The sequence below is a fragment of the Neolamprologus brichardi genome, chromosome 19 (assembly GCF_056152115.1).
Source record: "Neolamprologus brichardi isolate AB-2024 chromosome 19, ASM5615211v1, whole genome shotgun sequence".
NCBI classification, from domain to species: domain Eukaryota; kingdom Metazoa; phylum Chordata; class Actinopteri; order Cichliformes; family Cichlidae; genus Neolamprologus; species Neolamprologus brichardi.
In genome coordinates this window covers 7,681,111-7,817,408 of record NC_142122.1, presented here as the reverse complement: position 1 = coordinate 7,817,408, position 136,298 = coordinate 7,681,111, and the positions used below count along the sequence as shown (strand labels likewise).

The following is a 136,298-nucleotide window of genomic DNA, read 5'->3' as shown; positions in this document are numbered from 1 at the left end:
GTAAAGCAGGATTAAATGAAATCATTTCAGATTTAACCCATGGTTTTTAGTGTTAAAAAAGTGGTATTTATTTATCAGGTTAGAGATCAACAAAATCACCGCCTACAGATCAGTCAGATCTCTGGAAATAGTGAAACCCCTGAACATGAATCATATGAGGGTCTAAAGTATTTGTCTTTTATCTTAGTTGTAACTTTATCCCTGTTTTTTTCCTGCTGACTGCAAACTAAAAAACGGTGTTGCTCTATAAGCATTAATATATAATCCTAATCAATGGTATCGATTTATACTTGCACACCTTATATCCAGTTTGCACAGAGTATATATTTAGACTTGAATTTTTTTAATCATTCTTTTTACTGTCTTTTAGAAAACAAAAAAGAAAACAAATAAAACAACAACAACAAAGCTGGAGCTGAAAGAATAAAAACATGCCTATTTATCTCTAAACATTGATTTAAGCAATTTGTCAGATTCTCTGATGATAGGGCTGTTCACTTGTAAAGTACAGCTGGTATTTTCTGCCTCACTTCAAATAGGCTAAACTTTATTAATATGGTAGGGCTTACTGATATAGTAGAACCTTTCCAGCCTTACTGGAAATGCACACACATACTGTATTCATGAAGGGCTTTTAATGCCTTTCCCTTCACACACTCGCACTTTGCTGCTTTGTCTCCAGCGTTTGAATTCCTTTCAGACTGTATTGTGTGTTTAACCTGTTCATACTTTTCTGAAATCTTCCTTTGTAAAAACTGCTGCTCTGCTGCCAGTAGACCTGTCCGTGCTTATGATTGGTTACATACTTCTGACTCTGCCTCTTTCACGTGGGAAACTATGGATTGACTTGTTGAGTTGATAGACACCTTCACATGACCTCTTAGCCTGATTTCTTATTTGTGAAGCCAAATATGGAAAAAAGAAAAAAAAAGTTTGCTGAACTTGTTTCATAGTACAAAGTCCGGGTAATTCAGTGAGATCTGATGGATATCCTAGTGAGGGTATACACTATACTCTCAAAAGTATTCACTCACCCATCCAAATCATTGAATTCAGGTGTTCCAATCACTTGGTTGCAGGTGTGTAAAATCACGCACAGACTGCTTCTACAAATATTTGCGAAAGAATTCTAGTGTGGTAATGACCACGTCTCAGCTGTGAAGTGATTGAGCATGTAAAATCACAGAGTGGGGTCAGCGGATGCGCATGTTGTGCAGAGGTTGACAACTTTCTGCAGAGTCAATCGCTATAGACCTCCAAACTTCACATGGCCTTCAAATAAGCTCAAGAACAGTGCGCAGAGAGCTTCATGGATTGGTTTCCATGGCCAAACATTTGCATCCAAGCTTTACAGCACCAAGCACAACAGAAAGTGTCAGATGCAGTGGGGTAAAGCATGCCAGGACTGCACTCCAGAGCAGTGGAGATGTGTCCTCTGCACTGATGAATCACGCTTCTCTCTCTGGAAATCTGATGGACGAGTCTGGGTTTGGTGGTTTCCAGGTAGACGGTACTTATTAGTCTGAATTCTGGTATGTTGTGGGGTTGTTTTTCAGGAGTTGTACTTGGCCCCTTTGTTTCAGTGAAAGAAACTCTCAATGCTTTAGCATCCCAAAACAATTTGAACAACTTCATGCCCCCAACTTTTTGGGAAATGTTTGTGGATGTCCCTTTCCTTTTCCAACATGACTGCGCATCAGTACACAAAGCAAAGTTCATAAAGACACGAATGAGCAAGTTTGATGTGGAAGAATTTGACTGGCCGGCATAGAGTCCTGACCTCGACCTGACAGAACACCTTTAGGATAAATTAGAGTAGAGAATGCGAGCCAGGACTTCTTGTCCAACATCAGTATCTGACCTCACAAATGCACTTCTGGAAAAATGGTCAAAAATTCAAACACACTCCTGAAGGTGGTGGAAAGCTCTACCATAATATTAAACTCTATGAATTAAGCATAGGATGTAATTTAAGTTCATATGTGTGTGAAGGCAGACAAGCAAATACTTTTGGAAGTATACCTTTAAATGAGCTTTGCTCAGAGAATGTAGTGGCATTTCTGGGTCTCATTTCCTGCTCATCTTATTTTTGTGGTAGAATTTGAACTTGTGGATGCAGCAACGAACTGTGTTCACTAATGATGGTTTTTAGATGTGTTCATAAGCCAGGTACTTTCATCTGCTCCATTATTTCCTGAGAGGTTGCCTCAACAGATGGATCCACATGTTTAATTTGGCACAGATTTTATGCCAGATGCCTTTTTTGATGTTACCCTACCATTTACACTTAATTTAGGACCGGCACCAGGAATACACAAGCTTGTGACCTCCTGAGGGTGGCATGTAAGGCAAATCTTTCAACCAGTGATTTCCACAACAATCACATCTTCTTCTTTTTTTTTAATTCAGCAGCTTGTCCCAATTGTGTGCAGAGATTTCTCCTGATTCTCTGAAACATCTCACAAGATTATGAACCCTAAATGTTGGAATCCACAAATTTTTGGAAATATTACATAACCTGATAATATCATTCCTGAATGTTCAACTAACTTGATAGTTACTTCTGAAAGACTCAGCCTACATGAGGTGCTGCATTAATTAAAGCCTAATCCACAACTCTTTAAGTACTACGTAGCATTTCCAGTCTTTTATTTACACCTCTCCTGACTTTTTCCTTTTCAAAAGCAATAATATTTTTTCATTTCAACGTGTTTTTAAATGTAAATCATTGCATTTAGCTCTTATTAGAATCTCACCCAGCAATTTATTTGGAAGCTGGGTCATAAGTATACATATACTCCAGGCTATTTTACTTCTAAGATTGTACTGAAATTAAGTATTCAGGTAGGATAAAGTGATGTTCAAAAGGTCAAAGGTGAACTTCATGGTGTCATAAATTTTAGCAAAAACATGTTTCTTACCATTTTAGTCGCAGTAATTCAGGAACAGAAAGAGAGACTCTGGCCATATTTCAGCTTTGGTATGTTCCTGAAGTCAGATCTTTAATGCCCCCCTATTAAATTCCTTTAAAGTCTTCACTGCACATAGTATGAGCCAGCATGATGGGAAGGAGACAGGCAATTCTAGTTTCTCACACAGCTCCTGAAATCTGATTGTGGCCCTTGTTTCACCACTGAGGTGTTTTTATCATGGTGTGTGACACATTACAAACGACAACTCATTACTGAAATCCTGTTGTCCCACTTGCTAATCTCTTGTGTTTTCAATGCAGTAAAAAAAAAAAGATAAGGAAGTTGGATTCTTTCATGTGAAAGCAGTGACAATTCAGACCAGCTGAACTCTTTCACAAATATGTCAACAGTATCTTATGATTCCAGGACTGATTCTTTGCATGCAAAGTGCAACCTTTTTTCATTTCCAAGAAGGAAGCAGCCACGTCCACTTTCTGCACAGCAGTCATACAGTGTAGTTAAATGTTCTTCCTGGACAGAAAAGTACATGCCGTAAACACCAACCAAAGGCTGGACTGGGCTTGTTTGGGAGCTGTGAACTCTTTTTTTTAATATCCTGTTTTGGTCCGTGTGTTGTCTTTAGCTTCAGCTGACATAGCTGTGGTTTCTCCCCAATGGAGCAGCCACTGCACGAGACTGACGCACGGAAGCGGACTTCAGGTCCGGATCAAGCACATTTTTGCTCTCAATGATGGACACTCTTTAAACAGTTTGCAGTTTTACATACATGCAAAATGAATTTTTTCTAATGAATGATTTCCAGTAACTCAGCTTCAGTGTTTTTCACTTTCATATTTTTAATTTCCTGTACGGAGTTCACAGGCAGATCAAGTGACAATAAAAATGTACACAGGTTTCACAGTGGATTCAGTGATGATTACACAAGTTGACATGTGCAAGCATGCGTGCGCACGCACACACGCACACAGACTTGCATGCGTCATCGCCTCTGAAAAGACTAAGGTACAGACTGTTGTTTTGCTACAGGCTCAGGCTACATGCTTCAATCAAGCACATTTCAAAGCTCATAGGTCCTTAAAGGCAAAGAAGGAAACCAGTTTTTTCAGTCATCTTTGCCAGCATTGAACACCTTTGTCTCTCTAGTGCTTTTCTCTGGCTCTTGATCAAAAAGGTGTGCTCCAAGTCAGAGAACTTTAGCTGACAAACTCTGTGGTTTGTGGCTTTGACCTGCCATCACATCACCCAGTCTCCCTTGAGTTACATCCAGCTCACATTTTTTGCTTCTCCTTTTAAAACCCATCCTCCTAACTACATGAAAAACAGTGAATACGATTTTTTTTTCTCTTTTGCCTCACAAAAGAGGCAAAAGGTACCTGATCCAAATCCAACCCCTTTAGTAGACTGCACAGAAGTAGATGAGACATTAACTCTACTTGCCACTGCATGCTTACAGGACTTACAGTAGCCTGAGAACCAAACACAGACATGTTGGAGTATTTCTGTTTCTCTGCATCTTTGTCTACATTTATGTTTATACTTAAAGATAGTGAACATGACCTAATTCATTGTTATTTTACTATATATATATATATATATATATATATATATATATATATACAGTGATGATATGTTGTATAAGACCACTAAAATAATAATAACAAACATTATATATTATCCTTCCATCCATCCGTTTCCTGCCTCTTATCTGAGTCCATGTCACAGGGATAGTAGTCTAAGCAGAGATACCCACATTTCCCTCTCCCCGACCATCTCACAGCAAAAGCAGTTAAACTGAATTCGATCCACGCCGACAGCCTCTGAGCTTTCATCACAGGCCCGATTTGAGCAAAGTGTGTCTTCTGCAGTGTTGACTTTTGATTATAAATGTTAGACGAGATAGACAAGATTAAAAATGAGTATATCAGCTCAGGTCAGGCTGAGTTGGTTTGGACATGTGCAGATGACATTTGATATACTTTACAAATGATGTTGAAGATGGAGCTGTAGGGTAGGAAGAAAAGAGAAAGACCTCAGGGGAGATTCATGAATGTACTGTAGGTGTCAGAGTTCTGGGTCGTTCTGGCCCAGCATTTTGTGTTTCCTTGTGATATTTCTGTATTTTGGGTAGTTATATTCCCTCGTTAGGCCCGTGATTATTTTGCATTTCCCCCTGTGTCTTTGCACTCTGTGTCTCCCTCTGTGTGTCTGTGGTTTTTGTGGTGCGAGTTCTTGTACAGTGTTTCCCTTAGTCTGTTATGTTTTCCCAGCCCGTCATGTCTGCCTCTCTCCCTCGTGCTCATCTGTGTTCTCTCTCCAGTCTACGTCTTTGTACTTCCTGTTTTACTTTGATACTCTCTGTCAGTGTCCGTCATGTTGTGTTTGCTCTTCCCCTGTCTCGTTATAGTTATCCGTGTCAGCAATACTCCTGTGTGCTCCTGTGTTCCTCTTTAGCTCTCTGTGTATTTATGTCAGAGTCTCCCTCAGTTCTGTGTCGCGTCGTCCCTCGTGGCTGTGTCTCCCTGTGTGTCTCGTGTTTTAGTTTAGCATTTCCCAGTGTAGTTTATTCTTTGGATATCTTCCACGCCTGCAATAAAGCAGTGTTTTGAGTTCATGTTTTGGTTTCCACGTATGAGTCTGCATCTGGGTCCTCTCCTGCCTGCACACAGCCGCTTCATGACTGTAGGAGAACCTGCACAGGGTTGGTGTGACACAATGCTAGGAAAGGGAGAAATGCAGGCAGACAATAGTTGCACAATGGAGCCATTGCATAGTTGCACATAAAATGGGACACTTGGTCACTTTACTAAGGAAGCATCTCACTTCAACTGGCTCTTTTTCATTTGGAGGTGTAGAACAGTAGAACTGAACGACTGAGCTCCAATTTCTAATTTCTAATTTCAAATCTGATTCTCTGCTGTCAAAGGACACCTTGTGCATAATTTGGAAATGCCTGCAGCAGAACAGGGTGAACGCTCTAGTGCAAAATCAAGTGATTCTGAATCTCTATTGCATTTTTACTCCACTGTCAGTATAAAAGTGTGTATTGATTTGGCTTTAATAACATAAGATGAATGTCTGTGCTGTTTTGAATTTCCCCATCTTGACATCTTTTTACCAGCTGCTTTTGAAGGATGTACATTTGGATGGATCCTTGTTACTAAAAAAAAAAAAAGTATATATAGTTCAAATGCTTTCAATATCACTTTCAGTGCATCATAAAAATATATTTAAAAGTACTTTATGGCCAGATGGAGCATAAACCAAAGTGTTGAGTGTCGTTTGCAGCAGTGGAGTTTTTGCTATTTCAGTCTGGGGTTTCAGCAGCTCTCCTGCCTTCCTTTCCAGTGCACCGTTTTCTGGTCAGTCGCTGCGTCCAAGGGAATTCTTTAGGGCTTTTCGCTATGTGTTATTCTCTGAGGCTTCTGCCCTCTGTTATGCTTGCTCGGTCCCGGCATATCAGACTTCAGTCTGCATTCCTGAAATACTGTATATGAACTTCCAAGACAAAAAGACCTGCAATATTGTGGGTCGGATTTGGGGATGAGCCAGGAGTCATGCAGTGACATTTAGCATTTTCTGGATCCATCAGCATGTTTTTTTTTCTGTCAGTTTGAGGAGGAAATAAATTACTCTTCAGTGATTTCTTTGGGAATGCCTTGCTCTAAATGAGATGTCTTTCACAGCAGTGAAATGCAACTAGCTGACATGTAGTCTGTCCACAAGGCAAAATGAATGTAGAATTCCTTCACTAAGCAACTGTTTTCCATCTCTTACTTATTTATACAATAAAAGGCAATCAAAGTTACCTGCCACAACATCTCCCAGATGATTATCTTAAAAAGCATTTAGTTCTGTTAGTAGATATGACACTGTCGCACAACTCTTTCTGATCACAGCTTTTTAAAAACTTGTCAAAATGGTAAAACAATTACTGACGTGTAGAACGGACACATTTGGAAAATCTGATGCATACTTTTTCCTTTTAAAGCAACTCTCGTGCTTGGCATTTTTAGCATGGGGGAATTTTTAGACTGTTGTTGCATAATGAACATTATGTCAAGCATTTTCATTGACTGCAGCCCAGCAAACCTTGCTTTCCTCTCACTTCAGGCCACTGTAATTCATTTTTAACCATCTGTGTAAATAACAGCTTAGTCACCTCAACTTCCTCATCGTTTGGAAAAGATGTTTCTGCTCATGGAAAAGGCTGCACTTCACTCGCAAGTGACCAAACACTAGAGCAGATTCTTGTCAAGCAACTCCTTTTTGGCTATTCCTTCCTCCTGCTCCAACTCTCCACCCCAAATTCATGCGGTCAGGAGTTTGGACAGTGGAACTGGGCGGTCCTGCTGGTCCGGCAATGCTTGGCAGCGGGTAAAGAGGGTGGATTTAATCCCTCCCTCCAAGGCCTGGAGCTCTGAATTCAGAGCTAACCGCTCTAACTGCACCGTATAAATAGAACAAACTTGGTTTTGAGCGAGCCCACATCTTCACTTCACTGTCAAGCAAAAAGGAGAGGCAAGAGGTCAGAGAGCAGTGAGGAGAATGTGTGTACAATAAAACATACTGATTTTATTGAGAAGTGGAATTTCCTTCTAACCTTTGGTCAGCAGTGAAAGAAGAAGGATAGGGAGTGCAGGAATGGAGGGAAAATAAATGGATTTGAAACGAGAGACAGGGTGAAAAGAGCAGCAGAAGAACATCTGCAGCTGGAATGAGAAACTCTGAAAGAACTGCAAGAGTTGGAAATACTGGGCAGGATTTCTACAGTAAATCCACATTCTCCACCTTTTTTTATGTGATGATGGGCAAGAGCCAGCAGCTCTCTGTCCAAGTCCACTTCCCAGCACAAACCAAGTCCAGGTGATGGTCCAGCACATGTGCAGTGTTATGTAAGAACTGTGGAAATGCTTGCTGGCTGATTCTAATGAGTTGAGTGGGAATTTGTCATGAGAGTTCCCGCAGGTCCAAAGAATTCCTGCTGGCAAGGATATTCCAGGATCCAAATTAATCTCCTTATGCGGGAGACTTACAATTCACTAACCTGCACTGCTGAACTCAACAACCTTTAAAGTCATGTTTAAAGAAAAACTAAAAATGAAACAGCTGCCATAAACTGCAGTTCCTCCAATGGCCACTTGAGACTGCCTCCAAAATCCTCATAGATCCCATGTTAAACTGTTAAACTGTGGGGTCAAACAAAAATGTTAGCTGTATAAAGACAAAGTATGTAAAAGGTGGTGGGTAATCAGTAAATCACGCTCCATCCACCACAGCACAGCAATGTATATGTAGCCTGTGTGTAGTGTGTGCGTGGTGGTAGCACTTACAAATTGGAGTTGTGAGTTTGTTTCATCATTGCTTTAGTGCTGCTTTGCCAAAGTGTTACCTTTCCCTTAAAGACTCACAAAGAGAGGGATTGGGTTGTGCTTATGGAGGATGCTCATTAGCCAGATGTCAGGGTAATGTTGATTACCTCTCCTTCACAGATGCTTTTTTTTCTCATTCTATGCGACCTGGCATGGGGTAGCTTGGAGTCGTGGCATGTAAATAATGTAACAATAATGTAATGTGGGTTCGAATCCTGACCAAGGCATACATTCATATTTTAACAAATATGTCTGCTGAATAGCTAAATCTTCTCCAAAGGTAAGGCAGCCTCCACAAACTCCCATGTTACAATGTCTAACTTTATAACAGAAATATACAGTGGCCCCAGAGACAAAGCAGGTACAAACTCCGAAGCACACATAAACTGTAAAGCACGTACAAACTGCAAAGCATGTACAAACTCCAAAACACGTACAAACGCTAAAAAGCACGTACAAACTCCAAAACACATACAAACTGTAAAGCACGTACAAATTCCAAAGCATGTACAAACTCCAAAACACATGCAAACTCCAAAACACAACGGAAGTGCTCCAGGACGCTCGTCACTGTGACGTAATTGGCCTACAAATGCGGCCTCAGGAGGATGCAGCCCATGAATTTGGACACAGCTTGTATGTTATGTCACTACCCGATCCGTAGCGGAAACCCGATCGGTACCACGCATGCACAAATCTTACGTCACTTCCTCATGCTTTTCTCCTCAACAGAGAGCGTTCCCAGATTGAACAACAGTGCCGTAAAATAAGAAGAATGGCACTTAATTACAGACTTAATAATACTGACTTAGTAATATGTCATGTGAAGATTCATCAGCCAGTTTAAGTGTTTACTGACAATTGACAGTGATAGCGGACATCATCCTCACTAATCCAACAATCCTCTCCACACAGACAAGCATAAACACACTCGACTCAATAAATCAAATTTAACACGCATTTATAATGACGCTAGCTCATTTTACAATAGGGTTTATTCACTCGGTCAGCAGGTGGCGGTATTCTCATACACTGGGGAGTAAACTGCTATTAAGCAAAATAGAAGAAGAAGAAAACATCTGCACATGCGCGGTACGGATCGGGCAGACCCATTGGTTGTGACATGTTACTTAGCACTAATTAGCAGGTATCTGTGTAGCGTCTCTTGCTAAACAAGCTAGCTAGCTTTAGCTAAAAACATAGCACTTCACCATCTCGTCCAAATATGTTTACTTCTGATTTCAGAGCAAAAACAACAACAACAACAATAAACCAAACAAACAAAAAACAAAACAGCACTAACATTTACACTAAACACAGGGCTTAATAAACCACTTATTCAGTTCTTACAGACTACTTTTATCTTTTATTTATAGTCAGAGCTTTGGGGCTGCTGTTGTTGCGTGCCACTCCTCACACAATAACCTGTGGGCTGTCACTGTTACCCCTGGCAAACCATGTCATGTCATGTCAGAGAGTCCATGGTGATATTGTAGCTGCCAAACACATTCTGCTCTTTTTTTCTTTTCTTTTTTTAAAAACCCCAAAACAAAACAAGACAACCGAATAAATAGTTGGACGCACACTGAAAACCATAGAGGGTTTTAAAACGTTTTACCATGCAAATAAAATTATATTTGCTTTGTGTCATTTGACCATTTGGTTACATAATGCTTTAAAATCCACAAGCAGGACTGGGGACAGTTGGTTGCAGCAATGGATTTGTGCATTGATTGGCAGCAATGTGTCACCATTAATCAGACCAAAGTAAAGAGATTAGAGAGTGTGGAGTGGGATGCTGCTTTACAGCAAGACAAACTCAGTTTCTTCTCTAGTTGTCATCAGGAATCATTATTTTGCCCAAATCAGTGTTCATGTAATGGCACTGCAGTGATATTTTTTTCTTGAAACCCACAGATTAAAGCATGCACACAATGTTCCACCATAAACAGGAGAAAATAATAGCTCTACGGCTCTGCAGCCAAGACAGAGAAACGCAAAGAGGCTTTGATGACAGTCAGGAAATGAAAGGGAATGTATCACACGAGGCAAAAATAGAACAGAGTGCTATCTTATTGATTCTCAGACTCTGTAGTCATCACAATAAATGAAGCAAGAGAAAGAAGAGAGGATAATCTAAAAGAAAGGGTGATGGAAAGCACATCCAGATGACTTTGCATCCTTCCATGTTGAAAGCTAATATGAGAGGTTGGTTCGAGAGCTAATTGAGCTGCACTTTTTGCTTCTGTCTTTCACCCTTCATCGGAGATGGAAAAACAGATACTCTGCATGTCTGTGCCTACAGTCTACGTCATATCAGCAGTCAGAATCTATCAGAGCATGCAGTTCAGTCAAAGAGAGCCGGGCCTCTGTTTTAATGAGTGACTCATCTGAGTCATGTCAGGTGAGGAGTAACAGGAAGGCGTGAGAAGGTGTCCTTCAGGTGTAAGCCGTATGCTTTCTCTGTTTTCTCCTTTTTGACCTTTTATTTAACATCCACTTAATCACCAGTGACCCATTTAGGATTAGAGTTTGCTTAGTAGACAATATAATAACAGTAGGTAATATAACAACAACAACAACAACAACAACAACAATAATAATAATTTAAGAATATTAAGGAGCATTTACTTTAAACTCAGAGTACTGTGTTATGATGCATAGATCTTATAGGTTTTTTTTTCTTTTTCATCTCATCATTGTGCTGTCAGCACTGGTGATAGATAACTTTTATGTGGCATTGATGTTTTTAAATCTGACATGTCTCAAAAAATAACAGTTTTTGTTCTGAAAAGTAGAAAATAGATGTATTTCTGTTAAAATGTGGGGAGTAAAAGCAAAAAGTTTGCAAAAAGCAAACTCTCAAAGTTCTCAAAAATTCTACTCAAGTACAGTAATGAAGTATTTGTACATGGCGGTGGATAAATGCTATTGTTGAGGCTTTAAAGTGTCCAAAACCAGGCAGCCAGCCAGCAAGGAAAGAAAATGCAGACAGTGTCTTTTTATGAACTCATCAGCATCACAGTCTGTCTTTAAGTTCTGTTGGTTTTTTATTTCATTTGTTTAATTTGTTGTCTTCATATGGTGTGCAAGGCAGTTATGATGATCCCTGGTTTTTGTCCTTGGTTTACATGTTTTTTTTTAGGTTGGAATTCTTTGTTAATATTTTTATATCTTGGTTTATGTTTGATGTTTGGCAAATTTTCTAATTCTTTTTTTGATGTCTTTAATCTTTTAGTTTAATGTGACCCTTAGTTCTTATAATCTTGAGTCATTTGATTCCTACTTCCTACTTTATGGTTATTTTTTTTTTACTTTATGGTAATGAGTTTCGTTTTTGCAATCCTGTGTTTTGTTTGAAGTCTTGATTTAATTTAGAGGTAATCACAGTTTTCTCAGCGTTTCCCGGACGGTTCGTTTCTCTGGAACTGATCGGGAAGCGCTGGTCTCATCTGTTCCAGACTCTTTGTTTTTGTTGGGTCTGATGTGAGTCTTTTTGTATTTTACTTTGACATTTAGGTTTTGTTTGTATTCTTTGTTAGTTTTAATTGCTGGGTGTGTCTTCCCATCACATGCTGATTTTTCTGATTCCTCACTAAACCTGCAGGGTATAAATTGTCCCCGATTTTCCTCTTTGGATTTAAACATAAAAATCCCTCAGACTTCTGTGTAAGTTAAGTTTTTCTGAAGTTTTTAAGAGCATCTAAAGTGTTTGTGTTTCCCAGATGAGCATCAGTAATAAAAAAAGATTCTCTCACAGAACATCCTTCTTTCATTTTTCCCTCCTGTTATCTGCAAACACATTTTAACAGAAATGTAATTGTTCTTTAAGCGTTAATATATGATTGTAAAACATGTCACTTATTTGTGCTTTTTACTGTTCTACTGTGTTATTTTCTATATATAGACTTTATTGCACATTTGCAATGATAAAAAAGATATTCTCTTCTGTTCCATGTTGAACTTGCTTATAGTAAAGGCACCTGCTCTGAAAGCCAGGTGTGCTTCATTGACTGTAAGAAGGGAACCACATTCAAAACACTGTAACAAGTTATCCCTGATTAAGTCTGAAGTGATCCTGTAATCCTGCTTTGTAGTACAGACCTCAGAAAAGAAAAAACACACACACAGATGTTGTTAAATTTCAACATGTCAGCAAGTAAAATGAAACAGCCAGTTTGGTCTGGACTGACTTTTTCAGAACAGAACAAGCTGCTGGTTTTGATAAAAAGTCAGAACTGACTCATACCTTTAAAATTAGCTCTTTGCTAAGATCTCATACCTAAATGCTTACTCTGGCAAACAAAAGGTTGCGACTTGGTTGTATATTTGTTGGCCAGTGAATCATAACATGTGGCATTTTAACATATTTCATCCCTGAGTCTGGCAATGTGCGCCACATGTTTATCTTTGAACGCTTTGAATCTTTTGAATCCTGGAGGCAGGTCTCCTTGGAAAACTGACGTTAGCAGAAATACTGAGATTTAGATGCTAATGTGTCATTTGGGATGCATGAAGTCATTCTCCTCGTAGCGGCTCCCTTTTATTTTCCATCATCACTTACTCAGCTGAGTAGTGGAGTCATTTTACCACTTAAACTGAACGTTTCCATCATTTATTCAGCTGGTTTGTTATTGAGGCAGTTTAAGGTAAGTGCCCCTGTTCATTTTTTATACCAGGAGGTATAAGTGAAAAGAATGTATCCGTCTTTATGCAAATAGTATTTGACTGGTATTTGGCTTTTGATTTTGTAAGTTTGTGACATCAGCTGCAGGTGGGACAACTCACACACGAAAGGAACCAAACACAATTTACCAGGAACAAGCAAAAGCCTAGAATCTGAATCTTTTTTTGCCAGGCTTGAGGACACAACACAAGTAACAAACAAGATGTGGAACAGACAAAGACAAGCAAACATTGGAAAAACTAACAAAACTAACAAAAAGGATTTTAGCAAAGTTTGTTGAGGGAAAATTCAAGTTAATTGCCTATTAGTCTTAGCCTAATGTTATGTGTGATAACAAACAACTCTTTAATATTAACCCATATGGAAAAGATATATATAAATCTTATATATATCTTATCTTAAGTTTGTATCTGTCTTGTATGAAACTTGTATGAAAAGCATACAAGAGTGAAAACACATATAAGATCCCTTGAAAAATTATATAATGAAACTTGTATGTTTTGGATACTTACTAAAAAAATATATGAAAGTAATGAGAAAGTGGCCACTTTCATGAGTAAATCATATATGTTTTTACTATTTCTTTTCCATATGGGAAGTGTTGCTCATATTTTGTTTACATAATTTATTGGTGCACTCTGAACAGGTATTGCAACAGTTATAGTTTAGCATTTTCATGAAGTTGACTGACATTAAGACAACAGCAACAGAAGCAAAAGAAAAAAGAAAAATACAACAACAAAAAAGATCCATATTCTGGTAATTCTGCAACATATGTTAAAATTAAATAAAAACTTGCAAAACTCAGCCTGCGAAGAGTCCACAGTTTTTAAGCACTGATGACAGTCAGTTTCTAAGACAATAGTCTAGAAACATAAAGATGAAGGATCCCTTTTTATTTATATCCATTTCTGAAGAATTGATGAGATGTTCTCGTTCAATGGTGAACAATCTTTAAAAAAATTGCTGGTCTCAGGTTCGAATCAACAGGTCAATCACTTCCAACAGGCTCAGTTTTGCATTAGTCCTAGGCAGTCCTATGCCTGGTGTCACTGACATCATCATCAGTTTTGGATTTTTATTTATTTATTTATTCTTTAACCTCTGCTAACATTTTTATAGAAGTCTGGCCCTGTCTTTTAGATTCCTGCTAAGAAACACACAATTTAAACGTATCAACCTCCTTTGGGGAGGTGATCTCAATCAGCAAAACTGATTTTAATGAATAAATTCTATGATTCTTAAAGGTTTTTAAATTAATAATCTGTGTGTGTTTACTTACTAAGTCGACATGTGTTTATTCAGTTAGCGCCATTCCTTCCCAGACACCCTTGAGACCTCGACGTGTTGACTGGACCTGTTGACATCTGCAGCCCTGTCAAACTACAAGCAGCCTGGCTCCCGTCTGACGGACAATCAGAATATCGTCCTGTAACTAAATCTGTTTCTCTTGGCTTTCTGCATCAGACTTCAGAGTTTCTTCTTATTTAAATGGTTTGACTTGTGCTTGGGTTGTCTGCCTGGACACTCAGGATTATGAAGTCCAGCGGTCGTCATGCCTTCCAAATTTATACTTAGGAGTATTTCAGCTCCACTTCAGCAGCGATTGAGTCTGGATCTGTTCTCCACTCTGTTCTCCAGCTCTGAGCCTTGGACAGGTTTACTGGAAAAATACTTAATTTGTGGTGGCGTCACTTAAGATACTGTTTACTATGACATGGCGGGTTTATTATATTATATTAAATGTTGTACATTTATATTCCAAACAATAGGATTGTTAAGATAAGTCTGACCCACCACTAAACTTAGAAGCCAAACTCTACATGTCGCCAAATCCAGTTCACTAACTTTGGGGAGGTGGGGGATTGGGTTAAAAAGCTAAGGTTAAAGTTACTGACTGAGTATCATTATCTGCCATTAATCTCACTCTTCTATGATACTCTATCCTCAGTGGATTATAGATTTGACCACCTCCTCCCGTTTTGCCAAATTGAGGAGATTAATCAAAGCATTTTGCTTGCTTTTCTCCCACGGCCTGAATCACTCGCTCTCACTGGATAATGTCAACCCAGCTTTGACAGGCCAAGCCACTGAGCTACTGGGCAGCTCCACTCTGGCTTCCTCCTCCTGAAACACATACAGTATACCCTTGTTTCAGCAATAGCTGACACATTTTGCTCTAGACAGAAAGTGATGATACATAGAGACAAGTGCAAGCTATTTAAAATTTTTCAAGTCACACAGTAAGAGAAAGAATCTGTCTCTTAATGTGTAACAAATGTTTAAGGGGATTTGGTTTTTCAATTAAGGCACAATACCTCCATAGCAACAACTCAAAGCACTCAGTTGTTCCGTAACTCAATGTAAAATAGCATTGAGAGCTTAGGAAACTGGTTATAGTCTAATAGCATGACAGTATTTAAAGAATGCTAAATAATGCGGGTACCAGCTAAGTGTCTGCTTTCAGTTTGACACCTTATTTCCACAATGGTTCTGGCTACAGGCTGATATATTTAGAAAATAAGTTCCTGAGAACTGTTTTTATTCTTTCAGTTATTTAAATTTTATTATCACATAAAGCATGAGAAGAACCATTCCCCACCTGCCCCCGTGTTCATTTTGTGATTAGACTGGCATCAGTGCAGTGCATCAGCATGAAATAGCATGTCTATCCTGATGATTGCTAGGGTATCTCTTACTCCTGTGCCACTGTGAAAACCTGAAAAAAAAAAGATGAAATACCTCAACTGACCACTTGGGGTGGCTCCAGAAGTGAGTCAATCCCCATAGACATGTCAAAATGTCCAAATTCATCCTCTTATGTGAGATAGTTACAATTCAGTGATCCGCAGTGCCGGACTAACTAACAAACTAGTAACTTGGGGCTGAAAAATGAAGCCATTAGCGTATACTTTTTCTCTGAACTGTTTACAGCTCGGTACTAAAAAAAAGTTGTTTTTTCCCAAAAGAGCCCCACCTCTTTAAGTTTTGATTAGGAATTTAACTTTTGCATTATTAGGAGCATTGCTTCTTCTTGATGTGTGGATGCTGACCAAGAAGTAACCTACAGACCTGAAAAATGGACCAAATGAGGAAGTTTACTAAAATGCATCTCGCAAAAGGTTGATTCTGTTCATCTGGACGTAGTGTTTTCACCAGGAGAAACGTTTTTAATCATCCAAGTGACTCCTTCAGTCTCAGCTGACTGCAGGTTTTCCCCAACATTATAAACAGTACATTTGCACAATAACTGAAATGCAGTTTTGCACAAAAACTGAATCTCCTTTTAAGTCATTCTGTCGCAAGTTACCTCAGAGACTCTCATGCTGATCAAATTTACTTTTACTATTTTCAATCTTGTACAGAAAACCAATGTTTTATCTTTTCATCCTTCATAACAACTGGGCTCTGGAGCTTGGTTTGAGTTATGGGTGAGGTTACTTTGACTGATGGACTTTCTAAAATAGACAGCTCTAGCTGTTTGCTCTTACATGGTGGTTGCCAGGGGGCAGAGTCAGTAAGGAAAACAAGAACAGGTAAACTTTAAAGCTTCCATCTATTATACAACCATGAATTCTAACACTCCATATTGCATGTGGAGGAATTATCTCACATGCTGACACCACAGCAGGACTCGTTCTCACCCTCAAACATATAAATTAGTGCTGATGTCCACGTTTGAGCCCAGGTCAAAGTGTATGCCCAGAATTTGCAATTAATGAAGGATTACAGGCTGTGAGGAGATCAAAACACAGCCAGTCATACTGTTTCTTCATATTTCAGAGGATTAAGTGCTTAGCAGCTGCTCCGGCAAGACCTTTGCTTTGTATTTGTGGAATTTTATTAGGCTTTAATTCACAGGAAAACAAGAAATTTGCAGTAAGTTTGAAGAACTTATCTTCTACAATAAATTTTAGGATTTGTGGTTATGTGACATGAATGTTCTCTTCCTGCAGAGAGATATATTGGCTGTTTAGATGTTTATTGAGATCAATGACAGTGTGCAAATAATTATTCACTATTAACGAATTGAGTTGGCTTTACTTTAAAAAAAAAAAAAAAAAAAAGAAGCAAACTTGATGTCTAAATTTTGAGACAACAAAGTTACAGTTTTAGTGCTCCAGGAATACTACTTTTAATAATGTATGAATGACAACCGTGAACACAAACACTGACTGCGAGTCATTAATCGCTACAGAAGTCTTAGTCATGGTGGACTGTTAAAAGGTAAACCATTGCGCTATTCTTGGCCACACAAACATATTACACAGCCCCAAGAAGCAAAGTCTAAACACAACATAACTGATCGAAACGCTGCGAGAATAAGGATTTCACGTTAAACATTAGCAGGTCCACGACTCCTTGCGCTTGCATACAGAAGTGTTCTGTACTACCTGTTCTTCATTATTCTGCTTCATATACTTTATACAGCCTTAATGTTGTTGTGTTCCATGACAAGAACGCTGGTTTTAATAATGTAAGGACAACAACCCTGAACATGAACACCAACTCTGAGTGATTCATTGATAGTCGTATCAATTATTAAATAAGGATTTGGAGACAAACAATAAGAGTCCAGTGTCAGCATTGTGGACAGGGGTCCCAGACACCTGAGCATGCTGAAAAAGGTCACTGTACCCTCTCAACTGAACTCTGCTGACATAGTTTTATAAATATGAATAAAGTTAATTTGTATGATAGGATTATAAACAGTTAAATGCCAACATCAATAAAAATCAAGCCCATGCTAATTAGAGCATCTGATCCAATCGTAGCAGCATGACTGAGGACAATCCTGGATTTTGGAGCGCATGGCCTAGACATGTCAGACCTTGGAAAGCTGGCTACCTCTTACGTCTCTGTTCGGAACTAATGAGAGGCAATTATCGGCTCTGTCAGTTGAAACTCACAAAACAAATTGGCAATGAGTGTACTGTGCATTTATGGTTATTATGTGTACTAGTTCATGATGTTGTTTCAGCTATGTTGCTTGAATTTGTTGTGCAGGCAGCATTTTTTAAAAACCGAAATATCAAAGCCAGTTGAGCCTAATGCCCTCTCTCTGCCTGCCCCGTTCATCTGCTCTGTCACTGAGCCTGTAACAGTCCCATGAGTCTTTACCCTTCTACCATGAGCAATACAGTGTTATTTAGTGTAACAAGTATGCATCACTATACTTCTCAGTATGACAGTATAAAGGACAGAGTGGTACTGCATGGAGTAACCAATGGTGGATTGCAACTAAATACTGTATATTTACTCAAGTACTATTATAATTTACTGGTACTTTAAGTATTTCTTGTGTTAAATTCTACTTTTACTCCACTGAATATCACACTTGATATTCCTTGCTATTTATTGCAATGCGTTAGTTACTTCTTACTTTGCAGATTTGAAATGCAAAACCATGGCACAGTGGTACACTATTTGGCTCTGCTGCAACACAGCAAGAAGGTTGTGGTTTTGACTCCAGCTGCAGATCCTTTTTTGTAGTCTTTGCGAGTTCTCTCTGAGAACTCTGGCTTCTCTAAAAAGATGTGTGTTTTTGGTTAATTGGTGATTCTAATGTGTGTTTTTCTCTCTGTGTTAGCCCTTCAGTTGGCTGGGTCTTGCCCTATGACAACCCCCGACCCTGAATTAGGCTAGCAGTTAAGATGAATGATAATCTAATGTATATTCTATTGTAAATCTACTCGGCAGAGCTGAAACATTAAAATGATATGCATAATGTCTACTTTTACGTTAAGGGCCTAAAGTATATTATCAGAGGCTTTTGTAGAGGAAAAGACTCCAATACACAACCTTTTCCAGGCTCTTGCACAGCCTGTGTTAGTGTGCTTTATGAAGAGCTTCACAGGAGCATAGAAATGTTGTCCAGTTAGTATATATGGAGTAAAAAAAAAGAATTATACGATGCTATTGCATTTGTATTATTTTCCTGTAATGAGCAAGCTATGATTTCATGCGGTCGTGTTCACCTCTCACACACGCACACACCCACACGGATAGGCAGGCAGAGTGCGGTGACTTTAAGACAGGAGGCGTGGTGCTGCTGTTTTGACCGACTTGTCAGTGCCTTCACTCTCCACTATCATTCAGCTGAATGAACCTCCTCGTACAGTCAGCACAGCTCAGCGGCTCTCTGTTTATCCAGCCCGCTGTGATTTCGCTCCCATATTCCCGCTGACAGCCACACGGGATTATTATTTCCGAGCAGCGACTGATTCTCCGCAACGCGTCTGCAAGGTAAGTTTACGTTTCCTCTGCCAGGCAGCCTGGGCTGAGCTGGAGGCTGGGATGGTTCTGCCTTCAGCAGCCGTAGAGGCAATCGGGGCCATCGCTTTGGATATATATTTGAACCCCTGGATGTGGGAAAGTGTCATTTTGATGCTACAGTCTCTGCTGATTAGGACAGATTAGAGTTTAATTTTAAATGTGATCAAATAACCTTTGCTGTGGCTTTACCTGACTGCCCTTTTTCCCTGCTCAACATGCCAATTAGGATCCAGCACCTGATCTGAAGCCTGCTAGTTCGCCTGCATTAATATTAAAGGGAGAAAATGATTAATGGCTTCAGTTATAACACATCATTGGTGCCATTGGGTGTATATCAGTGCATTTATATGCAGTTTTGCGCATGACAGCCAGCCCCCACCGATTATCTTTGATCTGTTTGACGGTTTTCTCACAGTGATGTGATAATTTTGAGATAATAATGTCGCTCTGTGTTATAATGATGGACTGCAGTGAGTTTTGCACGATGCTCAATGCATTTGACCTCGATATTATCCACCTATGCGTTCACTGGGCCACACGAGCGCTGATGTTAGTTCCTGTCTCCGCCTATAGAGGGCGCTGCGCCACCTCCACTGCTGTGTCATCACCCACACTGCAAAGAAATAGCTTCTCATAAGAAGATGGGTTCAAATCAAGTAATTAAAAAAAAGAAAAAGGAAAGGCATTTAGACTTGGGGCACAATTAAGGCCTCTAATTTTTCTTCCACTTTATTATTATAATTAAATGAAATGGAAAATATTTTCTGCTTGTTGCACCAGATTCAGACTCTCAAACCTATTGGGGGACTCTTATTGATCCATACTTCTTTGAGTGGATAGGAGTTCCCTTTCTGGCTACACCAGCTGTTCAAGTTCATTAATTTATTCTCTGTTAAATGTATTTATTTTTAATTTTGTAACATTTCGCCCTGTTTATCACCCTAAACCTATTTATTTCTATATTTCTTTCAACATTTCTTTTCTCATTCAGAGTTAAATACCATTCAAAATATCACGTGATGGCCTCTTCACTTACTTCTTCATTGATATGATAGTGCAGAGATCGATATGCCTTTTATTTTTGGTCCATTTAATGGGATTTGTGAAGTAATGTGTTTAGTCTTGATTGCAGTTTTTTTTTTATATCTTCCATACTGTTTTACATCCAGATGTGTAAAAACGTGACAACTTCTCCGTCTCTAACCGAAATCAGGCCATTCAAATGACAGAAATTAATGTTAAGGATCATGTATAAAAGGGAAGCTTTTGTGAATCTTGCATTGCTATTGGAAAAAGAAAACTGCACTTTAATAATCAGAAGATACAGGCATCCCTACTTAATGGCCACACTGCTTGTCAGAGGCATCAGGAGCTGTTTAATCCGTCTGAACATCTGGCAGTGATGCAGCGTCGGCTGCTCTTGGCCAGCGGTTGAGGCTTTACAAGCACAGCACCATGCTAAGCACAAAATGATCCCCTCCTTCTCGTCCTCCTCTGCCTCCTCTTTCTCCTCCTTACCCACATGGCTTAGCGTCATTCCTTCTTCCGGATCAAGATTGTGCTGCATCAAATAAAGCCACAGTGATCCCCAACTTTTTGGCCATGGTTCTCTCTCTCTCTCTCTCTCTGTGTGTGTGTATAAAAAGCCCATTATTGGTGAAAGGATTGGGGTGGATTATGGCATAGAAATTACATTTTAATCATTGGTTAAGTAAGTGGCTTGGAGGATTTGTGCATGTAAAGCTGCTGAAGGATTTTTTTTAAAACAATGTGTAATGCACATACGTCACAGGAAGCAATAGGTTGCCTGCTGAACCAACAGGCTTGTGTTAAAGGATGTCAGCGATGGATGGATTTATTCAAAAGTCCTGTTGCATATCTCTGAGCAGAGCTGAGCTTTTAATACATTATAAGCTCTTTCACAGGCATGCAAAAATCCACATATAAAGCAGGAATATTTGTCCCGTTTAACCTTAAATCAGACTAAGGAAGCAATTTTCCTGGAGTATTTTTGAGTCCACTGTTTTGACTGTAGTGCACAATCCTTGTCCAGCTACCTGTGTGTTTTTAGAGGAGGTAGGGAAGAAAAACACATGTGCAATCCAAGAGAAACAGGCCCGGTGGGCTGAGGTGCTCGGCTTCTGGCTGTGCCCCTGCTGACTGAGCAGAAGCTGGACTACTTTTGGATGTGTATGTTTGTTTCTGTGGCCAGAAGCATGAGTAGCAGCCTTGCTTAGCTTTGGGTGGTTGTGTGTGTTTTTACCTGGTATCTGAGCGGCCACAAAGCTGTGGACTGTGCCTGGTCTAAACTAGGACTGTTTGCCAGCTGGGGAAAGACAGGACCATTGTTTCCGATGAGCAGTTGAGAGAGAAGTGTAGTCTCTTCTAACAGAGCCAGATGTTTTGGCTGGCTGTTGCTGCTCGTCCAGACTGTGAGGTGAGACTGTGGCAGTGAGGAGGGGGCAGGAGTGAACCTGTACTTGGTCATGGGAGAGCATGTCGCTTCTCCTTTCTGCAGCCTGCTGACTGATGATGTGCTTTATCAGATGTTCAGACTCGATCCAAACTTTAAATAAATCACTGTGCAACAAGTGCTGATCATCTCATCATCTGGAAAGCAGCGACACCCCCTTGTGCACCCTTACAGTTCATCAACAAGTGTTCCAAGTCGATATATTTGTCCCTGTCTCCCCTCATAAAACTTTTCATTTTCCTTCTTTACTCGTCCCTCATCAATTACACACTGAGTGGCTGCAGTAGACCTTCTGCCAGTCTCTCTCTTTGTTTGGTGGAGAGGCAGCGTGCTGACTTACTGTATCTGTGCAGAGTTTCTGGCGCAGAGCTAAGAAGTCTGGGAGTAATTAGCTGTGAGGTTATAATCCAATACCAGACACAGTTTTGGGTCTGCTGGATGCCCACCCGCCCCCTTCCTCTCCTTCCAATCCTCAGGCACAAGTGGTTATGAGACCCCTCTTCACTCCTCATCCTCCCATTTCCTACTTTACTAGACCTTCATTTATGAGTACATGTGAAAAAAGTGGAAGTGGTTTGATTCTATGATTTGTTTTTACAGCAGGAGGTAACCAAATTTAATGCCATGAATACAGTACAGCCAAGGGTTTCTTCTTCTTCTTCTTCTTTTTTTTAAAGGTTAGAGCTGTACATATGTTCAGAAACACTTTGAAATCCATGCAAGGACACATAAAATGTCCTCTTAGTAGAAAGTTGCACAGTATCTATCCTTTCTGGAATTTCACACCACTTCACTATTGGGTTATGAAGCCATCACTACCTGAGGCTCTGCCTATGGTTCCTCTTGGGTTGTCCATATTGTAATCTAGATTAATGTTGGTGGTGCAATCTAACCACATTCACTGCAGGTGTGTAGATGTCAGAAAAAGACGCCACACTCTGATGTCTTCTTATTTTCAGACTAGTTGATTAGCCTAAATTGATTTTACTGGGACATGCATGCCTTTTTCCATAGTTTTTTTTTTTTCCGCGAGGGACTTGATGACGGTGACACATGAGTGTGCTGATGATGTGCTGATATTGATGGCAAACTTGCACTTTGGAGTGTTTTCCTTCTTAGCCAAACCCTTTTAGGTCAAACAGTGCACACAGGTTTATACATGTTGTGTGGTCACCTTCACCAACAAAACAAAACCCATGTTACACCCCAAAACTGTAGTTCTTCACTTGTGCCACAGTTTGAAATAAATCAGCGTGCTGCTTATGTTACTCAACTAGTTTAGAGCTCATCCAAATGACTGTGGCTGTGGTAAATGGTTATGGATAGTTGATGGATCCTGACCACCCTGTGAATCTTTCACTGGACAAGCAACATCTACATCATCGCCACAGAGATTTAGAGATGCAGAGTCTTTGCCATATCATACCACAGTAACTGCATTCATTTTACATTTAAATTATTACCTATATTATTTTACAGATGCTTTTGGGGGGATTTTTGCCTTATTGATAGTAGAGTAGTGAAGACAGACAGGAAAGTGGGGAGAAAGAGAGAAAGGGAAGATGCCCAGCAAAGGGCCACTGGTCAGACTCAAACCGATGCTGCTGCATTCTAGTCATGTGGCATATGGTCTTCTGCTCACCCACTGAGCTAAACCTGCTCCACTATTTTGCATTATCTGTTTAAGTAAGCACATTCTTCAGTGCAAGTCTTTACTTTTCTGTCCTAAGTTGTTTTTATATATTTTGCTCATGTAACACTGTTTTTATTTTAATCCCAGTCATTTTTATTTAACAGCTCACTGAGCTCAGCAGAAAACAAATGAGTGCATGGAAGGTGTCAGAATAAACTCAACTGGTGCATCATAACAAGATTCAGTACTTGACCAAGCATGCGCATTATTACTCTGAAAGAACTTAAATAAGCATTGAAAAGAATAAGTAGATAAATGCATACGGATCTCTTGCACCATTTGAGATTCATTCTGTTTGAGAGACTCTTTAAGAGTACATGCCTCGTTGACTTCAGTCAAAAGCCCGATTTCAGCTTTTCTAGTGTAGCTCCTGGCCACAGAGGCCCAGTGTGCAGGACTTGTTGATGAGCGGTTGCAACAGGCTCTGGTCTGCTTCACCCATACAGTAGTGAGGTTGTTCTCTGCTGTTAAAAACCTAAGTTTAAAAGGAACTCCAGCATAGCAGGAATGCTCCCACTGTGCCAGAAACCATTGACGTTCGACCAACATTGGTGTAACCCAACTGTAAAGGAGTGCTATGATATGATCTTAATACACGTCAGTAATTTACTTTCTCTTTCTCTTCTGTGGATCCTTCTTTTGTTCTCATTTAATTATTGTGGTTTGTATGTAAACCACTTGTATTTATAAGAGTTTACACACATACAAAAAACCTCAGCTTTGGAGAAGTCTTCACTGTCCAGTGGAATCAAACAGTGCAGGACACGTTACTGCCTTCTGCTGTTCTTCTTCCTACTTTTATGTCCTCCCCCTCAAGCTGCCACTAAAGTCTTAATTTCCTGTCATTCTCACTAGCAACAGTCACAAGGTAGAAATGTGGAGTTACACAATCATGTGTTTATTAAATATGGAAGGAGACGCTTCGCTTTCTTGACTGTTTTCTTTTTGCACATTGTGCCATTGCAAACTTGTTTTTGTGCACTAGTGCTGCTATAGTGTTTGTAGTGGAAACAGTAGCCTGCCGCCTTGACTACCTGATCAGACTTGCATGTTTCCACTACTGGTGTAAATTGAAGGCAATTTAAGTTTTGGTTTCACCATATGTTGTTGAACCTCTACAGAGGGGAGTTTGTCACCACAATAAAGGTGGTATTTTGGGTGATTACCTATTCCATCATATCAGGACAAAATTCAAAAGGAGCAGGTGCGCAGCGAAGATTGCCTCTTTAATGCTCTGAGGAATTATTTTGCCATGGGTGGGAGTGATTTAGCACTAGGGGTAATAGAGGTTGAGAATATCCCAATATTTCTTAACTTACTGACAGTTCCCTCCCCCAAATGCCTCTCTCTCCTTGGTCTCAATCTCTGTCCACTATACCCTGCCCCCCCCACCCCCCCCACCCCCCCCACCCACACACACACACACACACACCCCCTTCTGCCATCTAACTCAATGCTGTGGTTGTTTTTGGTCCACTGTCTCCATGTAGTCACAGGCAATTAGATCCCGTCAAAATAGGCTGCAAGAAGGCGGACTGAGGCCCGGGCACCCAGACCTTTTGCTCCTGCCACTTACACTTGGCTAATATTACCCTGACCTGCCGGGAAAAGGCCAAATAGGTTTTGTCAGTAGATGGAACAGAAATAAGGGGAGGGGTATGCACTTGGGACCTGTGCACGTGCTACCTCAGTGAACACAAAGCAGCTCTTTCACTAGGGATCTGGAGCACATATGGAATCATTTATCAAACCTCCAGTGCGTCAGCCCCACCATATTCTCTTGGCTGCAGGTCTCCCCTCACCTCTGCATCTCAGGTTCACTTTGCCTCTGAAATTATGTTGAAAAGTGGCACCTGGAGATGTTCCTCCTTCGCTCTCCTTGGTAGTCCTTGGTAAACCATAAATACACTTTTGATTTGCAGTGGCTTGCCATGTAAAGTCCTAAAAAGGTTGGCAAGCTAGTCTTGGCTTTCAAAGGCCAGAAAGAAAGCAAAATGCTTAGAAAATGACACATGTGGAGTTTAATGTGGCGTTTGTGTTGAAATATCGCTGGACATTTTTCAAGATTATTGACTGGTGAACTCCAGTTTTAAGTTAACACTGGAAAGTTGCTGTTGGTGCTGTAGGAGAGTTGAATGAGACATTGTGGCAAGGATCTCAGGAGCGAGCACATTGTATTTGTGGAAAATTCACACAGAAATAATTCCAGAAAGTTAGTTTTTTATACTGCAGTCTCATGATTACTGTAGACTTGGATCTGTCATCTGCACATCCATGACCCAAATCGCCACATCCCAAAATTGCTCTATTGGATTGCAATCTGATGATTTTCAAGGCCACTTGAGTACAGTGAGCTCATTGTCATGTCAAAGAAACTTGTAATTGGAAGGTTGCTGGTTCGAGCCCCGGCTTGGACAGTCTCGGTCGTTGTGTCCTTGGGCAAGACACTTCACCCGTTGCCTACTGGTCGTGGTCAGAGGGCCCGGTGGCGCCAGTGTCCGGCAGCCTCGCCTCTGTCAGTGCGCCCCAGGGTGGCTGTGGCTACAATGTAGCTTGCCATCACCAGTGTGTGAATGTGTGTGTGAATGGGTGGATGACAGGTTGTGTAAAGCGCTTTGGGGTCCTTAGGGACTAGTAAAGCGCTATACAAATACAGGCCATTTACCATTTACCAAAGAAACTGGTTTTAAGATGATTTGAGATTTGTGACATGGCATGTAACAGTGCTGGATGCAGAAGATGAGTATATTGTAGTCATAAAGGGATGGATGTAGTTGGCAACAATACTCGCATGGTATGTGGTGTTTAAACAATGCTCAACTTGAACTAAAGGGCCCAAGGTGTGCTGAAAATAGATCTCCCACACCATAAGATCACCACCAACAGCCTGAAGTGTTAATTCCATGCACGATAGATGGCGTCAACTTAACGATATCTGCATGCCTGAATGCATGCGATTAGCTTATTAGACATTTGCAGTTGAGCCGATGTATCTAATAAAGTGGCTGCTGACTGTATATAGATCTCTTTTAAAGTGATGCATTTGTTCATGCCAATCTTAACAGATAGTGATAATTTTATCTTTGGGTGTTTTTCATTCGGGTTAAGGTTGTATGAACTCAGTTCAAGGTCTGTGCTAACCTTGAGTTAGGTTCACACACAGGGTTTGTTGGCTACTACTTGAATGAATTAGTATCCACTCTAAATTATAAGGACAGTATTTTAACAGTAACCCAATGCCAAAGTGACATCATCTCCAAGGATTGGGCTCTAAACTGCACAGCTGGGTGTAGATAACGGAGCAGCTTGGATGTTTATTTTTTTTCCTTTCTGCATTCCAGCTTCTTATTTATAATGGCTTTGATATCCAGCTCTGGGGGCTACTTCTATAAAAGGAAGTTTGAAGACTTTTATCGAGCCACTCGAAAGGAGGCTTGCATGCCACATTTTCGCAAGATGTAACCTTTAGATTTTCATTAGAAAGTAGACATGAATCACACAGGAAAAGAATGTCGTGTTTGGCTTTGGACAAAGCCAGAAACCTAAAGTTATCAGCTCCCTGAGACGGTTTCTGCGTTTGTGTCATCCAAGAGTGTCTTCAAAGTATTTAAAGTTGTGAATGTTTGAAATTCGTGATTGTGATTGCGTCACCTCTTCATATCACAGGTCAAACTTATGGCTTTGTTGAAAATATGCTCCGCAGAGTTTGATGATAGGTGACCTTTGACCTGTGACCTCATCCCAGTGCTTTGCTTGCCCTTCAGGAAATTGATTTTGTTTACAAAGGCCTAGCCGTTATGTGCTTTAGATTGAATTTTCCTGTTGCATTGGGTAGCTGAAGTTATCAATATCCAAGTCTGTAGCTTTGTTTTGACTGAGCTGTAATGACAAAGTTCAACCCGTTCCTGTTTAAAATGGGAATATCCTCTGTTTGCAAGCTGAGCACATTTGATCTCAGTGGCCAAAATCATGCTAAATCTCTTGGTCTAGATTGTCGGTCTTGAGTTTTTATCTTCATGTTGTCTCAAGTTCAGATGGTGCCTAAATTAGCCTAAACTTTTCAACGATAGCAATCCAGATGTCCTCTGTGGCTTGACACCCTGTTTAATGCGTAGCAGATGGTATTTGTAGTGGTGGATTGTGCTGAAAACAGATTACCTTAATGAGGTCATTTACCAGTGAACTGTGCAGAGGGGTATCCAAGCCCTCTGGGTTTCTGAAATTTACTGAGGGTTACCTACAGGTTACACATCCTTGGAATACTGTTGAGACCTCACTTGGATCACTGAATATTCTTTACAAAGCAGTGCATTCTCTTTGAGGGGCCTCTTTACAAGAGATATGGCCTAGCATGTACTTCTATGGGTTGTGTTATTGTAACCGTCAGCTCTTTCCCTCCCTCCCTCTGTCTCCTTGGTGGACAGGGGTCCTTCGCACTGCCCTGTGCGGCTCTGTTTGTGTTTGATTGTGGGAAAATTTCTCAACTGTCCGTGAGAGTCCCCCGCTCTCTGGACCGGCTTTTCCCTTGGGGAGGTGAGGAGGGGTCCTCTGTGCTCAGAGATGCTGAGCCCCACTACTCCTCCAGGACCGTTCTTGCCTCAGCAGATCCTAGTGGTGGCAGAATTCCTTTGCCCATTTTTTTTAGATTCCCAAACTGGAGTTATTTGCATTATCGTCAGGCTCAGCAGTAGGATTCATCTTATCAGGTTGGTGGATCCTTCAAGCTCTTCAGCACAGTGATGAAGAAGTCTGGTAAAAGAACTCACAGCCAATAAATCACTTCAGATGGAGGCCTGAGATTGCGATGTGGGTCTTGATGTGACACAGAGTTTTGAGAACGGGCCAGACTGTGGCGGGTTTACTTTGGCTACCCATGCAAAATATGTTCTGGCTCCAGGGTTGGATATTGAACCTGAAATATGTAAAGTTTATAGCTTGGAGGTTGCTGGGTTTTTGTATTTTATTTAATTTTTTTTGAGAGACTTTTCCTGGTTTGTGTACTGAATGTGTCATTTGGCTGGAGAAATTACCTTATTAAACAGAGTTGGTGGCTTTTTATATTTAGCTTTTGAATTTCAGTTTTCATTTAATGCATTCAATTTTCGTTGGCAGTGATTTGTTTCCACTTTTGCATATGGATAGTGATGCAGTTTTATTTTCACATTTGCTTTACGGGAAATCCCTGAAACACAGGTTTTGTGTATTTAGTGTCATGGTGTGTGTGTGTGTGTGTGTGTGTGTGTGTGTGTGTGTGTGTGTGTGTGTGTGTGTGTGTGTGTGTGTGTGTGTGTGTGTGTGTGTGTGTGTGTGTGTGTGTGTTGGCACTTATATTGACCAACAACAACAACAAGATATGACAGGCTGTCAGATAGCCAAGCCTCCTACCCTAATCCTCAATTCAATTTAGTCTACTGTAATTCACTTTGCTAGTGTGACAAATGAGCTTTATTGAAGTAATCTAAGGCTGGAGCATCTTAACAAGATTTAAGAAGTAGCTGAATCACATTTACCCCTCTTGTTTTCCCCTTCTGATCCATCTGAATAATTCTTATCCTATCCTCACCTGCAGCGTTTGGAAGCCATAAGCCTAAAAATAGTCTGACCTGAGGAAAAAATATGGTTCAGACATACAGTATCAGACCAAACCTCCCCTGTGATGTCACTTTGTTTAAAACTAAAGGCCATTACTAAACAGTAAAACGTTTTATAAGCTCAACGCCATCATAAATCTCGGGGAGAGTCTTGAATTACTAAATTTGGCTTCTGTATTTTCCCATGCATTTCTTTCTAATCATGTAACGACTTTATGGTGCACTTCAAAGCTCCTAAGCAGAATAGAAAGCTGTGACAGGCACTTTTACTGTGCTCCACAGCCTCTCTCCCAGGCCCTAATGCATCATCCAAGCTAACTGCCATCTTATTGTGTTTGAGCTCTGAGATAGATGAGCAGATGCAGTCGAGGATCCAAGAACGGTTCTGTCCCTTTGCTACTGAGTAACTAAACAGACAAACAGAATCCGAACAGTGGACCTGAGCCATAGATCCTTCATCCCTGGCGAGTTCTTTTCAAAAACTCTTTTTCGCCAAGTGACAAACCGCGTGGTTGGCAACAACTAAAGCATTCAGAGGAGGAATGAATGGGGTTCTGTCTCTGGAGAGGCCTGTTGAAATGGGGTCTTTTGGTTTTATCCCTCCGGAGAGCAGATTGATCTCGCACAGGTTTGCGCTGGCACTGCACTTCAAATGGACTGTTGAAAGGCAGGAAGGCAGGACGTTTATTTGTGCTGCGTTATAAACTGTGTCCTTTTTCCAGATTTTAAGATTTTGTGGGTGTTCTCCATCGTCTGAAAACACTACCAGGCCATCGCTCGCTCCCCGCACTTGTGTTATTCTTAACTTCACCTGTAACTCTAACCCAGACTTTCCCTCTCAACCTGCTCTGTGGTGTTTTCCATGTGTGCTTGCCATAAGTGACAACAGCATCCTCTTCTCATCTACTCTGCTTCGTCCATACTGATGAAAAACACAGGTACTCGTGTAGACTCTGGGTCCTGTTTTATAGTTGTGCAGATGGAGAGGAAGCTTCTTAAAACAGATGTCATCCTCCTCTGATATACGCTCCATCACTCCCCCTGTGGTAAAGATCACATGTGGACATCAGGTGACCCTCTTTGTGCCGTTCACTCGGTGAGTAAGATACTCTCTTCCTCTTCATGCACCTCCTCGTCTTCCTCCTTTGCAGAGAGTGTGCTGGTTTTCTTCTCCTTCTACTTATGTAAACTAGGAGATTGTCTGCCATCAGCATTCAGGAAGTGTGGGGCTAAACAAACGACAGAAGCCAGAAGGAAAATCTCAGATGACCCAAGAATGTCTTAGCAACTCTGAAAAGGAGGTTATTTTTGGTTAGTGACTGATTCAGCGACAACATTAAAACCACTGTTAGGGGAAGTGAATAATATCAGTCATCCCATTATGATGAAACGTTCTGCTGGAAAACCTACAGTCCCAGCACTCATGTGGTTACTACTTTGCCATGTACTAACCACCTGAATGTTGTGACAGACCAAGCCAACTTGTTTGTGCACTTGTGAGATTGCATGGGTTGGAAAAATGACACTGTGATGTCCTGACATTAAACAATTATAACTATGTTCACTCACATGTTTGAAGTTCTTTAGTCGTGTGGTTTTGTAGCTCTGCGTGGTGTTTTTGCTTTGCACACATCTGCTCCTACTGGTGGCCATTAGGGTTGAGATACTTTTAGTATTATTTTCCTGGTCCCCCCCCCCCCCCCCCCCCCCAAGGAAATGGAAGTCCCCATTTCCTTGTCTGACAAACTAAGTATCAACACTAAGTAACGTTAAGCATATGTTTGCTAGGTAAGCTAGCTGTATTTTTTTGGTTTTTGACCAATGTAAGCACACATTACAGGCATCTTTCTTTTTCTGAATTTTGGTCCATCAGCTTGCTAATGTAGGTTTGTCCGATTTTAGGGTGTTTTCTCACAGCTGTGCTGTTTTCATTTAAATTAAAAGTTAACTTTCCTACTTGGTGAAATTCGTTTGTGCACGTGTGAACATGATAATCGCACTCAGGTGTGGAACCAACCAGACAGAGACTCGCTAGTTTGTTTATGGTAAGATCTGACCTCATACTGACCAGCTGATGCTGCAAGTTTGAGCTGAATGCCTTCCTGTAGCCAGGTATGCTTTGCATTCTGGGATGCAGCAGAGTACCATAGACTAGCCCATGCAGTTTTGGCTGATGTATTGCCCAGATAAATGCAAATGTTAGGGATATATCAATTAGGTCCTGTATTTGCTTTTGTCGCTCCAATCACAGACTACACAAAACAGTTTTTTCTTGGACACTTTAACATGGGAGTCATGGAGCGCCACTCAGTTTTGGAGCCAGCTTCAAGTGGCCGTTAGAGGAACTGCACTGTATCATGACATTTTAATTCAGCCCTGGATATTTCAACAGCCTTCTGCCTTTATATTAGCAAGCGCTGATTATTAAATGTTTGTGAAATTTGAATGTTGTCCAACCATTGTGTCCGTAATGGTGCGCCTTTTTAAAAGCAGTTTTGAAAACAAAAGAATTTATGTGAGAGAGACGCAGACCCAGGATGCTAAAAGCTCTTGCAAATGTACGCGTGTGTGTGTGCACACATGTGTTGAAGGGTCCAGGCTGTCAGCAGTGGAGTGATGGAGAGATAACCCATAAGCCAGTGCTCTGTGTGCCAAGCCATCTGACTCAGTGCAGGAGTTGGCCTGCATTAAAGCTACTGGAGGCTGATATATTTTCTCTCTGTCGCTCTCTCTTCCTGCAGAAGCTTAGATGGGCTGCCCATTTTCAAAGTCTTACAGCCTGTATTATTTCTTCAGGCAGTGATCCATCTAGCAAATGGCTTCTTAAAGTCCAGTCAGCTTCATCCTCTTCTTTACCTCCTCACTGGTCACATGGTCCAGGAGCCACAGGGATTAACTGTGCCCTGTAAAGAGGAGACTCATATTGTGATTATCAGAAGGAGAGAGGGAGCTGAAAAAGGGGAATAGAGATGCTACTGGACTGTAACCATGCCCTTGACTCTATCTTTTGGGGCTGATACTAGTAGCAGGGGGTGGATTAAAGGTATTACTCTGACAACCTGGACCACTGGAACAGACATAAATGCTGCCATATCAACCCATGCACACATCACTGCCTTCATAACCCCCAGCACCCACCCTCCTGTGCTGACAGACAAAATCCCCAAAGTGCACAACTAACTGCGAGTGACCGTGACTATTTCAGCAGTACGGAGATTAGCTTTAAAGAATAAAGATGCAACATTTCTAAGTTGATTTTTAGTGGCTCTGGGAGGAAGGATATCTTAGACAAAACTTGCACTGCGTTTGTTGAAGTATTTCCAGAATAATGATTCACATTCAATTAGTGAGAATTAAATGGGATTTTCCAGTTGACCTGAGGGAGGTGGGTGGGTTTTGAACCTCCTAATTGAAAAAAATAGGTGATGTTCCTGTAATTGTGAATAATCTGTAGTGCAGGAAAAGTGCGCTGTCTCAACTTCATGCTCAAAGATGAAACCATCGGAATAATAAATATATTTTATGTTGATACTTTTGTTATTTTTCACTTAATTTTCTCCCTCGCTCACTTTTTCCAGTCTTTGGATGCCTGCCTCTCTTGTGCTCTGCCCTCATTTGCTGCCAGGTTTCCTTGACAACAAGCTGCAATACATGAACTGGGCTGCGTTCAGGGAACGTAGCACTGCAAAACAGAAAGCCGTTCTCGTTATCTCTCATCCCTTGCATGGTGCTCCCATGGTCCTCGGCTAGGAGCAGGAATCTCACAAGCAAATGGATTGTTTTTCAGTGTTCATCATTTTAAATCAGAGACGAACAAAATCTTCATTCACTAATTTTTTTCTTTCAGTGAGATGATGCACTTGAACATAGCTTCAGTACAGAGCGTTAAACTGATGGGCTGCATACAGAGTTTAATTCTATTGCTAATTTTCAATCCTTATCCCCAGTTGGGCATTATATCCACATTTTATGGTCTTCAAACTCATAAAAAGAACACACTCTGGATAGAAAACTTCAATAAATGCAAAACAACAAAATTACAATGAATAATGTCTGAACAACAATTTCTGCAAATGCTGAGGAGAGGATGTAAGGTAAAAAATAAGGGAGGTAAAAAACAGTAGTGTATTACATATTAATTTTTAATTTAAACAAAAGAACTAATACATCACTAACGTTACTTAATTACTCACTAGAGTAACTTGCTACATTACATTTGCATTACTCCACAACATAATATAACACTATAAAACTTAGGATACAGTCTCACACATGAAGACATGCTCAAGATCTTTTTTCTTCACACTTCACACCTGATGGCTCATCACTTCCTTTGTTACCTGTTGAAGGCCCTGGCTCTTAGCTGGGGTGAGCATACGCTCAGCTTTAACATCAATCTGGGTTCTTCAGTAGCTTTGTGTTTGCATGATGTCTTTGCACATGAGTACTGGCTGGGCACGGTTTGCACTTTGTCATCACTTTCTTTCCTGCAATAAAAATGACAGCAATATTTATATCTCCACTCTGCAAGAGTTGTGCAGCAGACTGCTCGAATACTCTCCTCCTTCCTGCACATGAACTGAATCAGGTGATTGTAGTGCAAGCTTGCAGGAAAAAGGTGTGTTTGAATTTTTCTTTCTATTTACCCATATTGATGCAAGTAACAGCATAACTGCTTACTGTAATATGATTACTAAACTTTATACAGCAATGTGTTAAACTGCAAACTCTTTTGCAACTAGCAAAAGAAAGCTTTAGTGCAAAGTAGAGCTTGAAAGTTTTGGACACTTGCCCCTGTCAGATTTCTGGTAATTTATGAGAGCAAGAGTTCTTTTATGTTTCAGTAGAATTTTGTTTGTTCCAATATAATTTTCCTACTGATAAATTCATATTAGTAAACACAAGATGCTACTGAAAAATATGATTTATACTTGTTGAAAATGCTAATAGAACTGCATTAAAAGCATAAAGTGACCCAAACGGCTGAGCGGTGGTGTTCATGAATGAACACACACACACATACACCCACCCTACCTGACGTGACCTTGCTTTCCTGACATTCCTTCCAAGATCTGCGGAAGAGGAAAGGTATCTGCTGATTGGAGGTTTGGCCCATGAAACAGAATGGATGGAAGAAGCCCTGCTGTGATTCATTTGCACACACAAACTGTCTTAGAGCGCCACTGACAAAGTATTAAAACAGGCGGTGAACATAAATCTGTCTGAATTCGTTTGGCTACTGGTCAGCGCTGTGCAGTACATTTCCCAGACTTGCCTTCTCTTCCTTTTAATCTTCACTAGAAGCAAACCTTCAGACATGATGGTGCATCGGTTATTTTTACTGTAGTGCATTTCTAGCTGTGGTATTCGACATTGCAAACATCTCTCTGGCTTGGGTTCCCTTTTTCACAATTGTCAAAACTTTTTAAGATCCCCCGCAGAAAAGGTCTTCAAACAGGAAGCTGTTGACAGGTGAGGTCCTTTAAATCACCCCCCGCTTTTTTTTTTTTTTCATTGATCTACTGCATCCTTCCTTTCATTACATTCACAACAATCAATGCTCATAATTATTGAAATGACTCCTTTGGACTGTGTTTTAAAAGGTTACCGAGTTCTCTTATATCACACCCTGCATCGCAGCTTGGAGTCTCAGTGCTCCACAGTGACCACCGTAATAATGCCAGTTCTCACTGCACGTCCTGCTGCCGTGGAAAGAAAAAGAAAACTCAGACTCATTGTTCTGTGAAGGAAACTCAGATGCAAGGAGAGGAAAGGCTGCAGGGGAAGAAGTACTGACCCACATTTTTGCTACAGCGTGCAATGGGATTCGAGGCCCAACCTGACCATTTAACTTTAATAGCATGTAATCGGAACAATGTGTGTTGATTGTATGCCGCCGGAGCAGATTAACCCAGATTTGTAGTGCAGGGGTCAAGGGTTTAGTTTTTTTTGTTTTTTCCCAGTAGGTTTTCATCCCATGGGTGCCTGTGAGTCAGACACCTGTATATTGTGTGAGAGCTTCTCTTTACTTATAACTTGAACCCATATATCTACAGTGATATACACTAAGGCATGATTAAAGAAACATCTGCTTTGAATTTAAATAAATACAGCGACTTGGTGATGACTATAGTTTTTCAGTGTTGGTGAATGCTACATATGACTAAAGTGAGGATGGGCCTGACGCTCAGGGAGCTTACATCTGCTGAACACTTCTGATTGTGTTAAACATTTCTGTAACTGAATGTATTTTACGTAACAGTGAAGGAAAAATACCCAAAAGAACGTATCAAAACTGGAATAGTGCTTGCAGCATTGGTGGTGTATTGGAGAATCTGCCATCAATATCTGGGAGTGCATGTGTGTCCACTGCAAGGTCAGAGGTGCAGAGAGACCTTGGACTGCATGATTTCCTTTTGGTGTCTCAGCATTAAGACCTGTCTTAGGTGACACCCCGGCACCAGTTGCTAGGGATTGTTGGGAAAAACTGTATTTCCACACTGGTTGGTAAGTAGCTGTTGGGTGATGTTGGCAGTTGCTAGGAGAAACTGGACACAAAGAAGTATCTGGTACTGCTCAGCAAACCTTGTAATTGGGTGACCTCAGAAATGTAAAAACCATTGTTTGCATGGAAGATGATGACTTGTGTGCAAGCACTCATTAAGTACTAAAGTAAAAGTTGTGCCCTTTGAAACATGTTGGTTGCACCAGTGAGGCCACTTGGAAAGTTTTTGAAGTTATTAACATTTTGAAACGAATTATAAATTGTGAAAAGCTTGAAACAATTTGAACACTTGCCAAATGCAGTGCAGAGACTTTGAAGATTCAAGTTGTCCTTGATACAGAATATGGCTTCAAAGAGCTGGTAAGATAGTGTAACTTTGAGTTAGAGCGTTCATGTTTCAATGTTTACACTATCTCAACCAACTTTAACATGAAAATAGCTGGTTGTAGGCTTGTAATTCCAACATGGATTAAAAGGGTTTGCGAGGTGATCCATCAAGCATGTATTTAGAATCATCCTGATCCCTTTATCTGGGATTTACACCAAATAAAAGTCCCTGGTGACGATTTGTTGTTGAACATACAGGTGAAGCAATATAGTTTTTTAAAAAAAAATTAAACGCTAAAGCCATCATATATTTGTTCTGTCAAACATGGAGCCTGTTAGAATGGAAGAACTGCCTCTATTGAAATGTATGAAAGGACTGCATTTTCTTCAGAGTGAACATGGCCTCATTTTTTTTCAAGCAAAAGGAATGAATTTAATCACTGGAAAGTCCTAATCAGCGTCTATGTGTAGAGTGGGCAGATTACAGCTGATGAGCATTGTAGAGAAAGACTTGTTTGTTAGCCTGATTTCATAAGCATGGCGGGTGTTTGGGTGTGTGTTTGTGTACACTTTTAGCTGCAGAACATAAAGCACGCAGCGCTCGATGGTAAGCATGTGTTACTGAGTGACCAGATGGATTTCATGGGCACATGGGGCTGTGCGTGTGTCTTCTGCTACAGGAGCTACCCCGGGCTCAGCTGGCTTTAATCAACACAATCATTTAGCCCTCGTGCGGGCAGTCGGTGCATACTGGAGCCCCTCAGCAACACTCCCTTTCACCACTGCTCTCTCAACATCCCTCTGCACCACATTGTGTGATAGCATATATATTTACGTTGTCTCTCTTGTGCACACAGCAGTAACAAGATACACATGCGCGATTCTACACTCATTCTCACTCTGTTCATTCACTCAATCCAAACACCTACACGGCTTGTAGACTATACTCAGCTCCAGGGATAATCAGAAGTTATTATAACTTTAAGAAATCACTTATAATTTCTGCATGCTATAACCATTTAGGAAAAAATGCTGAATTATTATAAAATTATTATGAAGTTAGAGTAAAAGTGAGTGCATCCTTAAGACAAGTAAAGTCATAATATTATTGCTATTATACTCCTAAAGCTTGCACACATACCACATTATGTGACCGCACAGTATTAAGATGTATCCATAATTTAGTTATTATGCTGCTACGCCTTATTAACTCCTGACCATAAGTTATTGATCCTGTAATTTTTTTCCACCCACCAGATGATAGCCATGACGCACCAAGATCAAATGTCGGTGTCTCAGGATAACTAATAATAATTAATATTGATGTGTAATAAACAATTTTGGATTGCTGTTTCCTATTTAATGGGCTATTTGGGATTTTTGTGGTTGAACACTGATTTGGATGTTGAATACTGGCTGGAGTTTTGAAGCTTCAGTATGTTGCTCAATCAGGCTTAATAGTAGACTCAGTGATTCATTACTACAGAAACAAATAACTGTTTATAGGTTTCAGCTTGTACCAGATTTAATTTAAATGTTTTAGGCTGCTTTAGGCTGTTTTAGGCTGCATTTGAATGTTTTAGGCTGTAGTGAGAGGGTATGTAGGGTGAGAAGTTTATTCTGCAGCCACAATATGTCTTTGTCCGCTGTGACATAGATGGGAAATAGAATTATTGGGTTCCTATCATTTTAGCCTGGGTGCAATCTCTTCTCACTTGTTTGTATATGTCTCATAGCTTCCTGCGGACAGGGCTGAGTGTTGCTTATCAGCCGAAGCACCAGGACAGTCCCGACCCAGCCCTGATTGTATGCATCTTAAGGACCCTTTGCCTCGGTATCTAAACCGCTAAAGGCTGTAACCCACTGGACAACAGTGTAATCCATGTGACCGTACGCTGCAGGATAACTTTTACGGCACCCCCTCTCAGCTGGGGGACAGGATGTTGCAAAGGAAGAGCTGCTTGATTTAGCGGGGGAAGTAAATCAGTGTTACAACATGTCCGACCCTTCCCACCATATAAGAGGCAGCTGGACAGGGAGAGTCACTGTGTGGTTGGATGGAGCATGAGGCACGTGTGGTTCACTGACGCTATATAGTTCTCCACATAGACCTGTTGGACGCTTGTGGAGAAAAATCCTTAAAATCTGGCCCGTGCTAGCTACCTTTTATCCTCATCTGCCCATGAATGTGTTGACAGGTGTTCTGCTGCTTCTTAAATTTGCTGTTGCTTCTTGTTTTCTGAAACATTAAGACGTGATAACCACTGTTATTTGTGTTGGAATGAACAGTGGCTCAGAACAAACTGTTCTAACTTACTGTAGTGATAAACAGGAAGTGTTTGTTATTACTCTCTTATCCCGGGAGAGCTCGGAAGATGGTTTCACTGTGGTATAGTGCAACACCCAGCTGGGGCGTCATTCCAAGCATTACATTAAGCAAGACTGAGAGAAAAAGTTATAAAAATGTCATTTATTCTCAGCTGCGGATCTCGGCGTAAACTGTAGCTTTGTTGGAGCCGTCGTGGCGAGCCCAGACCAAAGGCTTTGAGAGTAAAATTGGTGGGCTATTTTTAGGCAACCCACTTCCTCTGGTTTGTGATTAAAATCTTTAGAGAGAGGATGCTTGCTTGGTCACTTTGGCTTCAAAGTTTTGGTCAGTTGTTGCTTTTGCTGTCACAGCATGATGCAAGTACATAATTACAGTGGTATTTGATTTATGTGTGCACCAATCATTGCAGCTCCTTGTGCACAACCTATCATTGGCTAATTAAAACATGGGAGCATGCTTTCTGTTTGTTTGAAGCGCTAACGTGATCACTACACTGTCCAATGCAACGTGACCTTGGCTGATCAGACAGCACTGTCTGTGACCAGTGCTGCAAGTGGGTTCAAAGAGTTTCCCAGCCTTAACTAGAGGTGAAGGGTCAAGGAAAAAGGGTATGAGGCCTTGGTTGCAGACGCGCACCTGTTCACAGGGGGCCTCTGTTAGCGGAACAGATGACTCCCAGATGTTTTTATCTAGACACTATGACAGTCGTGACCATGTATGTCTGTGGGGTCAACCCCTTAAACTGCACTGTTTAGAATTGGACTTATGGTTTCATTCACATAACTCTGACATTCACCGCCATACATGGGCCTGTGTTTGAAGGGTGTAAAAGCCTTGATTTATGTTGCTTTAAATGGATACTAAAAAGTGACATTAAGGCACCTGGAACAGCTCAGGTGAAGGTATTAGTTTTGGGTTCAGTGAGTGGTCAGATTTGTTCTTTTTTTGTTTTTATTTTTTATGAATGGCAGGATAAGGAATTTTGATAAATTGTAATGTCATACAGCCACAGGAGGAGAGCCCCATGTTGCCAATATAACAGCAAGAGGAATATATAAAATTCGATTTTAAATGGAAGCATCTGGAAAAAGAGCAAAGGCCTTTCTTGTCTTCTTTTGTCATTATTTTTTACTGACAGCCTCTATTCTCACTTTTACAGTTCACACACCTGGACTCATTTTGGCAAAAAAGAGCTGTGAGAAGTGAAGCCGCCTTAAAAGCATGACCTTTTATACATCTTTGTATTTTCCATCTCATATTTCTAAAATTGAAGAGATTTGCTTGTACTGCTATAGACTCTTATAAGCTGATGTTTGGCACCAAATACTTTAAAAAAGATTTTAAAAGAAGCAGAAGAAGATAGCAAAAAACCCCGTAATACTATAACCAAGTTGCTTAGATGGACTGTACATCTTTCCAGGTAAGAGAGGGGGTAGAAGTCTTTTCTGATTTCTGCTAACATATACTTGAAATATAGTCACATAAAAGCACATTAGGGTTAGCAGATGTGTTTTTAAACTAAATCTTTCCGTAGTGAACTGTATTTCACTCATACAGTGTGTTACTCAAAGACTTCCAATGTTAACCTGGAAACTTTGCAAGTTTGTTATATAAAGATGTCATAAGATGTGCGACTTATTGCAATATCTGATACATGCCTTCAGCAGTCTTCAGGCTATTGATTGCAGCGTGAAACCAATCATTTGCTTTTGGGGGGACAAAGTTTTGCTTGCACACTGACGTCAGTGTGAGAGTGGCTATCGCCAGAAATTCACAGATGGTTTGCAAATAGATGTCTCCCATGTTGTTTACCCAAACTTCAATATCTAAAGTCTTGGTCACACCTAGAAATGAGTTTTCAACACCAGATGGTAAGGGGGGGAAAGTGCATTTGCAGAGAGGTTGGTAAGTGGTTGCTGGAAGTTGCAAAAATTATAGACTGCCAGGGGGTAACTGGCTGGTCTCAATCTGTGAGACTGGGGCTTAACATCCTGCCCATCTTAGGAATTGGATAAAGTAGAAATAGCAAGGCTAATGATCTCACTACTCAAAAAGTACATCCATCTGGTAATCAGCATGTCCATGGCTCCAGGAATTCTACTTCTCCTCTGGTCCCGTTAGCCGTGTCCTTTCTATCCTTGGTTAGTTTGATTTAAATTTGAGACAACACAAATAGAATTATACAAAACAAACAAAATAATAATTAAAAATGAAAAAAGGAAAAGGAAAAAAACATTAAATGCAAAAAGTGAATTAACCTACTGACTTAAATTCTCATATTTCCAGAGTAAACAGCTGAAATTGGTAACCAGTCAAGAAGAAGAAACGCGCCATTGGCGCATTTCATTATGGTTACACTATGACATAATTTATAAGTTATTCAAAGTCCAATTGTGACGGCCTTCATGCCCAGAGATCAAGGTATTACATCATTGGTTAACATGATGAAGCTGTCATGAGTCAGTCAGTGGAAAGCTAGACCATTGTCTAAACATGACAGCATGTAGCTGGCACATATCCAAGCAGACACTAGAGCCACTGTGGAAGCAGGCAGTTGGTTGACCTTTGACCCTGCCCAGTCTGCCTTTTAAACAAAAGAGCTATTCAGATACAGACTGCTTTTGCAGAACACAGAGGGGGGAAAAAAGCACTTGGTACAAATGAGAGGTAATTGTGTTGAAAAGCGTGTTTACTCTCATTTGAAGTTGGTAAAAGCAGGTGGATTGTCAAACATTTGTGATGGAAAGCCACAAAGAGTCGAGCTAGAAGAAGAAAGAATGAATTCATGCAACAGGGATATAAATAATAAGACCAAAATGTCACCATAAAAACAAGTGACTTAAATTAGATTTATGGTTGACTGCTTTGCTGTGATTAGGTTGCTTTTGTGCAGAGGCTTTTGAAAGATGGATAGTATACCGTTCCCCTGCATCATGATTTATAGCTAACATACAATTACACCATGTATAAAAATGTGCACTCATATTTATGCTGTCAAGAGTTCAGGGTTTTGAACAGCAGAAGTATTTTCTCAGGGGCAATTTATTTCTGCGTGGGTGTGAAAGAAAGTGCAAAGTGCTGTCACAAGGAATTCCTCGCCTAAACAAAATACAGTTAAATGAGAGCTGCCTGGTCAAAAGAAGCCCTAAATAATACATTAAGGAACAACACATCGTAAAGCATGACCGTTTGCCATGTTAGCTCTGGCAGCTGCTGGCTTGGAGCGCTGCACCAACCACTTCTCTTCAGTGACAACCCTGGAAAGAGTCCTCCTGATGCCAATATCTGTAATTTCAAATGCCTCTTTACAGGCTTTTCTCTGGCTGTTATCAGGTTTGACTGCTGCTGCGCGTTAGAGGGGTCTGCAGGAGAAAGTGTGGTTTATGAGCCTGGAGGAGACCACCTTGGGTGACCCACTTCTTCTCGTCCAATATTCCATTCACCTTTCGTCCAGCGTAACACCAAGTGCCAAGTCCCCTTTTTTCTCTCTGACTAAATTTAGCACTTGTTAGCCAGGCTGTGACTGTTTCTGTGATATGATGGTGAATTTTTTCTTAAAATATTACTTCATGAATGCTCCATATAGTGGGCACAGAAGGGTTTAGACCAACATCTTATGATTTTAATTGTTAGACAGACTTTTGATAAATGATTTCAACTACTCTGTTCCTTTTTTGAATCAACATTCACTCATTTCAATCTCTATAAATTCCTCGGTATGCAAATTTCTTAATTTCCTTTAGTTATAATTATCTTGAATGAGTTAAACTCTCATTTTTAATTCAGTTGATTTCCTTCAATACTTGAGATAATTTGTCCATTAGCTCGCGGTCATGCATTACCACTCCCTGGGGTACTCCTAGCTGGGAATCACTGATTTGGAAAGCAGCTCAGTAAGTTTCGCCCAACTGACTGTCAAGTGACAGGCAGATTTTGGGGTTAGCTGTGTGTCTTTTGGCAGCACACAACGCAGCGGAGGAGAAAGCTCCCCGCCTCTCTCTTTGCAGCTGGTTTATCAGTCATGACATTTGCCATTCACTGTGGGTAAAGCCTAACCCTGCTTGAGTTGATATGAATATCCCAGGGTGAGGTTTACTGAAGCCAAGTCAGTAGAAGCTATGATCTGCAGTCATTTGTAAATGTGGAGGTACACATGAGTGTCTAAGCTCCTCTTTTCTTTCTTCCTGTAACATGCGTGCTATTCAGAGGTAGTGAAAATCAGCAAACCCTCAAAAAGAAAAGGAGAACAGATGGAATAGAGAGCTTGTTGGATCTTTCACCCTCTCTCTTTTTTTAGAGACCATGATTTTTATCACATGCATGCCAGGCCCATTCCATTTGCGTCAATTATCAGGCTGTGATGGATGATACGGGCGTTACTGGTACACTCAGCAATACTGGAGCCTGTGCTTAGCCTATTCCTCCGGGGTTATTTGGGGTATCTTCCCTCATTTTGGTGATGGAGAAGTTACCCTCTAGAGAGAGAGAGAGCGAAACAGAGAGACGGAATGGAGAAGTGATGCAAACTAATGTCACTTTGACACTAGTGAACATCATGGAAACAAGCTGGTTCTGGCGCTCAGCTGGGTTAATGGATGTGTCCCCAGGGCTTCCTCAGGAATGCACCCAAGCATTACCGCCAGCAATTTGGTGTCATCTGTCTTCTGTCCCTAGAGAAAGATGATAAATGTTATTGTGACTGCCCCTTTCTCCACTCTTTAGCATATCAGTGGCTCCAGTTTGAGTGTGTGAATGTCTAAACAATAGTTTCAGTGGGTGGTGGTTCTGTCACAGAGAGTATAATAAACATAATAAATGAATCTAAATAAATATAAAAGTATAATACCAAAAGTATAAAAAGCAAATGTGCTGGATTTTAAATGTGCTGATTGCCAAAAATGTATCTAAGGGTTCAGTCCTGTAGGCCTAGAGACAGGATGGCGAACCCTTTGCAACCACAGGTCGCAAGGGAATAGACAAATGGTTGCTGACTATACAAAAGAACTCCTTTTGATTGCTTTGGTCCCTAGATACAACCGACATATTTCAAACTATGTTTGACTACAGCAATCTGCTAGTGACCAAAGCAATGACAAGGAGGTTTTAGTGCAGCACCATATACCTCTTTTCAACCATTTTCACACAGTAATTGCCAGCAACCACTAGGCAACTGGTTGGAGACCATACATTACACCTCTCCCGATTGACCTGTGGTTGCCGGGGGTTGCTGACTGGTCTCTAGGCCAGCCCTTTATCACTAAATCTAAATATGTGATTTTTTTTCTAAATCAAACAATGAAAAAATAGATTGGGGGGGAAAAGTATTTGGTATACTTTAATGGCCCCCAAGTAACAGTCCTTGTTTAGAATGTGGTCAGTTGCTCTCATTTACAGTATATGCATGCATTTATACTGAAGTCAATATTAGAGACAAGCCAAGTCAGCAGACAGGCAGTCCCATGAAAGATAAGACGACGTCATATGACCTCAGTCTGCATGACCCATGCCTTTAAAGTTACATCAATAGTATTGATCAGTCAGTTGTGGTCAGGAAGCTGTCGATGTCTAAAGATCACGATTGACATGTCAATGTTTTTTCAGACGTATTGATCACTTTAGAATGCTCAGACACTATTTAGTATACCAGAAAAGGTCTTTAGTAAGACTTGTCAGTGATGATGAAGCATACCATACTTTATCATATAATTATCTCTACAAGCGATGATAGTTTACTAAATGGATATCATGCTGCATACAATACAGATGTTTTGTTGAGGTAAATTTTCCAGTTAGCTTCGGTTCTTCTAAATGTAATGTTAGATGTAATATTATTTTATTTATTGATTTATTTTTTGCAATTAGAAGAGTGGCCCCCTGCTGATAAATTAATGGAACTTGGATTTTTGTGGTCATCGACTTTATTTTCTGGTGTTAATCTGGTGCTAGAAACATTGGAAGCACAGTTGGTGATGGGAAAGGGCGGGGCGGGGGGAGGGGGGGGGGCATAAACTCTGATAAACTGCTGCATAGGTGTTTTATTTTGTCTGGCTGAAGGTTTGGGTGTAAGGAGGGGTGGAGATGAAGAGATGATGATTTCTGTCTTTCACAGGAAGTCTCCGGTGTCTTGAAGTTTTTGTTCGCACTCTCTTGGCACTCATGTTATCACAAGTAACATACTTGAACTCCAATTCTCTGAATCCTCTGTGGTGTGGCCCTCCAGCTGATTTCCTCCCCACCCCTCAGCTCCTCTCCACCCTTCCACACATTACATTTGGCTGAGCTTATACTGCGAACTTGACCAAGCCAAGAGATCTTTGTGTATCAAGGTTTCTGACTCACCTTTTTCTCAATGAACACTGACGACTAAATCACAGGGAAATCCTTTTCCTGTCTGTGTCAAAGGGGTAAGTCCTAATGGACAACGCCATATTTGGCACATCAGTTTATGGGCGTGTGTGCTTTTATGCATGTGTTAAAGATGAGAGGACGGGGCAGGAAAGAGGTTTCCTTTGGGTACTGTGTGTGATATCCCTACATCGACTGCTCATTTAGACCTAAATGTGTTGGGTGGAGTTGGAATTGCAGGCAGGCATAGGAAGCACAGGCCGTTGAGGGTCATTTCCTTTTAGCTTGCCCTCTCCCATGGCCTCTCATAACAGGCACGCACAGATACTATACTATAAGGTAAATGCATTTATGGTATATTCACTGAAAATCCATAACATTTTAGCTGACATCCACATGGATGCTGTCATATGCTGGAGCTGCAATCCAGAAGGGGAGGGAAGGTAGATTAGTAATCCAAAGACAGAGAGACTGTGAGAGAGCGAGAGAGAGACAGAGCAGGAGAGGGAGGGGAGGGAGAGAGAGAGAGAGAGAGAGAGCGGGGACAATGTCAACAGCTCAGCTCCCAGCACAGTCAGCTGAAATCTAGAGCTCAGCTCAGAAGCTCGGAGAGGTGAAGCAGACAAAACTAAACGGCGTCTGTCAAACTCTGCAAACCCATGGAATTTGGTCATGAAGCTACAAAAAGCAAAAACGGTTGCGTAGAAGCAGAAGATGCGGGATTGCTTTAAATTTTTCTTCTAACTTTTTTTTTTTCATTTGCTAGTGAGGCAACACAGAGACGGTTCATCTCTTAGTGCAACCAGTCTGAAGTGGGTAAGTAGGCGATACATGATCTGGATACTGATACTCTTAACCCTTCCCGGTCATTGTGAGTATTAGCTATTCGGTAGTCTTGTTCACCCATGACAGGCTACAGATGCTCATGCTGCTTAGTCCAGGCAGGAAAATTGAAGCTTTCTGCAGGCAATAAAATAAACATCAGGTAGGAGTGCTCATAGAGTTGAAGGGGAAAAAAAAGACCTGGTGGGCAACAAGGGCTGCTGTTCCCCTGTGATAAAGTTTCCACATTTTGTGCTGTTGTGATTGGAGGGAAGGGCAGTATTTTACAATCGTTTTTCACTACAGTGGCTTTATAGCTCATAAACGGGAGCAAAAGTTGGGTTGTGAAATGAATGTGGTCTTGATGTTTGGGCTCGTTCTCCAACGGTGCTGACAGGACATCTTGCTGTACCCACATGTGTGCTGTTGCACTGTGTAAGGAACAGTTTTGGCTTAATGGTGATGCTTTTGGGTTCAGTTTGACATGAGATTCTAGAAGTTTTGGGAGTTTCATGATTTCATGGATGATCGGAGGCTCAGTGCTATTGCTGCTGCTGCAGATGTGAGTTGGATCAACATTTAGTTTCAACCAAATCACATTACAAGATGTCTAATGCACATTTCAGGGGAATTGTTCACATTTAAAAGACTGAAGGGTGATGGGATAGTATCATATGTAAAATGGATGCTATTTTGGGACCTAGATGATGAGTGATCACACATCTTCATCAATCACACAGTCATCTTCCATTCCATATTCCTCCCATGCAACCCATTATAGACACTGGGGGCTGAGTATGTATGGAAGACGGTTCTTTTTAACTGGCAGTCCTTTCAAAGCTTCCTTAAGGGATTACATGGCCCCTCAGAGCAGTGAAAACACCCAACTTTACTCTTTTGGCTTCCAGAAGCTTCTATTTCTCAGTGGAAGCGCTGCCTGTGTTAGTTTAAAGTCTGTCAGCTGTAAATCCTTTGCATGCTTTGAAAGCATGGTGATGTGAGTTCATTCACCAGCCGTCCAAATTTCCAACTAAGAAATTGATTAGGGATCCCTTCTTAGTCTCTTAACATCCCTCAAGGTTAAGGTTAGGACTAGGCATAGGTGTGGGATTTGGTGAAGGTTTACCCCTTTTTAAAAAGAAATTTCATAGAAAACTCAAAATGAAAACCTTGCAAAAAAAAACTTGTCCCAGAACATGTAAGATGTCATTTGAAACTGGCTGTTTGGCATGTGGCTAAAACAAACTTGACCCTAACCTTAGATGGATTGTTGGTGACATGATGGATGTAAAGAGGGTTTTGGTTTACTGAGGCATATGTTTTATTTATGGAAAATCTTCCAACTAGATGATATAGCATTTTAGAGTGATGTTTTCTTTTCTGGAGACTTGGCTTTTATACAGCTAATGCAGCAGTAAAAGCGATATGAAAAAACACGAGACACATGTTATTTCTGTAACACTCATGTAATTCATCCCTTTCGGTGTTTTGCATTTTAAGGTCACTGAACCAGAGGCAAAACTCATTTATATAGTCAAAGGGCCGTGTGTGTTTTTCTTTGATGTCTTTTTGCAATGTGAACAAGATAGTATTTATTTCCACCACATTAAAAGCTTACTCTGCAGTCTGCTGGAAGACCTACATCCACGTGCGCTGGGGGGCAAACAGAGCGACAGTACTAAAAGATTCAGCGTGCCGGGAGAGCATTAACGAAAGTGTACATACACACCCTCTGCTGCCGTCAGCGCTCTCGGGGCTTTTCATATTTTATCGACTATTACGGATGCATGAACTGCTCTCTCAGGCTTAGAGGGAGTGTGAGGGGGAATTATTAAGCAGGGGCTGGCCTTTTATCGCTTCAGCCCTGCTGCTGACTGGCAGCTCAATGGCCTGCTCATTAGGATAGGGACAGAGAGAAAAAAGAGATGAGCTCTGTAAAGTTGCTTGGACGTCAACTATCTGATCTTTTGGCCAGGATCATCTTCATGTTGTGTTCACATTAGAGTAGTTACAGTGTCTGGGGGGCAGAACCCTGGAAGATTTTAGGAAAAATGCTGCTGGTCCTCTCTCCCCTTCACTGGAAGTCCCCACATAGTGTGTGTCAAATGCTGCTATTGTATTTGTGCCAGTGACACACTTTCTGGGGCTTATGATGTGTAAGCATATCTCCTCTTTACAGTGCTTCAGTTCAGTACAGTATTACCGCAGGCTATTTTAAAAAGTGCTCGTCACTTTGGAGAGCTGTTCCTGTCTTCTTTGCTATAACTGTCCCGGCGGAGCATTCCAGACATTACCCAGAAGCCCTATGTCCTCTATGCTGCAGCTGTTGACCTTTCACCTGGGCAAGATTAGTAGCCATTCGCATTGTAGTGCAAAGCATGAGAAGTCAGATAATGGCAAGGTGACAAAGGCACATCTACTTAATCGGAGAGCGCAATTGTGAACTGTAACATGTATGAAAACAAACTGGTTCAAGAGAACAATCTCTCTCAGTTTTACTGATGGAGATCGCTCATCCTCTCAAGAAGACAAGACTGCAGGGTGTTTGAGGAGCACAGTCTGTGAGAATTTCTGCATCTTTTCCCTCTTGAGAGTCATGGTAACTAGCTCTAAGATTTTAGTGCCAACTTTGTTCCCACTTATAATAACACATCTTTAGCTAGACTGGGAGCTCGTGACTCTGGAACGTTCCTCCCAGATGAAATATGAAAGCGTTTTGACACGGCAGGATGGCGTTTTGGAGTTTGAAGGGAAGGGATGCCAAGTATTGGATTTCATTTTGAGCCCTGTTAATATGTGGGAATGTCGAGGCCTTTGGAATGTGGCGTGGCTGACTTTCTTCTCATTCCCAGTATTAATAGCATAGATATCCCAGTGATCCGGTCTATTTGACGAGCAGAGATGTGCCCATTGGCTTTTTGTAGAAATGGGTCAACAGCATGGCTGTATTTTCTATTGCTGGCCTCTGTGCTTGATAGAACCTTCACCCGGAGCCAACATTAACATCTGCATTGTTTGAGTCCCACAAAACAACTGGCAGACTGATTTTTCCTTGTGCAACGTGGATGTCTTGCAGAATACAGTTACTAATCAGGGTTGAGCGACTGGATAAATGTATCTATGAATGTGTCATTGCATTGCTGTTTTTATTTTTTTCCCTGATATTTTTCCATTAATTTGTATCATTTTCTGGTTTGTCTTCCTGAGGGTGGGAAAAAGCAAACTGTAAAAATGTCTTTGAAAAGGATGCACTCTTCCAGTGTATACGTTTGTGGTGCTAAACTGAAGTGTTGCAATTCTAGTACAGAACACCCAACAGTAAAAAAAGACAGGACTTTTGGGGTACCTGATGTACTTGATGTAGTTTAGCATCTTTGCTGACATGGTTGATCATTTTGTAAGTGTTGTCCGTTTGGTATTAAACACTGAGGGGAAAAAGAAAAGTCTTTTACTCTACCAAATCTCCAAAACGTGCAGACAGGCTTTCAAAGTCGTGTTAATCCCTTGTTAACGTGGCCCAAGATGTCTGTTGCTGGATGGCTTCTTATTTCAGCTTTTTTTCCCTTTCTTTTTCATGTAACCCGTGTCTGTGGTTCGTGGCTTCTGTGAAGGGGTTTACCATGTTTCTAATAATTTGCTTCAAACTGGAACTGTACATGGTTGGGTGCTTAAAGGGCGCCCTGCACTGCTCCATGGAGCTGCTAGATTTGTTTTGGTTAAAGCAACAATTTAAAAGCACACTTGTAACAACCCCCTGGCAATTTATGTGGCCTGCACTGTTATAAATGTTCCTTGCATCAGGAAATTGCCTTTTTTTAATGAATCAGACTAAATGAAATGGCTATTAATGACATCCCTGGAGGATTGGAAAAATCTCCTACCCCCTCCCCTTTTTCCAGTGGTTGAGTTGAGGCATTTCCGCTTAATGGGTGAGATGGGTTACTGTGCCTCATGGCCTTGTTAAAACCAACTATGCTTATATGTTTGTTTTCAATGAGGCTAGAAGCTAATAGGACCTCTGAGAGAAAGAGATTAAAATTTACAATGTGATGGACTGATTGATCGGTAAAATGGCACAATGAGGACACCATGGGAAAGTCTGACGATTCTATTGTCTAGAATAACCAATTAACAGCATCCGAGTCCTCAGTTGACATATAGATGTAAAACGTAGGCTGCTCTAAGATGGTCTTTCGGGTTCATATACATAACCAGTAAAGACTCTATAACCATGGGCCAAATCCATATAATTACCCCATCCTTGCATTGGCTGTCTGACAGAGCTGTTTGTAAACAAAATAAAATGAAAAATGCCTCTGTCTAAATTTGATTGCATTTGCCTTGGAGACAGTCTGGAAATATTTAAGCAACACTATTAACCACAAACTATTAAAGTAATTAATAATAATTGTGGTTGTGGGCAGTTTAAGTGGAGGTACTTTGTTTTCTTGGGGGGGGGGTTACTGTATGGAAGCTACTTAAAAATTTCTGCTTTGTGTTATTCTGTGTTGTTCCATCCTTGTTAGTTTGTTGCGTCCATTGTGAGAAATGTGAGGGCGGCCATGAAATTCTTTGTACTTGTGGGTCATGTGTTTCAGAAGTGTTAATTCACTAAGAATTTTCCCAGTGAGTCAGTCTTGAGCCAGACTACAGTCATGTGAAAAACAAAGTCTTTTGAGGCAGTGGGCCAAAAATGACCAAAGTGGAGATGTTTGGTCATAATACAAACATCACAACATAGCGCATCATACTAGCTGTGAAGCACAGTGGTGAAAGGTTGACAGTTTGGGCTTGTTGTGCAGACACAGGACATGTTCATCTTGCATTCATTGACTTGATTGTGCATTCTACTGAATACCAAAGTATTCTAGAGTGAAATTTGAGGCAATCTGTTTGACAGCTAAAGCTTTGCTGAAATTGGGTCATGCAAAAAGACAGTGATCCCAAACACAAATACAGCAGAAAAGAAATAATAAAGCAGAGTAATTGATAAATAAATGAATCAAGGTCTTGCAGTAGATTCCAGAAATTCCAGATCTGTCCAGTTCAAATGCTGTGGCAGGACCTTAAGAGAGCTATGCATAAACAAATGTGTGCAAACCTCAGTGATTGCTGCTTAAGGTGGGTCTACGTTGAATCATGGGGTGTAGTTCCCTTTTTACATAACTGCATAGAGTCCTTTCTTTTTCACACGACTGTATGTCTTGGCTGAAGACATAACATCTTTGAATCGTCATCAGCTCTCTTGCAGCTTCCCTTATCTGATCGCAGGACAGAAAGGAAGTGACTAAAGGGAGGACTTAGCAAAGAAATCAAGAAGGTTGTGAAGGAATTAGTTAAATTAGTAGGGGGTGAAGGGAAGGGTGGGTTTCCCATCTTCCGATTCTGAAGTCCTTTACTGAAAGATGCACGTAGGGATACCAGCACAGACAACCCTAATCTATAATGACCTTAAACTCTTGATGGCCATGTGTAGATCAAGGCTTGACTGTAACATTGTAGATTCCATGAATCTGGCTTCAGTATTGTGTGAGTGAAAATATAGGAAGACTGTGTTGTCATCAAAAGTCACTCTTTATTTCCCTGTGCCCTGTGATAGTCAGATTGGACTTCACTTTTATACAAAGCCAGAATTTTTTTAAAGAAAGGGAAAACGTGGCCAAAAGGTGACCAAAATCATGGACTTCCTGCTAAGTTCTGAAAACATCCAACTGTGAATTAAATAAGCTAGTGCAGGGGTGTCAAACTCAAATACACAGTGGGCCAAAATTCAAAACTGGAACAAAGTCGCGGGCTAACGTTAATATTTATTGAAAAAAAAATCTTCCTCTAGATATAAGAATGAATCTTTTCTTATGGACTCAAATAAGTTTTGCTGGAAAACTGAATATGGAACAAGCAAAGCTTAATACTAAACAATATATATATTAGCTGTATAATACCAGTAGGCCACCTCTGATAGTAATTTGGTATGGCTTCGTGGGCCAAATGTAATTAGGCTGCGGGCCAAATTTGGCCCGCGGGCCAGAGTTTGACACCTATGAGCTAGTGGGTGTACTCTGTTGTTGGATGCAGAATAAACTAGTCATTCTGTTGCTTCTAGCTTTCTCTCTGAGTGAATATTTTCTGTAGCCAAAAATACAGCACAATCTCCATCTTTAAATTCCATGGTGGTATGTCTTTGGTTATCTCTGTCAGGTGACTTCTTCGGAGCCCAAAACATGCTAATTAAGGACAACTGTCCTAATAGAAAAGGCCATTAATACTGGACAGGGAGAGCATGGTGTCATAGCTAAAAATAACTGTCCTCTTGAAGATCAGATGCACGTTCACTTGCAGTGTTCTGACAGAGACTGTGCTAACCTACCCCACTGGGCCCCAGCAGAATTGTTCCAACCAAATCTGACCCATTGTCCAGGTCCACATGAGAAAGCCACTCGGTGTACAGACTCTCATGAAAGCGCTGTTGGCCTTCCAACATGAAATCCCTCGCAGAATGTGTGCTTTCAGAACAAGCACAGGAATGCAGCGCATGCAAATGTGCCGTGAAATAATGGCAGCTCCTCCGCTGTCAGCTCTGGTCATTTGTCAACTGAGGCTCTGCTAACCATGGAGCTCTAAACTGGATTTAGATGGGTGATGTCATGCTTCGGGAATGCATGTCACAATGTGTGTGGTGTACTGTGTATTTCTAATTTACAGTTTACGTTATTTAGATCACCAGTGGATCCTGTCTGTTATTCAAGCCAGTTGTTTCAGATTAATCATTATTTATTTCTATAATCTGACCACCCATGGTGCTAAACTGCCTGTAATTGAGGAAGTGATGCATTAATAAGAAGACTTTAATCTCTGTTGGCAGAAAGAACAAACTTTTACGTGTTTGCATGTATGTCTCTTGTAATGGGGCGGGGGGAGTTCTTGCTTATATGTCACTGTTAAGTAAATGATTACAGCATAACCCCTCACTCTAACAGAATAAGATGTATGTGGTGTACATGCCCTCCCCGGGGCAGGAGCATGGGCCGTGGGTGGGCCACATCCTTGAGAAAGTGAATTTTCAGTGTCCCAGGTGATTTGGTTTGCAGCCAGTGGTTTTAGTGTGGGGAGAAAGGAATCAAAGGGTTGGCCCATTAGTCATAGGACAAACAGGCAGACGGTAAAAGGGGTTAGCAGGGCATGCTGCAGAGGGCATGTCTGGGGCAACAACAGCCAAGGCTTAATTGTCTTCAGCGGCTTAGGTGAATCGCTACTCCCTGTTAAATGAATCAACATGAATAGTTCACATCCATATACAAGGACAGATGCAAGTTTTACATATGAAAATATGACTACCAAGAAATATGGAGACATGCAGCCAGGACAAGATTTCTGTTGCATTATCACACTTTGTGTTTGCATGTCCAGTTGACTTTCGTCAAACATTTGCTCTTCATTGTCATGAAATCCAGTGTAAGGATTTCTTAATTTCTGCTTATCTAACCAAGTCTTTTCTTCTTTTTAGAAAGACGGAATTTTAGGATTTTCTATGTTTAGCCGTCCCATTTGGTGATTGTTCTTGGAGCTAACCTCAAGTGGTTTCTTTCTTTACTATGATAAGTAATCAAGATGAGGTTGATTGAGCCATGTTTACTACCTCCAGTAGATGACGCATGTCATTTCCAACACCAATTGGGAAACTCTATAATTAAAATTGTAATTAGAGTGCCACTGGAATTGAATTGAATCATGGCTGTTCCTCAGCATTTATTGGTGTCACTACATCAAGTAGGACATAAAGTGAAAAACAAAACAACCTAATCCCACCTTTGCCATCCCTGTCCCTGCAGCTTGCTTCAACAATGCCATTTTTTTCAGTCAATGCTTCATCTTGTTCCTGTCTGTGCCAGCGTGGCACTGCTCTCCCATCCCTGGTACTGGCTTACATAAGCCCGCCTTCTGCATGGCCCAGCACCCCAAAGGAATGGTCCTCATTTGTGGGACCCAGAAACAATATGTGTGCAGCATAAATGTGCACCACATGCTTCCCTCTGATCTTTTATTCATTGCCTCTGTAAAACATAGTCAATGGCCTATCCTGCTTGTTATTTGTCTCGACTAGTTTTATTGTCGCTTTTTTCTCCTTCACCAAAACGCATTTGACTTCCATTCTTTCTCTCTAAGTATCTCAACTAGAATCCATTCATCCAATGCATCCATCAATGTGTTCGCAAGCAAATGACAAAGATACTTGCAGATGTAAAGGTGGATAGAGAAAAAAAAAGAATGACAGGGGAATGAAAGAGTTGCAGGAACTCACTGCAGCATCTTTAAGGAGCGTGTATTGTGCAGAGTAAAAATGACCTCTCGGAGTAAGTGGATAATTCAGCTTTTTATATGGAAGAGGAATAGGTGAAAAACAGATCTTGATTTCGATCTCATTTTGCATTTGGTTCGGACAGCTTTGTGTTGTTTGGCAGATGTTGTGGAGAGGGTTGAAATTATGCAGGCACAGATGTTTGATCTCTGCACAGATAGCCGGTGCTTCTCTTCTTCGGTCTTCTGCACACACACAAAATCCTGCAGCAGCAGCAGCATGTCTCTCCTCACTGCATTCCCCTCCTCCTCGTCCTCCTCTTCCACTGACCTACTTCCTAACACTGTGGATGAAGGATGATGTAGCAGGCTCAATGAGAAGTGGCAGCAATAGTATCTCCGTTCTTCCTTCCTTCTTCCTGTCTTTCCTTTCCTTGTCTCCTTCCCAGTTCTCTCTTTCTGCTCAGACCCTTCAGAGATACGGGAGCAGGTTTCTCACTCTCCTTGACATCTCTTGGATTAAAGTGTATGCATATATTTGAATCTTATATTTGATTTGATTACATGAGTGTCTGGCTATATAAATGGCATACAGCAGAATATGACTGTTTTCATGACTTTTACAGACATGACTGTGTGCGTACAGAAATTCTCTATCATGACAAGCAGTGACAAATCTCTGCGCAACTATTCCCATTTCGACACAGATGTTTTGAGTCCGTAGAGGTCCACAAACCCTTTGCTCTTCAGTGAAAGCTTCCTTTTCCATACATGCGTCTGTTTCCCAGAGATGAGCAAAGGCGTGTTCGGAAGTCTCCGTGTGATTTAGGGTCGGCATTTTTGGTACAGCTTCACCTGTTTCCAAGAGAAGAATATGGACTCTCATAATCTTCTTAATAGTAAAAGTTTATCATTATAGTATTTCAAGTTTTTGGTTATTCTCAGTTCATTTTTATCCATTCTTTTATCATTTTAAGCTGCATGTCTCCAGTTTTCTGCTCAGGTTTCTATTGTTCAGTTCTAGTTGCAGGGACAGTGATGTGGCTTTAAGCGACATGCCCATAAGTCCAGGGCATCCATGTTGGTACTCCACTGGTAGGTGTTTATGTGGATGTATAGGAGCTGGTATAAGAATAGGGAGCACAGCAAAAGAAAATAAATGTTAGATGATAATGTTTCTTTTTAGCCAACCATGCATTTAAATAGATTCACTCCAAAAAGTTCATATTTTTCTGTTTTACATATTCCTTTCTTCCCAGTTGTGCTACATATTGGCTGCCTTCTCCTACCAAGCTACTCAAACCAAAACCAACAAACAGACTGAGAGCAAGAGAGAAGCAGCCTCGTTCTTACCAGCTCCTCTAAAACGGTGTTGTTTGCGTTTCCTTTCAGCTATACATTAATAAGCTAAGCAATAAGCTAAACATTTCCCGACTGTTGCCCAGAAAGAAAGCAAAGTGTACATATTGAGATATGCTCCCAGGCAGAAGTAACAGCTTGTCAAGGATGGAAAGCATTTAAATGGAAGGAACAGAACAGCAGAAAATGGGGATTAAAGATGGACGGAGTAGATGGTAAGCAGTGGCAAGGACAAATGACAGATGTTACTGTCAGAGGGGGGTTGATGAAGGGACTCCGTTCACCCTGAAAGAGAGGAATAATGGGAGATGACAGGGAGTGAAGAAATGAAAAGCTGGGGGATGAAGAGAGGCTCTCAGGTCACATATGGCAGTGGACACGGTCAATTTGGATTGTGTTTGTGTGGTGACTCCTTCATACAAAGCATAGTAAAGGTTACACAAATAGTCATGGGTATAGTCTTGGTTCTTTGTATTTGCCATACAGTATATACAATATTTTTTCTGTGTATATAATGTTTGGATTCCTTGGCCCACTTTCCCGGGGCACAGGCTGGAAGCAGGCCAGCAGACCTGGTGCTGAGTGAAGACTGGCTGCACGTGGGGCTCAGTGGGAGAGTGAAGATAGAAACACACACAGAGACACTGGACAGTGCATTTTGCTGAATGGCTTTAAAACCCCTGTAGAGCGGCCTCTTTTCCATTAGGCTCGGCCAGCTGTCGGCAGCAGCTATAACTAACTCCATACAATAAAGCTTTGCCACTGTGCTTATATTTTATACTAATAAAATGATAACAAGCTGTCACTGTTACAGTCTGAGCTAAACCAATCTCCTTGATTTATCTCCCTGATGGGGCCTTTATTCAAATTTTGCCACCTTGCCTTTTTAAAGTGCTGTTCTCTCTCATTTTTCCTCCTAACTCGCCACTATGAATTCTCATCTAAGTCCATATAAGGCGTGATCAAAAAGTGCTTGTAAAGATCATCATCTTGTGCAGCTCTGGACCATTTTCTGTACAGCTACTATTCTTCTAGCCTTTACATGTCCAGTTGTGTTTGGGCTTCTCCGATATGTCAAAACGTGATTATTCAATTTTATTTTCATTTTCAGGAAGTTGCGGGGAGGAAAATATGGCTAATAGGGCAGGTGGTGAACAAAGATTGTGTTGATGTGGGTAGAAAATAGTTTTCAGTGCACTCACAGCTGGCACCACCACATTTCAGGACATTTTCTGTGAATGCTCCCCCTCAGACGTTGCAGTATTACTCCACATTGACGGTTTCCCCCTTTACAGTACACAATGCTGTGATGAGCATGCTCCTGGCTCACATCATGTGTTGCCTTCAGGCTTAAAAAACTCTGGACTCTCCAGGTTGAAACAGAAGTTGCTTTTTCCTCTCAGTGAACTTGCAGAGTGCTCAGTGTAAGTGGTTTGAACAGGGCTTCCAAGGAGCAATCTAAAAAAATGGCAGTGGAGCTGAAAGCTGTACAGACATGACACAAATTGCACAACAAATGGAAATATTTTGAGGATATTCCTGTTCCACTGTGTGGTGACTAAAACATCTCTTCTGTTTTGTACACTTTACTGGCAGAGTATTACAGGTATTGTTTGTATGTTTAGAACTGTGGCTTTCTTTGTAATTATACATATCATTCCATGATGTCCTTCAAAGTAGGTTGTTTATCCTTGAATTATGTGTTGTGTAGCCTGTTGAAGTATCCCTCGTATATAAAATATATGGAATCGGCTATTTTAAATATTTTTCCTATTGTGCATCTTAGCTATGTTATGGTGTGTGTAAGTGCAAGTGGAATTTCATGCATAATAACTGGAGAAAGCTTGAAAAAGTCCATTTTGGGTAAACCTTAAATTTGAAACACGGTAATTGGACTGCTTCTTAATTGGGCTTTCGTACTCTACTGGAGCATGCAAAGCATTTTATACATCACCCATTTATACAAGCACTTTTTTCTGTTTTTTGTCCAACATTCATTCTCTGATAAGCGTAAAGCAACTTGGGGTTCAGGATCTTGCCCAAGAATACTTTGACATGCAGACTGGAGCAGCCATGGACTGAACCAGCAACCTTTGAAATGAATGGATGGACTTTTTTTTTTTAATGTAGTCATATTTTACCATTCTTGAATTTGGTATATAATGTACATAATATGTATAGATTGGATATATCACATCACTAAGGGGATTTTGGCTTGGATTGTGACTCTTAGAGTGGGTGTAAAAAGGAATTGGTTGTTATATAGGATGATCCAAACTGATCTAGAATAATGAACGGGGGATATCAGAGGTGAATAGGTGCACATAGCTCATTTTTAACCTTGAGCCAAGTTCAGTCCCCGCCTGATTTGAGCGGCGGCGGACTCTGGGATTGTCACCTCGGCTATCATAACACACATGCCGCTGTAGAGTTAAATATACTGCACACACAGGCACAAGATGCCACACATGCTGGAATTCACATTTGAAGCGCTGATGCAATGACTACCAAACAGTCCAAGTACTGGAAGGTGAATTACATGGAATAATTCCAAAAATAAGCCCACTGTTGGACACACAAGCATTTCCATGTTCAACAAACCGAAGAAAACTTTAAGTTGCTTTTTATTTAAAATAGCCTCCGGTTCATTCGTAGGTCTGCTCCTTCTGCCCTGAGAAGGATGACAGGTTCAAGGAGGCGGAAAAAACAAATGAGCAAAAAAGATGAAAAGGGCAAAATGGAAATGTAGTGTTTTCCCTGTTCATTTTTTCCCCTTTAAGCGCTTGTCATGGGTCCAGGGCATTCATAAAGAATTTACCATGTGGCTAATTTTAGACCGTGCGGTGAGAACTCCTTCACTGAGCAAATCTGCATGTGAGAGAGTCATGATGTAGTAGATTGTGGCTTCTTCTGGAAACTGAGGTCATAAAGTTTCACTGCCATGTTGAACAGATGGGTGCAGAGCTCCAGATATTATTTAATGCTTGTCAGGATATGTGAGAATATCAATAGAAGCATAACACATGGGAGTAGTTGCTTAAAAAAATCTGGTCCTGCTTCTGCTTTCCAAACATCTTGGACACTTTTTGTAGTTCCCATAAATGGCTCCCAAATTGATTTCTTGGTCAAATGTTTCTGCTAGATTTGCATGCCTAAGGGCTTTGCACAACAGGCCCGAGGTCTTTTCATTCACAAATGCAGTTAACTGTTACATAAAGAAGCGCTCTGCCAACTGTGTGTGCATCTGATAGGACATAATACAGTGTAAAGAGTGTGTTATTCACGCAGTGAAGACCACCCGGATTCTTTTCGTAGCATCAAGGAAATCCTCCAGGATGTTTTACACCATTCGATCCTCGCTCATGTTGGTAGAGGGTGTCACTCACTGTTGTCTAAGGGGGGGAGGCACTGCCAGGGCACAAAGACACACATGCACACAGGCAACAAATACTGCACAGTCGCTATTGTACTCATGGACAAGAGCTTTCTTTGTTGTGGCATAAGAGCAACTAACGTCAAGACTCCTGTTGCCACACAGCGAGAATATCTCTACAGTCCTTGGGACATGTTTTTAAGGACACAGTAAAGGCAATCTGGATAAAGAATAGGCTTGGATAAACTGTAAGTTAATGTGCATTTCCAGTCATTCTAGCAGTTTCTGTACATGGAACTGTATTGTTTATTTATGTGGTGGCTGTTGCTGCTCATATCTTCCTGTATTTATGCCAAACAAACAGGGCTCCGGGAAACATAAATGGCTTAACTTCCTGTGCACTACAAATAATTTCTTTGCAAGGAAACATCGACAGGAGACACAGGGCGTATAGGCCATCATAAGGCATTAAAGATCTGGGAACATCATGAATCCTGTGCTGTATTTGACTGAGAATCAAATCAATAATTTATTGTGCGGGGAAAATGTCATGCTCACTTGTCTTAGCGTGTTATAAATCTGAGACTGTAGGAGAGCAGCTTTACATGATTCACAGCACAGAATAACGTTTTTTTTTTGTGTCTTATAAGATTTAGCATCACATTTGAGGACTGAGATGGAAGAAAGTGCAATCACTGTGTTGCAGATGTTGTAGGGGTACCAGAGAGTTAGGGGATTTTTGGGGTTAGGGATAGGGATTAGGGATTGATTTAAAAATTTTATTTTTCCCTGTTTCAATCCAAAAGTCGAATAGTTTGGAATAAATTATTATAGATTAAAGGCACTGCACGGGCCAGTGCACATCACTTATAACTTCCCAGATGCTGTGTTGCTCACCAGAGGTCACATGCTGTCCATCATTAAACTCTTGAAATGTGTTGGTTAAAGATCCAGGAAACTTTAAATCCACTTTAAAGTAACTGAGAGTCATTTGCTTGGTCTTCTCTCTCTCTCTTCCAGATGATGCCCCCTAGATAGCAGCCTCGTCCTCCGCTCCACTCCCCCTCCCTGCCCCTTGGCCCCTTCCTCTATCTTCCTGGACCTGCACCGCCACTGCCACCTGTGTTACCACAGCCATCATGCCCCCCAGGAAGAGGACACGACAGGGCCTGGGCTTCCTGTGCTGCTTCGGCAGCAGCGAGCCCCCGGAGATCAACCTGAAGGACACCGTGCCACTGCAGCTGCTGGAGTTCAGTGCGCCCATGCCGCCTGCTGAGGAGCTGCATGCGCGTTTCTCCGAACTGGTGGTGAGTAAAGATAGATTCAACTTGATGAATGATTAAGTGAGCTGTTTTAGCAGTGGAGCAGATGTTTTCACACTCACACAGGGCTGCCCTGACCTTTTCTAGGGCTTCGTTTTGGACGTTAGTTTTTGTGATGCTAAATTGCGTTGATTTGTGAAGCAAGTAGGCATCACGTGCAGCGCCCCCCAGCATCCTTATCTAAACCAATATATAGAGTTGCAGGAGTACATCCTGATGATCAAGTGCAATCAAGGAGGGTTTTTCCTCTGGATGCTGCAATGCATTAGTCTTTCAAGCATTAAACGTCCAGGGGCTTCTGCAGGGGAGGAAAATTTATGAAAGTTTTTCACCTCTAAGCAGTTTGGAACTGAAGAAGCTTTTTGGATGGGAAATGAAACCTCTTTAGAAAACTTAACAAAGTCTATTGTCCTTCTTATCAAGCTCTTAAGACTACCATAACCTGGATGACTGATAACCTACACAGACAACATTTATCCTGCTTTCAGACTGCTGTGCTTCCCATGTTTGTTTTTTGGTGGAGTTGAATTGGCTTTTAAAACCATGTAAAAACTGGAAAAACAGAGTGAAACACAGCTGCAGACGGTTCATGCACCAAATAGTAACATAAACTTATATATTAGTCGCCATGAAAGAGATTTGTGTGCTATTTAGTGGTTTCTCAGTCTCATGGCTGTTGAACAGAAGCCTTGCCCTTCTCCAAACATTTTACAAACTGGATAGTTTAAAGTGAAATCACATCTGTCATAAGAATTAATCCAGGATTTGTCCAGCCCAGTTCTTTTTCTTTTCTTGCTGCTCATTCTGCCAAACAATACGAGATCAGTGTCTCGAATTAGAAGGGGATTTCTTACAGAGGATGCCTTGATGGTTGGGTGAGGCCATGTCTCAATCGCCACTACAAATTCAGAAGCTCATCCTCTCCAGTATGCAGCCCACCCTTGCACTACAGTCCCTATTGCTGGCAGAGGTTGAAGGTCTGGTCTCTGTGCCAGACTAGGATAACTGTACTTGCATGTGCCCATGGTGTGGACATGGATCAGGTCACAACTGCGTCAATGGAGAAGGCTGCTGTTCGTCTCAGCTGCCCTGCAAACAGGTCATGGCTTTACAGCTTTGCTGTTTCTGTCTCTCCATTTGCTCACTTCCAGTCTCTTGGTTGGTTTTGTTCCTGTCTGTCTCCATCACTCTCCTCAGATTTCCTGCTTCTCTCTGTCTCCCAACAATGTGTTGACTGGTGTGGCCACAGGACTGCTGCTGGCACTGCTGAGTGTTAAACTTTACTGCCTGCAGGATATATCACTCCACTGTTAAATTCAATTCAGGCAATCAATGGAACTTCCGTTTATGATAAGAAAATTATTCAAGCTTATCAAAGCAGATGTTTCCCCAGTAGTGATTTTTTTTTCAAGCTGACTCACAGAATTATACCCTGAATGTGTTCTTTAATAATGCATGAGCCATTAAAGCTTAGCTGCCTGTAGCTGCAGCATATTTATTGGCTTGATTGACGAAAATTCAAGCTTAAAAGCAATCAAGACACTGATTATCTCAATCAGGAGAGAGGAAAGCCTTTTATATTATACAGCTGCGAGGTCAACACAGTAATTTCTGAGGGATTAACAGGTTGCCCTTTGATATGTTGTACATTGCCGTACAAAAAAGTACTTACACAAATTAGGCTTTGACATTAACGAAACCTCTTTAATGCCAGCAGAGACCAGTATTTCTGGGGTAAATTAAAAACATGCTGTCATATGGGAGCACTTAGCCAAATCATGGCAGTTTTTATGGTTGATAGGACTAAGTGACCCACAGCTTATTGTGCGGTAAATATTTCAGCTAAAAATGAAACTTACAGATTGATGTGCTGAATGAGAAGTAGGGAGGAAATATTCGGCCCTAGGTTTAAAACCACTTGACTAGTTCAGAAAGATGATGCAGGGCTCGTCCACTTTTGAAGAAACTGTAGTTCAGATAGTTGTTAGAGGGCTACTTTTGATGGCCTGTTTGCTGAGAACTTGGGTTTGTGCCTCACTGTAGGTTTCCATAACTAGATGCAACACTTAAAAATGCTTTGTGCAACAATGCAAATTACATTTTTTATGTTAGGCACTTTTAAATTGGCAACATTGGCGCATTACTTGGGGCTAAAACCCCAATTTGAGGCAAATGAAGTTATAGCATCTTTGAACAAAAGGCTGTTATATGTTAAAAAATAAAAATGTATTTAACCGACTAGCATTTCTGATACCACCTATAAAGAGCAGCAATATTTGACTACTGTGCAGATCTCTAATTGAGAAAAGGTGCTGGATGATGAACAGAAACTAGCCTATAAACATCTAGCCTATAAAAGTGTCCGCAGGAAATTCTTAGGTAGACAGTCAGGGAACACTTTTATTTTTTTTAAAGTTACTCCTCACATATTAGCAGTAAAGAAGCAATTTAGACATGAAACTTGTGTTGTAGTTGTGCACACAGTAGCTTTAATATTTAGAATATCTTAAAATTCAAAAAGGAAAAATGATGCTCCAAAATAATGATCCCTCAGCCTGTAATAGCTGGATTCATGTCTAGTCTGACCAATGTACGGACTGATTCTACCTAATAATGTTCATCTGGGTGAGCTATTGGTTCTGCACATCTGTTTTACTGATCCAGGAACCGACATGCTGACACAGATTTAACTGGGCATCCAAAAGTCTGTAGTACCAGACCTCTTGGAGTTAGCCAGCCAGGACACACTGATTGTTACTCAGGCAGAGAACTGATGTGGAGAGAGGTGAACCTATGTTGCATGGGAGGAAATAAAGAAAAATGAAGAAAAACACAACATAGTATGTTTCTGTGGCAACGGGCAATGGGGATTATTGTTAAATGAAAGCCTTTCCTGAGAAGGAGAATGAGACTCAATGGAGCCTCTGGAGTGGGAGCGACAGATCTGGGCCAAACGGAGGAGTAAACCACCTCCATGTGTCCTCACATTCATAATGGAGTCTTCTGCTGTGTCGAGAGACACGCGGTGCACACTCGGCTTACTCTGTGTGTGTGGAAGGAAAAACTTCAGCTGACGTTTGGACTGCTGTCCAGTTTTGGATGACAGTGGACTAGAATAGATATAACAGACGTATAACTGTGGTGATGAACCCTATTACCTCTTATGACATGTACAGTATTTTGGCCACTGTTGGAAGAAACAATATGAATTTGTGGCATTTCAAACCTACAGTATCCATGCCTACTTTCAGCAGCAGAATGATATAAAAATATAGCAAATTATGCACAGTTTAATACTGTACATGCTGACGCCTCTAAGGAAATATAATGAGAAAATATTACTAAAAGGCAACTGTACTAATTTTTGTAATATGAGACTGCATTTTTCCTTTGAGTGCAAAGACTTGTGATAATAAAATACAGTAAATCTTTCAAGTTGTTATTAATATTTTTTCTCATGTACAATATTTAACTGTGTTTACAAAAAATATACAAGAAGCTTCTCTACAGTTTTTTATAAACACATAGAGAGTTTAGTTTTTGTAAATCCAACAATGTGCTTGGTCCATAGTGAAATGATAACATCACATAGTTGCTGCAGGATTGTCGGCTGCACATCCATGATGAAAATGTCCTCTTTCACCACATCCTATAGGTGCTCTAGTGGATTGTGGGGGCCATATAAGCACAAAGTCTTTGTCATTGTCAGTAAACCAGCTGATATGATATGACCTTTGTGACATGGTGCGTTATTTTGCTAGAAACGGCCATCAGAAGATCTCATGAGCATTGTTGTTGACCACATCCATCCCTTTATCACCTCAGTATACCCAAGTACAGTAAGAAGTGATGCTGTGATGCAGGCAAGGTCAAGTCACTTACATTACTTTTTTTCACCATTCTGATGCTCAGTTTAAACTTTAGCAAGTGATCTTGACCATGTCTATATGACTGAATTCACTGTGTTGCTCACATGTGTTTGGCTGGTTAGATATTTACATTAACCAGCAGTTGAACAGGTGAGTATGACATGTATTGGATGATTATGTCACTTGTTTTGTGTTAAGACTTTGATGTTGTGTTTGTGGGACTGCCTGCCAAACAACAAATAATCAAGTGAGACAAGGGTTCATAAACCCTGGCAAATCTGACTGGGACGTTTCTTACAGTCTTTTTTTTACTTTATTAGAAGCCTCTGCCAACATTCCTGCTGTTTCATGATAAATGCAGGTGCTTGGTAATGTAGAAAAACAGAGAAGACATATTGTCTCCAGTTTATAGCTCACTAAGCTAATTTTTGCAGAATAAGCACATGTGGGATCCATCCTTGGTTACCTTGAGTAAACACGGACTCTCTTTTTTGAAATGTGGAACATCTCAACCCGGAGAAAGCCTGTAGGAAAAAAAACAGTTTCCAAGTCTCTCATGGAGCCTCCTGTTCATGATGAAAAACTCAGCAAACCCATGCAAATGAACCTGGAAGCAATCCCCATGGATTCTGACACAATAAGTAAAGACCACATCTGAAGGAACTAATGGATCGCATCAGTTAAAGTACACATTTGCAGCTGGCTGCACAGTTTCCTGATAGCAAATGCGCTGCAGTTCTGGGTTCTGTTTTTTGGATCTGGGTGCATTTTAAATAGCTTTTTTCCACCAGTGCTTCAGGACTCTCACGCATAGTTGATATGTAGGCCATGTGGGATGTCTGGCTGCGCACCAAATACATTGACAGCTTTATTTTTGTTTATCGGGGCAATTCTCCGCTAATAACTTTTTATCAACAAACTTGAAATTCCTCTCGTATTTGGGTAATTGAAAATGAGCTCTCCCTAATCATGTTGGGCACATTTCTCAGTGGTGGCAGTTCACTAAATCAAAATGAAAGTTTGGTTTCTACAAAGAGAAACCAAGTGTGAGGTTGTATGGGGACAGCTAGACTTGGATTTACAAGTGTCAGCTAATAACAACAAACATTTGCCGTGGAAAGGTCGGCATATGGTGACAATGTGTGGACACATATGCAGCTACAGAGCTCTACTGAACCACGCCAAAGAAAAAAAAAAGGGAAAATTGAGAAAATGCCACTTCATCATCGACATAGTACTATTTATTTTTGCATACAAGTTGCAAAAAACTTGCATGCACCTCAGTGTGCTGTTATCCATGTGTTTTGAGTTGAGATGAGAGAGGATATATATACAAATTGGTGCAACTGGATCAGGTCTACTAGTCGAACATCTGGCGAGTGCAGTTCTGGCAGGGTCAGATTAGTGTGCGTCTCTCTGCCCTCTTTTTGTCTGCTTTGTGTTTGTCTCTCTGTGTGTGGGAGCCTCGTTCCTTCTTCCTCTGTCCTGAGATTTGGGGCAGTTTTAATCCAAACCGCACTGATCAGTCGTCCAGCTGTCCGCTGTCAGTCAATACATCTGGATGAACCAGCCTCTATTATCATCCTCTCCATGTGACTCTCAGTTGCTGATTTTAGAAGCAAGTACATTTTGCAATGGCAAATTTGTGTTTCCAGGAATAGCAGACTCGATAAAACATAAATGCTCTCTCCAGTGTGGCTTTTGAGCCCGGACACAGATCAGAAATGGATTGCGTAACAGGAGGGAATGGAAATGTTCTTGTCCCTCTGGGCCACTGGGAGTGTGTTTCCTTCCCAGTGCATGGCCTGGATGCACCCTCTTTCCTCTCCTTCCTCCCTTCCTTCTTCCTATGCATTTCTCTGTGGAGCGATCTACCCATTTCTGATTCTCTCTGTTGTGAAGCCAGTGCTCACTGTCCTGTGCCAGTCTCATTATAAAAGTGGTCAAGCCCTGTTTGTTCGAGGGGAGAAGCTGTAGGCTACTAACAGCTACTGACTGACTCATCAAAGCAAGGATACTCTGACTCATCTCAATGCTGCTAAGTGGAGCGAGCCCAATATGTGATGGTTTGTAGAGATGAATGATGTGACCAAATTAATTTCTCACCACGTCTTAAGACTAAAAAAGTAAATCTTTGATCTTTTCTTTGTTGTTAATAACAGTACTGGTCTTTAGGAGTAATCAAGAGGCTGCGTCTGGTATATGAGGCTGACATACACACACAGTCAAACTCACTGAAACTTGTTTGGTCAATAATGGCAGCTATAGCTTCCTGAGGGTCCCCTTGAGGCCTCATATGACTTCCTGCCATCTTGCACGTCTTTCTTCTGCCTTCCTGTCTCGCCCAGAGATTGCTGGAGGATATATACGCACTGTACGCGTGTGCGTGTGTGTGTTACACCAGACTAATCTGAGCCAGCACTGTAAGACTTCACATGAGGTAAAGACATTCATATCCACTCTGGAAATGCCACCTCATAGACGCACATGCATTGGAGAGGATGTCATTATTGGATTCCACATTTCCCATTTAGGTGGAACCCCACGCACTTTCAGTCACAAAGACATACCCACTCCCACTCCAGTGCCAGTGATTCACACATTGTAACTCACTGACCTCTCATTCTTCCTGCACATTTTGCTTCCTTCCGGTTTCAGTGTCACGCCTATACTCCACATGTACACCGGTCATTTTTTTTAAAGCAGAACAGGCCTGCTTTAATTTTTTTTATATCTTATTTGCTATTCATGTTAAATAGACCAAAGTTTCTAATAATGAGGTGAGTGTATGTATAGTACAAGTAATGAGCCAAAAGCTCAGACTTCAGATTGCAGGGGTGGGGAAATCCAAGCCTCAAGGGCGGGTGTCCTGCAGGTTTTAGATGTCACCCTTACCAAGCCTCTGGAGAACTTTAAGACATGTTGAGGAGGTAATTTAGCCATTTAAATCAGCTGTGTTGGATCAAAGACACATCCAAAACTTGCAGGAGTTCTAACCCCCCCTTTTTTCTGTATCATGGGGCTCCACCCACCTGCTCTCCAAGCATTCTGTTTGGCAGGTAAAGCAGAAGATGGTTGGCTTAAAGTGGGAGGAGCTACAATGTCTTGGATCCACTGAGGGGCTTCACCAAGAGCCAGAATTAGATAAACAGGGATAATTTTGACCTCTGAATAATGCCGCGGTACTCTAGAGTTCAAGAATAAAAATATGAAGCTGGAAATGAGCGGACTGGGTCCACTTCAAAGTAGGCGTTTCCTCCTCTGTTCTTTGTCCACACGGCACCATGTCGACATGTATACTCAAGCATTAAGAACGTGCCAAACCAACAGGCTTTGATGTAGCCCTAACCCCAAAACCATGTCGGCCTATTAGTTAAAGCACTGACACTATGACTACACAAGGAATATTTTTAAAAGGTCAGTTGTTAGTTAAAAAATGTCTTTCCTTACCTTTTTCGCTCCCATTCTCTGGTCTGTACCCTCTGTCTCCACTCCCACACTTAATTTCTCTTCACTTAACGTTCTCCTGCAGCGGTACGGCTTTTATAGTTTCATACACAGCTTAGACTTCAATCGCATGACTCATCCCTCTGTCCTATTTTACATTCTTCCCATATGGTGGAAATAAATAATTCAGAGTCCCTGCAGACGTGTTTGAATCATCTGACGTGTGTTATTTCATACAAATTAATTTTATGTTGCTGTAGAAGCCTCAATATGTGCCAAATGTTTAAAGATATCTTCATTACGATTGCTGGCAGTATTGGAAAACCTTCTGCATCTATTTGCTTTAGGCTCGCTTAAGTTTGTGCATCACTCCTAATCTGTTTTTTTTTAAGGAATAGTTGTGTTGTTGTCAGTTTAAAGTTAGGACGATTTAAATAATACCTTTAATTAAGTTAATTTGTTCCATTACATGACTGGTATGGAAACTGAGTAGACAGGAAGTTTGGGTGTTTGCAATCCCCATAAAACACTGAAATCTACTTTACATCCATTTTACACATTACATTTTACATATTTTCTGGAGACTCTCTCCTCTCACACTGATGTCATAAAATAAAATACTGCTATATTCATATTCATATCTGGATGTTTAAATAATGCTGCCACTGGGGAAATGAAATGATTATTAAAGCAAAGGTCATTGCCTTCATTAGCTATGATTAGTTAGCTAAAAGCTAATGCACACCTTGCATAAAAAGACCAGGCTACTTTTATATTTACAGAGTAGATCACTGCAACATGGTTCAGGCGCTCTTTCCAGGCCTGAAAAGTGTGGAAGTGCCTGAAAATCTGCACTCTTGCATTTTGTCCCATGGTCACCTTTAAGGGATGAAGGAGGCTACACAGGGTGAGCATTCAGTGTCCCTCGATAACACAGTCAGTTCTGCCCTGCTGTCATGGTATCTGGATTCAAAGCACCATGATGATGATAGCAAAAACTGTTAGTTTGAGACGTCGGTAACTTATGGGTCACAGCAGCTGTGATCCAGATGTCATGTCACCTGACATCTATGATGAAGGAACTGTTCGTTCATTGCACCTTACTCTGTCCTTTTTATGCCTTGTTTCTATATTTGTTCTCATTGTGCAGCTCCAGTTTTCTTCATTTGTATGCTGAATATGGAAATAGTTTTGCTTTGAATAACTGTCTGGGAACTTCCATTCCTTTTCATTTTATCTCAGGACATTTGAGAAGCCCAACCGTCTTTAGAAGCAGGAAATTGAGTGACAGAGTTATCTGTCTGCATGCCTGCATGACACTCGGAGATTGCAACTGTAGCACTTCTTAAAAAATAAATAAATTTGTCATATTATTAGATGGGGAGCTCGGGGTGAAATATGAAAGAAGGGCTTGGGAGGCCTTAGGTATGTATTTTCCCCTCTCAGACAGCAGGTGTAACAATATTAGCTTTGCTTTTATTGAATTTCCAACTGAAGCTTGCTGGAGTGAGAAGACTGGGGTACTTCATGAAGTGGAAAGTAGTTTGCTTTTGTTTTGGAAAAATGAGAAAGGGACTGCATGCTCTTTGGGTGTTGTACTGGTCATGAGGAGATGCCATGTGATGTGGATGTGGTATTGGAGCACATTTTAAAGGTGATGGGGGAGGGACGATGGGAAGTTGCATAACTGGAAAGTGAAAGTCCTCCTTACAGCTGGCATGACATGAACATTCCTACACCCAGTCGATGTCCTCATTTTCAACTTCATCTCTTTTTCCCTTTTCCTTGATTCTGACGCAGAACAGCACAGGCAGAGCCTGAGACCGTCAACATTATCCTGTTCATAAAGTCTTATGTAATCAATGAATTATATTTAAATGGAATACTATTGTAATCTATGCTCTTCTCACATAATTTCTTTCCATATAAGACCTTAAACTGAGAGGCCTGAGGAGTCTATACGGAGAACACAAAATAGCACAGAGATCAGCTATGAACTGAGACAGGCTCAACTGCCATCTGGTTCAAATCCACGGGTCTCATTCTCATGATTTCCCCACCGGCTCTCTGTATTAGCTCCTCCAAAGACCAACAGCTTGGACAGCAGGGCTTTGACCCGGCGAGCAGGCGGCAGGCCAGAATGAGCTGCTTTCTTGTAGTCTATAGTTTCTTCCTTTTCACACTTGTTTTTGTGTCTGCTTAACGAATAAAGACTCAAATGGTAACAGAAATATCAATTTATGTCCCATTTTACAAATTAAAAAATATTTTTTTCTTTTTAATGTATGTAATAGCAAATGAAGTCATTTATTTAAATGTGAGTTATGTTTTTTGATTTTAGCTGGGACTCTTTCTGTTTAGAGTTTGTAGTCTCCCCGTACCTGCACGGCATAAGGACGTGCATTTTGGTGATTCAAAATTGCTTGTAAGTGTGAATGTGACTGTGAGGTCTCCACACTTGTCACTCTGTGACATTGTTCACAAGGTAGGTGCAATTAATCACCAAATAAATAAATAAAATAAATATGTATGTATAAATATGTAAATTCGATTTTGGGGTGAGCTTCCCCCTTGATACAGCCGGCCTTGTAGACCCATGATGATGAGCTCTGGGTGTGAATCATGCTGCTGAGATGAAAGCCACTTGAACTAAAGATTCTAAGGCTTCATTGTGGTTTCTACTTGTAATAGACCCTCTTGAAATTCACACCCATCGGATTTTCCCTTTTTTTCCCCTCTCAAACCCACAATAATGCTACTGCTGGTTAGCCCATTGAAAGGACGAGAGATGATGTCATCCTTCATAGTGTCCGATTCTTGGAATGCGGGCCACCTCACCCCGTCCTGCTGAAAAGCGATGAAAGCAAACCCTGCGAATCTGCCGGTCGGCTTTAAAGGGGCCCCACCTCTGCCACTGGTGGTCATCTTCATTCCAGGGGGCCCCAGGAGGCTCGCCCTCTTCTCGTTTACGTCATCGTAGCAAAACTATTATGGTGAGATTAGCCTGAGCCGGAGCACAAAGCCCTGGTGATGTAGCCTCTAGTTGTCTCTTCTGTGCCAGCCCATTTCCAGAGCCACATAGCCTCCGGGTCTCTAACCCGAATGCATTTCTCTTTCTGCGTCCTTCCTTCATCTGACTCCCCTTCCTTTAAACTTTTCCTCCCCTGGCACACAGAGACTCATTTCCTGGGCTCATATGCATTTCAAAAGGTGCAGGAGGCTCCTTGTACTGAGCTGAAGAATTGAGTAGAGCAGCAGGGTGAATATTAAAACACTTGTCTGTGGGAAGGAGATTTAAATGTGGCTGTGTAAACTCGACTCATTGCTTAAATGTCTGTATTGTTATAGGGATAAGGAAACAACATGGCTTCTAGGAATGTGTCCCGAGGGACGGGTTGATTATATTATGTCAGTCTTTAAATGCTACTGGGCTGTTATGTTTGTTTATTCTTAATCACTGTTTTTCTGCACATTTATTCTTGATGAGTTGCAATAAAAACATGAGCCTGTTTTGAAATGTTGGGATGTGTGCTGTGGTAAATGTTAAAAAAAAGGAACGCAATAGTTTGCAAATCATTTCAAAGTTCTTGTTTTTTTTTCTTAAAGAACATCAAATGTTGACACTGAAAAAAAAAATTGCTGCCATATTTTGGAAAGTATTTTCTCATTTTAAATGTGATACCAGAACAAAACAACAAGGCAATAAAGGCTGGAAATGTCTGTATTGCAAACCATCACATTTTATCACTACATCATCAACATGTCAACCTCTAGCATGGAAGCTCATTTGAGGCTCGTTTTGGGCCTGAGCTCATTTGAGGTGGAGGTCAAGTGGAAAACTGTCCTCTAGTCTGACCAACCAGAATCTTAAATTCTATTTGACAGATGCTGAAGAGAAGCAGAGCCTTGTTATTAGCTTACAATTCAAAGTGTACATTATGATGGTATGGGGTGGAGGTGGGTGTTTATGCACATTGAATGAGTAACTTGTAAATGTGCGAAGGCACCATTAATGCTACATGGCAATATAGGCTGCCCATCCAGGTGATGTGTTTTTCAGGGATGACATCGTGTATTTGTGACATTTGTGTATTTGTGACCATTGTATATAGAATAATATATACAATAGAATAAGGTTCTATTGTATATATTATTGTATTGTATTCTATTTTATTCTATTGTATATAGTATTTTATTTTATTGGATTCCAGTGTTTTCTAATTTCTGCTACATAACTTTGCACTTTTGCTGTAACAAAACAAATTTCCCACCTGTGGGATTAATAAAGGTCATCTTATCTCATCTTATTCTGTATTTCAGCGAGACAATACAAAACCTTCTGCTTGTATTCCAACATGCATGGCTCTTCATTAAAGCAGTTCAAGATCTAAACTACTTGCAATGCATACTTGCTTGTAAAAAGTCTGGCTAAAAAACTGTGATAAAAAGAAGCAGCTGAAATACTATGTCAAATAGAAGGGGGGGGGGGATTTGGCTAAAGAACTTCAGCAAATAGTCTCCTCAGTTCCCACTCATAGGGTATTATTATAAGAAGATGTGATGACATGTAGTGGGAAGCATGCCACTGTTCCTGTTATTGAAATATATCAGTAGCATCAAATTCAAAACAAAAACAAACTTTTTTTCCTTCTTTTTTTGTTGTTGTTTTTTGCAGGATGAGCTGGATTTGACAGACAAGAACCGGGAGGCCATGTTTGCTCTGCCCGATGAGAAGAAATGGCAGATCTACTGCAGCAAGAAGAAGGTGAGTTGGCCTCTGCCGTCCTTTTTCGTACATGGGCTCTGATCTTTGGCTGGCCCCATATTGACTGGCTGCCTGAACCCACAGTTTAGGGCTGAACTGTCAGCAGTGAATGTTATTGAAGGCAGCCTTTTAAGAATTTTCAATCAGCTCAGCCACACAGCCCACCTCTTTTCCAGCTTCTCATTTTTGCCTTGACGTAAACATATGGACATATTATGCCAGCTATAGATTGCACAATATTTTCTGCAGGTTGTGGTTACATGCCACAACCTTTTTAAGGCCCTAATTCTCTATACGCAAGCAAGCAATTTCCTCATGCTGCCTATGAATTGTTTTCATACCGTAAAGCACAAGAAAAAAATGGTTAGCCCTCTCTTTCACCCCTTTCCCCTCGCCAAAACAACGCTCGTTTTCTTCATACCCTTCAGCGTGTCTCTCCACAACAACTCTGGTCTCACTTTGTGGTCAAACATCCACCAGGAAATTACATTGTGCTTTAGGAGAATTCAGACCCATCTCCATCCCTCAATTGCAAATTGAATAAATAGTTGTAAACCCTCTCCTGTGTTTTTTTTTTTTTTTTTTTTTTTCTTTGCTGATTTGTTTTGTTGGCTGAGCGTTTGGTGTTGGAAGCAGAACTAGACCACTCCTTCCACTTTCCTGGGCATGCAAGCTTGACTTCGCTGATGTGATATGCTCTGACAACCTTTTTTAAAAGGGGTAAACACACTGCTTTGTGTGTGTATGTGTGTGTCTGTGCGCACCTGCGTGTGTAAAAGTCTCTGCTTGTATTGAGTTACTAGGAAAAAGAAGAGTAGTGGAACTGTGGCGTGTTCAGAGGGAGGATGACAAGGCGAGGATGGAAACTGGAGCACCGCAACAGTTTACAATGAAATGAAATGAAATGCCAGTTAAATTAATAGCAGAAGAAGTTGTAATCTTTTTATTTTTGTCATTATTGTTAAACCCTTATAAAACAATATTAAAGTCTTTATTTATTCATCTATCTATAGCTGGAAGAGGCATATACAGCACATGTGTATATGTTATCATTAGGTTTATTTTTGTGTTCACATTAGTAAGGGCCAGTCATGAACTAGATCTGTGGCATCTGTCGCTTCGGTCCTGAAGGGTGATAATTGGGAAATATCCTGGTTTGCCCACATCATCAGTGTAATTCCCCCTTCTTATTTCATCCAGTTGAAGGACCGATGAGCTGATGCCATGGCAAAGCATCTGTCATCTGTCCGTTCTGTCACAGTTCACAATAAAACTTGCACACACTGATCCCCTAATGGGTCTTCATCCAAACTGTGCTCTTGGTCAAGGTTACATCTCTCTTTTTATGGGGACATTTACATTTTTATCACAAGAATCAATACTCCTCCTACAGTATTGGTCAGATTTTACTGAAACGTCCACATAATCAGAAGAATAAAATCATGCTCATAAGTGTGTTCACTAAGCTGGGAAAGTATTAGATAAGAACATTTGAAAAAGTGATACAGAAAATGAGATGTACATATGATTCCTGTTACATGTGTATAAATTCAGAGTTGGGGGCCATCAAGAAGCCATTCTTAAGGAAAGGAAGCCAAATTACACAAGAACAAAATGAAAGCAGCAGGTTTGACGGAGTGCTGAATACAAATGTGAAATTTTTGGTTTGTCAGAGTATGGACGATGTAAGGAGAGAGGTACCACAGTGAGTGTGTACAGCCATCTGTAAAACATGGTGGAGTCTGTGTCGTGGTTTGGGGCTGCATTTAAGTCGGTGGCATTTGAAATTTTCTCAAAACAGATGGAATTATGACAATCAGATTTTAAGACACTATATAATCAGGAAGCATCTGATTGGCGGGAGCTTCATTTTTCAGCATGACGACGATTCCAAACACACTGCCAATGCAGTAAAAAGCATATCTGAATAGAAAAAACAAAGGATTAACACTATCGTTGCTCAACCGGGCTCCCCAGAGCTCAGATCTCAAAGGTATTGGAACACTGTGGGATCATCTTGACAGAGAACAGAACAAAAGGCAGCGGACATTCAATAAGCTTTGACTGTTCTTCAAGAACCCTGAAGAACTAGGAAAGGAAAGGAAACACCCAGTGACATATATTTAAAATGCCATCTGAGTAAAACTGTAAAGATATGGGTGGTAGAGATAGTACATGCAGATCTGAGACCTGACTGTATTCTTATTAGGTAGATCTACAGCAGTTGCTGTGCTATGATATCATATAAGATCTCTGATATAACCTTAGTATGCTTTGCACTTTAAATACCCTGCGTAGTAAGAAAAGATTTGAATTTCTGGCAGAATGTGAACCCACATAAAAGTTTTGTAATCCTCCGTATCAGTTATTGAATATCTCACAGACATTTATAAGGATTCACTGTACAGTTGTAGAAGTCAGTGGAAACAAAGTGTTGGCAGCAGCCTGGGCATATTGGAACTCAAATGGTTTGCACTGTGCGGGTTCAGATGTAGGATATATTAGTTTGTCATTCCTCCCCCATCTCTGCTAGTCAGAAATAATTTACTTTGTGAAGCTAAGGTAAAAAAAAAAAGAAAGAAAAAGAAATCAGCTGTGTATCCAGGCCAGGAAACAGAGAGCAAAACCAGGGTAACACTGAACAGCGGAAAGCCGGAGGAAAATCCAAACAAACCCTTTATTCATGGATGGAGGCGGCATAATGGAGAATGAGGGGGAAAAAACAACTGGTGTGCAATATCAGAATAATGAAGTGTGTGTGTGTGTGTGTGCTGCCCTCACATGCACGCAACCGCACAAACATGAACCACCCTATAGGAAGGAAAAATTGCATGTTATTCAAACACAAGTACAACATACAGCGTTGCCCTCTGTTGCAGAGAATTACAGCATGACAGTGATTTAAACAGAGAGCAGAATTTCCCCTCAGTCTCCCCTCTGAGACAAACACTACTCCCCTTGTTTCCTCCGGCCAACTGTCGGATCCAGTTGTTGTGGTTAGATAACACTTGGAGGCAGCCACCGAGGGCACAACAGACTAACTTTGTTCACCTGCAAAACAAACCGGTTAACACATTTGCAGCAAACTGTAATTAACAGTTCCATTTTGGCGCAGTCTTTTACTTCAGCTGAAGAACTGAAAGCTTCTTTGTGGGACAACAAATACGACTACGGGTCTAATAACAACAACAGATAGCCATGGATCACTTTACTGGGATCTCCTGTACTACAGCTTTCTCATGCAGTTATCTAATTGGGCAATCATGCGGCAGCAGGGCAATGCCTGTAATCATGGAGATGCAAGTCAGGAGCTTCAGATAATTACTGTTATTGCCAAATATCAGAATGAGGAAAAACATAGTGTTGTGGATAAATTTGACCTTTCCTGATGGCAGAAGCTCAGCCTGGTATCAACCTCTTGGCCTGTAGTTCATCTAATGGCCACTCAAGGCTAGCTCCGAAAGTGAGTCACTCCTAGGCTGTAGGCGTCATGGGTGGTGTGGCACTCGGTGCTATTTTGACATGAGAAAACACATTTTCTCAGCAGCAGTGTTGGAATTGATGGCCTTAACGTGACCCTGTGAAATAACATCATTGTTTGTTGGTAAATTAAGGGCTATTCATTTAAAGATAAACTCAGTTTGTTATCATAAATGCTCCTGCTGTGTAAACAGAGAGCTGAACGAGATCATAAAACAGACAGCGCCAAACTTTTTATGGACTTGAACACTTGCGGTGAAATAATGAGATATATAAATAATGGAATTCAAAACATTATAGCACAAAAAATTTGATTAATGCAACCTTAGTATTAATGTTAGGTGGTTAGACACTTCTCCTGTAACAGGAACGTGCAAACTTTCATGAGCAGTGATCTAAGAGAATTGGATGTAATTATGATCTAGTGAAGAGTTCATCAGGCTTTACACCGATATCTCTGCTTCTGATCTCAGCCACCCAGTTGGCCACAGCTGGAGGTGCTGGGCGTTTATCGGTGTGTTTATCTGCAAAACATGGATAGAGGGATTTGTTTTTGGTGCTGAGTACAAGTGAAACAGAAATGGCATGTGTAAATCCTTGAATAAGAGTACTGCATTCCTTACTTGTAGTCGGGTTTGTGTGTGTGTGTGTGTATGCTTGTTTTTGCAAGCCTGACTTGTGTCCTGCAGCCCTCAGGTACAGAACACGATGTAATATCCAATAGCTCCTGATAAGTGTTCAGTGCTGGGAGCCAAACAGGGTCTCCTGACTCCTATTAGTTGCGCTGCACTGACACACAAACACACACGCACTCACTCATGCTGTGTTTTCAGCTCATGATCACACAACATGTCCCTTTTTCCGGGGGAAAACTAACAAAAGTAGTTACAAAACTGCTTTTGTTAACAAAACTGCCCTAAATTTCCATTAAAATAGGCTTTTCTGTGGGTTCCCCCAAATCACCCAGCTGGATGGTGTGCTATGATCTCCTGAAATGGCTTTCCCGTCTGTCTCCAATTATTAGCCACATGTGTTGTATCCCCATCACTTAATGTGACCCCAGGCAAAGAATTCTGCTTACTCTTAACATTTGCTACCTGCAGAAGTGTTACATAATCTTTCAGAATTCAATATCCTGTCCATTTCCTGCCTCCTTAGGTGAGACTTTATATCGCGGCTTCCTCAGATAAATATTCCTCTCGGACCTACCGGTTCACTGGAATGTCGAATGATCCTCTCTCATTCCACGGGCGGTAACATATTGTCGTGACAGCTGGAGGAGAAAATATGGAGAAAATATTGACTCAAGTAATTGCTGTGGATAGACATGTAGGCATTAAGAAACTGCCATTGTAGTTACTGGGCAGCCCATCGTTTATGTCCTCTACTGTACATTACAGGAGCTACATGGAAAAATTCAGTGCATGCACTTATTTTATAGCACTTCCTGCACAACTTCTGGGAGTGAAACGGTGAAGTTGACATCCATGTCCAAATGTCAGCTTTTACTGTCTGCATTATTTTGACTGACCTGCTTCTTCTATGCTTTATCTCAGCTAGTTGGAGTCACTGAACTGGACCTCTCGGCTGTGTTGGTGCCGTTATTATAACTTAAGATTCAAGAGCTTTATTTTCAGTTGCTGTGCAGTTGGTGAAATTCTGGCATTTTATTGTACGTCCTTATAATCCATTGATGTAGTTTGTTAACTTGACACGTCACCCTCTCCTCTAAATGTAGTTGCATCTGGTTCCAACCCCTGCCCCCCCCAAAATGAGGATGCACTAGATGAAATGGTGAAATAGAGATATAAATGTATATTTGATTCAGTGGATATGTCTTTGAAGCTTGGATTATTAAGTTACAACCCCCACCCACCCAAAACGTTGCAAAGAAAAATGAATATGAGATGGAAGCAGTTTGACATACTACTGAACACTTGAATCGACTGAGCTCAGCGAATTAATGGTTTTGCTGATGTTTTGTTGCAAAAAACACATTTTGAAATCAGTCTTCTGCAGTGTGCTCCTTTTTGCTTATAAAGTTGTCTTTGAAAAAAGGGTATTTCACTCAGCACAGAGCTGCCTGCTGGTGCTGTCGGGATTTTGGATGGCTCATGAGAGTCCCCACATTACAGCCAGGGTCCCCCAGGGCCTCTCTGAGCAAATGGGAACAGAGTGTGAGGCGCCTCACAAGCAGGCCAATCGCCAGAGAAACTCGAGACCGCGTGGAAACATGTTAACGTGTCTCTGTGAGCCAATCTATAGATTCTGGCTCTGTCTCAGAACCAGAACAGTTGGACTGCATTTAAGTGAGTGACTGTGCCAAGATAGTTGCCACAGCCAGGAGAAAATAGTTGGAAAATGTGAACATGCAAATGTGCTGTTGTCAGATGTGTGTTGGGCAAAACATGCGAACACGAGTGATGTTATCAGTTTGTCTTAGTTTGAAGCATGGTGTTATTTCTTTGTACCTTCCTCCCACACTCCTGCTTATCTTTAAAATTAAGAGCATTTGGTATAAGGTTGCCATTACACTTCAAAGTGCTTTGTTTTTAACTGTGGCCAATTGAGTATTTTGAATTCCACCCCCTGTTGTACGTGAAGTTCTGACTTGAAAGGTATATGTGCATATAAATCAATGAGCTCAATTATCATTGTCAGTGAAACTTTTTTAAAAGGGTTTGAAATCTTAAAGAAGGCTCGCTGCATGACAGCAGGGAGGCTGAAATATGTAATTTCATCCTCTCTTTCAACAGGTGCCTCTGCAAACAGTACAGCCTGCCAAACAGACAGGGAAATAATCCTGAACGCTGGTTTTAGGCGGGTATTAGGGCCTTCAGAGAAACGATATATACCTCAACAGATGGTTGTAACAAGAGGAAAGGTTTACAGATACATACCTGATACACTGTTGGGGATTCCTGTCCTCCTATGCTTCAACCTGGAGTGTAAATCATAGTTAGTGTCACCAGACGTGGGTAATGTGTAGTATAAGTGATGGAGTTGACCTTGAACTGCTGCAACTGAGTACACGGCTGGAATGTTTTTACCAAGGAGGGGACCAGAAGATCACTTGCATACAAAGATGTGCACTTACTCTCAGGGATTTGGGGTCACTTAGGAATGTTGTTGTTGAAACAAAAACATCAAACTTGCATGTTTTTTGGCTGGGGAGACCTAAAGGAAACCACTGCCGTCACAGGGAGAACATCTGGTTCAAATGCAGAACGTTCTCAATATAAGGGAACGGTGCTAATAAATCATTTTAATGACATATGTAGGTAGATGTAAATATAAAAAGTCCAGATGCATATTAGGCTCCCTTACATCATTAGAAAAGCTGAATTCTTTGCTTATCATCTCAAATTATATTACCTTAAAAGTCACGAGACTATTCTTTTTCTAAGAAATGAAACTATTCCTTTGCTTTGTTAACACAATGTGCACTACTCACTTTACAGAACAGCATAAACTGTCCCTTACTGATACAACAAAAAAGGCTAAGTGAACATTAGGAAAACCTAAAACTGCTTATCTAGAGTGGTGGCCCCATGATCGGAAGGTCGGGGGTTCGATTCCCCTGAACAGCTACCCTGAGGTACCCCTGAGCAAGGTACCGTCCCTACACACTGCTCCCCGGGCACCCAATGGCTGCCCACTGCTTCACTGAGTGAATGGGTTAAATGCAGAGAGGAATTTCCCCACGGGGATCAATAAAGTACACTTTCTTTTCTTCTATTTTTCTCCACACAATCATCTCTGGACTTTACAGAGGATGGTCCAAAGCAAAGTGAGTGACGGTCCTCGGGTCCTACTAACTGTACCAATCTGGGTATTGTTAATAATCATGCCCATCCCTTTATGACCACGCCATGCCCATCTTCTGATGGCTGCTTCCAGCAGGATAACAAGTCACAATGCTCACGTCATTTCAAACGGCTCACTAGACTGCAATTCAGTAGAGCACTGTTGGGATGTGGGGAAACAGGAAATTTATATCATGTTTGTGCAGCCAATGGAAAAAATCTTGGGGGAACGTTTTCAGTATCTTGTTGAATCGATATCATTAAGAATTACTGCAGTTCCGAAAGCAAAAAGGGAGCTTGACTTGGTACTAGTGTGATGTATCTAATATAGTGACCTGTGGGTGTATTTGACTGGTTAAATGTATCTGTGAGATCAGTCAACTTTACTTCAAGATTATTTAATTTGGGCTGGTCTATAGCTGAACCCTCAAAGATGCTCTATATGCCCAACAGTTTCCAGCTTTTTTAAAACAAAGCATAATTAAAGAGTAATTTTAACGTGTATTAAGCAAACTTGCATTAGTAAAGACAGCATGTCACTGGCGCCCATTAGTAATGCATCCTAAAATTGGGCTTATGGGAGTTTTACTTATTTATGATGAATGACTTTATTAAACATTAACAGCAGGTTTGATGATTTCTTGCTGTATTTGTTTCAAAGCAAAGACATTTAAAAGTGACCCCAGACATTTGAGTAGTAGTGTAATGCAATAAGCACATTCATGCAAATGTTTACTCATGAAGACAAATACAATCTTCTCTTTCATATCCAGAGCCTGCTGTTCGCACCATTCAGTTGTAATGAGCACTAATCTAGGAAGTCTGGCTTCTTATCACAAGGTTTTAAACAGTCATCAAGTGTGATTAACTTCCAGAACGATTTGATCAAGCAAGCAGAGCACAAGAACAAACTTACCATCACTTCACGTCTTAGAAATGTCGTGAAAGGGGCAGAAAATTGAGGAAGTGTGTGCACTGATATGACTAGACTGGCCGAAACAAACCTCATGCTGACACTATTTTTCATTTGTCCAAAAACACGACGCAAATTATAGTACTTTACTTCAAGCTCATGAAACTGCCAAAGTAAATGTTACATTGGACTGTTTTTGAGGGTGTGTCGACGACTGTTACTCGGCTCGAGGGTCAGAAGGAGGCAGTTAAGTTGTTAATCTCAGCGTCAGGATCTGTCTGGCATCGCGTCCTGAATGTGTCAGCAGAACACTGGGAAACACAGTCTGAGTAGCACACTGAGTGCTATTGTTTTTGTTTTAGCCTAGCTTTAAATCCATGTTGGCAAAGAATGCTGGGGATCAGAAACAATGGTTATTATGAGGCCTGAAATCCACTTTAACCAAACTTAGACATAAGTATAGCTGCTAGAGCGTATGCGATTCATAAATAAGTGGAAATGCTGATTCTGCAGCTCTTTCTTATGCCCACATTTGAGCTTCAATTAGTTTCTGTAGATAATAAGAGGATTTTATATCTGGTGCTGGTCCCAGAAAAGAGTTTTTGTGGCTTAATCAACAGAAATGGGGCCACCAAGCAAATATTGAAGCAGCATTTTAAATTATGGAGGGAATGGGTACTATAAAATATTGATTTTTTTTTTTTCACATCAGGAAGGAACACAGAGACAACTGACTGCTTTCTACTGCAAGAATGCCTTTGAAGTTAATAAAGTTAGAGCGAAAACAGACAAAGCATTAACTTTTTTTAAAAAATTAGGATTTATGTCTTAAACTGATTTACGGCCTTGTAAAGTTTTATTCTTTTGTATTGGATTTATGCAGGTTTAATACCTCCATGTGCAGAAAATCTGCTTATGTGAACCTCTCTAATGCAGTGTTTGACCCTGCATAAAGAATCATTAAAAACATTTTTCCTGAAATTTGCAGAAGAAGAAAAATTCTAATATGTATGTAGATATTTAAAATATACTTTAACCTTTGGCAAAAACATTATCATGCAAAGCTGTTCAAATTTGAGTTAATTTGGCACACTTTAACTTTCCAACTATTGTTGGCATACACACAGTAACAAAAACAACAATAATGCTCCACCAGTACACTAAGCTTAGGCTAAATAAGACCAGATGTGAATGAGGAACGTGGTCTCTGTACTCCCCCTTGTTTTGTTTGTTTGTGGCATCATGCATCCTCAAATCGGCCAGGACAAATTGATCTGAGGCAGAGCTATTTGAAAACGATTGTGCTGCACACTTCATTCCTCTGGGCAGTTCTTCTTTTGAATGAAGAATCTGAAATGTTGTGACCTAATTATTATAGACTGGCATGCCTGATCTATTTAGTCTTCATGTGGATGTTGACGTGTGGGGTCGAGGTAGAAAACAAAAGGGAGGGGCGGGCACAAACAGGAAACATATGGTCCAAAATAGAAAAGTCTGGTCCCCAGTGTGATGATGTCTTCTGTGGAAAGAGCACATGATTGACAGAAGCAAAAATATTCAATCAGATTATTACTATTATTTTCAAAAACTCATAATCTCATATCGCATACCCTATCCAAGAGGCTTTAGCTTGCCCACAGTTGCTGGGGATATGCAAGCCACTTTACAACCCACCTCCACTCCAGCAGTTTCTCTCTTAATTAATGCCATGTCTGTTGTGTTTAATGTCAGCTTTAGCTGCTCATTTGGCATTAATCAGTGGAAATAATATCTCACTACACAGAGTATCTGTCCTACTGATAATAACTTCCTTTCCTGACTGATGGAAAATGATATTGATATAATAGATGTGTTTCTTCATAATGCTTGGCTTAATAATCCAAATGTGGATCTAATAAATAAACTGAACTTTAAGACCAGCTGACTCTGGTTAAGTTTACTTCTGCACCCTAACTACCAGTATCAAGCTTTACTCATAGCTGTTTAGACTTCTTGCTGAATATGAGGCGTTTTCAGATGTTTTGTGCTACTTTAGCAGAGCCAACATGCTTAAATGAAATGCATTTGATTAGAGATTGTAACATGTCTGTTCAGAAAATGATGGTTCAGAATATGTTGGTAATTGTCATAACCAGTCATTACCATTAGTGAGTTGGCTGCTGCATTTGTAAACACCAGCTGCAGTTGTCAAAGTAACAAAGGGTCTGTCTCCTATGGTATCTGGAAAGAAGATTTCAATTCAATTCAGATTTATTTATACGGCCTAAATCACAACATTTGCCTCATTATGCTTTATATTGTAAAGTAAATAATAAATAAACAATAAATGGAAAAGTGCTTTTACATCGGAATATGATGCAAAGTGGATGAATAAAATGCATAAAATATTACCAAGCAACTACCATTAACATACCGTCAATGCTTTGATAACCCAGGGTCTACTGCAGGTGCTCAGGCCAGCCGACTGACATCTGAAATCTTGATAAAAGGAGCAACATGCTTAATTTCTGCTTCATAAAAAGAAATGGAATTTCTAACTGTGATCAGCATTTTAGCTTTGTGGAAAAGCGAATATTTTTTGACTTGGTATTAAAGCACTTTCTTTGTGTCCATGTGCAGGAGCAAGAGGACCCCAACAAGCTGGCCACCAGCTGGCCCGACTACTACATCGACCGCATTAACTCCATGGCGGCTGTAAGTTAAACTGATTCTCCACTATTTTTAAAAAAGATAAGAGAAGACATATTCTGCTTTTGCTTAGTTTGCATCTTATATGTACCATGTACTCTCTTTAAACATCTGTCATAAAATGCCATAGAAATGGTTGTATGATGGCCGTCTCAGGAATGCATTTTACCCTAATAACTACCATTCAAGCATTGTGTTTCTGAGGGGCCAAATCTGCTTGTTTCCGACCACGCATGAAAAATATCAAGGGCCTATTAAGGGAACATAATAAGTCCCCTTTACAACAGCTTTAGGAGCATTGATGTTACTGAACTCTAGTTAATGCCGACCCCACAGAGGTCACTGTTCGCTCAGCCGTTCTCTCTTAGATATCTTGGCTGGCGTTTTATCATCTCCCTGCTGACTGCTTGTTATATTCACATGAGCACATTCCTTCGTTGTGACCCCAGCATTCACACACACTGCGATGACAAACAGGCCATTTCGGCGCTCAGCAGTTCAGTCAGTGGGAAATACTGTCAGACACATGGAGCAAAGCCAGGATGACAATATTCGTTAGTTCTAGACCGTGTGTCTGCCAATAAAAACGGTGTGATACCATCGCAGAGTTCGCTTCTGCTGTGATCCCCGTGTCGCTTTAGACAGAAGTGTTGTTATATGATGTTGTATTATATCATGCCAGCAGCCTCTCACCCCGAGTCCTTCTGTGAACGACAAGCTGCCTCCCAAATGTTTTGAGATCTTAAAACATGACATTTTAAGCGAGTCTCTTAAAAGGTGACACGTAAGCACAAAATGTAGAGACTAGCCAAACCGTCCAACATGTTTGCATTCATAAATCTTTCCAGTGTGAGGTCGAACAAACGGTTGAACCTTAACATACCATAAACACAGAGCCGAAACGTAACGCCATTTAATATCTGTTTATTGCCCTGCAATTTGTCGAGCGTAGCTGTCGTCGGTTGCAATTTTTGCAGCTGTTTTTGTTTACTGCCTCCACTCCAGAGACGAGAACTGCTTCTGAACAGCACACTGCTACCTGAGCTGAGCGTAGAGGTCTGGAGAAACGATTTTTCAGTCTCTTGAAGGCTCAGACGCTTGACAGCACGCACACACACTCACACAAACCGTATTTTAAGTAGAGCAGGGAGAAAGTGCTGATTTGTGAGTTGCCAAGAATTTGAAATCCACCAGGGCTGTAGTGGAGCCGCTGTGCTATTAGGTGTCAGACGCTCTGTCAGAGTTATGTTTCAGATGTTCTTTTCCTGTTTTTCCTGCAAAACACGGTGATTTTAAGAAGTCTACTGTGCAGTACCAGAAGTTTTAAAAAGTTGACATCTATTGAAAATGTGGCCACCCTTGCTCGAGACTTTTACAAAAAATGTGTCTGGAATAATATCAGGGAGAAACCTGGTTTCAAGCACAGTAGCATCAGTTAATATTACATCAGTGGGTGACATGCATGAAAAAGATTTTACAACTTGTAGCGGTCTTCTTTTTGCACAAGCAGACCTACTTTAAGCTCCATTATTCACCGTTCCTCAGACTGATTTCCTCCCCTTCCTCTCCGACTGCATTTGGTCCACCACGGAGCTCCAAACGATCTTCAACATCATTTTAAAATTTGGAGGCGCTCCACTCCTACCCCGTGACTTCATGTCTTGGCTCCGGAGCGATCTCACTGGGGTCGGCCCCTACACAGTAGCTGAGTTATTGGATGATCTCATTTTGCCGCCCGGAGAGATTACTGTACAACCGGCATCTTGATGTTCATTCATAAAATTGTGTCAGAGCCCTGAGGTTGTTCGTGGGCCACCGCGTGATAACTCAAACGCCCTTGTGACTCTGACAGGAGTTTCTGTAGCCCCGCTGTGCCCGAGTTGTGTGCAGAGCTTCAGATCTCCCAGCTGGATCGTTTTTTCTGCAGAAATAAAGAAAAAGGAAAAAGAATGAAGGTCTCAAACTTCTGGAAGTAATCACAAGACTGATTAATGGGATGAGATGAACTTTGATATGAACGGAGGCTCTGTGCTTTTTAGCAGGTTGATTAGGTGACACATTTTACAACGTGCAGGATTAATTGTATTTTAAATAAACTGCATTGTGTTTTCACGTTTCGATTGGAAGCTGTATATCTTTGGAGCCATTCTGAATGATCTGTTAGCTAAATCTCTTTTATTACATTTATTTCTGGATATGATTTCATTTAATTATTATATGGACACTTCATCTCACCATTAAATAGACACGTTTCCTCTGGCCTGTAGTGCTATTTTCCAAATACTGTGTTGATGTGAGTTGCTCAGTTTTAGAGATCTTTTTTACAAAACAGTCTAGTTCTGAAAAGCGGAGCCAAAGCAGAAGTATTTTAAACTTGCATGCTTTCTAGTGACCAGCAGGGGGGGGGGCTATTCTAGTCCGCTTTCAAAGAAGCGTATGGGAAAATGACCCTACTGCTCGCATTGCCGGTGACTACGGCAAATGCTTACACAATGAGTTTATGGTCTCAGTTGCTAGTGCCAAGTCTGAATATGTTTATTTTATAAATTATGGTTCTGTTTACATCAAATACGATGATAAAGATGTGATTTCGGGTCGGCCTCTTTCGTGACTGACAAGTCGCTACCATATAAGCGTGCAGTGTCCCTGACGTCTGATGTTAGATATTAAAAGAAAAACAGTCACTTCACTGCTTAAATACAGGCTCTGATAAATTACAAGAATTTTTTTTTTAGTCTGACGAGATATGAAACATAAACATATAAGTTTACTAACTTTTAAAGCAACTTGACGTAAGCCTTCCAAATATCTTCTGATGGTGGAAGATACGATGGCAGCTGGATTTCACTAAATTATTTTGTTTTAGTTAACAAAATTTAGTTTGTCTTGGTTTAGATTAAACTCATCCCTTCTTTTTTTCTTTTTTTTTTCTTGGTTGATGCGTCAATGATCCACATGGCCCACATTAAGACTTCGATTAGTAGCATTCATCTCTGTTAACGATGCTCTTATGACTAGCTTAAAGGCATAGTTCTGGCTGAGGGGGGGGGGGGCATTTCCCATCATAAGGATTTAGGGAAGTACCGTCTGCTGGTTTACCAACTGGCTCTAATGATATCCTTATGTGCATCTTGGCCACAGGTACGGGTGAGCTTACTAATAGCAGATGTAGGAAGGAGCCATTTGGCTAGACTCACTGACACGGTGAACTGGCTCACAGCACGACCCAATCATTCACTCAGCCCAACACTTGTTGTGTCCAACTTCCCATTGACTATGAACACGCTCATTTAGAGCAACAGGAGCCAGAGCGTTTGGCACAGGGCTCCTGAACCATCTGTACTTGAGGCTAAGTCGACACGATGGATGTTTTGAGTGTACCGTTTCTATATTAAACACTCTCGTACACTGGACAGATCTGAGCTCTTGTTGGAAAATCAAACATTGGATCAGGATTCAGTTAGATATGTCATGGTAGCTAGTTGGCAGTCTATAAAATAATTCTACAAACGGCGGGTGGGGGGTTGTGTGTTACTTTTTAAAGGGACAGTGCACCCCCAAATCATATTTACATGTTCTTCCTCCGGTCTTTTATTGTTGCATTGGTCTAAGTTGTCCAATGGCATTTGTCTATGACTCCTCAAAGCAACAAAAAGCTGCCTTAATAGAACCAAACAGCAGTGTCTCTTTCCAAGGTCCACAAACTTTGTCATTCTGTGCTTTTAAACGATTTCACACACATTCACACATCTGGGACAATTTGAGGTTAAGCACTTGTGCAAGCACGACTTGCAGACTGGAGGAGCTGGGTATTGAACCATCAACCTAACTTTTAGGTTGATGGTTTTATTTGTTTTGTTTTTTTGTAGTGGCTTGATCATCTCAAGACAAGACTTATTTAGACAACAATGAGCGAGCTGCACCAAAATCTTAAGGGTTGAAAGCAATTGCAAACAACTATCTTTTGAGGGAAATGAATGGGCAGCACTGTGACTGGCTGAAACATGCACTGTTTGGCCTCGGTGCTTGGTAGTGAGCTACCATGGAAAAAGCCTGGAGATGCTAAGCAGAAGGCCCGTTGCACTGACTAATGAGAGCATGACTGCTCTCTGATACTGCAGACAAAATCACTGAAGTGATGCAGAAATGCATTATCACTATTACTATTCTTTTTAGGTTGATTAGAGCTGATTGTCTGCATAACTTATTTTGGTATGTTGTGTAGCTTCAAACACAATCTGTTTGAGTTGTGGTGCCAGAAGCATAAGCCTGCTAATGAGTCTCTGATTGTTCCAATTACTCCTAGTATCATATATACTCACACTAAAGACACTAAATGTGTGGTTGCAGTCATATTGCTGCCAAATTAAAATTAATATTCTTGTGTTAAAGATAAGCTCCGAAAAGATCTGACACGGTGTCTGTGGATAACGCGAACCTAAAGTCTTTAAATATCTTAAATCAATCTGATCTTAAAATTTTAACAAACATAAAAAATTAACATTGCACAGAGCGAGAGGCCAAACACACTCTGATCATAAAATGGAAGGTTTTGTAAATATTGGAAACATACATTTAAAAAAAGAACCTTTGTTTTTTGTATTATCAAGATCAGAAAAGCAGCCTGACTGAAACTGGTCCTTTTAGGAATCATCTCGTCTCACGGGAGCCGTCTTCATAATGTCTCCAGTCAGATTTTAAATAGCTTTCATCTAAATATCTACATTAAAAGGGAAAAAATAAAGAACCATACATATACAGTAATCACTGCATGTACAATAAAACTGCATGTAATTTCGCACAGCACTGACGCTATATAGAAAATGTTTGCAATAAACAGAGCTGCAGTGTGATAGCAAATACATCTACTCATTAATCTAGTTCAGATGTAGGATTAATTTAGTTCTTTTAGTTTTTCTTAGCACTGTCCCTGAGAAGAGACAGAGGCATTGAATATTTTTGATCAAGTCTAGTAGAAATCTAAATTGCAGTGGGGGAAAAAAAATAAACATACTTTTAGAGGGAAAACATTTTAAAAAATTGCAGTCATCTCCCACAATGCCTCAGAGCTGTTTCCTGTCATAAGATTTTCTGCCCAGATACAGAGATGTGATTGGATGACGGAGAGTGTTGTACATTTTGCTTCACGTGTATTTCTCACCTTGCAAATTGTGATTGTAAATGTGTTGATGTTACTGTGATTCTATTGGCTCAAATGATTCAAACGAAGGGTCAGTCATGCAAAATGGCCAATAGAAGCCAAAGTTATTGGCCATCAAAAAGTCCCAAAGACTATTTTCGCTGATTCATGATGTTGTGGAGTTTATTGTGTACGACAGCATATGTCCAAAGGCTTTATATGCTATAAAATACAGGGAAAAGAACAGAAATTAGGCAAGGAAGAAAAATCTTACTTTTCTATTTTCCATCCTCAGCTGCTTTGACAAACTAGCGTCTGCTGTAATATTTACAATGCTGATGAAGTCTCACAAGTGTTAGCTTTATTTTGATAGCAGGATTGTTTATACAGAGTTTGTAATTGCAGAGAAATACTTAATTCATTTTAGGCATGTCGTTTTCGAGCAGGAACCTCACAATAGGTGTTTGAGTTCAAGGCAACTGGACTTCTTTTTTAGGTTCTTGAAGAAGCCCTACATATTTAACCTCTTGTGGGGTTGTCACCTTAGACCAACTTCATCATCCACATCATCTTTTAGAACCAAAGAAGCCTTTTGCATGAGAAGTAAAATGTCTTAAAAACCTCAGAAAGAAAAGCAGCTGCCTTCAGCTCAAGGACATAAGATCAGTCATTTGTTTTGTTGATTGGCTCTTTGCATTCAAGGTTGGGAGAACTACATCCTTACAGAATTTGAGTTGTTTAAGTCCATATTTCTCTGTTGTAATGTCTCATGTCAGGTAACATACAAGTCATGGTGTATTATTGCAGAAAACATATGCACAATGGTAATTGAGAGTGAAATCTCGTGCAATGTTCCCAAAATTGCCATGTGGTTGCGTGCATTTGGTCTATATCAACAGCCTACATAAATTAGCTTGCTGGACGAGAGATTCGACTGAACCACAAAAACCAAACAACCCCAATCAGTTGATGTTGTTTGTCTTCAGTTTTTGGTTTGTGTGAAATTGATTTTAAATTTTATTCTGAGCGGCATCCTCATTTCCTCAGGCTGTAGGAACCCTGCTCTAATTAAAAATGGAAAGTACCAAATTAATACCAGCAGGTAACATTCTCACTTGATGTAGAGTTGGAATTGAACTCTATGAATCTGTTATTTTTCCAGTGAAATCTCCATTTCTCTTCTCATCTGCAGATGCAGACTTTGTTTGCCTTTGACGAGGAGGAAATGGAAATGAGGAACAAGGTGGTGGAAGATCTTAAGACGGCACTTCGGACTCAGCCGATGAGGTGAGTGAAACTTAACTCTTCCATGTGACCTTCCCTTGGGCTGCACACAGCGCTGAGCTCTTTGCTCCATCCCTACAATTTAACTTGTTGAGGTTATACCACACACCGTAATCTGATTTAATAATGGATCTCGTGCTGCAGCGCAGTCTGTCTCTTGTCATGCTAAATGAGCCTATTCTTTACTTCAAACTGAAAAGCGATTAATTAAAGAAATTTTCAGCCGTCCACATTTACGCTTTGGTCATTAGCGGCTTTTGGCCTCACTCGTCACCACAAAGAAATATTCAAGGACACTGGGCATCCCCCCAACACAAACCGCCTACGTCTCCCAGTCAGCACCTCCTTTGGAGCTGTCCATCAGCCCGTGCCAGTCTTTTGAAGCAGTGGTCTGCCCCAAAATGGAGGGTGTTGAGTGTTCTCAAGGACGGCTATAAAATGACAGGCCTCATGTGCAGAGTGACAAAAACTCAGGGCAGCTCTCACGTCTGGGTCGCGTCTGGGTTGTGTGGGTGTATTTGTAGGCCAAGTGTGTGTGGTTGTGTTTGCTCCATGTGCAGACATGTGGGGATCCAAAACAGAACAAAGCTGGTGAGAAGCAGACTCAGAGGCCTAGACAAAAGACAGGAAATCGCTTGAAACTTTCTGCTTTAGACTTTCTGGCCTTGAATGTGAATCTTTATTGGAATATTATGAGGATACCAGAAATTATTGTCAGTTCCAATAGCAGTGAAATCCCACTACTGATGATATCATGTCTCAATAAAACAAGTCAGTCCAATTTAACTTTAACAGATCTTGACCTCTGACTTTGAGCTGCTTAGATAAGTCTAATGTCTATTTTTTGTCTGATATAATCCTAATTATGAGGCACAGATGGAACAGTGGAGCTATGCTGGTAAGCTGGCACCAAATCAAGATAAACGGGGTTTACAAAGAATGATTTAATCTATGGTATTTCCTTATTAGTTAATGTAAGTTGACAGATAGCAGCTGAACAGGTAAAACTTTACAACTGACTGTTGCAGTTTTAATTTTGTATTTAAAAGAAATCTTCTGCTTAAGTCAGATGGGTCCTAAACATTTTTTTCTTGTTTATCGTCATTAACATATAGCCTAATCAGTATTTATATGCAAACAAACAAACTAAATACAAGTCTCAAAAAGTCACTGTAGATGAATATGGTGTTTTTAACATAATGTAAAAACAAAAAAACAGTAACATCCATCCATCCATCTTCATCCGCTTAATCCGAGGCCGGGTCGCGGGGGCACCAGCCTAAGCAGAGAAGCCCAGACCTCCCTCTCCCCAGCCACCTCCTCCAGCTTATCTGGGGGAACACCAAGGCGTTCCCAGGCCAGCCGAGAGATATAATCTCTCCAGCGTGTCCTGGGTCTGCCCCGGGGCCTCCTCCCGGTGGGACATGCCCGGAACACCTCACCCAGGAGGCGCCCAGGGGGCATCCTTGTCAGATGCCCAAACCACCTCAACTGGCTCCTTTCGATGTGGAGCAGCAGCGGCTCTACTCTGAGCAGTACCATTACCAAACAGTAACATTAAAAATATATTTATAAAATGGACAACAACATGCTATATTTAAGTAATTAGTGGAATTTGCAGGTGCTGGCAAAATTCTGGTAATAAAAATCACTGAGGTTTGAACGTGTGATATGATGATTGAAATAATTTGTTGGCAACTAAACAGGACAAATATATTTGTTGTGCTGCTGAATGAACAAATACAGATATATAGTAAACACTCAGTGACTTCTAACTCTTATTTACTGACCACACAAAAAAGAAAGTAATATGAATACAAAGGTGCGCTCGAAGGTTCTGGATAAGTAAGGATTTATAATATATTTATATATTTAAGGTCAGAGTTACACTTTTTTTCAAAGCTAATTAAATAAGATCAGCCCTGTTCATGTGGTAGACCTCCTAAGCTGTATGTAGCTGACAGGGATGGGCTTTGAGTGTGCTCATTAAAGCTGATTTACAACCTAAACCTCATCCCACATGGGGACTACCAATGCTCTCTGTGTGCTCAGTGAAACTGAACTTTGAACACAGTTTCAGACACTGAGAACCAGGAAAGAAAATCCTAATTAGTGGAAAAACTTCTTGCTGAGCTATATGTTCTTTATGCCATTACCTGCTGTTGTGGCAAACAACATATCTGAATATATCGTCACAGTTTTCCTCCTTTGACATATTCAGGGAAGCAGGATTACTTATCCGAGTCTGAGGTAACAGGATTTGCACATTTGTGAAAATGCCATTTTAGTGCCTTGGGCTAATTTATTGAAGAAATTTTAAAGGGTTAGATGATGCAGTGCATTATGGAAAGAGTAGGTTTTCAGGAGGCGTTTGCACAGTTCAAACTGTATTTGCAGTACATGATGAAAAAATGTTGTAATTGTAGCAGGAAAGCAGGACCACTACTTGTAAACTTCAATTTACTTCAACATAAGCATCACTTTGGTGAGATGACTATCTAGTCTCACAAGCACTTAATAACGTTTACCCAGTGTTTATTTGGGAAGTGCAGTTAAACTTCTGCAATTTTACTACTATAGTTTCTCTAAAGGCCAAATCCCAAAGTATTTGGCACTTGCAGAACAACTCAATCCTTGAGAGGCCAAGTTAGGTTGTGATCTCTCTGCCATCATTACCACACTGTTGGTGCTGACTTATTCCAGGTCTAAACTGACCCCCTGCTGGGCCTAAGCATCAGGGAGGGTTTTTTTTGTACTGTTACGATGTTTTTAGAAACGAGCTACAACTAGCTAATGAATGTAATTATCTTGGTGTTACCGTAAACTGTTTTTTACGCACATAAAGCAGCCTGAAAGTATTAGAACAACAAAGTAGAAAAAAGAAGAGCAGGTAAATGTTATGACTTAACACTTTAATTTGCTCAGTCCACTTTTCCATGATAGCGGTAGGCTAAATGATTCCCTGCTTGCTCCCTTTCTCCTATGCTAGGCAACTGTTGTGACTTTGCCACATAGTATGTTACATAAAATAAATGTAGATTTTTTTTAAATACATATATTCAAGTGACACCCCACCTGATACCCCAGCGCAGTTCCACATTCTCCTGTTTTTATTGTACCTAATTTATAGTTCAAGGCTTTTTTTTTATATGTCTCTTTTTCTTTATTCATTTCCTCGTAGTGTTGTATTCACTTATTTTATCTCATCAAAGGTGACTTTGCCAACACTATTCAGAGTCCACCTGCTCCCATGCTGTTCACAGAGTGAGTTATTGCTCATTAGCACGCAGATGTTTTAAAGTAGTGGAACAGCGATGCGGGCAGCAGGTGTGTCGCACAGAATATGGGTGTTCAGGGAAATGTCCAGCCAAGCGCGGGCTTTGTGATGAACGGGCAGTTAAAGCGAAATGATGACTTTGTGCTTTGCTGTCTGGGATACATAAAGCCTCACCTGCGTTACGTGTTATTCCCTTTTCCCGTCGTGAATGTATAGAGTTTTTACGGCCTCATCTTGTGAGACACGGTGGTGTCTGTGCGTATACGGCTTTGACTCATGCCCAGCTTTGGACGCCTGCCTGAAACTGCCTTGCTCCCTCCCTCCTTCACTTTGGAGAGGCAGCTGGGCCTGGTTGTGAAGAGGTGCCCTTGTTGCTACTCATGCTGCTCTGCAGGGCCACGGGACCCAAACACATGGTAGACATGCAGGGTGCCAGGCAGAGCACATCATCAGTAGGCCACCCACTTTCACTCACAGGCTGTTTTGCTGGTGACATGTTTCAATCAAGTGTTTGTTTGTGTGTGTGAACGTTATTTTAAGATTTGCACATTCTTTCTTCCTGACATTGCTACTTCAAGAGGACAGAATAATCTGGAAGGATCTTTTTGATCCTGGTTGATTTGGCTGTAGTTTCAGTTCCTGGAACAACAAACATGGATTTAATACTACAGGCCACAGAATTTGAGAGCAACAAAACAAACTGTTGTCGTTTTAATAATGAACTCAGCCTAACCGCAGCCCTAATCTGATTTCACAGTCTGGAAATACATCAGCTCGTCTGCTCACTTAAGGCTCTTGGGGCACCAGACAATTTTTCGGGGTCTCTGTTGCAGCCAGCAGGTATCCATGCCAGCATTTCTGGCTTTTGCACCAGTCATTGTTTACCATGACAGATAATTTGAAAATGCCAGTAACCACTTAACTCATCATTAGAGAATAGTTGATCACTATCCAGTGCATTTCAGAAAATGCCATCCCTGCTTTGCTCTTCATGCAGACTGATTTTCTACAAGAAAATGCAATGCAGAAATCTTCTGCTGCTTAAAATCTTTGATCTCTTGCCTACAGACTTTATGTAAAATACATAAAATATGCTTAGATCACAGAGTTCAGTGGATGGAGTTTGTTAAATAGGTAAGAAGTTGGTGTAGACTCTATCTCTTGTTTGTCTCTTGTTCCTGAAAGAGCTCAAAGTGATCTGCTGTCTTAAATTTTATAGATGATCAATAATGACCAATAGTGGTAAACTCATTAACCAATATGTTGTGTAGCTACAGAAGAAGGAAGTATATTTTTTGGACGAAAGCTGCTAGAGACACACTAGCTGATTATAATATACGAATATATGTAAATAACCCAAGGTTTCTGGGATGAAAGTGCTGGAAATAGAGGAAGTATGAGATGATGGTCTAGTAGTTGTGGTTGCTAGAGCTTGGTGGAGGTTTGTGGCTTTTGCTAGACGTCGTTCTAGATCTCATTAAGCACCAATTTCCGTTGGACAACATGCACTTAAATAAATTCCTAAATGTGAATTTTGGACTTGTGTAATTCCACAAAACCTAATCTATCAAACTAGTGGAAAGATGAGACCCAAAATCTAAAAGAAAAAACGACCCATGCATAAGTTTGTCCATGCCTTAAAATGTCAAAGGCTTAGTGTTTATTAAACTGAAGTTAGTAGGCTGGTGCAAGAAAAATGAAATCACTCAATAACAGAACAATTGGACTGTATCGATGCCTCCCTGTAAGAGGAGACCACAGGCGAAATATTCTTTCCCCTGTGAGTGATGCTGCACTTAATTTGCCATTTACCAGAAACCTTTTTTTGATGGTTGGAAACTAATTTAATGGCCCAGATGTCTTCGTTCAAATATAAATGTGATTATTTCTAAGCAGCCATAAAAAAGGAGGCATTTTGAAAATGATTTCTTCCCCTCGAGTTAGCAGCTTATCATGCGTCCATGCCGGTAGTTATTGTTTTGTTTACCAGCTGTCAAATGGAGCTTGAAGCATCACACTGCGGTTGTGTATTTGCTCACGTACAGCTGAATCTCAACTCAAGTGGGCATGTGAGGGTAGATAGGCAAACACAAACTGCTGCAGCTATGTAGTTAAATGAAATATACACATTCTGGTGTACATTTCCAGTTAGCGTCCAAATATTTGAATGTTTACTTGTGGAATTTTAACTATGCAGTTGGATATACTTTCATAATCACTGTTGATTTGTTGAATCATCTGCACATCTGCACTGATGTTTATGTTCATGTTGATGAGCATGCTTTGCGCTTCTAAGACGTGATCCTCCTCCATCATTGCCATTTCCGTTGCGACATAACTGCACGAGGACAGGAAACTGAGCTATCGTGGAGGTCACTGAGGCCATTCTGGCCCACAATGCACTGCACTCCCAGGCTCATGTCAGCAGAGCATTGTAGTGCTTCCCAAGGCGGCTCTCTGTGGACATTGTTTCTGCAAATCTGTTCCAGCAAGAATATTTACTCGAGTCGACTGCAGCCTTTCACCCTGCTCTTGTGTCAACAGCTCTTTGGATGTTTCGCTGCCATCACATACAAATATTATCCTTCAAAACATTTTGTCGACAGATCTCTCAAAGGTTCCGCTCAACAGAGGGTGAACTTTATATCTGTTTTCACATATTACCAAATACATTAGTGGGGGAGTAGAGTCTCACACCTTCAAAGAGTCTCAGAGGGAGTGTTTGCTTCTCTTAGAGCGCTGATTTCTCTCCCTTTGGTACTTAGTAGTTTAACAGGAAATGGAAAGAAACGAGTGATGGCCAGGTGGACCATGCAGGCAGGTTTGAACAGATGGAGAGTGGGGAAAAAGTGGAGTTGAGTTCACTTTCACTTTAATCCTAAACGGCAACCTCATGGGTTAAAGCCAAAATGAAAAGACAAGAACTGAACATGTTTCTGCTCTTAGTGCCTATTTTTTAATATAGTTATGGTTTGCTGTCCAGTTAAATGTACAAGCTAACCATGCAAGAAGTCTGTACTCTAGTTTTGGTAAGTGAAATTTCAGTATTTTATATCCATAAAAAAGAAAAAGTCGTTGAGATCATCTTTTTTGCAAGCAGAAACCACAATTAGATTTGACAGCATTTTTTGTAAGATAATAGCAGATGGAATCAGCATGGATATGAGGGTAGGGTCTGGGAAATGCCTCAGTGAGGACTGGTGGCAGCTCTTGGGCTGGGCCGATCCCCATGTACTAAAAAGAGGCGTGAGGGAGGGCGAGTGAGTCACGAAAATGAGAACAAGTCTTCTACAGTGCAGGAAAGCATACATAGCTGGAGAACAGGAAGAGGAGTGTATGAGGTACGGTCCCAGTCCTGAAATTGAAATAAATTATCTTCAATACTTATACTTTATAGTTAATTCCCATTAGGTTTCCATTGAATTACCCTCTTTTGACCTACAAATACAGAGCTTATGTCTGTTAAAGAGAAACACAACTAATCTTACTTTTAGAAACCTGTTTGTAAGTATTGTTGTGAAATGCACTACACACAGGCACACACACGCCCAGGTCTTTGTCTTCAGATGCCAAGTTTATTTATTGTTGTTTGTTATGACCGACCACAGTCTGACAGCTGTCGGTCTCAGCTGATCTCCAGCCCTCCTCTGCTCCTCTCCCGTCTCACTATAAAAGGGAAGGAGACCATCATCAGTCCAAAACGCCATCAGCTGTTCTCACCTGCGTCTCCAGCACCGCCTCGTTGAGCTCACCGCACCACTCCTCCCCTGCAGCCCTGCCCGGGACCACACCTCCGCCACAATTGTATACAACCTTTCTTTCCCCCGGGCAATGCTGGGGCTAGTCCATTAAATTACCCCACATGATGCCATTTGAGACATCATCATTAGTTGGGAAATAAAGGCTTCAGCTCTCTGGGTGAATTAGAAAAAAAGTGATCTTATCTGATCGCCCAAGAACACTGCTGTGGTGTGGTCACATGATTTGTACTTGACTCTAATGACTACACTCATTGCTTCATATGAATTGAGTGTAAGGAGACAGTTGCCTTTTCTCACATGTGGCATAAAGCAGGAGATAGTCAGGTACATTTTCACAATTGGAAATACTCCTGCTTCATGTAGGCTGGCTGTGGTGCCCTGGTAGATTTAGCAGGAGGTGAGGCACATGACGCCAACTCAGTCATACACTAAAAATCTCCGAACACATCAGAAACATCACACTGAGTTTGTACAAGGAATCTTTGATCTGTATAATTTGTAGAGATGTTTGTGTGTGGAAAAAGTCACACACATATACACATGCACGCACAACCAGTAAACCATTCAGTCATGATATACTATATATGTACAAATCACAGGTGTGCACCTCAGATAGGGTTTGTATTGTAACTTCTATCTACACATGTGACAGTTTTATGCTCAACCCTTCATTTACCACATCGAGTAAAATGAGAGTAATGTTGATTATCGTATGACTTCTCCTAAAAGCCCTGCAGACACCTTGGTCACGGTTTAATCAGCACCTCTGGAGAACCTCCCGGGCTCTCGTTGGCTTTGGAGACCTTTTATAGTCGAACATGACGTGTGAAAATGCGTCTGGATATAGATGAGTGGGTGTCTGAAGGAGATGGTGAGTGTGCGTGTGATTAAGTGAGGGGTAAACGAGAGTTAGAAAGGCACATGATCACTTGAGTTTGTGTGTGTGGAAGTGTTGGCCTTTGATAAGTTTGTGTGGTTAGGCTTTGAGGCGAGAGCGAACTGTCGGCCAACTGTCTGCCACACACGGGTCATCCACAGTTCAAAAAGGCAGAATGTCTTGCAGCGAAAAATACGTTTGGTTGGAATGAAATTTAAATTTGAGCATCTGGATTAGCTTCCCACACCGTCCTCTGCCTCTGGCTGAGGGGTTTTTATGCTTTTTAGATCAATACAGATACAAATTACAATGTTGTTTTTAAGATAGCAGCACTGAAACTCATTTAATAATGTAAGATAAAGCAAATATCTTAGGGCTTTTTTCACATTTAAATCCGAGACTTTACCTTTGACCATCGCAGGCCTTGACTTTTTCCTGCTCCTCTGTCGCTTTTGTTTAGCTTCATTCTGTTCCAAGTTTTATTTCTCGCTTCTTTCTTTCTTTCATCTGTGTGAAGACCTATTTGTGTGTGTATGTGTGTGTTTGGCTCAGCGTCAGTATTGTTCGGCAGCTCTGCCTGTGCTCATATTGTATGCAGTTGTTGAGCTTTCACTGCGGGTTTTGAAGTATGCAGCGGTTGTTCCAAGAGCAAAGGGGGGAGGACAGAAACCCGTGCGCGCCAGTCGGCTGAGCGTGAATGTCAGTGGAGAGGAGAAGACAAGAGGGGACTACAAAGTCAGAGGATATGGGATCCATTGATTCAAGTGCTCACTGGAGAGAAAATAAAGTGAGGAGGAGGAGAGAATTGTTGAATGTCAGCTTACTAGGTTTAGTAACGGTCCAGAGGATTAGTCACTGTTGAATGTTTTAAAGAGACATGCATGTATATTTTTACATGTATCTGCTTAAGCGCCCGCACGGGCATCGGGATATGCTGCAAAGGTTATGTCGGTGCATACTGGGGAGCGAAGTGAAGCTGGCAGTGAGCGAAGTCTTGAATCTCGTCCACTCTTTTGAACCCAAACTCCAAGAACAACATCTGTCACCCTCAGCTTTCCATACATTAATCACAGCGATGTTCAGCTTAATTTCTCTTCCACTATGAAAGCTTTCTCTGAGGTGGGCTCTCGGTTCGTGGACAGGCGCGTGGCCGGCCAAAGGCTTGTCACTGATATAATGTGGAACTTAAAACAGTTGGCTTTGTTCTGACTTCTCTGCTTCCGCTGTCTGTGCTACATCTGACTCAATTCATATCTCATACGTTGGATTTCTTTTTTGTCACCGTGGTGCTGAGTGGAGACTGCGGCGTCTTTGCTCAAACAGGAAAGTCTGCTGAAAGGTTGCATGCGGGTTCTGAATGCATTGCCAAGAAAGGCTGACTGTATGCATGCGTGCATACTGTATGAGCCTGCTGGAGATCAGAGGATGATATCTCTTTAAGAGATTTACTGGACGTGCCAGGTTGAGTTTCTGTGAGTGCATCTGCTGGAAATCTGGGATTAATCATGTGTGAGCAGAGGAAGAGCTCTGGCCTCGTCATAAAGGATAATAAATAGATTTTTCTGCATTATATTTTTTCACATTTCTTTGTGCCAAGACAGCAGTGGGAGAGGAATGGTCTGCATACTTCTAAAAGCGTCAAAACAATGTATTTGCTACAATGAATGGTAATAAATCTCAGCTCTCAGCGCCCTCTTGTCAGACTCTCGCTCTCTTTCCTCTCTGTCCCTTTGTCTTCTTGACTCCATGCTTCTTTCCTCTTCCTCTCCCCTTTCTTTTCTCCTTACAATCCCTTGTTTGTTTGAAGTAATTTATGAGGCCTATCAGGAATCTTAGCGAGTGGGAAGGTCATTTACAGTCCAGCCCCCACTGTGCTCGCTGGATGTGACATCCCTCACTGTTTACATGTCCTGCCTGCCACTCAACCAGTCTGCTTCTCATCCACAGAGGTCAATAGCTCACTGCTCTCTAATTAGTTCAACTACTTGATGGTCAGCAGGAGAGAAGTGTCAAAATTGAGGATTTTTTTTTTTCCCTTCAAATGAGATAAATGGAAAAGTGAAGTCCAAAAAGATGGATGTCCATAGTGAATCCCCAACTTTTTTTCATCCATCTGTGAGCACAGAGGCACAAACACTTTCCCTTTCATTATATTTGTCCAGTGCCAGTTCACCACTACTGGCCTCTAACAGAGTTTTATATTCGATGGCTACACTAGAGGGAGAAGAAAAACAAAAGATATGATCCCCTGTGAGCAACACTTGAGAGTTTGCTGTGAAAGAAGAGCGAAAAGAGGAGCACAGGAAAACTGTGATTAACAAACAGAAGGCAAAAACACAAACTGCAGGAGAGAAGACATGGGAAGGGGTCTGGAGGAGAAAGGCCCAGTGTATCACCGGGAACTATGGAAGCAGGAATTTCACTGTGTTGTTAAAATATGGGTTAGGTTACAGTTTTAGTATGAACCTTTATCTTTATATTGTGCGTTGGTTGTAAACTAGCACACTGGCTCAGTCTTTACCCTGCGCTTTTCCTCCTTTCCTCCATTAGGTTTGTTACGCGTTTCATCGAGTTGGACGGCCTCACCTGCCTCCTCAACTTCCTGCGCAGCATGGACTACGAGACGTCGGAGAGCCGCGTCCACACCTCCGTCATCGGGTGCATCAAGGCACTGATGAACAACTCGCAGGGCCGTGCGCATGTCCTGGCCCACCCGCAGAGCATCAATACCATCTCACAGAGCCTCCGGACAGACAACTTCAAGACCAAAGTGGCAGTACTGGAGATTCTTGGGGCGGTGTGCCTGGTGCCAGATGGACACAAGAAGGTGCTTCAAGCCATGGCACATTACCAGAAATATGCTGCTGAGAGGACTCGCTTCCAGGTAAGAGAAGCTTTTTTTGTTAGTATCCGAGGTTAACGCAGGGGCATGTCACGTGGCACATTCAGGCTTGAGGAGCCTTTGCTGACAGTGTGAGGCAGACATAGATTATGGGTAAAGGCAGACAAATATTTCTGGGTAATGCTAAAATAAATCAAGCTGCGGTCATTTTGATAAGTTGGAGAATTGTGCTTCAGTGCCTCAGACGGCTGGCCTTGGGTTACGTCAACACACATGCGTTATTAAAGGCAGGTGAGGACATCTTAAGTTATGGAGGTCACAGTATGTGTAGTGCTTTAGTGACTAGCAGGACTGAATCAACAAACCACATCTCATACATCCCCCGGGGTGTGCGGTAAATCATGCCACCTTGGCTAAGCTAACACCACAGGAGCTGAGTGATTCAAACTTACGAGGGCTTTTAATGTTTCTTTGAATTACGATTAAGATACTAAAGAGTGCCAAAGGTCAGTTTAAGAGGCAAAGAAGGGGGCAAGAACTGAGAACATCAGCCCTGTGCTGCTTGCCTGTTAAATTAAATATAGATTGAAATTACTATCCAATTAATTAATTTATTTTTTCCAATCAAACGCACTTGCTGACTAACTTTGCCATCTCCTCTGATCTTCCAGACGCTGCTGAATGAGCTGGACAAAAGTACAGGACGCTACAGAGACGAGGTCAACTTAAAGACCGCCATCATGTCTTTCATTAACGCCGTGCTCAACGCTGGGGCTGGAGAGGTCTGCATTCACAGCCTCATGCCTGTTAAACACACTCTAAATACCTGTACACAAAACTTAATGAGTGTAACTCTCATGGAAAGAGATTTCTTAAATACTTGTAAGAATAGTCAGTCACTAAAGCAGCAGGAGAGGCTGTTTGTTTTTTATGGTTCACAAATAATAAAGTTTGTTTCATTCTGAGCTTAAAGGTAAATTAAGTGAAATATACGATAAAGTGCAGCCATGATTTGACTATAGAGGGAGTGGCATGGCTTTTGTTTGTGGATCATCATGAACAACATAGATGGTGTTTTCCTCAAAGAACTGTTGACTTTTTAGTTGAAGATTTTGTACCGAGTAAACAAAAATAAAAGACAGAACCTGTTAGAGAATTTTAGAGATAGCAGTGGGTTTTGGAATCAAAGTCTTCTTTTTGTAATTATGCTAAAATGCTGCTTAAAGATGATACATACCAAGATACATGCAACACTTTTTAGATTCTGAGGTATCTGATGTCCCATTAAATATGACATACGGATTTATTACAGCTTCGTGTTCTCTCTTATTGTCTGATCATTTATGTTCAGGACAACCTGGAGTTTCGCCTCCATCTAAGGTACGAGTTCCTGATGTTGGGCATACAGCCGGTCATCGAAAAGCTCAGAGAGCACGAAAACGCCACTTTGGATAGGTGAGTCACTGATGAAGAAATGGAAACTTAAATCTTTGATGTGTTTTTAAAAATAATAAAACATCCCACCCTTTTCATTTAAGTTTCCTAAAATGGAGTATCACTGCGGTACTGTTGTCCCAAACAGGGTTTATATGTTTATATGCTTGATTAAGATAACAGACGGGAGAACCAATCAAGACCAAATCAGATATAGTGAATCATGCTACGCTAGTACAGTCTAGGAATAGAAATAAGGAGCTGGAAATGAGGAGAGTAAGCCCTCTTTAACATTTGAAACTCCACAAAGAAATGCATTGTCCCCGTTTCAATACCACCCCCCCCCCCCCCCCCAAAAAAAAAAGAAAAATGTTTACAAGCAGTTATTATTAACAAGTAATAAAATTCTAAAGGTAATTAAATAAATACAGAAGTTTGGGATCAAATGAAGGAACATTTTTTTATCTCTCTGTTTAGGCATTTGGATTTCTTTGAGATGGTGCGAAACGAGGACGACTCTGAGCTGGCCAAAAGATTTGATATGGTGAGTTTTCCCTGGTTTGACATTAGTGTGTTCCTTTTAGATTGTAGGTAATTAAACAGCTGCTTTTGTTTACTCAACAGACCCATGTAGATACTAAAAGTGCTGGTGCCATGTTTGAGCTGATCAAGAAGAAGCTGAGCCACACAGATTCCTACCCACACCTCCTCTCCATCCTGCAACACTGCCTGCAGATGCCCTGTGAGTACTTACGTTTACCTGGGGAGAAAAAACATCAAGTATTTCTAGGCTATGCTTTGCTTCAGTGTTCATCTTTTTATATTGAGCTTATTGAGCTTTTTATTCATGAAAAAAACCCTAAAAAACAGATAAGCGTAGTGGTGGCACCCTGCAGCACTGGCAGCTCTTAGACCGGATCCTCCAGCAGATCGTCATGCAGGACGACAAGGGAGAGGACCCCGATATCTCCCCTCTGGACAACTTCAATGTAAAGAACATCATTCGCATGTGAGTGAAATCTCTCATTGATCAACAGTGGACACATGATCGCTAATGAAGCTTTTTACTATAGTAATGTATTTATATGACAGGACCTTGATTGATACCCTGCCAGGGCTGCTTGTACCTCATGCCCACTGGGAAAAAGTTGACAATGATTGCTGCAAGTGATGATTCAAGTCAATCAACCACTCAATGCCTTTTTCAAAAGCTTCTCCTCATCCCCCAGTACTGTAAACACGCCAACTTTCTGAGAAAATCTTGTAGTTAATGCATTTAATCAGCATCACCAGCAACAGAGATCAAAGACCTGATATCATGTGTTTCTTCTATATCCAAGATTGGGAGAGATAAACACTGGAATATGGTGTTTTAGTACAGAGGAGCATATACATATACGATAAACCACAGGGTTTTGCAGGCTATTGCAGAGGAGCACGTGGTAAAAGGGAGCAGGGAATGTAATTTTACAGGAAGCTGAGGTGATGTGAAGGTGGCAGCAGGGGGTCTCGGACTGAATCGGAGGAAACCTTGCTATGTGTGTGAACTGGCATGGAAGTGGAAGCCAGAGATCAAAAGGAAATTGTTCTAATCGCATTAGGAGGGCTGTTGGGCCAAGTCAGCCATGTTCAGGTGCAGCGAGGCAGACAAGAGGGGAAGCATTATGGCTTGGAAGGAGAAGGTTTGCACAGCCAAATGATCATTGCTAAGTCAGGGTCTCGGTACATGACAAGTGCACACAGACTGAATTTAGAGCTCTGTCTTTGCCGTAATTTGGTGCTGTCATTCTTCTCTTCAGTTCTCCTCATTTTTGTTATTTTTAAAAGCAAGCTTACCATAACAGATGACTGTGTTTAGTCTTTGTGGTGAAAGCACCATAAAACATGTAGCTTGGTGAAGTATTCACCCACTGTTGTTAGTGCAATCAGCACGCTTGAGCAGAATTCTTTCCAGTAGCGATCAGAATGCAAACTTGGATGCTGCATCTGAGCCTGGATGCCCATTGCTATCAACTGAAGATGCATCAGAGCGGTGGAAACCTTCCCCTCACTTTACATTTGCTGCCAGCCTCTTCTTGTGTTTCCATAAACTCTCTTAGAATAAATGTTGCCTGGAAAAAGCGTGCATAAGCTGCGATTTCCTTACCGGATCGGCTGCACGCAGGAGGTCCTGACGGTTAATGGGTAAAAACGTACGACTAGTGCCGTGTTAGCTCAGATGGTGGAGCGCATGTTAAAACAACTGTTAAAACAGCCGGGAGACAAAGTCATTCATCATCTGTGGTCACTATGACGACGGCTCTGAATACTCACACGTGTGCCCGACCCCAGAATTAACACTCTTGTACAAATCACATTTTTCCACAGCCACGCAAAAATGTTTATTTGACCAGTCAACAAAAACTGATTGTGTCTTTTTGTTTTAATCAGTTGGATCCTTTTAACATTGCTTCAACTATAAATAGAGCAGCATTGACTCTGTAATCAACTTCTTAAACACGACCACTTTAAAGGCCCCGAAACTGACTAATGCCCAGTTTGCTTTCCTGGTGTGAACTGATGCCTTTAAGTGTGAACCATCATCACAGTGGGTATTATTGTCCTCTGTGGCAGCCAGGCTATGGGGGACCAAAAGTGCAAAACTATCCAAAACTTCCAAAACTATGAAAACCAAATAAATAAATATATGAATAAATTACAATTTATATTTACAATCTAAATCTTTACCTGTTGTTTTTTGGTTTTTGGTTTAAATTGTTGAATAGATTAGAAAAAATAATGAAAAATAAATGAAAGCAATATTTTATTTATTGTAACTATTGTATTTTAATATAATCATAGTTACATCTATTTTCTTAATGTATTATTTAATAAGTTAAGTTTAAAAAAAAACAAAAAACAAAATTTAAGTGGGTAAATTGATAAATTCACGCAAATAAATCAAAACACAGCAATTAACGAAAAAATAAATTTCTTCTTTTAAAAAATAATTATGTTTTTAATTATATTATTTATTATTACAATCCTATTTTTGGTGCATTGATTGTCTAATATTTTATGCATTTAGGCTCCTTGTTAAGCACAGCTTTTCTGTGAGTAGTGATGATGCAACATGTTTTTCTCTCAACTCTAGCCAAAGCTACCAGTGGAGCTCAAGGTTTCACTTTCCACTATTTCTCCTACAATTAAAAAAATCTTTCCACTAAATACAATATATTTATTAACTTACACTTATATCTCATATTTGTGGTTTTTTTTACATGTACAATAATTGGCAATGCGCATTCCTTACCTCCTTTAACCTTAATTTTACAACTAAACATAACTTTAACCTCAATCTGAGCCAAGAACCAGGAGTTAGAACTCATAACAGATAACTGACAGGTTTTATTTGAGCACTAATGCTGTATAACGATGCTTAAAAGAGGAAACTGCAAGAAACCGATCAATGCAGGAAATAAATCTCAATCCCTCTTGCAAAGATGAAGTTATAGCAGAAGTAACCCTGATCAATGGGTTTCTCAAATGTCCTGTATTGACATGTTTGGACTGAAGTTTCCTCTTACATGCAAGAATTCTTTGCAGACCAGTGTCCACTTTCTCTGTGCTTATTTTGGTCTGTCTGCCTCACAGGTTGGTCAATGAAAATGAGGTGAAACAATGGCGAGAACAAGCAGAGAAATTCAGAAAAGGTAAAGCTAAAGTTCACCAGAACCCATCATGGTTTTATCTTTCTTCTTGCCTGTATTCACTGTTATCCAAATCTGCTAACACCGTGCCAACCCATTGCTCCACCGCTGTTTGATTTTAGAGCATGCAGAGCTGCTAGCTAAACTGGAGCGGAAAGAGCGCGAGTGTGAGACCAAAACGCAGGAAAAAGAGGACATGATGAAGACTTTGAACAAGATGAAGGATAAACTACAGCGTGAAGGTGTGGAGCTGCGCTCGGCCCGGGAGCAAGTGCTGGACCTGTCGTCGCGCATCAATGACATCGCTGTGAGCTCCTAATGTTTATGTTTAATGTTTAATTTATTCATCAATTTAAAGTAATTTGTAATCAGTTTTTTACGGTTTATTTAGTAACTGATCTTTCATTTGACCTCCAGCAGGGCGGAAATGTATCCTTCCCACCTCCCCCTCCCCCTCCTCCTCCTGGCGGCCCTATGCCTCCGCCTCCACTACCTATGACATGCGGCTTTCCTCCACCTCCACCTCCTCTACCATTCAGTTGCCCGCCTCCCCCACCTCCACCTCCTCCACCTGGGGCACCACCTCCTCCACCAGGAGCCCCACCTATTTTTGGAGCTCCGCCTCCTCCCATTCCTTCATCGTTTAACTCGATGAGCAGCATGCACTCCAAGTCCATCCCTCAGCCTTCACATCCTTTGAAGTCTTTCAACTGGGCCAAACTAGGAGAGGTGAGTGAACATGGAAAACTGCATTGTTAAACTAATGGGTGGGGGTCATTCAAGCCATGGTTTTCCCAAAATGTAAGCGCATTAACATAAAAGGGTTGAACTATCGTTTATGTACAAAAGGTGAACATGCCCGGCCATTAATTTGTGACATATACAGTGGGGCAAAAAAGTATTTAGTCAGCCACCGATTGTGCAAGTTCCCCCACTTAAAATGATGACAGAGGTCAGTAATTTGCACCAGAGGTACACTTCAACTGTGAGAGACAGAATGTGAAAAAAAAATCCATGAATTCACATGGTAGGATTTGTAAAGAATTTATTCGTAAATCTGGGTGGAAAATAAGTATTTGGTCACCTCAAACAAGGAAAATCCCTGGCTCTCACAGACCTGTAACGTCTTCTGTAAGAAGCTTTTTTGTCCCCCACTCGTTACCTGTATGAATGGCACCTGTTTGACCTCATCATCTGTATAAAAGACACCTGTCCACAGCCTCAACCAGTCAGACTCCAAACTCCGCCATGGCCAAGACCAAAGAGCTTTCGAAGGACACCAGGAAAAGAATTGTAGACCTGCACCAGACTGGGAAGAGGGAATCTACAATAGGCAAGCAGCTTGGTGTGAAAAAATCAACTGTGGGAGCAATCATCAGAAAATGGAAGACATACAAGACCACTGATAATCTCCCTCGATCTGGGGCTCCACGCAAGATCTCATCCCGTGGGGTAAAAATGATCATGAGAACGGTGAGCAAAGATCCCAGAACCACACGGGGGGACCTGGTGAATGACCTGCAGAGAGCTGGGACCAAAGTAACAAAGGTCACCATCAGTAACACACTACAACGGCAGGGAATCAAATCCCGCAGTGCCAGACGTGTTCCGCTGCTGAAGCCAGTGCATGTCCAGGCCCGTCTGAAGTTTGCCAGAGAGCACATGGATGATACAGCAGAGGATTGGGAGAATGTCATGTGGTCAGATGAAACCAAAGTAGAACTTTTTGGTATAAACTCAACTCGTCGTGTTTGGAGGAAGAAGAATACTGAGTTGCATCCCAAGAACACCATACCTACTGTGAAGCATGGGGGTGGAAACATCATGCTATGGGGCTGTTTTTCTGCCAAGGGGACAGGACGACTGATCCGTGTTAAGGACAGAATGAATGGGGCCAAGTATCGTGCGATTTTGAGCCAAAACCTCCTTCCATCAGTGAGAACTTTGAAGATGAAACGAGGCTGGGTCTTCCAACATGACAATGATCCAAAACACACCGCCCGGGCAACAAAGGAGTGGCTCCGTAAGAAGCATTTGAAAGTCCTGGAGTGGCCTAGCCAGTCTCCAGACCTCAACCCCATAGAAAATCTGTGGCGGGAGTTGAAAGTCCGTGTTGCTCGGCGACAGCCCCAAAACATCACTGCTCTTGAGAAGATCTGCATGGAGGAATGGGCCAAAATACCAGCTACTGTGTGTGCAAACCTGGTAAAGACCTATAGTAAACGTTTGACCTCTGTTATTGCCAACAAAGGTTATGTTACAAAGTATTGAGTTGTATTTTTGTTATTGACCAAATACTTATTTTCCACCCTGATTTACGAATAAATTCTTTACAAATCCTACCATGTGAATTCATGGATTTTTTTTTCACATTCTGTCTCTCACAGTTGAAGTGTACCTCTGGTGCAAATTACTGACCTCTGTCATCATTTTAAGTGGGGGAACTTGCACAATCGGTGGCTGACTAAATACTTTTTTGCCCCACTGTATATGTCTGTATATTGTTGTCAAAATTAGAAGATTTTCTAATTTCTAGTATTACTCTTCTGGGCATAGACTGTATATAAAAGATGGAAAGATGGAGTCTCATTTTGAAGCCTCAACTTTGGCGTTCTGGTAACCTGCATATCTGCTTTGTGGAAATGTATTTTTTGGAACTTCTACATTTGCTTTTTCAGCCTCAGAGGTTTTCTTTTCTCCTTTTTTATGTAACACTGCATCTTCAGTTCAGTTCACCTTCAGTTCATCATATTCTAAGTCCCATCTACCACTTCACTCAGCTTCTGTGCTCACAGCCAAAGCTGTCTGCCTCAGCAACCATGTAAGGCTGTCCCACTCTGTGACATCCCACAGAGGAGAGGATGAAAAAAACATCCTGAAGTGGAGTGTTTAGAGCAGTCTGAAGCCTAAAAATTTTGGCGTGCGGGAATTGTTTGTACATGTGCTGACCTCATATTTTGAACTGTAACAGTTTTAAAATGAGCAATTGTGAATGAATCGGTGTATACGCATGAACCTCTTATGTCACTCCACCCTGTTTTTAGAACATGATCAATGGCACCATCTGGAGCGACATTGATGATCTGAGAGCTTTCAAGATCCTCGACCTGAAAGACATAGAGAAGATGTTTTCAGCATATCAGAGACAACAGGTTTGGATTTGTGTGGAAGTGGCTTGTAGTTTTATGACTTGGAAGTGAGTGTGGGAGTGTGTGCGTATAAGCAATTGTTTTGTGTGTGTGGAGTACCATATTGGCCTAGATTCTTGAAATGTGTGTATTAGTGAAGGTGTGTGTGACAGGCTAAAGGGTGGGTTGTGTAAAGAGGAACTCTTGAGAGCGCCAAGGTCCAGTTCCGGGCTAACATGAGCAGCTGTTCACTGCTAAATGCCTTATTGTAGAGATGCCACAGAGCTGCTGCTTTGCACTAGTGTCTGCAGAGCATTTGTGTGAGACCTCGACTGGTTCTTCATGGGCTCATGAATCAGGGCAACATGTAGGAAACCGCTGAAGTCACGAGGGGTCACGATACAGGAAACTTTTTACCAAAGCGAAATTAAAGAGGGCATTCACTAATAGGATAATTGTCTTGGTGGCAACACCATACAGTGCGACGCAATTACACCCCTCTGTGCCACAAACTAATTGCACACCACTTGTCATGTGGTAATATTGGGTGGAATTACACAAACTGATATATTACGCAGATTTAAATATGTTTAAGTGGAATGTTAATTTGCTCTAATTAGTTGGCTCAATGCAAAGTCTCTTTTGAAGCATTAACATTGTTGAATTCCTTTGTAATGTATTTTACAGTGTCGCTTAAAAGCCTTCTGACAGCCTTAAGCCCATCCTCTCTTTGCAGGCTTTTATTAAAGAGGAATGGGTCACTTGAGGTTGTTTCTGACAGTGATTTACTGTGGGTATTTATTTATACAGAGCAGGTTTTTATTGGCGCAGGCCAACGGTTAAATTCAGATCTCTATGGACGTAGCCACATAAAACCCAACATCTTCCTGGCTTTGACAGCTCGATTCCATTTGGCTAGATTTGATTCAGCTGGACGGTATTGCAGTGTTTATTCATGGCATAATTACTTATTTTAAGCTTGTCACTAGTCCTTCTACTTTAAAATGGGCTTTTGTTTACATTTGCCCTCGGTAGGATTAGTTACCGCAGTCATTTTTCATGGTTGTGTTTTTCCACGTCAAGGCAGATGTAGATGCAATCAAAAGAATTCATTATAACAATCACGACCTCTTTGAGAAGACAGAAACCAAATTTATGCAGTACAGAGAGGTTTAGATTCATGAGCCCCTGATGACTCGGACGGTAGATGATTTTTCTCACAGAGGGCTTCCCGGCTTCAGCTTGTAGTGTGCGTAGTTATATTTCTTTGCTCTAGCCACCACCTTTTTTCTGCTTGATGTGCTAATCTTTGCATGTGTTTTCAATTTTTTTTGTGTCTCTCTGCACTCTTCGATTGCCTGGGCAGGACCTGCTCACTAACCAATCCTTCAAACAGGTGAGTTTAAATCCTCTAGCTTCTCAACCATCTTTATTTCTCTGTTATCTTCTCTTCTGCAACAAAGAAGCAGCCAGCCAGCTAGAATAGTGTAATGAATGGGTTTGAATGTATGAACTTTCATCGGCATACCTTAGCATCAAGATTTTGAATATTAATAATAAGTCATACAGTGTAAAAGTTATGACATAAAATGATCCTGTGCAGTTTCCTAATGCCAAAGCATTCTCATAGCTTAACGACAGCTTTCTGTCTTTCTCAACATTATTATACCTAAATATGTTAGAACAAAAACATCAGTCAAATCAAATATCTCTCTAGCATTGTGTGGAGTTGATATGCAAAAACCATAGACTGTATATCAAAGATGGATGTGGCCATAGTGATATCACCTTTTGGCTTTGGGGACATTGTAAAGCTGTAAGATTAGCATCACCATTACCACCATGCTGGCTTTTTGGAGCCAGAAGTTACTATATTTAGATGACAGTGGACTAATATGTTAGCAGCAAATGCAAGCTAGCTTGTTCGCAATAGACGGACCCACATATCTGCTAATTTTGCTAACAGACTAAGGAAACATTAAAACCAACCAGAACTGCTGTATGGTCCATACAACTGCACATCCAACAACTCATATTAATTCCTAGATATTTGTATTAGTAATTATCCAGAAGGCACCAACTTCACAAACATAGTGTAGCAAGACAGCTACAAGCATCCATTACCTATGTGGGCATATACCTCTCTAACAAAGCCGCCAATATCCAGGTGGAGAAGTTATTAAAAAAAGAAAAGAAATTAGGCACTGTAAAATTTTTATGAACCATTTTTTTTACCAAGCTGTACGCATGTTTATGTTTGCTGTAAACTTATATGGTTTAACATGCAAGTTTTTGCGGGTTGACAAACTGTGGGAGCTAGCGGCCACTAGTGGCCACTAGAGGAACTGTAGTTTTTGTGTTGGCTTTGTTTTCAGCTTAATTCTAGGCTCTAACACTACAAAGGCAGTAAAGAGAGGCAGAGGGCATGGTGTTGGTCCAAATCAGATAAATGACATTTAACCAGGAAACACAAGTTTGTGTGCCATTCGAGATCTTATCTTAATTACTTTTTTTTCCATTCTCTGTTTGGTCAGTTTAGGCACCAAAGTGGTCACCTAGTATAAAAACCTATTGTTTTTGTGTTTTGTTTTCGCTAAAACAGGCTTACCGTTTCGTTTAAGATAATTGTTTTGGTTTTATGGCCCATGGTTTTGCAGTTTCCGTTCAATCTCACTGCCCTCATTAGCACCATTTCCAGCCAAAGCTTTCTTCACCAAAAGAGTCTTGATGAGTGGAGTAAAACCAAATTTAGCAACAACATTAACCAGTGAGCACGGTGGAGAATTTGGGAAAAGAAATCCTCACTAAAAGTGCCAGTTGGTCTCAGGTTTCTCCTGGCATCTCTCTAGAAGTGCAGAAAACTTCCAGCAAACTATCTTATGTCATACACGCTTCATAAATCAGATTATTTTCCACTGCTTTAAACTAAGGTTAATAATTCTCCAGTGTTAAAGATATGATTTTCATCACTGGATAATATAATGGTGCCAATACAAATGAGTAGAGGGTCCACATTAATCCCAATCATCACTGCCTTATTACTCCTTATCTTGCCTGTTTGTTATTGTGTTGATTACCATAATTACAATAATCATCTTTAATTTCTTTAATTATTCATTATAATCTCAACTGGAAAAAGCCTGAATATGCAATTGTAAACGCCACATTTCCATCATTGTTACTTCATAGCTGTTAGAAAAGATAAAGTCTCCAGTTACACTTGGTTAAGTTGGCACAATAGCTTTCACCGCTTGTGCAGAGAGGGCTTTGGCAGTTTTAAGTGAATGGGAGTTGTCCCCCTAACCCGGTGCCAACCTCAGTTGGCTGCCAGGCACCTTGGGTCAGCACGGGCATGGAAAAACGACACTTTCTTTACAAGCCACATCTGTTTTACAAATGTCATACTCAACGACCTCAGGAAGAACGTTTTCTGGCAGGGAGGAAAGCAGATCGGACCATAAATAGAATGCGTTTAACATGCAGTCCTCTCAGACATGTGTTCTTTCCCCTGGTGCATTTTAATACTACATTTGTGCAGAGCTTACAGAAATATCTGACTGGCTTGCATCAACCTATCAGCCATGTTTCCTGTTGCTCTGCAAAGTTTATAGGTTTGCCTGCATTGGATTTGCAATGGTGACTCACCAAAAAAATGTCCTCGCCCAAGACCTGCTGTAGAGTTATTATTATTTTTTTCCACAGCTTGTGTCACATGTTTTCATGCCCCTTCCCATCCTGAGTCAAGGAGTTTATAATGTTTAATGAGATGTGCGTTATGGCCTCAGAAAACTGCAAAAACAGGTCGGGGGAATGACTAAAGTGTTTGGCCAGAGTGCAGCCTTTTAGTCTGAGTTTGATAAATGATTAAACAACTGCAACAAACTGTCTTTGGTAGTTTAAAGCAGAGTTTCTTGAATCTGTTCTAAATTATCACATTGTTAAACGCTCAGAAGGGGTCGTCTCTCAACCAGCTAAAGATGTCATGCAGATGCGAGGAAAAGACGTTACAGTGTGCACGCTTTGCATTTTATGCGAGCAAAACGTAATCTGTTTTTCTGTCTTTCTGCAGAAAGAGACTGGCTCGATGGATGACATATACGTCAGCACGCGGAAGGTCAAAGAGCTGTCAGTCATTGATGGCAGACGTGCACAGAATTGTGTCATCCTGCTTTCAAAGTAAGGGGCTTCGGCTTGAATGATTAATCATAGTGTATCGCATCATCAGTAAACAGCTGATTAGCATCTGCTGTGAGATCTTGATGCGCTGCAACTTGCAAGGCTGCCTTTTGAGTTACTCTTACGCCGATTACACTAATGTATGACATACATGTGAGTCTTCTGTAAATGCTGTAACAAATTGTAACTGTTATGCTAAAAAAGTCCGGCTTTATTTTTTAATTTTTCTCTTGAATTAGACTTATAGATCAGGTTATTTCAAAGCTAAAGGTTTTTCCTTCCCTTCTATATACCATGTATGATGAGTTTGTCCTCCCACGTATACATGTATCGCTGACACCGGACTCTTCTCAGCATGCAAATCTCAGACAAGAATGTTGGCTTCATATTTGATTATTCTCTTCAATGAGCCGGCTTTTATTTCTTTATTTATTTTAACGAGCTTGAGAAGGTCTTTCATGCTTTTATTACATCCAGTCTCCACTACAGTCTGAAGAGATTATTGGTTTTATTTTGAAGTGTGCATGCTTATTTCCTGATAGTTGAGAAGTAAATGTAGGAATATTTTTGCCTATGGTGACAGTGTTATATTGGATACCTCCTCATTAAATTAAGCAATAATTTTATAAAAAATATTTAAAATATTATAAACAAGTGAAACGTATAGCCTCAGGTTATTTGTCAGACCTGGAACACTCTTAAGCCTGGTTCGCTTGGGTCATTAAACCAGTAGCTTTTAAGTCCTGATTTCTAGATTCATGCCTAGTGTAACTCTAACCGGACCTTTTCACTTAGGCCTTTTTAATCTTTTTTTTTAATCATATTCAGATCTTCTCTGGAAACCTATCTTTTCCAGTTAATTCCTTCGGCTTAGGTCCAACATGACTGTTTCCAAGAGTTTCCCAGCTTTTTTTTTTCTGGACTACTTGCAGCATGTTTTTTGTTTTTATTTTATTTTATTTTTTTGCTTTGTTGTATTTGCAGTGGTTGGAGCTCACTCAGCCACAGTAATTATCTGCTAATTAGTTTTATAGTGCTGAAGAAATGGCCTCAGCACAGGCCACTGATAAATAAGTAACATTAGGTCAGGGGTTAGAGCACTAACTCTGTGTGGGAGCTGCTTGGGATGATGGCCTCATGCATCTAGAGCCAGAAATGTGTTTTTAATGGACACCTAGGCCATCTGTGAGTGTAACTCAATCCATACATCTTTATCTGAAAGCATTATATAGCTAAAGCAACATCTTGGAAAATAATGTTCTGATTTCTACTGTGAAAATTTGGTCTATTATTACACATTCAGCTACAAGCAGACTCTACATTGAGTCGCTTACATTATATTAACTTGCATTTATTCAACCCTAGTCCCCCACCCAAGGGCTTTTGAATCCCTCTGCATCTGAACCTGAATCAATTGTCATCATTTAAGATCCACTTGGCAATATGGCTCCTATTTGTCTGTCTCCTAATAGCGCTGGTCCGAAGCCCTTTTGAGAATTTAAGCTCTACCCCCCTCTACAGATCAATACATATGCTTTCTGAGCTCTTTGTGTGTCTGACAAAACATCAGCGTGGTCCCTGAACTCCTTTTCGTGTCAATAGCAAATGACCCTGGGCTACAGACTAGACCCAAATGAGGTCGGCAGTTGGTCAATAAGGGTTTGCTGCACAGAGTAACAATGCTGTTATTGATTGCAACCCGGCTCAGTGATCAGATGCACTGAAAACAGCTGGCAGTGTTCCCGGGGTTTGTCACTGGTCCAGGCTGGTATTATGAGCAATGAGCTAGTCCACTAGTAGTTCTTTTACTGTAACAAAGTTGTTGTTTTTTACTCTTTAGATTAAAAATGAGCAATGAAGAAATCAAGAGGGCAATCCTGGAGATGGATGAGAGAGAAGAGCTTGCTAAAGATATGCTGGAGCAGGTATGGTCCAGTGAAAGTAAGCTTTTCAGGTTTTTTGTGACTGGTTGGGTCAAAACAATGTAATTATTGATGATAATCAAGCTTCAAAGGAGTCTGAGACAATGTAAAAAAAAAAAAAAGTGAATAAAAGCAGAATGCAATAGTTAGTAAATCTTAATGATATATTTATTTGGGATTGGTGCATTATTGTAAAGTAAAATAACACGGTGAAACATTTCGCAAAGAGTAGAAGTAAAAAAAATGAGATGTTGTTCACTGCATGGAGTTTAACAATAATGTGTCTAAATGTAAAATAAAGAAGAATTTGCAGATTATCTACAGTTGCTAATTTCATGATTAGATTAAGAGCAGCCTGTGAAATCTCTGTACACAAGGCACAAAGCTACAATCTATTGTTAAATATTGTTGCTCCATGGCATTAAAACAGACCCGATTCTGTCGTTTAAAATGCTGCCAACAGTCTTCTGCGTGAACTTTTGGATTCTTCTTGTCTTTCTAGCTTTTGAAGTTTGTCCCAGAGAAAAGTGATATCGACCTGTTGGAGGAGCACAAACATGAGCTGGAGAGGATGGCCCGGGCTGATCGCTTCCTCTTTGAGATGAGCAGGTAAGCATAGTGTGATACTCGGCTTCAGGTAACAACATCCATGCTAGGTTAGGCGTATAATTCATATGTTTCACTGCAGTTTTAATTTACTAATTTTAAAGGAACTTAATTTCTAACAAGCTGCAACAGATTTAATGCAAAATGAAAAGATCATCCAGTCAGGGAATGGGTGCTAAATTGATAGCTTTCAATGCACGGAGACAAGGGTGGAATCCCAAACAAGCCTCAAGCTTGGGTGTGATTCATTTTTTTAGCTGAAGAAACTAGTCTTGTTTTGACAACTGTAGTAACACCAATGCATAAATCAATGCCTTTTTCCTGGATGCTGTTCTTGTTTTCAGAACTCTTTTTTTCCAGACAGATAAATCTGTTTGTTTCCTTTTAATGAAATATCACCTTTCTGCTTTGTTTCCTCTGCTACTACCCTTTTGACCACATATCCGCTGGTCTGCGGAACACATCTGGGAATTAGTTAGTTCCTTTTTTTGCAATTTAATATCCTGAGTCCCTCTTTGAAATCCCCCCACCCCCTCCTTTGGTGAACTTTTGAGCAAGTTTAACAAATCCATTTGTCAACTCTCCATTTTGATAGGCGCTTATTGGATGATAATGCAGTGAAAACTGAGAGAGGGAGTTTTGCACAGTTGAGTGACTTCTAGCTTTGAACTTGGACTCCCTTGGAGACAGATGTAACTCACCTCCCCCCTTTTTCCCCCTCTGTCACTCTTTTCTCCTCAACAGAATTGACCATTACCAGCAGAGACTGCAGGCTCTGTTCTTTAAGAAGAAGTTTGCAGAGCGTCTTGCTGAAACAAAGCCTAAGGTTGAAGGTAAGAACAAACACTTCAGAGGCCACTGTAAGGTTATGTAAACATGAACTTTGTTTCTTGGATCCCCATTTTTGTATAAAACACATCAGTGACAGTTTCACTCGTGCAAACGGGAATTCACCTCCATTTTTGTTGCCCTGCTCAACTTGTGCCAATGCCCCGTCATTGCATTGGCTTTCTATGTGCATGAAAATTTTGCTTCATGTTTTCATCAAGGCTTTTCTTGCTACTTCTCTCAGCACCATAGCTGCACATGTGCGCTGACGCGAGGAAACCAAATCCAGCAGGGATTTAAATTTTGTGGCAGCTAAAGGAAAAGAGAAATATGGTTAAAAAAATGTTTAATTATATAAACAGTGAAAAGCAAACAGTGAAAAATTAACTAGATTATTTGGCTTTTAAAACCGAACTGTAATCCCAGTGCTCCTCAGTGCTGCTGCTGAGTAATGAGAGGAAAAACAAAAACACACACACACACAGTTGCCATAAAATGGAGCTATGTATTTGTGACCTATTTTTACAGATTATGTTGAGCAAGAATGGAGCTTGCAGCTGATTGCTTCAGATGGGGTGGAGACAGTCATAAAATATTGCATAACGGCAGCTTTTCATTAGAAAGCCAGAAATATTAGTTGACCTTAGATTCGATTCATGCATCAGAACTGTCGTCAAACAGTCTTTTGACGCAGTTTGACAGAAAAATGGAAAAGAAGATTACATTTTCGAGCACTTATTTTCTTTTTAGGGCACACAGTTACACACCCAGAAACAAAACAACGTTTCCCACACTAGAAATGTCATCAGCCGCGAACACCAAGACCAAAGCTTTTTCACAATCCTACCTTTGTGTTAAATTTGTGTGTGCGTGTGCATGATGCGAGAGGGCGGTCAACTATGTATGGGTTTTTTTTTCCCATCAAGCCAGCTTTCAGGTTACCAGGGAGGCTGTTTTGGAAAGCTGGCCCATGTTAAGAGCGGAGAGCGTCTCTTGTAAATGCTGCAGCTAACTTCAAAGAGTGAGGAAAAAGGCTTCCAGTGAGGTTCATAGCCATGTGTGCATGCACGTGCATGCACAGGGTGTGTCGTGACTGAGTCTCTTTGAGCCAGATCTACTTTAAAGACACTGCTCTGCTGGCCTGAATGTTTTTTTCTGGCCTTTGATGAGCATCACATCACTTATGAGAGCAACGTTTTTATTTGCTGACTGGTAGTTCAGCTTGTGTGTGCTGTGGGACATTTGTCAGATCGTCTGAGAACAAGTAAAATGTTACAGCTAATCACCAGTGATTGAAATAGGAGCCAAGAAGCACAAAAAATAAATGAATAATTTCTTTCAGTGTAGGTCTGGACCAGTAGTCAAACTGCTGAACTTAAACCGTCAATTGAGTTAGTGTTTTCTTTTTGCAATTATTTTTAAAAAAGGAATAATTTTTTAAATGGCCCCGTTTTTTGGTTTTGTTTTGTTTTTTTACTATTTCCTCATAGTGGTGAAAAATACCTTAAATAAGTAGATTTGACTCCTGTCTTTAATGTCTTGCACAGCTTGCAGAGATTGTGTTTTATGTAGCATTAACACACATAATGAATACGGGCAAAATGCTTTTATTAACCACACATACAGCGCGTGTGTAACACTGTTACTGTTACTTAAGTGACATTTTGCATGTCGTGTCCACAGTATTTATTCACTTTGGTCACATTCTAAAAATGTCACCGGTGTAGTAAAACATGCTTTTTAGTCATAAACAACAGCTTCACTTCCGGTCCAGATCTCTCTGGATACAGACTTTATTTGTTTGCTTTTTTTGGATCCCCTCTTCTAAAATGAATTCGGCGCCTCTGCTTCTGATCCCTCGAAGGACTGGAAATAAAGTACAGGCATCCTGTGAGTTGGTGGATCCACTCAGACCTCCAGAATCCCAAAATATTTGCAGACCACAGTCTTTGTGGATGACCGTAATAAAGTGTTCATCCCCTATTATTATTCATGTTGCTTTGTCATATACTCTGCATGGGTCTATATTTCCCTGGACCACCCAGCAGGTTCAATAGAAGCCTTTCAGAAGACAGCGCGGTGTTCAGCCAGCAGAACCCTGACAGCAGAGCCAGAAGACTGATTCCCATGCTGCATCACAGCACAAAGAACTGTAACAATAACAAGATGAAACTTGTTAATGATTTTCACATTCACACTGAGGTTTCCTCTGTGGAGACAGGGAACCACCTGCACTTTGCCAGACCTTGCAGCTCTCTGGAGGAAAAAGGCTGACACTACAGAGTTATGTTTGGAATATTCCCTCCCCCCGCTGTTTTATGGATGGATGGAAGGACTCGATGGGTTTCCCCACCGAGCTGCCCAGTTGTTTTGGGAAATATTGATCACTCCTCATGAAGGATGTTAGAAATGAAGGAAAGGATGGTGATTTTTAGGTTGTATGCGTGCCTGTGGGTTTGAGTAGAGTAACAGAATGGAAGGAGATGGTGAAAGCCCCGAGTGTTATGTAATATGAAAAGCTGAGAGTGCACACATATCAGTCACTAGCTAAATGATGTCTCCAGCTGCAACCCTCTCTCTCTCTTTCTCCCTCTTCATTTTCCTACAGCCATCCTGAACGCGTCCAAGGAGGTGGTCCGGAGCAAACGTTTGACTCAGGTCCTGGAGGTGGTGCTGGCCTTCGGCAACTTCATGAACAAAGGCCAGAGAGGCAACGCCTTCGGGTTTAAGATCTCCAGCCTCAACAAGATCGCTGACACCAAGTCCAGCATAGACAGGTGGGCTGTCTTCAGTTAACCCACTTTGTTACAAGTGTTGACTTACGCTGCGGGCCTTCTTGTTTATTGGAGTGACTGTATTTGGATAAGTGCTTTAGTTTATTTGGATAGGTTAGTTGACAGTTTTAGCAATCTCGGTTAGCAAGTTGCATTTATAGGACTTATGGGTGCATAAAATGCTGAATAAAATCCAAGAATTTCACTTACCAAAAGCTGACAACAGACTTCTTAGATGGTCTGTCAGTACAGTTACCCGCACAGCAAGCATTAAAAGTAAAAGGTGCATTAAAAATTATCTAAAGAACACCAGCAGCACAAACATGCTCCTGAGGTCTAGTTCAATGATCTAACAGGCTGAGCTAAATCCTAGCCGGCAGCTAGCAACCACAGCTGGCTGTGTTTCCATCTACCTGTCAGTCAAAGAGCCCACGGCCCTAATAATTAAAACCTTAAGCCCTAATACAACTGAAACAAGTACATTTGTTTCCTTTTGTTAGTTTACTTTACACCTTTGCCTTAGGATTAAGTATCTCAGCTCTGTCTCATTTTCATGTTGCAATTAGTCATCTTTAAATGGTAAAACAAAAAAACCCTCAGATACTGATGTTGATTGTGCAAAGTTATACTAAATCCTAACTCAAGAGAGCCACTACTTGCATCAGTTGCATGCACAGAACTGTGCCATGCTCAGCAGGTGCACTCACTGAGCACATCTATCAGTAAATATTATGTACTGCAACTCTTGTGCCAGTGCAATTTCTGTATATGTTGATGTATCTTATAGTTAGTATGGAATTAATAGCAAAGACCAGTGTTTTAAATAAAGTGAGCAAAAATAAAGGAGGCTATTCCTTATCCTTCCATAAATTACTTTGGTTAATTCTGTTTTGCTTGATTCTATTTTTCTTTTTATTTATTATTCAATAGGAACATAACCATGTTGCACTACTTGATCATGATCTTTGAGAAGAACTACCCGGACACGCTTCACATCCAGCAGGACATCGGCAGCGTACCAGAAGCTGCCAAAGTCAAGTAAGTGTGCAATATTTCACTTGAGGGAAAAGAGCATTTCTCCCTCTGACTGCATGTGGTTACAGTAGGACCGTGTCAGCTGTTACTTGAGTAAAATTGTTTATGATTTTTAATATGTTGAGGAAATTCCTGATAAAAAGCAACCGACAATGTGAGTTGTGACACACATAAATAAACGGCTAACAAAATTTGTCTTCATATTTGTCTTTCCTTCTTCTGCAGCTTGTCAGAGTTGGAAAAAGAAGTGCATAGTATCAGAAGTGGACTGAAGGCACTGGAGGCGGTAAGTTGTTGTGCGTTTGTGTCACGCTCCCTCCCATCGGTTCTTCTCCTGTCTGTAATTATGTTTTCGAGCAGTGCGGAGATGGGCAGCAGGGCGAGGTGTTTAAATGCTGGTAATGTTCCACGCTCTGCGACACAGAAAGCGACATGTCATGTTTTCTGCCACACGCGAACACGAGCGCTACAGCACAAATACGCACACCCGAGTTCCAAGAAAGCTCAAGTGAAACTAATTGTAATGAAGCGTGCTTCAGCCTCAGAGACCGACCAATCACACGCCTCTCGTCTCGTTTTACCCGCATCAGGAGCTGCACTACCAGCAGAGCAGGACGAGGGAACGAGGGGATAAGTTTGTGGCCGTGATTGGTGACTTCATCACGGTGGCTGGCTTCAGCTTCTCTGAACTGGAGGACCAGCTGAGTGAAGCCAAGGACAAGGTAACCAAATATTTAACCGCTCATATTTGGGTCGTACTGTAAGTGTAAGTTCATATGAGCGTGTGGGTGGCGAGGCAACTTGCCAAGCTTTCATGTCAGAAAGACACAATAGCAGGAAAGATGAAAATTACAGAAAGTGATGGGGGGAAAAAGAAACTTCTGAGCATCCCTCTTTGTCCAGCGGGATGACTTTAGGCAGGTCGGGGAAACCCAGCATTGAAAGATTACCCCGTACTCCCCCCACGTCTTCTCTTTGTGTCTGTCTCTGAATGATAGTGTTTTAAATCCACACACTTTTCTTTTTTACCACTGGGACAAATGCCCTTTGAACCATGCTGTCTCATGTATTGATGTATAGCAGGAGGTATGTAAATTGAAGATATCAGTGGGACTTTGAGAATCCCAAAGTGTTGAAAAGATTTATGTGAACCCGTTATTTAATTTCCAGGCCTTCGGGGATCTGCTGCACATTTAGCATGTCGATTCTGGCACGCTGAAACCTTATGAAGCTTAGTATTAGCACATTTTATCATCAGAATTGTCTTCAAAAAGCCAACAAGTGGCATCACATTGTCCATTTGCATATTTTATATACAGTCCATACCATGAACCAATTGAAAGGAGGACGTGTATTTCAGGTTGAGCCTCGTCTTTGCTTAATTATTTGTTGGAGGAGGAGGTCAGTAAAAAAAAAAAAAAAAAAAAAATGGAGGGAAAATGTTCTAGTTGGAACGTCACTGGAAGAGAAGGGGAGGATTTGGGCACCGCTGTAAAACAAAAAGACCTGTGTTCACCAGCCCAGACTGTGTCTGTGTGGTTGTTAAGTGGGGAGTCTGACACACTGATTCAGTGCTTGTCGAGGCCCTCTGACGCCCTGTTAAGTTTCCAGAGGAATAAAAAGATGGAAGTGTGGGCGTACGCTTCATCCTCAACAAGGTAGAAAACGAGTAAATGGAGCAGGCAGCCTGCTGAGGCTCACACAGCACCCATGGCAACAAGCATGTCTGCATGCATGTCAGCGATGGAGATACACACAGTGGAAAAATCACTAGAAAGGATTACGGTTGTTCTTGTGAGTTATAGAGAGAGACGTTTCAAGAGGAGGGAAGGGAATTATTTCAAAAAAGCCAGGATTGGTTTATATTAACAGTCAAAGATTTTATATAAAGATAAGCATATTTACCCCGTTGCACCCTTCTTTCTAACTCTAATATGGTCATTAATTTACAAAATGAGCATCGTGTTGTGTTTAGTAAGACTTGAAACTAGCAGTGGAGACCTTTTTAACTGTTAAATGATCTTACAGAACAAGGTACATTTTCCTATAGGCTTCTACACGATCACATTTTTACAACCAGACAAGACACCCCCTGCTGGCTGTTAGAGAGAATGCTTGTTTAAAAAAACTCAGCACTGGCTTACATTTTCAGACCCATAAGTTAAGAATCAAAAGCTTCATGTTTTGTCAAAAAAAAGTCAGAAAGAAAGCCAAGTGGACTGAATGAAAAATCAAAAGACTAAAAGAATTATGAGCAACAGTGGTAAAGGTGGCCTGTTGTGGCTAATGTGAATTTGGCCACCAAAAAGAACATTACAAACAGTACCTGTGTCATCTGCCTTCATAACAGAGCTTTTCAAGTCACACTTTCATTGTTCATACAACCAAACCAGAGTCCCTGGATGTCTGGGTCCATTTGTTTTAAATAACGTTTTTTCTTTATACTGCTGCCAAACCTTCTCCAAAGCTTTCTGAACTGTAGTTTTAATACAGTGCCTGTTTTGCCACCTTACAGGTACTTATTTACTCTGTCTATTAAGTCTTTAAAGATCAACATAATGACCACCCTGTAGAGACATGATCAAATTAATCCATCACAGCATTTTTCACATTTGCCTGTTGTTGTTGTCATTCCATGATGATGGAATTGAACTCAGGACCTTTATGCTGTGAGGCAACAGTGTTAACCACCGTTATTATTGTTGGCGTTGTTATTGTTAAAGTTAAACGGTCTGCTTAAGCTTAACTTACCAGCTAGTAGACAGATTTTGCTCTATGCAGATTTTAAGAAGTAAACAATTGATAAATTATTTTGAGACTGACTGGTTGCAGATATGGTAGACTCAAAATCAGAAGCATTGCTCAGATTGTAAGCATATATACCAAAATAACTAAAAGTTGTCTAGAACCTTTACTCATCTGGAAATACACCAGAAGATGTAACACTGATCGTCTTGCTACAAGTTTAAACTGGGAACCTTTAGGTTTCATTGAGCACTTTTGGTGCCTACATGATCTTAGGCCAGCAGGTTGTTGTGGCTGATCAGTACTTGGGTTTTGGAGTATCTGAAGTTTAAGCATTGGAGGATGCTTGAGTCAGAGCTAGCACTCTTTTTGAGTAGCCAGGGTTTTTCTCAGAAGTGATGGTTACTTTCTAAGTGCCTCTTTAGCTTGCTTGGCAGCATGTTCGTATTAGCCAATGCCTCCAGACAAATGACTTGGTGAGGCTGACTGTGCATGTGCATCCTCCTCTCTGTCAGTTGGGGCCTTTTAGTGTGTCATGCTGTAATAAATGCCTCCATTCAGCAACTGTACTTAACCTAGGATTTCCTTTGACTATTTTTGTAATTAATTTATTTATTTTAAGGTGCATAAATTGCCTCTAAAAGCTGAGTACTGAGAGCATTTATCACTTTTTGTGAAGCTGTATCATCTGCTTCTTTCAGCTGCTACCTTTAGGGTTTGCCGTAGAGGACCATTTGCCTCCATCTCAACCTATCCCTAGCATCCTCTTCTGTCACACCCATCCTCAGAAATGTCCTTTTCACTACATCCATGAATCTTCTCTGTGGTCTTCCTCTTTTCTTTCTACCTGGCAGCTCAATATACAATACCCTTTTTGCACTATATCCACTGTCCTTTCTCTGCACACAGCCTTTTCTCTCTAACTTTGTCTTCAAACTGAGCGGTCTCTCTGATGTGCTCATTTCTAATGTTGTCCAATCTGGTCTCCAGACTCTCCTCCCTACTCTCACTAGAGATCATAATGTCATCTGCAAACATCAGAGTCTACAGAGACTTCTGCCCGACATCATCTGTCAACCTGTCCATCACTGTTGCAAACAAGAAGGAGCTTAGATCCCCAATGTAATCACATTCCCACTTTGAACCCATCTGTCACTCCTAATATACACTTGTCCTTATACATGTCATACCCCAGTCTCACCTAACTTTCTCATAGAGCACAACGATTTCTCCCCTGGTACCCTAGCTCTAGATCCACAAAGACACAGAGCAACTGTTTCTGTTCTTCTCCATCAACATCTCATCTTCCAAAGCAAAAATTACATCTACGGTGCTCTTTCTAAGCATGAAAGCACACCGCTGCTCACTGATCATCACAGGAGGACCAATCATCTCGTACAGGGTTTTCATGTTGGATAAAATATGATTTATCCAATGTGTAAACAGATTCATTGAGTGTTTTTGAACTACAAACAGAGTTTTATTTTTTATTTTTTTTAAAGAAAAAGTCATAATTTAAAATCTATTATTAATAAAAAATAAGGCACAATAAATAATCAGAGAATGCAAAGAGATAATTGGCTCTCTCACAGAGCTCGCCTGTGTTTATTTTAGTGGTTGTGTGAAATGAGCTGCACAGTGTTGTAACTTCACATTCTTCATTTTATTGTGTGTGCAGGAGTACGTGTGTGTGTGCATGCGCGCGCGTGTGTTTACTCGTTTAGCTCAGACCCAAGGGGATGAGAGGAAACAGATTTGACCAGACACATAATTACTAGGAGAGAGAGAGTGATGACGGTGGGGTTGCCATGGAGACTAGTACCATAATGACAGGATGGTTTTATCACAACACGAGGACCATTTACAGTATGATGCTAACCTCACATAAACTAGAGTCATGCTTACTGTCACTGAACTCTCCCTGAAGATGAGACAGAGGATAAAAGCACAGTGCAGAAGAGAACAACAGAGGCTGTTTTTACCTAAAGGGTTTAACATGTACCATTTATTGTTTATTGTATTGAAATACATCAACCAAAAAAGTAAATATATGAAGAGTCTTTGTCAGTGTGTGAGATGAGATATATTTTATTTATCCTAAAAGCTGGGAATTTTCACTTTAAAGGTGACTCTGTGAGAATAGGAAGGACTGAAACAAAAATGAATATGAAAGCAGTGAAGAGGATGAAACTTTAATTTAGTGATGAAACTTTTATTAGAAGCTGGATCAGACGACCCTGAACCATCCCTAAGTTATGCTGCTATAGGCTCAGACTATTGGATGCTCCTCTTGATGCACAGTCTTCTCTTTTCACTCTCTTTGTCTTCAACATGGCATATATTTTCAACATTTGCCTGCTCCCATAGTTTGATTGTATTCTTTGTTGTTTTTGCTTTCTCTTCTCTTTTTCCCCGCATTTCCCAACCAGTCGGGACAGATGACTCCTCCTCCCTGAGTCTTGGTCTTCATCCCCACCATTCAAGTACTTACAATAAAAAGCACCATGAGATGGCTTGGTGCTGTATAAGTAAAATAAAGTTCAACTGAAATTTAATTAACGAATGAGAGAGAACGCTAATAACTAAGCTGAACTGGATTTTGAGGAATCACGTGCATTTTCTTCAGCTGAGATTTCCATGGTGCCTTTAGCGATATCTAGGAAGTCAGAGTATGGATAAATACTCATGGTTTGGGTTTGGAGTTTTTCCAGGAGATCTTGTTTTTCTCCGATGTTAAAAATGCATTTAGTTCATTCCCCCGTGCCCTTGACCTGGGCACAGGAGAATGAACCCCCATGTGGCTTTTGAGGACTTCCTTCTCCTAACACTTGAGATGTTTTACATTTTCCCAATGGAGATAAATAAAGAATAACTACCCAGCTTGTTCTGTTCCATCCAAATGGCTAAAAAAAAAAAGCCCAGCTTCAAATGCCCTTTGCAGATTGTGCTTGAATGTAGCCTCACCCTGAGTGCATTTTGAAACTTTATTTTTGCAAAATTTATAAAAGTGCCCAAATGGTTTTTTTTTTTTCCAAATGATAGAATGAACAGCTGCTACCCTTTTAAAGAATACTGACTCTCACTTTCACTCTTTCAGTGTGGCCTGTTTATTGTCTTAAACCAAATACATGTGTGACAGTTATGCTTTATGAAATCCAAATTTTTCCAAAAATAACCTATCGCACATTATTTTGCAAAACTGATCAGATGTGTTGCTAGTATCTGCCTCAAACCATGGCCTCTGCGCAGTACGGATTGTATCTTGTTGTGTTTTAGGACTGTGACTGGGCCTGTGTGTATGTGTGTGTGTAGTGGTCTATAGTACTGCAGCACAAAGCTCAGTGTGGGAATGTAGAGCGTGTTTGGCCGCAGGCCTTGTCCTGGCGCAGAGCACCGAACAGCTTGAACAGAACTGGGTGGACATACGGTGGTCAAATCATGCAGTCATTTCTTACTCGTGTATGTGTGTGTGTTAATTTCCAGCATGAATGGCAGTAGAGGAATTTGAAGAGCAGGCTCATAAGCTCATGTCCCGCCTGTATAATGACGCATTTGGTTTCAGTGTGTTTAAAATTGTTTATTAATGACGCTATATGTGCTTTGTGCAGTTTGCCAAATCTCTGAAGCACTTTGGGGAGGAAGAAGGGAGAATGCAGCCGGATGAGTTTTTCGGGATCTTCGACACCTTCTTGCAGTCGTTCACCGAAGCACGACAGGACCTCGAGAACATGCAGCGACGCAAGGATGAGGAGGAGCGGAGGGCCCGGATGGAGGCGATGGTGAGACACACAAGCAGAGAACACACCTGAGGCAGTGATGACAGTTAATAATTTTTTTCCCAATAACACTGTATTCTATTCCTAACCAGCTTAAGGATCAACGGGAGCGGGAACGACGGGCCAAAAAGAGCGGCACTACGGAGGAAGTCGGCGGGGAGTTTGACGACCTGGTTTCAGCTTTGCGCTCCGGCGAGGTCTTCGACAAAGACCTGAACAAGTTCAAGCGAAATCGCAAACGCTCTGTCAATCAGCTGGCGGAGGGTGGCGGCCGGGAAAGAACCGTCACCAAGGTTAACTACTAGGTCAGGGAACAGGAAGAAGGAAAAAAAACCACCTTAAATCTGCCATTGCGTTGAGCTTTTAACACCTTTAGTCCAGGTTGTGGGACAGTGACCGCTGACATTGGAGAGGATGTAAATAACGGCTGGATTGGACTTGCAAGAACGGCCGAGCCGTGTTGAAGGATGCAGCGCTCTCCTCTGATTGGTCTTGTAAAGCTATTTCCACTCCGTCTGTTCTGGATGTTACCAGGATGGACAAGTGGACACACCACTGTGACACATTAGCCCATGTCATTTGACCATATCCTTTAACACTGTGCTCAAGGCTCTCACTTTCTATCACCCCAGTCTTTTTCACTTTTCTCCCCCATTCACACATCCTCTGCAAGCTCTCCGGTGCTGAAAAAGCCCCGTCATTTAACTACTGGGCTTTAAAGCACACAGGACATTGGGATCGGACAGTCACATTGTATATAGTCACGAGGCAAAGACAAAGGATTGGTAAAAGGACTATGAAGCGTCTCCAGGCAGATTTGGGAAAAAAGAAGCTGAAGGGAACTAAACAATAACCTCGACCATCAGGTGTTCCCCAGAAAAGAGACTTCTCAACCACAGAAAGTCAAGGACTCGACACGTCCCAGAATGATTTGTAGGCTTCTGAAAGAGTGAAGAAGGATCCAGATTCATACCAACATTCTCCGGGAAGGACGTGTCTATCCCGATGTGCTCAGCTCTTCTCAAGGAAACTTCTCAGCCTGATCCACCTGATTTAAAACATGACTGTGCCACATGGGTCAGGCCTCCCCTTCACTCTGACCAACATCGTTCTGGCATTAACAGTGCCAAAGGAAAGAGAAAACTAATGTAAATGTATTAATACAAAACATACTGCAATTAGGCATTGATATATATTTATATTTAGATGCAGACAAGCTAATTGCAAAGAGGTCTTTTTTTATGTTTTGGGATTTTTGTACACGCAATGCATTATTTGTTGGTGTTGCAAGTTGGCGTTGAAGTGAATTTCTATACATTTTGCGCTTTATGTAAAAAAAAGAAAAAAAAAAAGAGGTAATCGCTCACACTTTTCACATCTGTACGTCTTGTTTGCGCTGCAGCTTTTTTTGTAAACTTTACACTCAGAAGTCCACAAGCCAATGACAGCGTCCTGTATGTTGTCAGATTATCTGTAACTAACATAATGAAGGAATGCCATGAAATTAATTTAAAGGCACAAGCTGCAGTTTCTTTACTGCAGTAAGGTTAAATTCTCACTCTATTCAGTATCTCTCTCTGCTTTCTTTTTTAATTTTCAGCTTTTTCCGTGGTAGAGTCACATCGCACCATGTGATGAATCTCTCATTGTCATGTCAGGGTACAACAAAACACTTAAAGAGGGTAGGTGGGACACACACAGGAAAAAAACATCAGCGCACGTCATAGAAAAGAATTTGTACTTTCATCTTTTTCTCCAGCTTGTCAATCAAGTCAGTCAAATCAAGCCCACAAAGGGAAGCCAACCTCCTTTTTATAAGTTATTTGAAGTATTCAGAGCTGTAGGAGTGAGGCTGTAGTGTAATCAGTATTAACATCTGATTCTTTTTGAAAACAAAAATATATATAGCAGTGCACATAGACTGTATTAAAAGATGGATGTAGCATCTATGATGTCACTCATTGGTTTTTGAAGTCCCATTATAAAGCCATCTTGTTCTTTTGCTTGTTTTTTGTTTTTCCATTTTGTTTTGTTCTTTTAGGGTTTTTTTTTTGTTTTGTTTTGTTTTTTACTTTTTGGACCAGAAGTGACCATATTTGGATGAGAAGGTGGAGTGCTAATTTTTTTAGCTAACATTTGCTTTAATTAGCAGTTATCTGTGTCTGCTAAGTAACATTCAGAGGAAGTACTAGAATTTAACTAGTTGTGAAAACTGGAGCACAGATAGTCTGTATGCGTTTAACCAGACACCAATCAATGTCTCTAGTTTCCGGAGATGAAGCCTGCAAGACATCTGTCAGTAAAAGAGGCCACGGACCTGATAGTAATTATATGTTTAACTTTAATAATGTTTAAATGGGGGAGTTACACAAACAAAATTGTTATAAAGTAGGAAAGTGGCTAAAAAGACCAAAACTATGTTTATTTTTGCTTTAAGCTGGTCATTTTAACATGGGAGTCTTATGGAGATTGACTCACTTTTGGAGCTAGCCTCCAGTGGCCATTAAAGGAATTGCAGTTTTGGGCACCGCGTTGGTTTGGTTTTGGCTTCAGCTTCGCTGCAGAATGTGTTCACACAGAGACGGCTCTAATCGTAGGGTGTAAAGTCAACATCAAGCATACATTTACTTGTTAACCATCACATTCATTCAGAGTCAGAAGAGAGGTCTCGACCCACCATGTTTGTATTTCTAACAGCGACTTCCCCAGTTTGTCCTTTCTGGAGTTTTTCTGTTCTTTGTTGTGTAAATGTTCAGTTTTAAGTGCCTCTCATCCTGTTTTCACATTTGTATTTTTGGCTTCCAAAGCAAACTTACAGAATTTGGTAGGGATATGGCGCCATCTTGTGGCCGATTATAATGCACTTCACTGACCTCACAACCTGTCAAAAACCGGTTTGGGGTTATGTGTTACCTGTGCACAGCTAAACTCACTCACTTCCTTTTATATGAGTTCTTCCACACTTTTAGTTCATTTTCTTCATTTCCCCTCTGAAGCAGAGAGAAGCTGCCGTGAGGTTAAAAAAACATAACGTGAGACAGAAATTGTATCCCAGAGATTAACTAGTGAACCAAAATCACTTAAAACTTTCAGACACTTTTAAAATTTAAAAAGAGGAAATTACTTGATTTTCTCTCAATAAACCAGCATCTTGTGTATATTTTAGTCCTTTTGTTTTCTAGCCTCTGATCCTTTTTGAGTTATACTTCATCAGATTCTTTAAACCCTTCATTCAGAGCTTTAACCCGTGTTGTAGTGCAGACTATTTCCTGAGGGGTATTGTCAGTATTAAAACCTTTGTGTTGCTACATGGTTGGATGTCTATTTGGCCATTGACTGGCTGATGAATTTTTTTTTGTTTTGTTTTGAGTGTAAAGATGGAAATAAGTAGCTTGTTTCAATGCACTTTGATGATGGGACATTTCCATTTGCAGCGAGGGCTGAGGTCCCTCAAGAAACTAGAAGGGTGCAACAAAAGTGTGGTGCAAAATAAAAATAAAAAATTTAAAAGAAGAAGAAATTAAAGATGGTGTTTATAGGAAAGGGAGGAAAGTGAGGCTGAGTACTCCGGCTGGGCCGCTTGGAACACTTTAAGAGTCTGTTGAATGGCAGAGATGGGATTTGTGGGGAAACTAAGAGGCGACTGTGGTACAGAGCAGGTCCTGTCTCCTGGTTTGGTGAGTCTGGAGGAAAAACATTTAAAAAGAGGGATTGGGGGGCGGTTGTGGGTGGGGTATTTTATGTCAATACCACATTTCTGTCATTACATGGCGTTGAGCTGCATGCCTAAAGATGGGTGCACAAAGTGTGAATTGTTTCTCCTTTCGTAGAAAACTGCTTGCAAACTGAAACACACCTGTTAAACCACAGCCTGTACTGCCTGAGAAAAGTTGCACCCGTTCTTCGAGCTTGTATAATTGTGAGGAGTCAGTATTTTCATGTTTGGAAGAAAAAGAAAAACGTATCCTCCACCTGAAAGATATACAGTTGGAGAAATTAAAAAAAAAGAAGCATTTTGTACACGTTTGTTGATGTTTGAGTTAAGATTAAAAAAAAGATGAAAACATGAGGAATGTTCCATTTTCCTGTAAATTGTACCTCTATTTATTTGCCTTATTTAGTTTGCTATATTTTGTATGTACACAACGCATTACGACAAATGTTATATTAAAAATCAGAATCATTAAACTGTGGTCCGTGTATGATGGATAGTTCTGACACTTGTATGAGAACGAGAAGCTTTTCTTTTGGTTTGTTTTTCATTTTTTTTGGTTTTTTTTCTCTCACCCTGTGTCTTTTGTAGGGTTACAATAAACTTTTGTCCCTTACAACAGATTGTTTTTTCTTTCCTTCACTCTCATTGGTTATGTCAAGCGTTTGGATCATGAGGAGGATGAGGAGATGCTTGTATTCATTCCGAGTTTAGTGGCAGCCATTCAAATCAAATTTCTGAAAAATGTCAGTGGTTTTCAAATTAACTTGTTCCAATGAGCTTAATTTCCTGATGGCATGTAGGAATGAAGTGGCCAAGTGTCTTAAGAAGATGGATGGATGATTTAAATCCTAAATTGTGAGCTTTATGAATACTCTCTGTATCTCTACATCATCCTGAGGAAAGTATTTGGCTCCAGTGATGAAGAAATAAAGTGGCTCCATCCAGGAAATGGTTATTTGTATGTTACTTTATTTATGCACAGGTCACAGCCTGCCTAAATCTTCCTTAACTGGAGCCAGGTTACGAGAGGCTATTGGACTGCAACTAAACTACAACCAAAACATTTTCCAAAGCACTCTGCAAACCCCAGTTTGTGCCTCTCATTATGAAAAAGTGAAATTATTCAAAGCAACAAATGGTCCATGTTTAACCGCTGATGCTGATGAATGTTTGGTTTTTACCCTCATTGATCTTCGTTCTTAGTTTCAGCTTTGGTTATTGGTGCTGGATTTAAATTGTAAAAACATTCTGCATAAACTGCGTGTTTGAACCAATATTCAACCCATTTCTCGAGTTATTTCAGAGCAGAGCAGAACGTGTTGTATAAAATGACGGCATGGTGAATTACATTTCAGAAAGACTGATGATCACCTCTCATTGAAACAGATGACAGGTACAAATTTTGGGGGACAAAGTGTGAGGTTTGCTCTTATATTAATCATTCTGATATGGTTGTTTTTGATGAGTTATTTAATGTTAAAGAAAGGGCGTGTGTTACCAAGACTTACAGAAATATAAAGTCATCTGGAGTCCTCATTGCATGCACACACTTATGGATGAAAATTCCATCATCCTATTCATGTAGCAGCTTGCTATTTTTGTCTCTGGTTCTGCAACACCTGACGTGGACCTTGTTAGAGTTTTCTCTCTGTGTTAAGCTTGGTTAGTGAGGACCTTTACTGGATACAAACACTGCAGGTGAGAATCAAACCTGCAACTCCTATTCCAAAGGCATGGAGTCTTACCGCTACACTGTCCAGCTGCTTTTATTTCTGTGTTTATTTCTGTTTATTCATATATACATATATATATATATATATTGTAACAGGGAGAGTGTATGAAATAAGATCTGCCTAAATAAAATGGCATATGTTACATTAAAAATAGAAAAGATGTGTGATAAAGGCCTAGCCTGCCTCCGAACAGCTGAGAAAGAGGGAAGGCAAAATTGACACAACACACAGACAAGAGAGTGTAGTAGTGTAGAGTAGTGGTTAGACTACACGTCTATGGAGCAGAGGATCGCAAGTTTGATTCCCACCCGGAGTGTCTGTATCCAGTAAGGGTCCTTAGGCTAGAGTAGACTAAAACTCCCCCCTGCTAAGCGATCAACAGGGTCCCGGTCAGGTGTTGAGGAACCAGGGCACCCTGACAAGACGGGAGGTACAAATTAAATGCTACGGCAAGGGGGAGCCAGGACGCCAGGTCAGGGGCAGTTATCATCACTCCCACCCCCATATTAGCTCTGCTAGATGGTGATGTTAATGCAGCACTGTGTACAATATCTATCGAGACTAACTAGATCACTACAATAGGGCAGCAGTAATCAGTGAGATGCTTGGCTAGAGGGAGGTTGCAGAAGTACAGGAACCATACCTGAGATATGCTAAGCAACAATTACACCAGAGAGATCAAATCCACTGGACTCTGAGACCGTCATGAAGACTACACCAGAATAAACCAGCTGTTCTCCACAGTTCCCAAGGCTGGAGATGAAACACTATGATGATAGTGTGCTCTGGAAAAAGAGGGCCAGACCACTGACCCTCTTCATATGGGTTCTTGGTTCTGTGGTCCAAGTCTTTTTTAGGGTTCCATCTCCAGCCTTGGTGTTACTGACACTTCCTGTGGAGAACAGCTGGTTTATTCTGGTGTAGTTTTCATGATGGTCTCAGAGTCCAGTGGATTTGTAGTTGTTGCTTGGCATATCTCAGGTATGGTTCCTGTACTTCTGCAACCTCGCTCTGTGCTACCCTGATCTTAGCCTCTAGCCAAGCATCTCACTGATTACTGCTGCCCTATTGTAGTGATCTAGTTAGTCTCGATAGATATTGTACACAGTGCTGCATTAACATCACCAACTAGCAGACCTAATATGGGGGTGGGGGTGATGATAACTGCCCCTGACCTAGCGTCCTGGCTCCCCCTTGCCGTAGCATTTAATTTGTACCTCCCTTCTTGTCAGGATGCCCTGGTTCCTCAACACCTGACCGGGACCCTGTTGATCTAGTCTATTCTACTCTAGGGAGTTCTAGTCTACTCTAGCCTAAGGACCCTTACTGGACACAGACACTCCAGGTGGGAATCAAACTTGCGATCCTCTGCTCCAAAGACGTGTAGTCTAACCACTACTCTACACTACTACACTCTCTTGTCTGTGTGTTGTGTCAATTTTGCCTTCCCTCTTTCTCAGCTGTTTGGAGGCAGGCTAGGCCTACCTTTATCACACATCTTTTCTATTTTTAATGTAACATATGTCATTTTATTTAGGCAGAACTCTCCCTGTTACAATATATATATATATATGTATATATGAATAAACAGAAATAAAAGCAGAAATAAAAGCAGCTGGACAGTGTAGTGGTAAGACTCCATGCCTTTGAAATAGGAGTTGCAGGTTTGATTCTCACCTGCAGTGTTTGTATCCAGTAAAGGTCCTTGCTAACTAAGCCTAACGCAGAGAGAGAACTACAACAAGGTCCACGTCAGGTGTTGAGGAACCAGAGATGAAAATAGCGAGCTGCTACATGGATAGGATGATGGAATTTTCATCCATAAGTGTGTGTATGCAATGAGGACTCCAGATGACTTGGTAACACACGCCCTTTCTTTAACATTAAATAACTCGTCAAAAACAACCATATCAGAATCATTAATATGAGAGGTCCACGTCAGGTGTTGAGGAACCAGAGACTCGGGGGGCAAGAGACGAAAATAGCGAACTGCTACATGAATAGGATGATGGAATTTTCATCCACATTGACAGAAAAACAGTGATTGTAGCTGCAGCGTTCCAACATTCGGAAGAAGGGAATGAGCTATAGACTAGTTACAGATTGGGAATCAAGCCATGTACAAGATGAGCTTTGATATCTATGCAGTCAGAAAACCAAGACTCCTTCATTTCAGTTTGTCCTTATAAACCTGCTATAATAAGTAGTAAGGCATTAACTTTACAAGCTGTGAAACATAAGACTTCGAGGCCAAAAATACCAGGATCGTCCCTTTTAGTGTTTCTTTAATAACTTGAAAAACATAATGGAACAAGCTGTGTGTTGTAACCAGAGTGGAACCACCCTGTGAAGTCACACATTAGTCACTGTTATATCCAGTGCACGAACGTTATGATATAACCGGAGAATACTGCCATTCTCTGAGGGGGAAATGAACACAAAACATGCCATACTTCATTTTTAAAAAAAGAGATGTGTGATGATGTGAAGTGAATGCACAGTTAATGCAACCAATGAAAATCATAATAATCTTCAAAAACAAAAGAAAACGGCTGGTACAGTCAGCACACAAGTGGAGGGAAGTTACAGGAACACAGACTTTAACAACATATTGAGCAATAATGGGTTAACGTACTGTGTAACGGGTTATTTGTGTTATCAGTCATTTGATACGTTTATTTTACTACCATCCTCTACTTTCATGTAGTACAAATCTAGTTTGCAGTGTACTACAGAGGTAGGTAGAAAAACATCAAAACTAAAATTTCATATCATAATTATCTAAAAAAATGCAAGGTTAAAACAATCATAGTCGTAGTGTTAGTCACTGCAATAAAAAGCAAGTTAAGAAAAAGAGCAAGCGAGTATGGGACTGACTGGAATATGCACTGAAACGTTTGCTGCTCTGTTCTTTTGTTCATGTTCAGTTTTCAACTTTCATAAATTAAATTCTTTCAAATTTAAAAGCACATCATCAGTGCCATCTGCAATCAGTTTCTTCTTCACTCCAAAAACCTCCAGGGAGGACTATAAATGTAATACTTGTGCACCCTCTGGAGGGAAAAGCAGGAATTATGACACTGAAAATATTGATAGAACTTCAGTAAATTACATATTAGACAAAATGATTAGACTAGGAGAGATAACTGCCCAACAGCATGTGTTTTTCATCGATGGCACAAAGTTTAATTTGTGGAAAACCATAGTGCAGTCTTTGATCTCATTCTTCCTGTTTTGAATGACGATGAAAGTCCTTTTTCCCGCCTGTCTTACTAATCAGTTTTATATCCGTGATGATGATGTCATGGCTCACCGCCTTGCACATATCGTAGACGGTGAGCGCTGTTACAGAAGCAGCGGTCAGAGCCTCCATCTCCACTCCCGTCCTGCCCGTGGTGCAACATGTCGCTGTGATGACGACGGCATTAAGAAGCTCATCGAGGTGAAATGCGACAGAGGTGTGGTCTAAGGGTAAAGGGTGGCAGAGGGGGATGAGGGTGGAGGTCTGCTTCGAAGCCATGATGCCAGCCAACTGCGCCACAGTCAAGGCGTCGCCCTTGGCCAGCTGGTTATCTCGAAGCAGGCGGAAGGCGGTGGGGCCTAAGCTAACGGTGGCGCAGGCTATGGCTGTTCGACATGTGGGAAGTTTCCCCCCGACATCCACCATGGTGGCTTGGCCCTGGGCGTCTGTATGTGTCAGCTGAGCTTTGAGATCTGTTGTCTGGTTGCTCTCAGACTGTTTACAACTGGCAACCTTGTTGGAATTTTGACTGTGGCAGAATCTAACAGGGTGGTTTCTCTGATTTATTTTGGCATCTATCAGCAGTGTGCAAAAAACAGGTGCTCCTGGGGTCCTGGACACGTGGCTCGTCAGAACTTTAGGACTCAGGGCTTGTGCGTTCCTGAGACAGACTTCATTAACATAGCTTGTGACATTTGTGCGCGTTCTGAAACATTCAGTCTTAGTGTGACAACTAATGTGATCATTATTAATCTCTGCAGAGGGAAGGGATGCTACTTCATTGTGGTTAGGTTTTTCTGTGTTGATATGCATCTTAACATGGGTACCCCCACTCATTAAGGTTCCAGAGCAGCAAACACTGGCTTCCTGTGTTAAGTTAGTGGAGTCTGAAAGGCACAAACAATCCTCTCTATTCAAGACTTTCCTGCTGCCTAAATGATGAGTTGTTGCTGGAGAGAGGAACGTGTCATTTTTAAGCTGGGAACTAATGGGGAAAGCCCTCTTGCTGTCTTGTAGCTTTGGCAGGAACGTCTGAGATGTGGCACCTGCTGGAAAACATTTGGAAAAAATAAAAATAAATGAGTCAAGAATACTGACATAACTACTTTGCTGGGCTGCCTACTAGTGTTTTAGAAGTGGTTGCAGCCAGTGTGACGTTCAGCCATAGCTGAACTTTTTGATTCAACATTCCCTGATCTTTAAGAAGGAAAGTGCATGGATGTCGATTTGCTCCAATTCTAATACAAAACATTAAAGAAACACAAATGAGGTCTTTGTACGTACAGCTGTGTCACCCACCAATGAGGATCATAGGCCTGTTCTTCATCTGAGAGATACTGAACATGCCTGAAGAGAGAAAGAGGGATAAATTACAAATATTACAACAATCTGTGCGTATAATCATAAAACTGTATGATGTATTGATTTCTACCTGCATGCTGTTTCTTCTTCCGGCCCACAGCGGCACCAATAATTTGCAGCAGCTCTTCATCGGACGCGCCAGAGCGTAAGACATCTCTGAGGGAGACCTCTGAGTTACCAAACAAACACACCTGAGAGAAGAGATGGACGGGAAAGAGTGAAAAGATGTTTTCACAAATGCAATGCAGTCCAAATCCAAGAATAGACATTAAACAGACATTAACTA

The 136,298-nt window shown here is 40.9% G+C and overlaps 2 protein-coding genes across 10 annotated transcripts in view; one reads left to right on the top strand and one right to left on the bottom strand.

The window, feature by feature from the left end:
* The first annotated feature begins 19,088 nt into the window (after positions 1-19,088).
* daam2 (dishevelled associated activator of morphogenesis 2) lies at positions 19,089-130,149 on the top strand. Of its 6 annotated transcripts, none has more exons than XM_087832719.1 (26): positions 19,089-19,235; positions 59,398-59,684; positions 71,691-71,780; positions 82,599-82,673; positions 89,000-89,094; positions 99,557-99,890; positions 100,520-100,630; positions 101,200-101,303; positions 101,760-101,826; positions 101,907-102,024; positions 102,153-102,291; positions 104,916-104,974; positions 105,094-105,278; positions 105,392-105,700; positions 108,016-108,123; positions 109,466-109,495; positions 112,169-112,275; positions 114,116-114,200; positions 114,700-114,806; positions 115,548-115,636; positions 118,240-118,408; positions 119,336-119,443; positions 119,666-119,726; positions 120,031-120,162; positions 125,794-125,964; positions 126,054-130,149. In XM_087832719.1, the coding sequence occupies exons 2-26, from the start codon at positions 59,517-59,519 to the stop codon at positions 126,264-126,266; spliced, it is 3,234 nt and encodes a 1,077-aa protein (XP_087688845.1). In that variant the 5' UTR covers positions 19,089-19,235; positions 59,398-59,516; the 3' UTR covers positions 126,267-130,149. The 6 variants fall into 6 exon arrangements, with proteins under 6 accessions (XP_087688845.1, XP_087688842.1, XP_087688847.1 ...); XM_087832716.1 differs by having other exon boundaries at positions 105,389-105,700; XM_087832717.1 differs by lacking the exon at positions 19,089-19,235 and adding an exon at positions 45,114-45,344 and having other exon boundaries at positions 105,389-105,700.
* Positions 130,150-133,684: 3,535 nt separating this feature from the next.
* Positions 133,685-136,298, bottom strand: part of mocs1 (molybdenum cofactor synthesis 1) — an 11,400-nt gene continuing 8,786 nt past the window's right edge. Inside the window, exons 9-11 of one of the 4 annotated variants that reach the window (XM_087833014.1) lie at positions 136,083-136,203; positions 135,950-135,997; positions 133,685-135,699 (exon numbers count right to left, since the gene is read on the bottom strand). In XM_087833014.1, the coding sequence (XP_087689140.1) occupies positions 134,630-135,699; positions 135,950-135,997; positions 136,083-136,203 (1,239 nt within the window). In that variant the 3' untranslated portion in view covers positions 133,685-134,629. Of the gene's footprint in view, positions 135,700-135,934; positions 135,998-136,082; positions 136,204-136,298 lie in introns of all 4 variants that reach the window. The other 3 variants (XM_087833015.1, XM_087833018.1, XM_087833016.1) reach the window with 3 other exon arrangements.

Excerpts from the sequence above, each read along its gene's own strand:
- daam2 (XM_087832716.1), top strand. The coding sequence starts at position 59,517 with ATGCCCCCCAGGAAGAGGACACGACAGGGCCTGGGCTTCCTGTGCTGC. Across the intron at positions 105,701-108,015 it reads ACTGGGCCAAACTAGGAGAG|AACATGATCAATGGCACCAT; the intron begins GTGAGTGAACAT and ends CCCTGTTTTTAG. Across the intron at positions 109,496-112,168 it reads CTAACCAATCCTTCAAACAG|AAAGAGACTGGCTCGATGGA; the intron begins GTGAGTTTAAAT and ends GTCTTTCTGCAG.